This window comes from Pseudopodoces humilis, chromosome 21 (genome assembly GCF_049639895.1).
Source record: "Pseudopodoces humilis isolate 2021_Gansu_Grassland_sample_001 chromosome 21, ASM4963989v1, whole genome shotgun sequence".
Classification (NCBI taxonomy): domain Eukaryota; kingdom Metazoa; phylum Chordata; class Aves; order Passeriformes; family Paridae; genus Pseudopodoces; species Pseudopodoces humilis.
In genome coordinates, this window is record NC_142220.1 from 1950174 (window position 1) to 2092536 (window position 142363).

At 47.4% G+C, this 142363-nt stretch overlaps 2 protein-coding genes and 1 long non-coding RNA gene across 11 annotated transcripts; 1 reads left to right on the top strand and 2 right to left on the bottom strand.

Moving 5' to 3' along the window:
- Positions 1-3953: 3953 nt before the first annotated feature.
- KCNJ2 (potassium inwardly rectifying channel subfamily J member 2) lies at positions 3954-57705 on the bottom strand. Of its 4 annotated transcripts, none has more exons than XR_015774317.1 (5): positions 57582-57675; positions 40268-40418; positions 21302-21467; positions 16888-17000; positions 3954-4973 (listed from the first exon to the last, which is right to left on the bottom strand). XR_015774317.1 is itself a non-coding variant. In XM_005530690.3 (2 exons), exon 2 carries the CDS (start codon positions 52658-52660, stop codon positions 51377-51379), a length of 1284 nt encoding a protein of 427 aa, XP_005530747.1. In that variant the 5' UTR covers positions 52661-52876; positions 57582-57705; the 3' UTR covers positions 47647-51376. The 4 variants fall into 4 exon arrangements, 2 of the variants coding, with proteins under 2 accessions (XP_005530747.1, XP_014114937.1); XR_015774316.1 differs by lacking the exon at positions 3954-4973 and adding an exon at positions 14539-15049; XM_005530690.3 differs by lacking the exons at positions 3954-4973; positions 16888-17000; positions 21302-21467; positions 40268-40418 and adding an exon at positions 47647-52876 and having other exon boundaries at positions 57582-57705.
- On the top strand, positions 55972-57377 carry LOC106628583 (uncharacterized). The gene is made up of 2 exons (XR_001332001.2): positions 55972-56805; positions 57077-57377. It is a non-coding gene; the product is annotated as an uncharacterized LOC106628583 (long non-coding RNA).
- A 14746-nt stretch (positions 57706-72451) lies between the features above and the next one.
- Positions 72452-103719, bottom strand: KCNJ16 (potassium inwardly rectifying channel subfamily J member 16). Of its 6 annotated transcripts, none has more exons than XM_088065419.1 (4): positions 103650-103698; positions 92889-93006; positions 90724-90831; positions 72452-75529 (listed from the first exon to the last, which is right to left on the bottom strand). In XM_088065419.1, the coding sequence occupies exon 4, from the start codon at positions 75472-75474 to the stop codon at positions 74194-74196; it is 1281 nt and encodes a 426-aa protein (XP_087921545.1). In that variant the 5' UTR covers positions 75475-75529; positions 90724-90831; positions 92889-93006; positions 103650-103698; the 3' UTR covers positions 72452-74193. The 6 variants fall into 6 exon arrangements, with proteins under 6 accessions (XP_087921545.1, XP_087921543.1, XP_087921544.1 ...); XM_088065417.1 differs by having other exon boundaries at positions 90724-90878; XM_088065418.1 differs by having other exon boundaries at positions 90724-90878; positions 92889-93101; positions 103650-103691.
- Between the last annotated feature and the right edge of the window lie 38644 nt (positions 103720-142363).

Genomic DNA, 142363 nt, shown 5'->3' on the forward strand with positions numbered 1-142363 from the left:
AGAAAACTGACTTCTGACATTTTTGAGGTAAAAACTAACAAAATTATGTAGATTATTTAAGAACTTTTTAGGCTATTTTTGTGCATAATCAAAAGAATGACAAAAGGGAAGAGAGGCAGTGTCCCGAATTTTTCCTAAGAAGCAAAATCTTGGTTATTTGCTGCCTTTAGAGCTGGACCTCTGAGTAATTTCAGTAATTTATTACTGATACCTGCACTGTCAGATATGCCTGTGACTGACAAAGGTGAGGGAGTCAAAACCAGACAGAGTGGAGATTTTCAGGATGATTTTCAGAAAAGAAAATGGAAATACAGCTCCCACTCTGACAGGCACTTCCAGGGGTTTGGAGATGACTGTGTTGAAATCTGTCCCCTCTAAAGGAAGCAATAAAATTCCACTGCTGATGATTAACACATCATTAACATCCCTTGGCTCTCAGCAGCCTCTGCTCAGCACTCTTGGCGCACCCAGCACTCATTCCCTCCTGCCTCCCGAAATTCCTGTTTCCATGGGAGAAGGTGATTTCCTTCCTGTCAGATGTGACTGGGAGCTGTGTTTAATGGGTTCAGCTCCACACTCGGAGCTGTCTGCCTTTCAGTGGGAGGGTGTAGCTGAAATTCCATGTTTTTGTAGGATAATTGGATCCTTTTCAGGAGGGCAGCGGATCAACATCAATCAGTTTTGACTTTCCCACCTCTCTCAAGGTGCTTTGTGCTTGGAGCAGGAGCCAAGGAGCTGGTGCTGGATGGAAATTCCCGGGTGGAGATGGGAGCAGAGGCCTCGTTAGCAGGAGCTGAGCACAAAGATGTGGCTTGGTGGCAGTGTGATTGTGTTTTATCCGTGTGAATTACCCGTGAAAAGCTCAGATCATTCCCAGGGTGTGTTTGGAGACTGGAGCAGTGAGGAGGGTTGGAATCGTCCCTCTTACCCGTATGCAACATGAGAAATTCCAACGTTTTGTTAACACTTGGATTGCTTTTATGGGATGGAATTAAAGACCTCCACCTCTTTATCCCCGAGGGGATGGCCCTGAAGTGGTGAGGAGGTGACTGCTTAAACTGGCGGCAGTGTCAGGAGAAGGACAAATGGCACAACAATGATGCTGGATTATCCGATAACTGCCGGTAGCCTGGGCAGGAGCTGGAAAATCTCTTCTGCTGGGAGCAGAGAGACTGCTGGTTTGGAAGACGTGACTCAGAGTGTGAAATGGTTTATCACAGTGGTGAAATGGTTTGGGTTGGAAAGGACCCTAAAGCCCATCCAGTTCCACCCCTGCCATGGCAGAGACACCTTCCCCTGTCCCAGGCTGCTCCAAACCCCATCCAGCCTGGCCTTGGGCACTGCCAGAGTGCCCCAGCTGCTCTGAACACCTGTGCCAGGGCCTGCCCACCCTGCCAGGGAAGGATTCCATCCCAATATTCTATCTAAGCCTGTTGGAAGCCATTCCCTGTGTCCTGTCACTCCAAGCCCTTGCAGAAGGTCTCTCTCCATCTTTCCTGTAGCTCCTTGAGGAGCTGGAAAGCCACAGTGAGGTCACCCCAAAGCTCCACTTCTCCAGGCTGAGTAACCCCAGTTCTCCCACCCTTTCCCCACCTTGGATCATCCTGGTGCCTCCTCTGGACTTGTTCCAGTATCTCCACATCCTTCCCATGCTGGGAGCCCAGGACAGGATGCAGAGCCCCAGGTGGGGTCCCACCAGTGCAGTACTGAGCCTGTTCCAACCCAATCCAACCCATTCCAACCCAATCCAACCCATTCCAACCCATTCCAACCCATTCCAACCCATTCCAACCCATTCCAACCCATTCCAACCCATTCCAACCCATTCCAACCCATTCCAACCTGTTCCAACCAATTCCAACCCATTCCAAACCATTCCAACCCATTCCAACCCGTTCCAACCCATTCCAAACCATTCCAACCTGTTCCAACCCATTCCAACCCATTCCAAACCATTCCAACCCATTCCAACCCGTTCCAGCCCATTCCAAACCATTCCAACCTGTTCCAACCCATCCTTGCTGCCATGCTCATCAAATGACTGAGATTAACTTCCCAACGGCATCACCCCCTGCCCGTGCCCTGTCCCTCTGTCTCTCTGCTGACTCCTTGGCCCTTGGAGATTTTCTCTGGCACGTGTGGTATGCTTTGTTCTGAGGGGCACCTCTAATCCCAGCTTTTGTGGAAGAGATCTTCTGATGTGGAAGGGAATGAATGCTCAGCTCACACAAGAGCAAAGGAAGGCTCCTGCTGCAGGAATGTGCTGGCACCGAGCCACCAGACACCAACTGGATTTACAAGAATGGGCAGAAATGCCCAGTGGTTGTCCCCTGGAGCAGCCCAGGAATGCCACTGGGATCCTGGATTTTTCCTTTCTGTGGGGGGACCCACTCAAACAATTTAAATCTGGCCAGTGTCAGTCGTAACCCCTTCCACAGTCGGGAGGAGTTTCCATTTCTTGGCTGCAGGCAGTGAGAATCTATCTGGATGGAGGATGGTGAGGTTCTGTCCATCCCCTTCCAGCCCTGCTCTGGCTGGACACGAGGGCCAGGGCTCTGTTTTTATCTTTTGATTCTTGGAGGGGACCTCACCCACTGGCCCTGAGTGACTCAGGAAATTTATTCCAAATCTGTTCCACCCTGGCCCCTCTCCAAAGCGAGCCAGGGCCGGACTGGCCAGCAGGAACGGGTGGAAATCCACACAGGGACATTCCTCACATTCCGGGGCACGTGCTGCTCCCTGGAAAAATGAAAATAAAATAACCCAAAACTTTCCACTGCAAACAGGCACCGGGAGCCTTCCCCTGCCCGGCCGCCCCTGTGCCACCGGAGCCGCTGGAATTGGGAATGCTGCGGTGCCAGGCCCTGTGAGCAGCAGGAGAAATTGGATTTCTCTCACCTGGCTGGGATATGTGGAATTTAGAGAAGGCAGAGCTGTTGTGTTCATCCCCTAAATTGTGCCCTTCTCCAGAGGGATCCCATCCCAGGGAGCGCTGGGCACATCCAGCTGCTCCTTGTGATCCATCCACTGCCCCCAGGAATTTTTGGGTCGGGTGCTTGCCAGAGCCACTGCCAATATTGATTTCTTTTAGGTATTAATAACTGCAATGCTGTTTACCCACAGCCAGGGAAGGGGAGCACCTGGAGGGTTTAGCAGAGGAAAATTTGGCTGCTCCAGGAGGGGTTTGTGTTTTAATTGCTGGGCTTTAATTCCCTCTTCAAGGGGTGGCAGAGGAACAGAGCTGGGCTCTCTGTTGTAGAGGAGAAGCAGGTTGGAGCAAGGGAAATTCCAATTAGATCCAGGGAGAAATTCACCATGAGGATGTGAAACCCTCATTGATAAAAATATTCAGAATTCAATCAGTTGAGGCCCTGAGCATCATGGGCTGGCTTTGAAGCTTCCTCTGTTTTTTGCTTTCTTCCAACCAAAATTCTGTTTTTACCTGATGAATCCACACCATGATCTGTGAATTAACAAAACCATAACCTTCCCATATTCAGAATTCTTTCTGTGACTCCAGAGGGACCTTCCAGTGTGCTGTGACAGCTTCAAAAAGAGCATTTTATTCTGTATCAGCCTCTGCACCCTGAATGAAGGCACTGCCCACGTTAGTATTGATCTCTTCTGTAATTTCAGTCCCTGCTGGCCCATTTAATTGAACAATTCTGTGGTCACCTGTCACCAGAACATGTCAGCAATACTTCCCTGGAATTCTCCCTTTAAATTTTATTCATGGAGCAGGGTCCCATCCCTGTTCCCCCCTCACCCCTGGGTTAACCAGATGACATTTATTAAATTCCACATTTGTTTCATTCTCAGTGTGTACCTGCAGGTGCAGAAAGAGTTGTCAAAACACTTTTTTTTTTTTTTCTATTTAATCAATGAAAACAGAGAATCAAGGTCACGTTCCCTCATGTGACAAATTCATTCATTGTTTTGGAGGGGATGGAAAGAGGTTGTGACAGGAAAAACATTTTTAATCAGCAATTCCTGTAAAAATGTTCCGTAGGGGCTGATCTTATCTATTCTCTGTTGTCATAAATAACCAAACAAAAAATTTCTGTCTGAGTTTGTCAGCATCCCTGAGTCCCCTCTGTCACATTTCACCAAACTGCTGAGGGATGCCCAAGCACTGGGGATGTCTCAACCGAAATTTTTCCTTTAGAGTTGTGTTTAGAAGTGGGAATTGATCAGGATGAGGCTCTGTGTTGGTTTGGTGGCTGGAGTGGGGCAGGCACAGCAGGAAGAACCTTGGGGAAAGTGCAAACCCTGCTGAGGGTCCTGAGGCACCTGGTTTGGTTTGGTGGTCCAAACCAAAGAATGAGCCAACACTGGGAATGAGAATTCAGATTTAAATGAAAATTGGGCTGCTGGAGGGATCAGAGCTCCCCAGGCTCAGCCCCAGGGATGTGCTGGTGCCAGGAGGACTCTTCCCCCCAGATCCCCTTCCCTGGGTGGCTTCCAGCAGGTGCCTGACCCATCTGGAGAGGTGACATTCCTCAGGTTTGGGCATAAAACCCCACAAACCGCCCATTTTAACTCCATCCCAACCTCATGCCCTGTCTGCAGCTCTTCCTGCCCTTGCAGAGCCCCTGTGAGAGTTCTGCTGCACAGATGAGGAACGGAGCTGTGAGGGGCTGGCTTTCCAAAACCTCTCCGCAGGCTCCCAAGGCACCACGAGGGACAGCTCTTAGACAGGCAGCCAGCTTTCTTCTCCTTCTCCCTCTGCTTCAGTTCTCCCCCTGTTTGTTGAGTGCTGAGCTTTCAGATGCTTCCACTGAAGCCTTGAACATTTCTTTCAAGAGGAATAAAAGTGGCTGTTCTGTGCCTTGCCCCAGCTCACCCAGGGTGTCTGTGGCAGAGCCAGCAGCCGAGCCCAGATCTTCAAAATCTCAGGCCAGGCTTAACCACAAGGCCATTCTTCCTCTCACAAAGATGATCCCCATCCCATAGGAAAAATATTCCAACAGGATCTGAAAAAAAAAAAAAAAATTCCTATAAAAATACTTAAACCTGAACAAATATGTAATAATTGCTATTCAGGATCCATGCAGGGGCTAATGAAAGCCATACTCCGTAACCTTAATTTAAAACAAGCCCCATATTATTTTTAGGGTTTGGATGGGGATTTATTGCTTCTATCAGCAGCGTGTTTGGCACCCAGTGCCACACAAAACTCTGCTGTTTCATCAAATCCCTGGCAAAAAAAAAAAAAACCCTCAGATTTCTGGACAGCTGCTTCATTTCCCTGATTAAACCCCCCTGGTGCTGCTGCTCGTGTCCCCTTGGAGAACAGGGGGCTGTGACACCGGCAGCGGGAGGCGAGTCCGTGCTGATCCGAGCTGCCAGCCACCCTTTGGGATTAAGCTTTAATTCCGGAGATAGGAGTTATGTAATAAAGCAGAATATGAGTCCCCAGGGCTGCACTCGCTGACCTTCCAGCCCAGGGATGCAGCTCTGCTCCCAGAAACCCAACCTGAGCACGCTCTTCCCTCTCCTGGCGGATAATTCCGCTTTGCCTCCCGGTTTCTGGCCCGAGGTGTGCAGGGGTTTGCGGGAGCTGACTCAAGCTGGGGGTGTTGTTTCCACACGTGAGACAGTAAATGATGTTCTCTCCAGAGGAATTGAAAATAAAGGCACGTGGCAACACAGCTCATCTGATTTTTTTTTTTTTTTTTTCCCTCCCCCCTTTTTTTTTTTGTTAATTTTGTTTCTGTTTCTCTAATTCCAGGATCTAGGGGAGGAACTAACCATAATAATACCGTTTTTTACAAGATTTTAACTTAATTTTGGTTGGGGACAAGGAACTCAAATACTTCTGGTAAACAAGAACAATGCGGGCTCTGTGAACTGAACTCAAAGGCTGAGCCCTGAAGAGCTGCAAAGCATCTTTTTGTCCTTTTCGAATCCTAAAACCTCTTTCTTTGTAGAGAAGGGTTAAAAGCAGCAAAAGAAAACAATGAAGACATCAAAATAGCTCAGGCCAAGCCCAAAGCCACAGATTTCTGGTGTTTTTACCCCGTGTCTCAGCACCTGCCAGCCCAGTGTCGCCTTTTTCATTACCCCAGCAATAACAAACCCTGCAGCCCTCAGTCTCTGCCCTGGCCCCGAGCCTTGCAGCAGATGTGGTGAGAGGCTTTGTAAAAATGGTGAGGAAACAGCCATGGCAAAGGCCAGGCTGGGCAGGGGGAGCAGGAACCTGGGCTTGTCCTGTCCTGAAAATGCCATTTTTCAGGACAATTTCCCCTTCAGCTTTGATTCTTTGTCTTTCAGACTGAGAGCGCAAATCACCTGAATTTATCTCCCCTCTTAGAGAACTCTCCAGCCTCTTGCAGACTCGAGAATTCAGTCTGGGGACAGAAATTCTGAATAGAAATTAAGAGTTCAAGAATTTCTGGGACAAGGAGGAAAAAAAAAAAAAGGAAACGAAACCACTTTTGCTGCTGGATTAATGCAATGTATAAACGTGTTGTGATTTTTCGGAAGCTTCTCCTGCCTGTTCACTGATGTTCTGTGACCCTGGCAGAACCTTGGAGGGTAAAAAAAAACACTGATAAAATACCTGTGGCTCAAACCCACTTGTGTTGGGGTCAGTATTGGTCACCTTCAGTGCAGTGCCGGGGGTGAGCAGAGCCTGACCCCAAACCCCAAACCCCAAACCCCAAAGCAGCTCTTGGGCAGAGGATCAAAGTTCCACACGTGCTTTCGGGGCACTCTAAACACAACTTGACACCAGCACATCCACCTGAAACTGGGCACTCAGTGGAGTTTATGCTTTGCCACTGAGAATTAGTGAGAGGAAGGAGAAATAAGCCCTGGAAAAGCAGAAGCTGCTGCCTGTCTCTACCTCTTTATCTTGTTATGATATTCGTGTCCAGCCGTGCTTCCCTCTGCAAACCGCCGGGGTGGGAGCATCCATCATCCTATCAGTTCACTTGGATTAATTATGCTCAATCAAAATGTTTCAAAAGAGGACAGAAATGTCTGCAGCAGTTAATCCCGACCACTGGGGTTGTCAGGACATTGGCATTTTACACTTCAGTTCAATTACAAGACAAATCTGCTAATGGGACATAATCTTCCAGAGTAAACAGGGAAGCAGGGCACTGATATTCTGGCAATTGATTTATGCAGGGTAAATGGTGCAGAGTAAAAGCCTCGGGAAGCCACATGAAGGAGAGCAGCCCTGAGCTTGTCTCCTCCTGCTTTCCCTTCCCTTCTTCCACGGGAAAATAAATAAAAATCGTTATGTGAAGACTGTTTTTAATTGTTCTGCAGCCAGGAGTCAGAGCTGGAGTCAGAGCTCCATACCCGGGGGGATCATCTCCCCTCATCCCTCCTTCCCCCTCCTCCCAGCCACGGGCAAGCAGCTGAGAGAGGGCACCAGTCAAACACAAAAGCTTCTGCTGCCAAGGGGAGATCCCAGAGTCCCTGTCCTGCACAGAGGGAGGCCGGACACACCTGGGGCAGCTCAGAAGTGCCTGGAAGTGAGGGAACAGGGGCTGGGGGTGCTGTGAGAGACCCCCACGGGGCTGGGGATGGGGATGGGAGACCCCCCATGGGGCTGGGGATGGGAATGGGAGACCCCCATGGAGCTGGGGATGCTGACAAGACTCTCCCATGGGGCTGGGGATGTTCAGGAGAGACCATCCTCAGACTAGGAATTCTCATGAGTGTCTCCCACAGGGCTGGGGATGCTGATAAGAGACCCCATCAAGGCTTGGGATGCTGACAGGGGTCTCCCCTGGGGCTGGGGGCGCTGATAAGAGACCCCCCCCTCCCCTCACCAGTCCTGTCCCCCCAGTCCAGCTCTCTCCCAGCAGGGGCAGCAGCCCTGGGTGCTCTGCAGGGCAGCGAGCTCCGAGCCCCCCTTGGAGTAAAGCGACCTTTAAAAGGTTTAATTAACGCCACCCTGAGTGATGCAGCCGCCCTCCCACACGGAGCTGATGGCAGCCCAGCCGTGGAACTCCTGCACACTCATCACACTCACATCACACCCTCCCCTCGTCACACCATCCTCATCACACCCCCTGCAGCCCTGGCAGCCCCTCTCCAGAGCAGATCCACGAGGAATCCAGCTGGATCCTTTGTGATTCCTGTCCTGGAGGTTATTTAACCTCCTTGTAACCCCCCTGCTCACCGACAGCCTTGGACACGGTGTTTTCATTAAGCATTTATAGCAAAGCAACTGCAATTAAAGATTCATAAATCCTCTTGCATTACAGCGCTACCCAGAGCAGGAATTGACCTCGGGCCAACTTTCCTGTCTCTTTTCTTGTTCTCTGAGGACAACAACGAGCTGGAATCAGCTATCAGTTGAAAGTGTACGCTCTGCTTGTTCAGGGGCTTGTCCAAGCGATTTTGGTGTTGATGGAGGTATTTTGTTTGGGACATGGTGTTTGTTGAAGGAGGAAGGGCCTGAAACATCAAGCTGCAAGTTGTTCTGGGGAGACGTCCCAGGCTGGTTTTCACCCTGACTCCTTTCTTTCAGGTAGAAATGCACTTCAGACAGCCCACCTGAGAGAGGTCGGTGTGTGCTGAGCCCTGGTTTCCCAAAATACCTCCTCCCCAAAATATGCCACCCATCCAGAGGCCAGACAGTGCTGCTGGGCTGTGTCCAAACATCAAACATCTCCAAACATCAAACATCTCCAAACATCAAACATCTCCAAACACTCATCTGAAGGAATTTCAGCGTTTGTTCTGTTCTGGAGGGACATCACACCTCAAGCCAGGAACTGTTGGGCTCATTCATCCATCTCCAGTCGGGAAATCTCACTGGAAAGGGTTGGAAGCAAGGAGTGAGATCTGAAATTCTCCAGTGAAATGATGGCATTGGAAGTATCAAAAGGAGCTTGTCATGACTGGGTGCATCCACATTTTACAGAGCGTTTGGAAATGCAGCCCTGTATAAATTCCCTTCCTCACAGTCCCCGTGGGACTGGGTTTTTTCCCAAGACTTTGCAAGCACTTTCAGGAAAACAGAATTTGCCCTTTCTGCTACAAACTGGTCCAAGCCACCCAGGCTCAGCCCAGCTCGAACTCTGCTCCTCGGGAAGGAGGAGGGAGGGATTGACCCTTTTGTCTGCCCCGGTTTCACTCATCGTTACACTGCGAATCAAAACTACACCTGGAAATTCCCATTTACTCATCGAGGGAGCGAACACACTTCAAACCATTTCAGCACTTTCAGAGGAGTCAGTGTTTCAGCATAACCATGTTTGGGCTCAGAGAAAAGTCCTGATCAATCCATGGATGTTTTTTTCCCCTGATTTTTCAGCCCTGGAGTATTTTCTCCCCTCTCTGGAAGCCGTGAGCATGCTCAGCACACCCACAAATGCTCATTTTCAGAGGGTGGTTGATGATTTCCGGAGCGGTGACAGAAATGTGTGGGACACAGATGAGCTTTGATATATTTGATGAACTTCAGCACAGCTGGCACCAAGTTCTGCCTCTCCAAGGCTGGGGAGAGGAGGTTTTGCTGGAGCAGGAGGGCAGTGGGAGCTTGGACAAGGTTTGGGGTTGAGATTTCAGATGGAAGTTATTTGGGACCTTGGTTTTGTGGGAAAAAGCTCCCGTGAATCTCATTAAAAAACTGCCCCCTCCCCACGAATATTAAATCCTCTGTGCAAAATCTCCTCCTCCTCCTCTCCAGGCTTGGATTTCCCAGGGTTTCAGGGCTGAGGGAGGTGAGATGCTCAGACCCAGCTCTGTAACGCCCTCCCCACATTTTACCCACCAAATTTCAGCACTGAGCATTTCCCTGCTGTTTGTGCCCGGGCTGCCTCTCCCCCGGGAGCAGTGATAACATTTTGACTTGTGACAGATGCTTCCTTCACAAGGATATTTTCCAGGCTGACTTTTTCCCCAGCCACCTCATAAAAATAAAGTTTTTTTGTTTTGTTTTGGGTTTTTTTTTTTCATTTGAAGTGGTGGGGGCTGCTGGAGGTGCTGGGGAATCCTTTAAAATATGTCTTGTGATTAAAAATGAAAAATAGAATTCCAAAGTAATTAACATGTGTGTTATTGGATGTACACTGATGATTACATTATAGAACTGGTTATCAAAGGATTACAGTTAAGAGGTTTAATATTCTCCAGCTGATCCTGGGGCAAATTAATCTGCTCTGACCTTTACTGTTCTTTGTTATGTCACCAGAGTATCATTTGAGCTACATCATCCCTTACCCCTCTCAGGAAAGCTAAAAAAGGAACAATTTCAAAAAATATTTGGCTTTTAGGGGAAAGATTATCAGAGCAAAGCTTTGCTGGTTCATCATAACTAATCTCATTTCTGAGAGAAATAGATCTGAATGGCAAACTTTGGAATCCCTGCAAAGATTGGTGTAAGAACAGGAAAAAAAAGGGTGAAGAAAACCATTCCCTGCACAAGGATTTGGTTCAGTAGAGGATAAAATGGGAGCTGTGGGTGCCACGGTTTGCATTAAGTGTCCTCTCCCTACAAACAGAGCAAAACCTGAGGCCAGTCCTTGGAATCCATCAGCTTTAATCCCCCAATGTCCAGATGAAATTGCCCAATGAAGAATTTCTGCATCCCAGGGCAATCTCCCAGCCATGAGGTCATTCCCAGCAGAGTGGATTAAAGCCACGCTCCTTCAATCCCACAGATTCCAGCTCCACAGATAAGGAGAGCTGCACAGCCACAGATTCCTGAGCTTTTTGTCTGACTCAGCAGAGAACAAAAGGCTGAGCCAATTAAACCCCTGGCATCTGCTTTTCCTGTGCTTTTGCTGTGCCCATGTAAAGGAATTTTCACAGCTCTCCGTTGCTGCTGTCAGAACAGCAAATTTGTCATGGGCCAGGGCTGGAAGGATGGATTTTCCTGCTGGAAGTGGGAAAAGGCACCAACACGGGATCAAACACACCCTGACAGGGACAGGCACCCCAGGGATCTGAAAAATCAGGGGAACATCCAGGAAAATCTCCTGGAAACGAGGCCTGAGCCAGCTCGGAGAAATCCAGACTCTTTGTGGGGAGGTCACAGGTGCACAAACCCCAGCCAGTTCCAAGGAGATGCAGGAGGAGGGAATTTTCTGCTTCATTCCCCCCTCCATGGGATGCTGTATTTCCTTCTCTTCCTTCCTGGGCACTCCATCTCCTGATCAGGAATTTTTTGGGTGGAAAAGCTGATTTTTCAAGAGGTTTTTGCACCTTCCCTCACTCGATTTAGGAACAATGCCAGTCCACCCCGTCCATAAATCCTTATCCATCTGACACCATTTTCACACTCCCATCAGAGCAGTTCCCACTTTTCCCTGCACCTAATCCCAGTTCTCCTCTGCTGCAGTTTTCCTCCTTGCTCTGGGTTTGGATTTCATTAGCCAAAAGGACAAAGCCTTTCCATCTCAGAACAAAGTGCTCCTCTGAATTTCTCCTTCCTGAGGAAGGTAATATTCACGTTTCCTAGGAAACTTAGAGCTCTGCTCACTGCAAACATCATCTTGGCATATTTGAGGAATTAAGGCTTCTCCTCCATCACAGGGAAAAAAAAATAAAATAATGACATTTATAAAATCTTTTTCTCTGTATGATCTTCCCAGAAAGGGAATTAGACTCTCATTGTTCACTTGGATCTGCTAAGTCCCTCGATTTGAAATTATTGCAGATATTGTAGTTCAAAATTACTGCAGAGATTTGGATTTGAAATGATTGCAGATATTGTAATTCAAAATGATTGCAGAGATTTGGATTTGAAATGATTGCAGATATTTGGATTTGAAATTATTGCAGAGATTTGGATTTGAAATGATTGCAGAGATTTGGATTTGAAATTATTGCAGATATTGTAATTCAAAATGATTGGAGAGATTTGGATTTGAAATGATTGCAGAGATTTGGATTAGAAATTATTGCAGATATTGTAATTCAAAATTACTGCAGAGATTTGGATTTGAAATGGTTGCAGAGATTTGGATTTGAAATGATTGCAGAGATTTGGATTAGAAATTATTGCAGATATTGTAATTCAAAATTACTGCAGAGATTTGGATTTGAAATGATTGCAGATATTTGGATTTGAAATTATTGCAGAGATTTGGATTTGAAATGGTTGCAGAGATTTGGATTTGAAATGATTGCAGATATTTGGATTTGAAATTATTGCAGAGATTTGGATTTGAAATGGTTGCAGAGATTTGGATTTGAAATGATTGCAGAGATTTGGATTTGAAATGATTGCAGAGATTTGGATTTGAAATGATTGCAGAGATTTGGATTTGAAATGATTGCAGATATTTTAATTCAGCATTATTCCCTACTGCAGCAATCACCTTGCTGGTGGCACTGAGGAGTTGTGTCATCCCCAAGGCTCAGCAGGAATTTTTGCTGAGCTGTTCCCAGTGCCAGGCTCCAACTGGGAGCTGGGATTTGCTCCTTTGGGTGCTGCCCAGCAAAGTTAATTAAGGATAAGGGAAGCTCCTGCAGATCCCGGGATAAACACTCCACTCCTGAAACCGGAGCTCCCAAAATGATTTGAGTTACCGGAATAACTTTCCCTTATCATTAATTGATTGATTACTTAGTTAATTACTCGCTGACGCGATCACTGAGGTGTTTTGTGGCATTGCTGGGGTTGATAAGGATCTCACTGGGTGTTTGGAGCTGCTGGAATCCCTGCTCCAAACAGGGAATTTTCATTTATCTGGATGGACACAGAGGGAAGGAATTTGCCCCACCTCGGTCTAATCTTTCTTTTAGTCAGGAATTTTGCATTTTGTAATTTTTTGGTGATGGCTAAATAAAAAAAGGAGGGAAATATTGTGTAAAACAGTGGAGTTTTGCAAGTTTTCCAGCATTTCATTCTTTCCCTGTGGCTCCATCAGGATGGCTCCTCCTCCAGAGAAATTTAAGATCTGAAAATTCTGTGAATGAATGAATGAATTATTTAATGCTTGAAAGTTTTCATGAATAACTGTGCTCCATGAACACGTTTGGTTATGTTGTCTAAATAAAATAGTTCCTTATGGCACCTAATTAATTCAAATTCTAGTGCAGCATTTCTTAGAAAAATCTCAGGTATCAAGGCATTTTCTCCTAAAAATGATTTGGGTTTATTTTGCTTCTCCCTAACATTTCCATAAGGAAAATGTCATTATAATAAACATTTAGCTCATTAAAGTTTCAGTTTGGATTTTGAATAGGTTTTTGATGTTTCATTTCATTCTCATGATGTTTTTGATGATTCATTTCAGAGTAACAACAGAACCTCCCCATTTGGAAGCAAAAATTTACAAAAATCATGGTTTGAGATGAGAATTTCACCTTCTTAACCAAATAAAGGGGTTTTTTGAATATCAACTACAGCGCTTCTAAAAATTGCTTAATAGGCCCAAATTTAAATGTCCATCCTTCCAAATGATTTTTGTTTTTAGTTTCCATTAAAAGCAAGAATGCACTCGGTTCTCTTTCATTTCATAGGAGCCAAACTAAAGGATGGCTTTTCTTCAGAGCTCCTTTTGCCCTGTGATCTTCAATTAAACATTACCTTTGTTTTTTTCCCTGTCTGGCTCACAATTAAAACCAATAATGAATAAATCCTACAAAATCCATTTTCCAAAGCCGGATCTCAGAGCGAATTTTTAAGGAATTATAGAAAAATCTATCGAATTTTCAGGAATCTGAGTGCCAGGTTTTCCAGGACTTCCCTCGAGGTTTTAACAGAACATTTCCCTTTCACTTTTAAATAATCTCCACCCAGTTTCACAACGCAGAAGGACATGGAAAAAGGAGCTGGTGGAAGAGCAAGGGAGGCAGGTTTGTTTCATGGATGAGCAGCTCTCATTTTCATCCCTAAAATGAAATACAAACTTCTTGTATCTCTTTCCTTCCCTGCATTAAATGCCCTGCATTCACCTGGCCACTCAATACCTTCGGTTTCATCTTTCCCACACAAAAGTCCTTTTTTTTTTTTTTTTCTTCCTCTTTTCTCTTCCTTCTCCTCCTATTCAACTCCAGCAGCGTTTGGGAGAGTGGAAAAATTAATTGATTTTCCCTAATTGATGTCTCAGTGAGCAGATCAGGTGAACTGTGGGCAGCAGCTGCACTTTAATTTGGGAGCGTGCAATTGAAATTTAGGCACTCATTGGGTTACTGCACCTGAGCTGGAGCTTGGCCCCCTGCCTGAAGTTAAAAAATTCCAGACAAATAAAAAAATCCAGAGAAATTCTAATATCCATGTGGATGTGAAGGAAAGGAGAACGAAGGTTGCCCTGATTTGTTTGGAAAATAATATGGAAATTGGTACTTCAGGAAGTCCAGAAAAGCTGGGTTTAGAGATAATGGAAAGTCATTTTTGCACCTGGTGGTGTTAAACCCAACCTCAGTGTTCTGGAATTGTCTAAAGAACCAGAAAGTGAAACAGAAACATGGAGCAAAAAGCATAAATTTTAAATTACTGCAGAGTAATAATCCAAAGTACCAGGAAAATATCAAAGTATTAAGATGAAGAGCATTTGGAACCACATTTTTAATTTAAAAAGACAATTTCAGGCCAATGAGAACCTTGATTTTAGTTTCATCTTAAAGCTGACAGGGTGTTTTAATTTTATTGGTTTGGTTGTGTTTTGTTTTGTTTCTTCTAATCCTTCACATTAAACTTGAGTCATTTCACTTCCAGGATCTGCTCAGATCCTCTTAGAAAACAACAAAAAACACATTTTAGGTGTTCCTAAAATAGAAAAGTGGAACCAGTGTTTGGCCCATTGGATTTTTCCATTTGAAATCATCGATATTTTGCAATCTGGATGAAGCTGGGGATGTTTGTACTCTTGAAATGTCAGCCAGCATCTCCCAGTTTCACATACTTGTCATCATTTTACAGCTTCAGGTTCACATTACAAACTGGCAGCGACGCTTTTCAGGTCATTTTAATGTTCCTCTTTTCTTTTTTGATTTTCTTCTCTCTCTCCTTTTATCTAAATTCTTAAATTCCAAAGGAAATCCAGAGGAAAATTGGGATTTGTGGGAAACCTTTCACCTTGCTGTTGCTGCTGGGTGTCCGGATCAGGTCCAGCTCTGGAACCACAGGGCACTGAGGGAGACAAAAAGGCACAAAAATGATCTGAAAATCATGGAATGCTTTGGGTTGGAAGGAACTTTAAAGCCCATCCTTAAATCCATGGGCAGCGACGCCTTCCACTGTCCCAGGGTGCTCCAACCTGGCCTTGGACATTTCCAGGACTGGGGCAGCCACAGCTTCTCTGGGAATTTGGAATTCCAGCGTCCCACCATCCTCATGGATTCACCTGAATGAAGGGACACGGGCCTTGAGGTGTGGTTTAAACTCTGGAGTGAAGAGTAGCCAAGAAATCAGGGAAAGGTGGGAGAAAAACCTGCATGTGGGATCCTGTATCTAAAGACAAATCTCCTCTCCAAGAACTGGAAGTTGCCTTCAAACTCAAATTTTCTCTGTATTTTGAAGAGGTATTTTATGGATGTCAGAGAGAATCCTGTGCTCTGACACAATTCCAGCATCTCCCAGGGCAGGAGGAACTTCCACGTGGGCTCCCCTGACACTTGTGGAGCCCAAATGGACAAAAACAAACTGAACCCAGACCCTCCAAACATTTCAAAAGTTTTTTTTTTCTTCTGGAAAACACAGCCAAAGGTTGGGCTCCTGCAATGAAAGCACTTAGAGTCAAACAGCCACAAACCAGAGCCCTACAAACCACTAATTCCATTTATTCCTCTCCTCCTGGAGCCTGTCTGGGAGGGCTGGAGGGAGAAAAAGAGGGAAAATTCCCCATGTTGCACTTGCCCACGAGAGCAGAGAGGGAAAAGCGAATGCAGGTCACCTCTCCTGTCCTCTGGCACAGCAAATCCATTCTCCTCTCCGTATTTATTGCCTGAGCCAATATAAAAGCTTTCCCTGCCCAAATCCCGAAGCTTTTGCTGCTCAGTGCTCCGAAAGTGAGAGGATTTATCACTTGTGCTGCCCTGGATTAGCGGGAAGGGCCACTGTGGACATTCCTGGCGTGGATGGACAGCAGAGTTTGCATCCAGGAGCAGAAAGGAGAAGCTTTTTGGGCCAGCTCAGCCGTGCAGCTGTGCAGGGCTGGCCCTGCCAAGGAGGGGGAACTCGCTGGAATTCCTGCTTTTATCAGGCTGGCAGGAGTGGAAGGGCTCACTCCTGGCTTTTGGAGGAATTTTTGGGCTCCGGCGTCAGCTGGCATTTCAATAATGCCAATTCTTCCCCAGCGCTGCCCCAGGAGAAAAGATCTTGGACTGAAAAAACTTTGTTGTTCTTCCCTTTCTGTGGTCTGAGTCACCCCTGAAACCTCAGCCAGACCTGGCTCATTCCAGGTGAGCACAGGGAGGAATTATCCCGGCAGGAGGGAGGAAAAGGAGTGACAAAATCCTCATCCCTGAGCAGCAATTCCCAGCTCATCCCTCACTCTGCCTGCCCAGGGAATATCCAGCCTGTGAACAGAAGAACTCCACACAGAAGGAATATTTTCTAAGGGTTTTCACAATATTTTCAGGGATTCACACAAAATTTACCTGCTTTTACCAAAGAAGTTCCTCCAGTGCCAGACACAATTCCAAGAGAGACAGGAACACAGGGATGGGTTTTCACCAGAGAGGGACAAGCAGAGCAGTGTGAGTTAGACCAAGAATAATGAGATTAAAGCAGTGATTTAGGGTCTCTCTGAGGTAAAAACCCCATTTCCATCAAAGAAGGAGGAGTAGGAAACTTCATCCTCACAAAAACTCAGGAATCTCAGGAAGATCCAGCCTTATCCAAGGTCAGAGTTTGTTTCAATTATTTTTAGGTTCCAAGAGAAGCAGTTTCCATCTCCATACTAAAAGGTCAGCTTATGTATTAATATCAATATAAAATAAGGTATAAACCTGTTTTTTTTTTCTTACAGAGGCTCTTTTTGTGATGCCAGGAGTCTGATGAAAGAGGAAGTGTAACTCAGATGGTGTCACCAAGGCAGTCAGGGCCATCCCAAGGGATCCTCTCAGGCTGCAGATCCTCCCTGGAAGGAGCAAAAGACAAATATTCCCAGAGAGGGAGAGGTGTGAGGCTCAGTGGGGCTGAGCAAACTTTCCTGAGGGCCAGGGGGCACCAAGGAAAGGGGTGTGTGAAGGTAAAAGATGTTTGGGGTAAATTGTTAAAATCCCACAAAAAATCTGGATCTTTGGCATTGGGAATTTTGCACAAACCTGATTCTTCTTCACACTATAAATATTACACAAATGAATGGATGAGGGTGATGGGATTGCAGGGATAAACTCTTTGTAACACCCAATTATTGCAATAAAAACTGGGAAATGAACCAGGAAGAGATGTCCTGGCCATGGAGCATCCCTGTGTTCCCAGGTTTTCTGTGGAAAGGGTGTCTGTGCTTTCCTGTCCTTACAGCTTGGAAGGGCCCCTCTGCTCCAGCTGCCTGGATTTTGGAAAGCAGCTTTCCAGTCCTGAGCTTCCTTCCTTGTGATTGCTGCAAACCCAGTTCCAGCGGGTCCTGCACGGGCTGGGACAGCTCCAGAGGAGTTTAAAGCCACAGGGAGCAGAGTTTGGTGACTCCACTGCTGCCAGGATCTCCAGGATGGGCAATAAACCACAAAATCCAGCCCTGAGCTCCAGGACAGGGTCTGGCTGCTTGCCCTTGTGCCTCTGACCTGCTTTTGGAAGCCCTGCCCTGCCCAGTGCAAGGGGAACCATCCTGATTAAACACTTGGAAAGAGTCCCCAGTGAGCTGCTGGATCCTGACCCTTCCCCAGGTCACTGCAAAATAATTTCAGAAGTAATTCAGGTCTCACAAAGGTAATTCAGATCACACAAACCCTCACCAGCTCCTAGAAGCTCTGACACAACTTTGTGTTCTCCCCTTTGGGAGTCGCGTTTGGTGCTGGACCAAAGGCAGATGATATTTTAAAGTCATTTAAAAGTGTTAAAAAGAATTTTAAAGTTGTTTTTACTGTTGCCCTTGTAGGTATTTTATTCTCCTTCATCTCAGACCTGCACCCTCTGAACAAACAGAAGTAGATCTGCTCTTTTCTTTATTCCACTTTCAGATGATGATGAATTAAGCGAGTTCTGCTTGTCAGCTCTGTTTATTGAGATGGACCAAACCCAGAACCCAAACAAACCCAACCCAGAGGAAGTTCAGAGTTGCAGCCAGACCTTTTACCTGTTTTCCCTTTTGAATGACCCAAATCTGAATTTTAGGAACATTTCCATCAGCTTTTGATCTATTTTTAATTACTAAAACCCCCAACCTCTAGCTCAGAAGGAGATAAAATACAGATCTGGAGATCTGGCTGTTCCTCCACAATCTTTTTTCCAGAGTTGTGCAACCAAGGCAGTTTTTATGACCACAGTGGCATAAATTAGCCAGAAACAGGCACAGGAAGGAGGGGGCAGCACCAGGAAGATGGATTTAGCACCAGGAAGATGGATTTAGCACCAGGAAGAGGGATTTAGAACCAGGAAGATGGAAATGACACCTTCAGCCATCATTTTCTGTCTCTGACCCATCCCGTGACTCTTTCCCAGTAACTTTTCCCTACTCTCCAAGAGCAGAAATAGTGGGAATGTTTTTCCCTCAAGGGCTGTCTCATGCTCTGGGATTTTTTTTTTTTTTGCAGTCCTCAACATTTATTAGAATTCCAATTCAGCACAACTGAGCTCACAAAATTCGAGAGCCAATGATTTAAAATGAGGATTGTTGGTCATGGGGATCTCCCACAGAGGGAAACAGGGACAAAACTTGCAACTTGTGCTGGATATTTTTCCCAGGGCTGTTCATCATTTTGTGTCTTGAAGGTCGAATTTCCATCAAAATCTCAAAAAGTAGAAAATTTCAGCAAGGTCTGTGAACAGCTTTGGGCTTGGGGAGGTTTGGAGTATCCAAGGAAGGTCTGGAGGTGGCACTCAGTGCTCTGGGCTGGGGACAAGGTGGGCATCACTGGGCTTGATGGCCTTGGAGAGCTTTTCCAACCTCTGTGATTCTGGAATTCTGTGATTCCCAGCCCAGATCCATGGCCCGGTGTCTTGCTCTGAGCTTACAGGACCCAACTTCACGCTGATCATCACTGGCAGCAAAACATGAGGTGAGGAAGAACAAAATCCAGCAGAACGGGAGGTTCCTCCTCTCTCCCATCCCAGTTCCGAGCTTGGCATTTTTTCCAAGATCCAAACCCAAAAGATGTGCTGGGCTGTTGTGATGACCTCACCTGCACAATTTTTCAGGCACAGGAAAATCCAATTTTCCAGCACTGCCTTTCATGTCCCTTTTTGTCCCAGTAATTTAATCCATAGGAAAAAGAGCCATGCTCCAGGCACCCATGGGATGGGAGTGGGGAAACGCGGAAAAAAAATCACCTTTTTGTCAGGTAGTGACTCTGATCAGCCAACAAACCAACCCAAATCCTGCCAGAAGGTTGCACCTGCACACAAATTCAGGGTTTGAGTTTTTATGGTCGTGTCCCAGCTTCATTATTCCCTTCTCTTTGTTTAATATTTTGGTATTTGAGGGAAATCTTTGCATTCCAATGGGGTAATAGGATTAAAAAGATAAATTAACTTAGCCCAGGGTGAGTCTTTGTACTCTCTAAAGGTTGCTCTGGCTCCTGCTGCCCTTTTGGGAAGTTTCTCTTGGTAACAGATTTTAGGAAAATCCTCTCTGCTCCCTGATTTTCCAATGCCATCACAAAGAGCTGGAGGAAAATGACATCTTGCCTCTTTGAATAAAGAGATTCCACGCTCAGAGAGAGACTTTTAGATCTTCTGGAGAGGAATTCCACTCCAAACCAACCCTGGATCACAGCATCCACGATCACAGCACTGACACAGAAAGCCCAAACCTCTGCCAAAAACCCCCTGAACCCATCCCACTTCACCTCACAGCTGAGAGCAGAGCTGGGTAGGAGAGGCTTTTATTCTAAATTCATCTCGGACTGGTTGTTTTGGTGAACTTGTCTGTTTTATAATAAATATTTTCCCCCTAAAATTATGGAATTGTCTGTTTCATTTCAAGCTCTTTCTTCACCCCCGGCTCCAGAAAGAGCAATGGTTTTTTAATGTGGAAATTTCTTGCACAGGTTCCTTCGTCCCTTGAGCCAAATCCCATTTTTCTGTTTCTTAAAGATTTATTTATTGATCCTTTTTTGGCCCACCTGATGAGTTACACAACCACATATCACAGAGGGGATGTAACCAGCAGTTTAAAAACCTTACAAAAAGGGTCTGGAAGCAGCCAAAGCAGCTTTATCAGCATCACTCTGATTTATTTAGCACATCCCAATGATTTACTGCGGCCTTTGGTTTATGCTCGAAGCATTTTTTCATTCTTTTTGTTCAGCTTTTGCTTTTTTTTTTCCTTTTGGGTCTCTTCTGAAAAGCTGACACACACAGCCACTATTGTTTTCTATTCTCATCTTTGCAAACTTTCAGGGTTTAAATAATCTCCAATAAATAAAAACTTGCAGTTGAAATAGGGGAAGGAAAGTTTTTTTCTTTCCAGCTACTCCTGACCATAAGGCACATTAAAGGTTTGGGGTTTTTTCCTGATTTCTGCTTCTGTTTGGTTTGTAATTAAGAAACTACTTGAGTGAGAGAATAAAAAATAAATATAAATATAAATATAAATATAAATATAAATATAAATATAAATATAAATATAAATATAAATATAAATGTAAATGTAAATGTAAATGTAAATATAAATGTAAATGTAAATGTAAATGTAAATGTAAATGTAAATGTAAATGTAAATGTAAATAATATATATTTAAACATATAGATTATAGATTATAGATTATAGATTATATAGTATAGATTATAGATTATAGATTATAAATTATAAATTATAAATTATATATTATATATTATATATTATATATTATATATTATGTATTATATAACATATAACATATAACATATAACATATAACATATAACATATAACATATAACATATAACATATAAAATATAAATATAAACATAAATATAAATATAAATATAAATATAAATATAAATATAAATATAAATATAAATATAAATATAAATATAAATATAAATATAAATATAAATATAAATATATCTCTCCAATCCTGGATCCTTTATTACTTCGAAACCAAACTCCCTTGAAGTTCCTGACAGATCCCATCACTTTTTCCCATTTTTACACTAAATTCCCATCCCCAGCTCAAGCTGGAAGTGCTGAACTGGCAGAAGGAGTCAGCATTTTAACCCCTATGAGTCAAATCTTGGCAGCCTGGGGAACCCAAACTCAAGATATTTAGGGAAGGTACCTAAATTAATCTTTTCATACCTCTGTCATCCGTCAGTGGGATGGACTTTGTGAAGTTTTGTCCTTCATAAAGGCGTTGCCTGGGGCGTTTTTGGGCTCGGGGAATTCCTTTGGTGTCACTGGGGAGCTGCCCCTGCCAGCGGCTGCACAGATGGTGAAGGAGCAGATCCTCATTTGCCTGGAAAAGCTGGAATTTTAACAGGTTTTTGTTAATTAGAGATCCTCAGATTTTCACAAATCCTGCTGCGAGCCAGGGAAGGGTGACTGGGCATGGTGGATTGGATTTGGTGATCTTGGGGGTCTTTTCCACCCTTAATGGTTCTGTCAGGTTGGGTCAGTCCTGGCTGAAAGATGGGAAACCCAATTTGAAAAGTGGGAATGGTTTCTCAAGATCATTGGCAAAGTCCAGATGAGTCCAGAGCTCTGGGCTCCTCCTCCAGAGCCACAACCACCATCATTCCCCATCCGTCGTGAGGAAAAGCTCCTGGTTCTCCTCTCCTGGGACAGATTTTCCAGAGCTGTGACTCCTGGAATTCTTAAAAATGCTCTCTTGTGGTACCTCCACAAGGTTTTGGTTTCTCCATCACAAAACCCTTGTTCCTCATGGAGCATTTTGTGGTCCCATGAAGGTTTCAGAGCCCTCTCAAAGATGAAATTCACCCCGTTGCTAAAATGCGGTGCCAGGCATGGATTGAGCACTTTGCAGAGAAAAAAACTGTTCCAAGCCCCTCCAGTGCAGCTCTAATCAATTTTCCAATTAATAAATGCACTGGCTAACTCGACCCCTCCCATTTCCAAAGACATAAACAAGTCCCAGACCATCCTGGGATGGAATCCCAACCGAAGTTCTGGAATCCAGCACATTATCTCACGTTAAATACACTCCTAGAATTCCTCTGCTTTCTGTTTAATTGAAGTGTGACACACAAAGCAGAAGATGTTAATTGAATTTTATAGCTCCCAGAAGCTGCCAGGTTGTTGGAGATTATTTTTGCTGAGGGGAAAATTTATCTTCTCGAGCTTTATTTCTTTTTGGGTTGGCAGCACTGAAGGAGCCCTCGCTTGGAGAGCACCACATTTATTTATTGGCTTTGCTTTCTTGCAGCTAATGGCTGGTTTATTTTGCAGAAAACATGTCTAGCTTCGTTCTTAACGACACTTTCAGCAAAAATCTCATAAAAACAAGAAAAAAACCCAACAGTTCAACCTCTGAACTTGAGCCTTATCTCAGATTTAATCTCAGTTTGAAATGAGGGCTGACTCCTGACCTCTCTCATCTGAACCTCCCATCACCTGCCAGAGCTCTTTGGTGAAACCCAGCTTTTATTTCTGCTTGTAACCCAGCCTGGATTTGATTTACAGTAATCCCTTCTAGGAAAGGCTGCTCTGAACTTGGGCTTGGCTGTGCCTGATCAATTAAGGCAGGAAAAGAGCTGATTAGAGCTACTCTGATAGTGGGGCCTATCACAAACCATTCTGCATCGATTTGGGCTGCTCAGGAGGGGTTTTTTACACACTGGGTATTGATCAGCACCTACAAATGAAGACATTGGAGAGGTAATTGCTCCTCCTGCAAGGCCCTGCAATAAATTTAAAAGGTAGCAGCACTAAAAGTGTGTTCCTCAGTAAACACATCTCATTGCCCCACAGGTTTGGGGCCTATCAAAAACACTTAACTGGCAAAACCTGGGCCTGGAAGGTGCCATTTCACAGCTCCCTTCCTGGTGTTTGTGTCACCAGTTCATCCTCAGCTGGCAAAAAAGTATTAAATTAAAAAAAAAAGGGTAATTTGATGCTTTGAGGCAACGTTACTTATTTCCTTCCTGCCATTGTGGTGGGTAGTTCAGGCCCCAGTCTGTGCACTGGAAGATAAATTTGAAAGCTATTATACTTATTTCTAGATATAAATACATATTTATGTCCTCTCTAATTAGATCAGTAATTTCCTGCAAACTCTCGAGGAGCAGCACTTCTTGATTTCTTGTAGATTGGTTAATTTTGAATCCATCAGCAAGGGAGAAAAAAAAATAAAAGAGTCAAATATGGCACTGAGGACACAATTCATCCCTTCTTGTCCAGTGAACACCTGTCTCCTTGTTTTCCAGGAAAAGACAGAAGGTTCCAATGTTGGCAGGTTGATTAGAGGAGGTAATTGCATTTTTATTAATGGGCCTGCTAGATTTTCTCAGCAGAGGAGTTGCCAGGCCTGCAGCAACCCAAGGCCTGCTTTTGCTTCTTGTTGTGCTTTGAGGGTTGGTGCTCACCAGAGGGACAAGGTGGATTTAATCCTGTAAAAACTGGAGTCGGTGTGGAGCCTCTAATTTAATATGGAATGTGGGAAGGAAAAGGAGAAAATGAACAAGGAGATAAAAGGATAATCATAAGAATGATAAAATCACTGAAGAGACCATGGGCAGGGACACCTTCACTGTCCCAGGCTGCTCCAGCCTGGCCTGGGCACTTCCAGGGATCCAGGAGCAGCCACAGCTGCTCTGGGAATCTGTTCCAGGGCCTCCCCACCTTCACTGGGATGAATTTCTTCCTAAAATATTTGTCTGTGGAGCAGCAACCACATCTCCCAGCTTCCAGAAAAACTTCCAGACCGGGAAGGTCCCTGATCCAGAGCCAGCCCTTCTCCTGGTGACAAAGCCAGCAGCTGGCAGGGGACAGGCTGGGGGTTTGAACTGCATCCTCCCCATCCCCATGGCATGGAAACAGAGCTCCTGTAACCCCCAGCACACTCCTGCCTGACTGTGACCGACCTGCTGAGGCTTCCAGGGAGAAACCTGAAATCTAACATTGCTCCTGGCCAGTATCTGCATTAAAATCCACAATTGTTCCCTGTATTTTATGCAGAAATCTCACTTTGTGTGCTTGAAGAAGAAACCCACCCACTTCTACGCAGAACATTTGTTTATTGATGGTTTTACTACGCATCTGTTGACGCCACAATTCCATCTTCCACGGGAGAAAGAGGAAGAACAAAGGAAAAATGACACATCGAGTCTGAGAGGAGAATTCCTGATTCTGCTCGGGAATGGGAGCTGAGCAAGCAGAAAACAAAACCTTCTGTAGAAATACAGCCCAGATGTAGCTCCAAATTGTTAATCAGCAAAACTCTGTGTTTGATAAAAAAGATTTGATAAGGAATCCTGTGTGTTGGACACAAGTTTCACTCATCCAGGGCCCTCATGAACAATTCCTATTTTTGAATTAATGAATAATGTGCACAATGTTTGATAAGCTTCCTCCACCAAGCCATGCAAGCACAGAATGTACAATCCTAATTAGCTGCTTTGCCCGGCTACTTAAAATGTTTTTCACATGCCAGCAAATGTAAATACGCAATTAGGACATGCTTAGTTAAAAGGCAAAGCGAGATAAAGTACAACTATTATTAGCCAGAACAAAAATCTTCATGATCTTCATCATAGCGAGGGCTAATTAGGTTGGGAAAATGTGCAAATGAGCTCAGCTGATTGTTCAGGGTTTGGAAAGCAGAGCCCAGCTGAAAAGTCCAAGACTGAGGGTGTTGAGGGGTGGGTTTGTGATTATTGGTCCTGGGGGCTGCTGTCTGCACAAGTGTGAAAATAGTCAGCATTAGGAGGTTGTGTTAACAGGAATTGGGAAAGAGGTCACAGGAGATCTTCATGGCAGATGAACCCCAAAAAATGTCAATTCTGTCAGCTGGTTTGCGTGGCTGGGTGTCTTTCTATTCATATTTGGGGAGTAAATAAAATTCAGCTCATTGTCAGCTTGGTTTAACTAATAAAGTTTGAGGGGAAAATGGAAAAAGTGTTTTTCTTTCTCTCTCTGAGCATTTGCCCATTGCCTGTCTCGAAACCCTGCATTTCCCAGCGCTCCAGATTGCCTGGGATTAGGAAATGCTTCAAGAGTTAGAGCCAGAGAAGATAAAGAGGAGCTTTCTTCCAGGGAATTTGAAGCATCCTGCACTGCTGTGGATGTTTTACTCTCAGGCTGGAGGTGATTCCCCTCAACCTGAAACACGAGGTCTGCTACAGCAGCCTGACAACTTCTTTGCTGTCAGACACATACCTGGAACTAATTAAAAGAGAGGCTCTTTGATTCCCACTGGAAAGGTTTCAGAGTGTTCATCTAAAGGCTGATTTTGCCAGCTCAGGTTGGTCCTGCCTCTCCCAGGAATGTGTGCCCAGAGTTTGTCCACCTGAATTCCTCGACTGAGGATGCACTGGCAGGGTCAGTCAGAGTGGAAGTGACACCAAAGCCACCCCAAAATCCTGATTCAAGACCCTGCCGGTTCTTTAGTGGTGGCTTCGTGTCCTTTGGGGTCTGTCCCCGTGAGGGGCATCAGCAGCTGGGATTGCTGCAGGAGGAAACAGGAATGTTGTGTAAATAAATCAGTGGAGGCAAAGCCACTCATCCCCTCACTGCTGATTGCCTTCCAAGAAAATTCAGATTTACAGTCATTTACAGTTTTAACTACATAAAATAAAATACTATTTTTATTTTTTTATTATTTATTTGTTTGTTTATTTATTACTATACTAAAATAAAATACTAATAAAGCTTTATTAGTGTTTAATCTCTCCCTCCCTTTCTTCACATCCTCATCTGAATTTGTGGTTTCTTTCCCTCTCCCCTCCAAATCCAAGGAGGTTCCAGCAAAGCCAGAGAGGAGCAATAGGGAGCTAATGACTGGTGCAGTCTGATCCCGGCCCAGACAGGCTGGGTTTGCCTGGTTAAGCGTGCCTGCAAGCCTAGCAAGCTGATTAAAGCCGAGCCCATTCTTCTCATCTTACAGGCACTCGGTGTCTGTGGGATATGAGATACCAAAAAAAGCCTCCTGTGTCCCTGATCCTTTAGCTGCGTGTCCAAGCAGCCAGGCCTGAGCCAGGTTTCATCTTTCTCGAGGTGCTGCCAGGTGCTAATTAGCCTCAGGACCTTGCAAAAAGAGAGAAAGTGCAGGAAAAGATTTCTGTGGAGATTGGTTTCTTTCCCACTGTGTAGAACTCAGCCCTGTCTGTTGAGTTTATTTCTCCCAGGGATGGGCTCTGCCCTTATTAACACAAGTACCTGTTGCTGATTGAGTGGATATTTTTGCAGGCTGAATTTCCACATTCCCTACCCAGAGCTGTCAATAACATCCCCAAAGCAGAGGGAAGACAGAGCAATGTTTAAATCCCCCAGTTTTTTTGTTAATTTGGCTCAGCTAAGGAAAACTTCCATCCTGGACCTGATAACTGGTTTATTAGACCACTCTGAAACAATAAGAGAGCACAGCAAGTTCTCCAGTCCCAGGGGAGAATGGGCAGGGCTGAACCAAGCCACAGCTCCTGGATTCAATTCCCAGTGTCGTAATGGAAAGCAATGGGAAGCGTCCTTGATTCCCCGATAGCCTCAGCCCTACGTGCTCCAGCCTTTCTAATAAAGGCCTTTGGGGAACTGCATGTGGATTTGGCCTAGCCAGACACCCCCTTTTTATTTAATTTATTTCTGTTTTGCTGTTCCGTTGGTGGTGAGGGAAGGAAGTGGTGAGAGAGCGGAGCTGGTGCCCAGTCCCAGACTCCCGAGGATGCTCATACCCTTGGCAGGCTGCTGCTTGCTGTGGGCTCACCTAAAAGTGCTTCTGGCTGCTGCCAAAGCCTTCCCAACATGCAGAGAGGCTTTTTTGTGGATATCTGACCCTCCTTTTATCCCACTTGTGACTGTTCCGTTGCCCCGTGCGCTCTTGGAGCTGCGTAATCACCGTCAGTTCCTTCTCTGGGGGGATTGCATCCAAAGCTTTTGGGCTTTTTCAGGTCATGTGTGCCAGACCTCAAAGTGACCTTAGCTAACAATCCCTTGTTTCTCTTCCTCTTTCGTGTACTTTCTTTCCAGGATCAATCTCTTTCCAACAATAATATTAATGTTGGCAGCCTGTCCCGCTGCCTTTCGCTCTGGTCTGTGTCTGGAGCAGAGAGAAGGACAAAGCTCCCGCCTTTAAAATGTTAAAGCACTCCTCTTCCAGCCACACTTGGGGCCTTTTCTTTACACTGGTTGTGTTTCTAAGCTGATTGAGGGTTCTGTTGTAGGACAATCCTGTGCCCAGCACCAGTGACTGGTGCAGAATCCATCAGGGCTTTGCTGGGTTTGTTCCCATCACTTTTGATATTCCTCAGACACGAAGGGGAATTTATAAAGCTTGTTCCCATCACCTTCTGATATTCCTGACACAAAGGGAAATTCAGAGCCAGGAGCTTTAATACACAATCACTTTGTTTCACCTTTTATTTATCCAGTGCATTCTGTGTTAAAAAAATAAATCACAAAATAAGTGAAGTTCAGAATAATGCAGAGACAGGGGAGCAGAGTGGGACAGAAATGGGAGGAGAGGCTGGTCCTGGAATGCTGTGCTCTGTTCTGATGGCTGCACTCAGCACCAGCAGCTGCAAGTGACTGATTATAAAATTCTAGAAGAAATGAGATGGACCTGTTTAACAGCAGAGAGAAATTCCTGCAGGAGTGAGGGGACCTTTTTGGCAGCTCAGAGCAAGGCTGGATGCATTTCCAGAGGATATTCCAGGCTCAAAGCCGGGACTCCATGAGCTGGGAATGCAGCAAAGGGACAGAGCTAAACGACACTTCACCTCTCACCTGAAACTTTCCTGAATCAGGAATAGAGAATTATTCCTTGGAATGAACAAGCTGGAAGCCATGGCAGTTTTACAGACCTGGCTGCACCTCGGGGTGGGTGTAACATCCTCCCAGTATTTATTTCCAGTCAAAAGGGAAAACAGCTCTCTTTGCAGCCAGGGCTTCAGGCAATACCCTGCAGGGCAGGAGTTTCAGCAGGAATTTATTCAGTTCTGGGCAGGGCAGGGCACCAAGGGTGACACCAGGAGCGCTAACGCTCCATTCGCTTCCCTGTCGCTGGAATTGCGCTTTTTCTTTTCACTTTTCCCATTGACAAACTCTGCTGCTCCTGCTCTTCCTCTCCCGGGGGGAGCTGATTGCCATCCTGTTCCCTCCCTCTGCACCCAGGCACGGGATGGTGCAGATGTTCCAGCTGCTTCTGCTGCTTCGCTGGAGCCCCAGAGCTCCTCAAGCTTCCCCAGCATCATCCAGGCTCTGCACCCAGGTTTTGGGGAGAAATCACCCTGTTTGCCCATTTCCAGCCATTTATCCCCATCACCTCAGCACGGTGAGGTTTTTTTCCTGCCCGTGGTGCTCTGCTTTCTTATCCATTATTTCCTTATCCGAGCCATGTTTACTTAAGAGAGACTTTTATTTAGGAAAAAAAAAAAAACAAAACCAGAGATACTTTTAAAACAAAACAGATTTTAAAGGCAGTAAATCACTCTGTATCTTTCTACCTAGAGGTTGCTTATCCCTTGATGTTAAATAAATGAGGGTTTTTAGCCTTTCCTAGTGACTGCCTTGTTCTGGGCTGCTGATGCCCTCCCGGTCCAAGGGATTACTCACACCCAGTTGTGCCTCAGCAATTTCAGTTTGGCTGGACCTTGAAATTAGTCCCTACCCTCGTGATTGAGTTGTCAGCATCTGCTGAGGGATCGTTTATTGTGCTGTCCCTTCCCATCCAGACAGGAAAGCCTCACACAATAACTTCACCTTGTGGAAAAGGTCATGCCCAGAGTTCACAAAACACTGTCTGTATTCCTTTATTTATTGCTTAGCACCCCAATGCCCACCCCATAAGCCACAAAACAGGGGAAGGCAGTTAAAAATACTCTGCTTTGGCACATTGTCCCAGATTTGGCAGAATTTGGGTTGAGGCTTTTGGTTTGTATTTATGTGAAAAAGCAGGACAAAGCTCAGCTGGAGTTTCCCCGAGAGCCCCAAAGAATCAGTGCAGGATCTATAGCTCTGCATCCAGCCCATAAATCACTGCAGGGTAACTTTAAACCCAGCCCAGGTTTGCCAGGACGGCCTGGCAGCCCCAGACTGCTCCTCAGTGCCCTGTTCCTGCCCTGCCACTGATTTTCCACATCCCATCTCTTTTGCCTCCACATCCATGGCCACCACACCTCCTGTTTCCCTGCGTGCTGTCCCCGATGTCAGAGCTGTTATCACCCGCAGCAAACCGTCCTTCCCTCTCCACATATCATTTATTTTTTGAGTGTCAGCTGTGGAAAACCCAACAGGATGATCACTCAGCATGTACCCTGTGTCTGCTACCTGCTGGGAAGTCACAGCAGAAATGACAAATGGGAGAGGGAGGAATTCAGAAAACACCAAATGGCTCAAAAGGCAGCGGGGCAAATCAAGTCCAGCCCTGCTGTGGTTGATAGAGCTGCAAAACCAAGAGACGAATACTCAGATGTTCCACTGGTTTGTCAGCAGGCAATTGGTAAAAAATCTTTTAGTGATTTTCCTTGAAGAATGATGTTTTTTTTTTTCTTTTCCTCGCCACAGAACTCCTGTGGGCACGTCGAGGCATTCCCCAAAGAGCACTGATGATCTCATCCCGGGAAACCTTTATCCCAAGCACTGCTCCCTCCTGGCAGCACAGCTGCTGGATGATTCTCCCTTTGCTCTGGCATCCACCAGGTTTTCCATGGGAATTACCATCCCCTACCACACCTGCTCCATCCTGCCGCGGGGAGGATGCGCCACGTGCCAGCGCCATCAATCCTGGACAATCCTTGGATGTGGAGGGTGGGAATTTCCCAGTGGAGCAGAGCCAGGGCACAGGCGGGCTCTGAGGAGCTGGGATTGGGCTCCAGCCGAGCCTGTCCCTGTCCCAAGGTGTGACGGGACCCTCGCGGCCACACGACCTTTGCCTGCTCCAAAAGCCCCACAGGGATGTGAGGGGAGGAATTTTACCCAGATCCGATGGTGGCAGCCCTGCCAAAGCCCTCCCTGTGTGTCCCCCGTGCCTCTGGGGACACTTTCAGGGCTGTCCCCGCCTGCCTGTGGCTGCCACAGGAGATGCTGGAGGAGCCTCCTTCTCCTAAACAACCCTTCCATGAAACACAGCTTCCAGGGATTAGGGATTTGGAATCCATCTGTGGCCAGCATGAGGATTCCCAGCAGGGAGAGGGGACAGTCAGAATTCCAGGTGCTCCACAGTGAGGTATTTGCTAACTTTCCTCTGCTTGAAACAGCTTTTGGATCCAATATGCAGCAATATCTGACAGCCACCAAAGGGGATTCACCTCCTGGAGTGATGCCAGATCCCAGAATTACAGGAATTCTTTGTGTTCACAGTGTCCTTAGCAAAGCCGAGAGACCACAGGGATAATTTTCCTTGTTGTAAATTCAGCCCTAATCACAACTTCCCAAATTTGGAGTGGCCACAAAAGGCAAAAAGAGAAAGATCTAAACTTTAAAATGACCTGGAGAAAAGAGATTAAAAGGGTACAGAAGTGAGAGAGAAAAGAAAAAAAAATGCTAAGAGGAAAAATAATGTTGAAAGGAAAAAGAATGTTTAAAGGAAAAATGTTAAAAGGGTGGGATACTGGTGGCAGGATAAAAGGATGTAACCACATTGTCACACTCAGTGTAACACTTTAATTTTCACCTCATCTTAAAACTGGCTCTGATTTCACCAGAACTACCCTGGGATTAACTCTGTTGTGGTATTTTCAGCAATAGAAACACTTTCCTCTGAAGTGAAGTCCTCCAAGAACAGCTCTGGCGAGGACTCTGATCTCATTCAGAGGAAGACACGAGATTTATTCCTGTGCTCACTGCTGTCAGCGGCATCTGCAGCTCCTGCCTTTATCCCGACCCATTCTGTCTCCCAGTGTTTAGCCAGGTTTGTGCTGGAAGGTTCCACAATCCCTGCTTGGGGTGAGATCGTTCCATGTCCTTCTGAACCCTCGGAAGGTACAGCAAGATCCCTGGAGCACAGAGCACTCTGTGAACCACTCGTGAGGATAATGATCCCTCACTTGCCCTGCCCGCTAGTTTTAGTTTGCATTCCAAGCATGATTTTGTGCAGGACTCTGGAATTTCTCATTAACTGGGGTACAACCATTTCTAGGAGTTTCTGAGGCATTTCGCAAATATTTGCAGCTGGGGCATGTGGCAAGAAGGGGTTGAAGGGAGAGGTAATTGATGTCAGCTCGGTAACACTCATTCGTCAAAGGATAATTGTGCTAATTAAAACTTTAGCCATAAGTCATGTCCATCTCACAGCTGGAGGCCCCATCCCAAGTGTCCAAGGCCAGGCTGGAAGGGGCTTGGAGCCACTTGGGGTGGTGGAAGGTGTCCCTGTGGAACTGGATAACCTTTAAAGTCCCTTCCCACCAAAACCATTGCACAGTTCTCTTTCTGGATCCCCACAAATAATCATATTTGAGCCAACTATTCCTCACCTTCAGCTTGAGTGGTCAAACAGAACAAACCCCACAAGAAAACCCATTCCCATCCTCCCACTCTGAAGCAGAACAGCTTCCAGGAGGACTCAAAAGGCGAGCCAAGTTTTCTCCTTGAGGAGTGAGGAGGTGAAGCTTTTCCCTTGCAGCTGCCTCTGTCATTCCCTTGTGGCACGTTCACCTGGCTCCTGCAGCAGCTCAGAGCTGGCTCTGCCCTCCTGGCACTGCCTGGGCTGAATTTGAGCTCAGCTCAGGGGGTACCACCCCACCCCAGGCTTCTCTTGGAGAAGGGATCGATGTCTCAGCTGTAGAGAAGAGAATCTGAGTCACAATAGAGGTTGCTGGAGGAAGGGCTTTACAAAGCATTTGCTGTTTCTAATTTTGGTAAGGAAATAGGCAATTACTGCCTTAAGAAATTAAATGTCAATGTTGTTTCGAACTCTCTTTGCTTCTCATCAACATCTTGCAACTTGTGGCAGAGGTTGCTGGGAATCTCCCCTGACAGCAGTGCCACGTTGGCCAAGAGATGTTTGGTGCTCCAGCCTTCTCATGTGGGTTGGACCGGTCTGTAGTCAGATAATAAAATCATCTGCTCAATTTAGCTTCATAAATTTGAGCGGGTCAGTGTTCGTTTTATGGCAGCTCTACCTAATCCATCCAGAGAGGAGCTAAAACCAGGCTTGGCCAGCACTAAGCCACCATTTGCCAGCTGACTTCAGCAGAGGGAGCCTGGAATTTTGGTGTGTGTGTCTCTGGGGTTCGGCTGAGCTCCAGCTGCTCCCCAGAAGGGCTGGGTGGGTCAGGGCGTGCTCAGGTTTGCACACCTTGGGGTCTGAGTCACCTCAATGCTTCTCCAGGTTGTAATTTCTGAGGTAAAACACCATCTGTAGGCTGGGCTTTGATGGCTGTGCAGATGTCTGGGCATCAGCCTGTCTAGATTTTGTCCCAGAAGGTTGAATTCATCCCTAACCCAGTTTAATACGGACTTCCTGCCACCCCTGTGGTCTCAGTTACAGCGTGGGGAGTTGGGGTTGGCACCCACTGGGCACTGAGCACCAAACCCTGCCGTCAGATTTTCCTTAAAGGGTGTCCCAAAGCCACTGCTCCTTTCCAAAGGGAATTCTAGGATTAAATCCCAAATATCTGAATGAAGTCGCTGGGCTCAAAGCCAAGCAGAAACTCCACCACTTTTACCTGTGCTGTCAGCCCAAACTCATAAAAAATCGCTTCCTTGGAAGTTGATTTCATCAAAGGAATTCTTCAGTGACTGTCATGCCCTTCACCCTGCAGAGTTCCAGCTTGGAGAGAGACAGGGAATGCTTTATTCCTAGAAATCTGTGAGGTTTGAAGACAGGGAATTAAAAGGCGAATGGCTGCCTCCCACCGTGCCGTGCTCCTGTGGGCTGGAGCTTCCTGAATTTTCAACATTCATTGGAAAACATCTGTGTCACTTTGACATCTCCACGGTTTGCTCAGACCCTGGAGGCACAGGGAGAGTCCCCAGTGGTGGGACAGGGACAGCCAGGTGGACACAGGCGTTTGTGGCACAGCCCAGCTCAGCTCTCCCCGCTAACCCAGCCCGCCTGGGGCAGCAGGAATCAATTACAAAGCTCGGGAAGAAAAGTCAATAACAGGATTGAGATGTTCCCACAGGTTTCTCTTGGATGAGATCTCCCAGATAGCTTTGGTAAAATAGCTATGGTAAAAATGCGGTGCCAGGTGAGATTTTATCACCAGTTCGAGGTGCCCAGACTTCAGCCAGCTCTTGGGAAGCTCCATGAGGTCATGGATGAACGGGCTCCAAGGGAAAAAAAGGCAATACAGATGATTTTCTCCAACAGATTCACTGTGATTAGCACATTCCGGTGACTCAGTGCAGAGCGAGGAGGTGCTGGATTTTTCACATCCATGAAAAAATTGCTTAGCATAGAAAAATCCAATAATGCCTATTTTTATATATATTTTTTTTTGTCCACTGGTTGTATTTAAAATTAAATATAATTAATAGGAAATCTGTGGACGTTTAATCTATATTACCCAAGAGTGCTCTGCCCGTGAGGGCACAGTTCATATAAATAAAACATTATTCACATAAATAAAAAAAATGTGTAAAATTGTTGCCAGTGGGTTCTGAGGTAGATCCTGAGTGACCAAATTCCCTGTCCTTTGAAACCAATCCAGATCACATTGGCTGGGTCCTGATTCAGCATGGAATTTGTTTTTCCCATCACGTGAGAGGGAGAAAACATCAGTCCAAGGAGGGCGATGTCAGCTCCGACGCAAACGCGCTCGGCACGGAGACACGAGGAGAGGGCTCAGCAACATGAGAACTTTCTGCACTGCCTCGTGCACAAAACCCTCTTGGAAGGACTCAAAACAAACTGAAAGCTCACTGGAAACATCTCCCTTGTTTGTTTTGGCTCCCAGAGCTTTTCTAAGTGTAATTACCGGCAGTTGGGAAATGGAGAGGGAGAAAGAATCCTTGTGGTTCGTGCTCAGGGGCGGCAGCCCGGGAGACCTGGGTTGATTTCTAACCTCTGTCACGGTGTCAGAGCAGGAAAAAGAGATTTAATTCATCTGCAGGTCGATTTGTACAAAAAGGGATGAGGCTGCCCTGCAGCAGCAGCTCCTGGCACTGAGGTGAACCCTCCATGTCCTGCTGCTTTTATGGTATTCAGACAGATAGATGTAATTATATATCCATTTTTAAGGGTCTCTGGTGCTTATATATAAATACATAAACCTCTCTTAGCAGCACCATGCTGCTTCAGAGGGGGAAAACCCCCCATTCCTGCACAGAGCTGCACATCCCTTTAAGCCAGCGGATAGGAATGGATTTGTGCCCTGCAAGGACCAACATCTTCATTAAGATCCCCGTTTGCTGGGCAGTGACAAATCTTTCCCTCAGAACACGGTGATTAAGGTTTAATTTTATTCCGGATTATGGGCAGCTCCACTTGCAAAGCAGCCAAGGTTGGGCACGTATTGCCTGGAAATGAACGTTCCTCCCCAAAGTGCTTAAGCAGCTTTGGATAAGAAATGATGGTTTGGGGAAGATTAGGAGCGTAGGGAAGATCTCCAGGCTAAGAGGGGGTTCAGGGAAAGTGCCAGTGGGTTCAGGAGGAAATGCTGAGGGTCTGAGGCCTCCAAGGCTTGGGAGAGTTGGAGGAGGATGGTGGGAGCAGGGTAGGTTAGAGAAGGTGGTGGATTTACAGGTGGGTGAAGTCAGCCAAATCTATGGGGGTGAGGTGGGGAGGGTGTGTTTATAAACCAGCAGCAGGGAAATCTCCAGGCTTCAATTTGCTCAGAGAACCAAATCAGCATTTCTGGAGGTTTTATGATGTGGCAGCAGCCAGGAGCATCACTTGAGATGGAGTTTAGGTGTCATCTTAAACACAGTGGGGAAAAAAATCCTTCTTGCCCAGCACAGGAGCTGAGTTTGGAAGGTGGACAGAGGGCTCGAGGACAAGCAGAGGGAAAGGAAGAGAAGCCTCCCAGGGTTGGGATGCAAATATTTGTCCTGATATGCAATTCCCTGTTCCTGCAGATCCTCTCTCCCCTGCTTTTCCTCACAGGTACAGGTTTATTCTGCCAGAGAATGGTATTTAAATACAACCCATGATGATTATTTGTTCTCAAACACATATGTTCTTCCCTCCCCTGAGAGCAGGGGGAGGAGGACAGCAATGAGAGCCGGCGAATGTTTCACCCTCTCTGCAGTGACAGCTTTGATTTGTGAAACAGCTTGGAATAAAACGCCGGTAATTTTTCATGGAAAAAGCAGTGGACATAACTTTTGTGTGTCTCAAAGAGAACAGCAGAGAGCTGAAATGCTTGGACACACCATTGTGTGAGTGCCAGAATCCCGGATGGATATAAAACTGAGTGTTTTCAACCCAGAGAAATAACATTACAATCATCCCTGGTTAAGCAGATTCTGCTTGTTTATTGTTTTCCAGTTTCTGCAGCTCTGCTCATCAATTTTTCACATTATTCCTTGGCTGCTTCCTCGTGTTCTGTCTCTTTGCTGGTTTGATGTTTTGTTCTCTGGAGATTTCTTCCATAAATTTTTATTATTTCCTCCGAGAAATCTTTTTTTATGGTTCCCAATGAGAGCTGGGACTGCGACATGGTGGAGGGAGAAGAGAAAGCTGGGCAGTGGAAACTCCTTTAACTTAATGCCACGGAAAAACCCCTCTGGCTCCCTGTCAGCCAAAGAAGGTCAAACACAGTCCGAGCTGCAGCTCTGCCAATGGATCCTAAATCCAGTATTTAATATCGATCTCCAGCTTCATAAACACCACCCTGGCAGTGCTGACAGCAGCCCTGACATCAGCGTGATGACACAGGGCACAGAAATGACTTCACACTGCCGGCTCCTGCCGGGGTTTGCCAGAGAGACGGGGCCACTTAAAGACGTTTCAAAGCGTGATTTATTATTTTAATTCTGCAGTCTCATGAAGGAGTGAGTACATCTTCACCTGATTCACCAGCTGTTCTTGGTCAGTGTCACAAGGCTACAGGTTATAAGATCTTTTAAAGATTAATTAACCAATAAACTAATGCCACAAAGGAATGATTCTACTTTCACACCAATAACTAATTATTTTGTTTTATATGTCTCTGCTGCAGTGAGGACTTTCTTAATCATATAATGACACACAAAGCTACTTGTTATACTTTAAACTCCTTATTGCCTTTCTAACTACTTCTTTATATTAACATTAAAATCTTAAAACTTCCTACAACTTAACCTGATGTCTTTCTATTTAAATTCATATTCTCACTTACGATTTTATGGAAGCTTTCTCCAAGGCCTCAAGTCAAGCCTTGTGTCCATGTCTTTATCTAAACTTGTATTTACAAGATTTTGAGAGCTTTCTGTGCTTGGAATTCCCACATCTCTGCTCTCATCCCATCCATGAAAATCTGTGCCCACAGAAGGAGTCAATAAAAGCCAATCCAACGGGACCAGCATGAGCCAGAACTTGGGACTGTGCAAATAAAGCCCTGGGGTGACACCACTGGGGCAGCAGGGATTTACACCAGCTGAGGATCTGGCCCATGAAGTGGGGATAACTCTTCCTGCCCTGTGATTTATGCTCTCCAGTTATTGAGTGCTCCGAAATAATCCTCTGTTATAAACAATCCAGGCAGCAAAGAAGGCAATTGTGCCTTAATGAGCCCATGGTTCAAAGCACTGCCCTGCTACATTGACCCTTCTATAGATCAGAAAGTCTCCTTGATTTAATTACCTCACAGAACCCCAGACTAGACAGCTCCAAACCTCATTTATGCCCTGATCTTGCTATTTTTTTTTTATTTTGGTGCACTTTATAGTGATTTACAATTCAGCCAAGGGACTCTTCAGGCAGCCAAGGAGAATTGTTTAGAGGGGGTTTGTGTGCAATTACATTTTTCTGAAGGAAAGGAAAAGGAAAAAAAAGCACATTTTGAGACTCAAAGGTCTTGTCTCCTTTCCCAAACACAAATAATAAGCAGTTCTCCCTTTTTAAGTGTAAAGGACTAGAAACTTCAAGGGTAGAATTAAGGGAATTTAAATCAGAGGCGAGACACTGCTCACACTGGAAATGTTCCCATTTGGAAGTTCCCAATCCAGTCGTGCACGCAGCTTGCAGCAGATATTACAGGATTGTTCCACCAGGATTATCTCAGCTACCAGGGTATTTATCTTCCCCTTCCAATCTGTGGAATGGAGCAGTGGAAATAATACAATGTTCCCTTGCATTCACCAGTGCCTCGTCCCTCCTGTCTCAGGAGGAGCCTCTCATTAGATGAGCCTCAAAGCATCCTCAAAAATTAATCCAAAATTAGTCAAATGACCCAAGATTACATCCTAATTTCTTCTGGAGCAATGCTGAGCTGCAACCAAACATGCAGCAAACAGCGCTGGCTCCTCTCTGCTGCTTCCTCGGCACGTGGGATCGGATCTCCCCGCTGGCAGGGAGGGATGGCAGATAAAATTCCAGATTGAAATCACAGAATCATGGAGCAGTTTGGGCTGGAAAGGACTTTAAACCCATCCAGGCCCACCTCTGCCATGGGCAGGGACACCTTCCACTTTATCAGGATGCTCCAAACCTGGCCTTGGACATTCCAGGGACGAGGCAGCCACAGCTTCTCCTGAAGTTTTGCTGCAGAGAGCCCCAGTGTTGGCCATGGATCCTGCTGAGGGCTGGCTCAGGACAGAAAAGGGACCAGGACTCGCTCTCCCAGGCTGGAGGTTGTGGCTGGGTTGGGTTCAGACCTCTCATCCACCTGCCCCAGCACACAGCAGCTCTGGCACCTCCAGTGCTGTGGGATGTCAGAGCAGCTCCGCAGTTTGGTGATTGCGTTTCACTCTTCACATTCTTCTTTTGTGACGGAATTGGATCACTAAAACTGCCACATTATTCCCTTTCTTCCCCTCCCTCCCCTCTTGATTAGTAGAGACACTTATTACAGCTTTAATAGGGAGAAACAAGTTCCCTCTGTCCTTTTTCAGTCCTAAAAATACAAGAGTGTATTTTCCAGAGGAGCTGGTGATTGAGGACTAAAAGTTCAACCAGAATACATTAAAATGCTCTGAACATCAAGGAGAAAAAGGGAGCCCTGATACCCAGAGGAAAGTGGGGTGCTTGGGCTGAGTTACAGCACTGTAATTATTGGTACTGTCAGAGCTTAAAATCTACTGCATTATTTTTAGGCCCCCGTCCAACCCACAAAAAGATCTCTAAAATAATTGCAAAAGGACCTCACTTGAAGACTGTTTGTTTTGGAAAAATAGAAATCTTTGCTCCATTTCAGCATGTTTCAGCTTGGAGAGCAGTAATATTTTATTTGTGTTGAAAGAAGGCAGGGGTTTATTCAATATTAATAAATGGTTTACAGCATGGGTTAAAGTTCTTTTCTTATTCTGCCCTGCAACCCTGCCCAGGAGACTCCACCCCTGGGGGAGAACATGTTTCAGCTGAAGGGACTTGAAATTAAAGGGAAATAATATTCACAGGGCATAAATCTGCCCAAACTGAGATTTTTCTGCTCAATATTCTGCTACATTTTGCACATCGGTGCTAATTAGTGGTGTGAGCTAATTAAGAGCAGTGTGTTAACAGGACACCTGGCAGGGCAGCGTGCTCCTGGCCAGGACAAAGGGACCTGACCCATTCCTGGTCCAGGCTCTTGGTTTGGAGCCCTCTGAGCTCCAGAAAGACCCTGGGAGTTGTGCCAAAGTCACTCCACGACATCAAAGACTCAAAGTCCAACTGTCTGTGGTCAGAGACAAGAAAAGGGACGGGAAAGAGGAGAAAAAGAAAAGGGGGAAAAGCAGATCCTAAATCAGGGGGATGCACTTTAATGAAGGAGCTTTAAGGTCCCTCCCACCCCAAACCATTCCATGGCTCTCTGGGTTTCCCTGGGGATATTTGCAGCCTGCAGGTTTGAAGGGATTGAATTTTGGCTGCTCCTGAGGATGCAAAGACCCCCCCAAAAAAATGTTTTTTCTGCCTTCTTGATGCTTTTCTTCGCTTTGTTCAGTGGAAGGGGAGAAGGGGAAATGTTTGAAGTCCTGGAGGCGGTGGCTGAGCTCTGGCACAACTCTTCGGGCTGTTGGTGCCCCTCTGTCCCAGCAGTCCTGAGCCACCTTCCAGGCCACCCCTCTGGCCCTGGGAGCTGCACAGCCCTGCCAGGTGCTCACCCAAACCCCAGGGCTGGGCTGGAGCTGGACCCCACAGCACAGCTGGGACCTGCTGGAACCACCAGGGGTTTAGGAACCAAAACCTTGCTCAGCCCGGACCTTCACAGACCCCCCTGACCACTGGGATGCTGCTAATTGTGGTCACCAAAGGCCCTGCATCCTTCCAGGAGGGCACAGAAATGGCTGGAAATCAGAGAGCCATCAGCAACACAACCCCCAGGGACAAAACCCCAAGGAAAACAGCTCTGTGTGAAGAGAAAAATGACACCAATAACGGCAGCAGGGAGCTGGGATGGCTGCAGGCAAATCCTGGGCATTATCTGCCCAGCTATGACTGGAATTACAGCTGTGAGGGCCTCGAGGGGACAGGTTTGGAGCACAGGAGAGGTAGGCAGGTGTCAGGAATTCCCTGTCCCTCTGCAGTGGGATTTGCACATCTCCTGCCTGGGCTCAGCCCTGGCACCACTCCCACCTGTGCTAAGCTCAGAGTGGCTCTAAAACCCACGCAAATCTGCTTTTTTATACCACAAACGGGACAGAAGGAGCAAAGCCCGTGGTGCTGGACACTATTGAGCACATGCCTGGGGTTTTGATTAATTACAAATCAACAGGAGCCAGCAGGGTTTCAAAAAGCCAGATCAGTTTCGGTGTTGCTGCTTTAAACATTAACCAAGCCCTGCTGCAGAACCCAGAGATGCTGAGGGGAGAAAACTCCTTCCCCTCGATTTTTTACCTAATTTTTTTTTTTTTAAAGTGCTGCTTTTCAGGGTTCCCAAGTGGTGGGGGCTCCTCTGCAGGCAGCAGCTGAGTGGGGCTGTTTATTTATAAGAGTCAACCAGAGCCACACAAAAGGTTATGGCCACGGGCCAAATGTCTTTGACATCATAGCCTGTCATTAATGGCATAAATCCTCCGTGATTTCATTTCCCACTGAGCCAACCAGCATCTCTCCCAGATTATTTCAAAGGAAAAAAAAGTCTAAACATTTACCTTCGAACCCCAAACAGATCGTATCGTTCCATTCTGCTTGCCCGATATTAAATATATTCTCTTGCACATGGCATTTTTATGGCAGGTTGTGACCACTCCTGGAGCTCGTTTCAGGAGACAGGATCGGAAAGAAAAATTTTCTTAGTGTTCCCTAAGGGGAAAAACAAAAAAAAAAAAATATGACATTTCATTCAACAAAACCTTTTCTAACCACTGTGCTTTGCTGTTTTCATGGATTTTTGTTCCCCAGATCTCTGTCTAAAGGAGAGAAATATTTTAAAGTTCGTTCTCTGTGCCACAGCCTCTTCAGTGTGAGAATATTTAATGTGGACAGGCTGGAAAAGTTTTCCTTCACACCATTTTTTTTCCATAATATCCACAATATGCATGTGGTTACGTGGAGAGCATTAGGAAATCCCTCTGAGCATGAAAGGTCTGAATATACCTATAATACCTGAATATTTTAATTTAATTCCTTTGGGATTTTAAGTCTTCCTATCCTTCTTGCCTGATAAAAAGCCAGGTGGAAAATATTTGATAATAATATCAGATAATTTTTGACCAGCCATTGCTTTTTACTGAGCTGGGCCTAAAATGCCCAGGAAAGGTTTTCCAAAGCAGGGCTGGCATTAAACCTGCTGGGATAAACCAGGAATTTGACATTTAAGTGCAAAAGCAGAGAGTCAGAGAGCTGGGTTTGACCTCACTTTTTGGAACATTTGCTGAAATGGCTCCAGGTGTCCCCATCTGAGAGAAGAAGAGCCTGGCAGCACCCCCAGGAGCAAACGTCCAAGAACTCAGGGGAGCTCCCCCTTATCAGCTGCCCTGTGAGGAGGAGTTAATTACCCGCAATCACAGATGAGTCCTGAGATCCAAATGAATTTAAAGAAAGCAAATTTAGGCTCGGCCCAAGCCCAGGTCGGGTCTGGGCACACTGGGCACCGTTAGAGGTGATTTGGTGCCTCCTGATGCTGCTGCAAACTCCTGGAGCTGCCTTTGCTCAGCCCCGGAGGCGCCGGGTCCCAGGGAAAGGGGATCCCATGGAGCATCCACAGCACCAAGGAGGCTCCCTGGGCTGAAAGGATCGATGTGAATTTTCCCAGTGCAGAAAAGAACCCTCGAGAGAGAGAAGCCAAGTCCCCCCAGCCCTGTGGTGACGCTGCTCGGAGGAGAAAGGGCAGAGCTGGAGCTGGACAGCACAAAGCTCCCGTCTGAGCCACCACTCCTGCCTCCATCTCACCTCCACCCCACACCCCAAAGCCCCACCGCCACCAAGGAGCAGCAGAAGGACCTCCAGCATACCTGAGGAAATAAAAATTGGACGTTTCCCCCTTTTTTTTTGGAGCGGTTGGAATCTCAGGAGGCACCAGCGAGCGAACGCGCCCCAGCCGTGCCGACAGCAGGGCTGTGTCAGAGCTCTCCTGCGAGAGCCAGAGTGAAAATATTCCTGCAAAGCACCAGTAGCTTCATTCTTATGACTAACACATCCCAAAGGTGCCATAACATGCACGGAGGCAGGGGATTCTGGGGTGCTGGAAGGAGTACAGCGGGAGGAGGAGCTGCAGGGGAGAGGTTCTGAGGAAAGCCAGCCAGTGATTTTTTCCACAATCTATCATCCTACTTTTACTCCGCTCCTCCAAGCGCAGAGATGAAAAGTCCCACAACTCCAGCACGAACTGAGCCAGCCAAGAAAAAGAAAAGCAGCTTGCTCTGCTCCCCAGGGCACAGATTATGCCTGTTTGTTAAGGCTTTTTGGTACGTGGAGGAGACAAACTTCAAGGGAGGAATTTGGTCATCTCTCCGAGACAAAATCTCCCCTACTGGAACGGGCTGAGTGTGTCTTGTGCTGGGGGCAGGCAGGGTTTGAGTGGACTGTGGGTGGTTTTTGGCACAAATCACACAGAGCAGGGCTCCTTTCTGGGTAACTCGTGGACTCTTCACGGCACTGCTGGAAATAGTCACAGAATGGGTTGGGTTGGAAGGGGACTTAAAGATGATCTTGTTTCACCTCCTGCCATGGCAGGGACACCTTCCCCTGTCCCAGGCTGCTCCCAGCCTCGTCCAGCCTGGCCTTGGGCACTGCCAGGGATCCAGGGGCACCCTGTGCCAGGGCCTCAACACCCTCCCAGCCAGGAATTCCCAGTATCCCATCTATCCCTGGGCAATTTGAAGCCACTCCCTGTGTCCTGTCCTTCCATCCCTTGTCCCAAGTCCCTCTCCAGCTCTCTTGGAGAGCTTTAGGCTCTGGAATGCTGCAATGAAACCACCCAGGAGCCTTCTCCAGGCTGAGCAATCCCAGCTCTCAGCTTTCCTCATAGAAGAGGTTCTCCATCCCTCTGCTCATCTTTGTGCCCGCTCTGGACTCTCTCCGTGTCCTTCCTGCGCTGGGGGCAGAGCAGGAGGGCGATGAGCAGCAGGAGGCAGATCCCAAATGCCCCGGTCACAGACATTCCCAGGCCTTGGAGCTCCTTGGATGATGGCCTGGGTGCCAGCAAAACTCCACCAGCCTTTAGGGTAGATGAAATCACCTGTAAAAACGCTGGGAAGGCTCCTCTTGACCACCCAGCACCATCCAAACCAACCTCTCCAGTGACATTAAAATATCCTCGGAAGGAAACCTGCCAGACTTGGAGCGTGTGAGGCTTTCGAGCACTACCTAATCAATTACACCTCAAACACATGCAAACGGCTTTAATGTGTAACAAAACAAAGTCCAAGTGTGAAAAGCCAGGACACAACAGGATTGTTTAATCATTTCTGGAGCAGTGACATTTAGGTGATGCCATAAGTTTTTTAGTTTTTCTGTTTTTTGGGTTCTGGGCTGCTTTGGTGCATAACTCTGAGCTCCAGAGGGAGTGTTGGTGAACTCCCTTCAGTGTGGCCAGACAAAATCCCTCCAAACCTGAGATCCAAGGACCCTCTGCCTCAGCCCCGAGAAGCAGAAACAAAAGTGAATCTGGGGGGAAGCAAAGCGGGGGAATGTGACTTCATTACCTGAAGCTGTAATTGGAGAATTAACCCCTGATATGGAAATGGACCAAATTTATAATTGTAATAATCTGAAACTGTATAATCTGAAAAGCTGCTGCCCATTGTCCATCCTGGGGGTAGCTTCTGTGAGGATTTTGCACTGCTGAAGACCTTTAATAAATCCCCACTTTATTCTCTTATCTCTGTCCCCTGCTCCAGGGAGCAGCTCCAAGGCATCCGTGGGGCGGCACTGCGCGATTCCTGCAGCGGGCAAACAGGAGGAACACGACATGCAAATGCTGCTCCCATCCCTTTTCCCCTGCTCTCTCCCAGGGGTTCAGTTTCTGCCTGATGAGAGCACGGCTCTGAGCAGGAGGATGGCTCCCTGGAAAGGCCACTGGGGATGAAAGAGCTCTCATTATCTGCACAGAAAGCACCAGCTCTGCCTCAGCCAGGGCTGTCACAACATGCTGAGCTCCAGGGATTCCTGGGGGAGCTGGGCTGACAGATCTCATCCTGATTTGCATGGATTCATGAATCTCACACAGTCTTTTTGTCCACAGGTTCTGAAGATGTTTACTCAGCACATACCTGGAGTTAATTCGACAGAAAATCTGTCAGATACGATGCCATGGGACAGGTGATGCCTTTTGGGCTACCTAAACCCAGAGGCCAGCAAAGTTAAGGGAATAAAAAGCAGTTCTGTTTATGGAAGGGCCTTCAGGGACATTTCGGGCAGATGAAGCCCACTCAAAATGGATGAGGGCTCACGGGTTGCACACTTTTATAAGTTGGGTCCATTTCCATCTTGGGGGTTAATCTCCCAATTCCAGCTCCAGGGAATGAAGTCATTTCCCCCAAGTTTGCTGCCCCCAACTCCCTTTTGTTTGCATCTCTCGGGGCCTGAGTGAGGTGTCCTTGATTGCCAGGCCTGGAGAGGAATTGTTGTGTCTGAGCCAAATGGGGAAGCAGCAGCTGGCACTGTGTGTGGAGTTTGGAGTTATCCACTGAAGAGCTGCAGGATCACAAATAGATGGGAAATACAAAAGCTGAAACCCTGAGGCATCACAGGCCCCGCAATCCTGGCAGCCCCAGCCTGTGAAACACCCAGGGCAGGGCTGCAGCAGGACTCCATCACAGCATTTAATGAGCTATCAGCAAATGCCAGCACGCTCCAAAGGCGTGGAAATGTTCCAGCTCTGAAGGTAAATATCAAAGGCAACAGGGTCCTGGGATCACAGCCCGCTGTCACCGCGAGGAGGGAGGGATGAGAAGGGCAGAGTGAACTCCAGAGAGCACTGGGAGAAAGCCTTGGAGAATTGGAGATAAATTCTCTAATAGAGCTACAGTATTGGCTCTAATTAGGATAAATCAGGGCTTCCCTAATTGCTTTTAATCCTTTGGTTTCTTGCTGACAGGAGTGACCAGAATGTGGAGAAGAGCCATGGAGGGATCCACATCCTCTGTATCCCACTGCCACTCCCAGAACTCGATTCCCACATGGGATCAGAGCTGGGACTGGCCAGAAACAGAGGGAAAAGGGAGGCCAAGGACCCTGTGACCTCCAGGAGCCGAAATCTCCACCAGCACATCCTATGCAAGGCAAAAGTTGGGACATTCTGCCGTCTCCCATGGAATTATTTGCTTCCCTCCTCCAGCTGTGCCACTGCAATCCCCCAAATCCTGCAGACAGGGGTCCTGCAAATTATAATTCTGAAGTGCAGTGTGTGCATTTGAGCTGCTCCATGCTTCTGTTCACTTTATTTTTCCTTTAAAGCTTTACTTCTGGGTTGTTTTTTTTTTAATTAGCCGAGGGGTTTTTATTAGAGCACAGACATCTCTTGCCAGACTCTCCTGCAGAAGGCAGGAGGGAATTCCCTCAGCTTCCATCCTGAAGGGATCCTGAGTCACCTGCAGCAACCAAAGCTCTCTTCCTTTAGGTGTAAACAGAGAAAAATAACAACTTTTGATCCGCTTCTGCCTTTCCAGCAGAAGTGAGGCCAGTGCAACATCAACGTGGGGAGGAGGAAAAGTAAAATAAAATAAAAGTTTTTCTGGGCTGTCTTGAATTCTGTGAGTGCAAGATCCCACAGAAATCCAGAGAAATGCTTTTCTCAAAGGTGACATCCATCCCTGCCAGATGCAACAGCTCCCATTTCAGAGCACTCAAAGGCTTCAAGAACAGAGCTCAAAAAGCAGAGTTATTTCTCTGGGTGATCTCTGTGCCCCGGGGTGAGATGCAGCCCTGCCATAAAGATCCCGCGCTGCTCAGCTACAGAAATCCATCCTTTCCTATTCCACATCAATTAAACTCCACTAATGAGTTCAGTGGAAGCAGGATCTTGGAGTTTGTGAGTCCTGGGCAGCACCAGCAGCCAGGTCTTTCTCAAAGCTCAATAATCAGGAGATTTCTGAGGTGGTGACCTCAAAGTGCTCTGGTTTGGAGTGTTCTTTATTTAGAGCCGCTGTTGGAGTTTCCAGTGAGCTCCAGGCTGTGTGCATGAGACCCAGGCACAGCCAGCAGGCACCCTGCATGCCTAATTAATGAGCTGATTTGCATGCCAAATGAACTTCATGCACAGCAGGATATTTACACAAAATTTTTACAGGGTATATTGACCAAAAAAAAATTCAGCAAAATAAAAAATCCTGGAAAGCAAAAGGCTGCAACTTACTCCTTCCCAACCAGAGGGATCCAGCAGGGATATCACAGTTCAATATGTCATTTGTACAAGTCTCAGTGGAGATTTTTTAAAATAAAATCTGTTGCAGGTTGAAATCCAAGTCGGTAACGAAGGGAAAGGCAAGGGCAGCATTTTTATTTTTAAAGGATAATATAAAATGAATAAATTGCTGGAACAGGTGTGTTTGTCCTGCCCACCCAAAACTCTTAAGCTGCATTTGCTTTGCCTGTGACACCCTGGATTTGCATACTCAAACAAGCTGAAAACATTGGTGTTGGATTATAATCTTTATTTTAATGAAAAGTTTGGAAGGAGTAAAAAAAAAAAATACATCTTTTCAAGACTTGTATTTAATTTTTTATATTTTTTCTAAAATTCCATTCTTTTCTATAATTTCATTCCTGTCTATAATTTCATTCTTGACTTTTCTATAATTTCATTCTTGACTTTTCTATAATTTCATTCTTGACTTTTCTGTAATTTTCATTCTTGACTTTTCTATAATTTTCATTGCTTTCCCTTTTCTGTCCTGTTTGACAAAGCTGTGCATTTTGCCGTGCAGGAGCACCCAGCTGCCCGTGTCCTGCAGCTTCCCCATGTCCTCTGTGGCATTTTATTCCCTCTGCCAGGCTCTGGGCAGCACATCTGGAGCCCACTGAGCATCTTTCAGCTCGGCTGGATGCAGACAAAAGGGAAAATTTTAATTATTGCCTTGCTGGCCACTGAGATCAGTGTTTAATGGTGCTGGACTCGCCTGAGCAGAGGCACTGACAGGAGAGGGTGCTCATGATTTAGGGAAGGGACAGGTCTGGTCCCCAGCCCTGTGTTCAGCAGCTGTGCCCGAGGATGCCTTGCAGCAGCAGGGAGAAGAAGCAGATGCAGGCTTGGGGCAGCTAATCCTCGAAATGCAGCCCTGCGGTGATGGTGAGCTCTCAGAGAGACCTTTCGGTTTCAAGAGTCAATTTGGATGTAAAAACAGAATCCAGCTGGGCAGGGTCAGGGCTCCAGCCATGGTCAAACGGCAGTACAGGCTGATAAAAAGGTTGGGAAATCAGCAGAGGGGTCAAACCTGCACGGAAATGTTCCCTCAGCCGGGGCAGCGGCGTTTGATCCCCGCTGGATCAGCACTTGGGAGCTGAGTCACGATCGTGCAGCCTCAATATCTGCCCTGGAGGCCACACAAATCGGGATTTCACAGCTCTCTGGGGCTCCTCGAGTGCCCTGTGCTGTGCCTGTGGGGGACACTGGGCTCAGGGAAATCAGGGATGGAACATCTTTCAATAAGGAGATGTTCCAGGCAGACACAAGACACAGGGATTTCAAGATGACTTTTGCTGCTTGATTTTTTAATCCCTTCCCAAACCTTCCAGTGCTGTTTGCTGATGCTCTGGGTGCTTTCATCCCCCATCCCTTCCTGCTTCGGAGCCCACTCGGAGGCAAGGCATGAGCTGGGGCTCTGCAGCCCCAGGTGTGACCTCCAGAAAGGTCCTGAATTCGCCTGGGGCAGATTTTCCTCTGGTACAAACCTCGGTTTTGTGTTCTCCCCTGGGAAATAAGGGTGGGATCACCTTTCCCTCCTGCCTTTTGTCGAGCTGTCTGTTCCTCAAGTGCTCAGACAACCATAAACACAGCTCCAGACCCCCTCCAGACCCACCTCCCTCCTCCTCTACACACAGGCAGCACACACCCAGCTCATCCTCAACGTTTTGGGCTTTTTTTTTTTAATTATTTATTTAGAAATAATAAAATAAGACATAATATATAAAAATCTGTACAATCCACAGTTTGTGCAGTACATTAGGAAGACTTCGATACAAAAAGGCTGCAAACAGGAAAATAGTCATGGACAACTGTCAGATGCCGAGATTGTTCGTCTTACAAGAGCTGCAGGCCAAAAAAAAGTCCTTAAAAAATCAGCTTCTGATGGGCTGTGGGGTGGCAGCTAGGCAGCACCTTCTACTTCACAATGTGGTGAGCAGCCAGAATGAGACATTACAGTACTTCTCAGTTTCACCTCGTAATCCATCGTGAGAGAGAAAACCTACCAGGACAAATTAAATATCACAGCCCTTTGTCTTTCTCCGAGGGCTTCTGCTAACGCAGGAGTGTCCCACGGCTGGGAGAGGGTAATTAAAGCCAGCTAATGAGTGAGGATTCCTACCCCGGCAGCTTAACCCAGGACAACTCGCAGGGAAGAGTCGGAGGGAGGGAAGCATCCCCACCTGCCTCTGCTCCTGTCACTGTACACAGAATTATGGGTCAGACAATGTGTCTCATTCAAGTATTTTCAGGGAAGGGCAGAAATAACATATTCCCCCCCAGCCCCTAAGCAAAAAACAGGATAAAAACTTCCGTGCGAGCCGGGAGAGCCAATTTATCCTGGATAAAGAGGCTGAACCGAGGCCTGGGGGAGGCTCTGGGTAGGGCTCCATCAGCTTAAAACATTTAAAGTTTAAAGTTTAAAGTTCAATGTCAGCATTAGCTTGGCCCAGGATCGATGGGAACTGAAGGAAAGCTGTCAGTCACTGCCTAGTCCTTAAAAATAATATTTTTTTTTAAAACAATTCCTCCAATTTGCTGCTGAGAAAGCCAAAATTGATGGCAAAAAGGCTCTTCCCAGCAGCTTCCCAGAGCCAGGGCTGAAATGTGGGATTCCCTGGCCAAAGACAAAGGGTTGTGAAAGAAAGAACAAGCAGAGATTAGCAATGGATTACACCTCAACACACCCCCCTGGACACGGCTCTGGGAGCTCTGCAAAAACGCCAGTAACTAGAACGTGTTCTCAAATGAAAAGTCCATGCTTAAAAAATAAATAAAGAGAAGTTCAGAGCATTGGGAATCCTATAAGGCTTGCAAGTAATTTGCTAAAAATCATGCTAACCTGTAGCATCTAGTCCTAGCGAGCCGAGACTGCTGAGCTGAATTGATACTTTTTTTTTGTGGCCTTTTCACTGTCTTCTCCTCGTCCTCCTTTACAGACTTCTATTTACATTTGGCTTTAAATATGAAAATACTTGATAAACTTTATAAAATGTACAATTTTAAAAAATATTTCTGAAAAACCGACTTGAAAAACAAAACAAACAAACAAGAAAAAAAAATAAAATAAAACAAACCCAAAACCTCTGCACCAGAAATGTTAAAGGGGAGGGGATTTTAACTCTCTGGATTTCTTGTGTGTCAAAGAAATGCGACGAATCCTGAATTTTCCATCCCCCCCATCTCTCATCTCTCCCTCAAAAATCTCAAGTATCATTTGGTGGGAGCATTGTGCACCTGGGGGATGCTGATCTGAGATCAGGTCCCCTTTCTCCTGCCCATCCTCCCTTTCCCCGTTGTGTTTTCGTGCCCCCTCTGTGTCACTGAATAATCTTTGGTTTGGTTTTTCTCCTTTTGCAAGAACATCACCGGTAGCAGCACCAGCACCACCCCGTTGTCTCCACCGCAAGAAACTGCAACCAGACCGCCTTTAAACGTCCACCCTTCCCTTCCTTCTCCATCCTCCCACCCCAGTAACAGCCTCAGCACTTGAACTTCATCCTCTGCCCTCTCCAGGAGCCAAATCTGTGTTTACCACATGGAACTCCCCCAGTTCCCACCCCGCCCGCTGCAGACAGCATCTTTATCAGAAAGCAGTTCATTGCAGGCATTTCTTCCGCCAGGCAGGGGCCAGAGGCCTGCACAGATCTCCGTGTGCAGAAGACACCAGACCTAGAACAAGCTGTTTTTTAATGGCATACAGTGATCCAATACTGCAAGAGTCGTCCGGGACTGCCACCCCCCGCAAGCGGGGGCCAAGCACAGCTTTGCTGTCTCCTTGAGCTTAGAGGCACAGAGAATTTAAAGCCTTCTGGGTGAAGGAGCCAAAATGCCACCAGAGCTTTGCTGAAGGTGACAAAATCCGCTCGGTGACGAGTGGAGGGCGAGTGTCACCCGCTGAGTGCCCGGCTGGGCTTTGCCGGGGAGGGAGGCAGGAGATGAAGCTCCCTTTGCAGCCTCATCCTCCCCAAGGAACCCCTCTCTCCACCAGATGGAAATCCACCTTCCTCACACCCTGCCCTGCTGAAGAGAAGCGTCTCGCACAAAGCGCTGCCGTCCCTTCGCCACTCCCGAGCGCTGCGCTGCCAAGGCCCTTTCCTCCTCTTCCTCCCTCCTCAAAAAACTCCTCCTGGGGACTTCTCTGCTGCTTGGCTCATCCGTGGCCAACTCCAGCAGCCTCTGGCATCAGCCAGCAGCTCCACGGCGTGTCCATGGCACAGCTTCAGGGAAAGCTCCTCCACTCGGAGCTGAGGGGCTGGGGCAGGCCAGGGAGGACACGCAGATGATGCTGGTTTGCTTCCCCCAGCTGAGTTTTTTCCCCCTACAAGAAAAGAGGGATTTTATTCCCCTCACAGAAGAACGGGGGGAAAGAGGAGGAGGCCCAGCTCACTTTAGATCCGAGCCTTAAGCCTTTAGAATAAGGTGCAAAATAAAGGTCTTTGAAAGAAAAGAAAAAAAAAAAAAAGAAAAAAGTCAAAACAAAAAAAGTGTCTGAGGTTTGATTTTTTTTTTTGTTTAAAGCAGCCTGTTTCTTTTTTTTCTTTTTTTCTTTTTTTTTTTTTAAATAAACTCCACTGTGCAAAACTGTGCATTTTCTTTGGTATCCACTTAGGTAGTTTAACGTAGTACTTTTTCCTATGTATACATATCTTTTGTCTCGTTTTTCCTTTAAACAGAGAATTAAATTCTCCCCCCAAAAAAATCATAATTTTGCTGGAGGCTACTGATTGGCCTGATATTACATAATGCCCCTTATGTAATTGGAAAGAGAGAAATTGATTCTAGCTATCAACTACTGGCCTCAAAAGGAGTTTAAACTTTCTGGCAACATTGGCCTCTCTGATCACGAGCTTTTCAACCCAAAAAGTTCAACACTGACTTTTTTTTTTTCCTTTCTTTTTAAATTACACAAGAGAAAATAAAAACTACACTGCAACAAAAATAACCATTTGTGTTCATGTAGTTAGCAGCAGCTTTTTAAAAAATAATTATAATAATAATAATAAGGCAGATTCTTGCCTTTGTTATGCCATTAAAAACATTCTTGTTCCCTAGAGAGAAGCATTCTGGAAAAAGTTGAAAAAAAAAATAATAATAACCCAACCAAAGCTTGCCTGCAAGTTCAAGTTTTGTAAAAAAATATATACATAATTTATTCTACAACATATGTGCCTTCTGTTCATACTTAGACATGTTTAGTGCTTTGTGTTTAGAGTTCATTTCCTGTCGTCCCTCCTCTGAGGACAGCCCTAAAACCAGCCTGGGTTCCTCGGGTCTGCTGCCTTCACGCCACTCTTCCACAGTACCGTTTTCTGCAAACTCTTCTGGGCCAACTTCTCAGGTCAACGAGCCCTTGCCCGACGGACACGGTGGGGATTTTGCCTTCCAGCCACGCGGGAGAGGCAGAGCCTGCCAGTCATATCTCCGACTCCCGCCGCAGCGGCCGCGGCTCCAGGGGCACCCCCGCCTGGTTGTGGTGCTCCATGTCCGGGTGGGTGTCCGTGCTCATGCTCTCAGGCACCCCCGTGTCGATCTCGTCCTCCTCCTTGCTGCTGAGGGCCACCTCGTTCTCGTAGCAGAAGGAGTTGGCGTTGGAGAGGATGTATTTCTTCTCCGCTAAGTCCCTGGCACTGCAGATGGGTGTGTTGGGCACTTCGTACGTTTTGTGGAACCTCGAGTAGTCCACTTTGTAGTAGTTCTTCTCCTCGAAGAGCACGGGCTCGTAGCGGTGGCCCCAGAGGATCTCGTTGGCCAGATATGAGCTACGGCACTGGGTGGTCATGGCGGTGGCCTCCACCATGCCCTCCAAGATGACCACGATCTCGAAGTCAGCATTGTCCATGTCCTGTTTGCTCAGGTCATACAAAGGGCTGTCCTCGTCGATCTCGTGCACTATTGTAATGGGGGAGACCAGGAAGATGCGGTCGATGCCGCTGTCAAAGCCCACGTTGATGTCGATTTGATCCAGGGGGATGTACTCCCCTTCCGACGTGATCCTGGATTTCAGGAGCTGCGCCCGCACGTGCGCCTCCACCAAGTGGCTTTTCCTCAGGTTCCCCACGCGCCACATCAGGCACAGCTTCCCGTCCCTCATGGCCACCACGGCATTGTGGCTGAAGACCAGAGTTTCGTTCCTCTTTTTTGGCTTAGCCATCTTTGCCATGACGGCACCAATGATGAAGGCATCAATGATGCAGCCCACAATGGACTGGAAGACCACCATGAACACGGCGATGGGACACTCGTCGGTGACACACCTGAAGCCGTAGCCGATCGTGGTCTGGGTCTCGATGGAGAACAGGAAGGCTGCGGTGAAGCTGCTCACCTGAGACACGCAAGGCTTGCTGTTCTCTTGGTTCTCCAGATCCCCGTGCAACAGCGCAATCAACCAAAACACACAGCCAAAAAAAAGCCAGGAGAGGATGAAGGTCAGGCAGAAGATCACGAGCATCCACCTCCAGCGGATGTCCACGCACGTGGTGAAGATATCGGCCAGGTAGCGCTGCCCCTTCTCACCCACGTTGATGAACTGGACGTTGCAGTGTCCGTCCTTCTTGACGAAGCGGCTCCGGCACTGCTGCCGGGTGTGGACCTTGCCCTTGCCGTTGCCGAAGCCGTTGGCCACGGCCATGGTGGACAGCTTCATGCCGTCCTCCTCCGAAGACACGATGCTGTAGCGGTTGGTTCGCACGCTGCCCATCACTACTGCCGGGGACTGAGGTGCTTCTGCTTTAGAAAACAGTCTGAGTTTCTGCAAAACCCTTTGGAGAAACAGTTTTGAAAGTTCTACAGGAACACACACACGCGGAAAAACCGGGCAGAGGCCGGAGTCCCCAGAAGCCCTCGGACCGACCAAGGACAGTCTGCTGGCATGCAGGGTGAGCTCAGCAAGCCACTGTCATAGAGAGGGCATGGTCTGCAAGAGAAAGAGAAATGGCACTTTAGATCCTGGAGGAAAAGCATGAGGAATCGAGGAAAATGACACCTGTGGACCCGCAGGAAGTTTCCTCTTTCTTAATGACATTTTCAGCAGTGCTCAATGTTCGCAGCTGTGCGTGGACAGGGGTCACACATCGTTACTGCGAGGAAGGAATTGCCCTTCCCGAAGGAAAGCGCTGAGGGGATCGTGTCACACCAGTCTGAACAATATTCGCTTTAAAGTTGGGCACGCAAAGGATCTCTCTGCTATTTATAACCGTGAGTTCTGCTTATTTTGAAAGAAACAATTCCCTTTAACATCCTTCTGTTCAAACACAAATACTGAAGTGGTTTGTAGCGACTTATGATGTGTCTCGTGGACCATCTGACCCATGACAAAGCAGGGAGAGAGCAAAGGGGAAGGTGGAGACAGGGAAGTGATTCCATGAAATTAAAGGACATACAATTGTTTTAATTAAGCTAAAAGAAGGAGTTGTGTATTCTCAGCAAATTTCACTGTTGCAGTTGCTTCTCTCTAACTCCACAAACTCATCGGGATTTCTGTAGTTTTTACGCTCAAGTTTGGCCTAAGTTGTACGTAAAAATTAAACCTTTTAAACTTCTCATCTGCTCCTGCTACAGCCACCAGTAAAACGTAGCAGAATCAGCTGAGTGCCTTCCTAACACCTTTAGGAGTGAGAGAGGAGCCCGAGGCAGCTCCTTCCATCTCCAGCGGGTGATGGTCCCAAGAGACCCAAGGGTCTGAAATGTCACCAATCAAGACTCGGCAGAAAGGCTACAAAACTCTCTTCCTGAGGGGAGAAGCCACCAAAAACTTGTTTCAGGGAGGTCTGGCTGAGACCCAGGTCTAGCTTTTAACAAGTGCGTCATCCATTAAGTCATGTACTGCATATCAGGAAATGGAATTGAAATACTGCAGAGGAGAAGGGATGCATTAAAGCAACTGCTCCAGCCACACATGGCCCACGGAGGGAATAAAGCTAAAGCCGGCTGGAGAAGAATGTCTGCTGTCCCTTTGGCACGGCATGGGAGGCTCCAGAACCATTTACAGTAGCAGGGGATTTAATCACGGTGCTCTTCCTAAATTAACGTTATCAAAACTCATCGGAGTTTGTCCAAAAGCCAACAAAACCGCAGCCACCGTGGAGCACAACCCCTGCCCGGCAGGACCTCTGCTCTTCCTCTGACTGGAATCTGACAACAGCTGGAGATGAGATGTTATCTCCTTTCCCAACAACAGCAGCCCCCAAAGCCCTGCCGAGGTGCTCCAAAAACTTGAGCGGTTCCAAACAACTCCGCAAAGCCCTCCCACATCCTCCGGCCACATTACAAAGGCTTGAGCTCAGCAAACACTTGTTAGGAAAAGAGCAGGTGACAAACAGCAACATCACCAGCTCTGTGCAGGCTGCTTTTCCCTCCAGGATCTCCTCAGGGTTTACTTTCACCTCCTCTTTTCCCCTCGCTCCTGTTTGTTGTGCAAGAAAGTGTCCCGCTGCCTCCCTGCCAAGATTAGTCATCTGTGACTTCAGCTCAGACAAGACATTTTGGCAGCTCTTGGCGAGTTCTGTAATGCCCGTTTGAGTGAAGCTCTCAGCACTGAACGCTTCTGGTGGAGCTTACTCTGGGCACTTACTCTTACTTTTACAGCTGTCGTGCCTCCAGTGTGCAAGAATCCACTCTTTTGCCCCCTTACACCTTTTTGTTCGCGGGTTTTCTCATTCCCGTCAGGATATCGTGCTCAAAAATACAAAAGAATTCTTTTAATGCTCACTTAAATTATTTGTTTTGGCCAAAACCCCACTTTTATTAGAAACCTGAGCGCGGCAGGGAAGTGAAATTACTGTTAATACATCCCACATAAAAAAAACTTCTTGAAAAGCCATTGCACTGCTCTGCAAATCGATCACTCCCATAAACCACATCCTATAATCACAGTCATGTTTGACTTCCACGGTCAAAGCCTGTTTTGTTCCAAGCTGATGGAAACACACAGCCTAGGAAACAGTTTATTCTAAAGTTTGGTTTTTTCCTTTTCTTTCACAGATTTTAGAGGAGAACTTTTGGTGGAGGGGAAGATGTAACATTTGAGGTGTTCGAATACACAGCTTCTCCCACAAAAGTCTCGACCTGAGGACACTTGTTTGGATTCCACAAATCCCTGAAATCCTAAAGCCAACATCCTGTGGCTGCATTTAGAAGTTTGGGACCCGAATTTGTCATGTTCCTCCCCTGGAGGACTGAGCACCTCTTCCCTCCTGTCCCGTGCCCGGATCCCTCCTCGCTGGTGGTGCTGTGGGAGTGGAGCTGCACCCCTTTGGTTCCAGGGACCCCCAAAGCTGGGGGTGAGCCTGGGGGCAGCTTTGCAGCCTGCTGGAAGTGCACAAAGCTCTGGCACACCCCAGGGTGGCAGAGCTTTCTGCCTGTTTTTCCAGCACAAAGTGCCTCTCCTCCTGCGAGTGCTCGGAGCGGGGAGGAGGATGGGATGGGTGGGATGGGAGCAGGAGCAGCACCACACACAGGGATCAGCCAGAGGGGCTGATCTTGCTCCTGCTCGTGGAAATACAGGTCCTGTGAAATGCCCTGTGGATCCACTGGCTGCCCCAGCACCTGCTCCGTGCTCACCCTGACCCTCACAACCACTTCCACCAAAAGTTCCCCCGAAAAACCCAGGAACAAAGCAGCAGGAAAACCTAATGCTACTTCTTATGGTGCCAATCCACCTGCTGCTCAAAGGCTGGACAACGCTGCTGCCCCTCACTCCACCCCAGCATCAGCTGCTGGTGGCACCAAAAATTCCAGGCTGATGTGGAATTCCATCCCTGCAATCCTCACTGGGCAAAGGGAGCCAACCCAGCACCACCGACCCACCCCAGTATCTGCCTAACTGGGCACAGCGCAGGGCAGCCAGACACAGAGCTGTAAATTCAATCATCACCAGGTGTGTTGTTATGATTATTATTATTATTATTATTATTATTATTATTAATCCAGGTGACCTTTCCTCCTGGAAGGAATGACAAGCAACACAGTTTGGAATCACCAGCAGTGGCAGGGACACGGGATTACTGGGAAGGGACGAGATGGGATGGGAGAGCCCGGCTGGCTCTGCTGCGAGGAGATGCTTGGAGGAGCGGGGAAGATGGGGCTGTGCTGCATCTGCAGCATTTCTGAGCCAGCATTTGGGGAAATGCCACCGTGAGGAGCCCAAAGCTTCACCCTGAGCATCCCCCTCCAGACCTGCCCTGGTGAAGGACGCTCACATCGCAAGGCGCAGCAGGAGGGGATTTGTGCAAAGGTTGAAGACTGAGAGACAACTCCGGAGTGCAGAGGAGCAGGGGAGGGGTAGAGAGGAGCAGCAGGGAGCGCTTGGAGCTGTTATTCCCCGGCTGACGCCACCGAGCCCTGCGGAGCGAGCCGGGCACATGTTGCCAAGAGAGCACCCGCACCACATCAGCCAAGCGCCCTCCCTGCTGCCCTCGGAAAGCAGAACAAAGCGGCTTCTGGCCTCAGCCAAGCCTGTTCCCACATTCCTGCTCCCTCGCTGCCGGGCACAGCCACCCCTGTAACCTTTCTCCTTAAAAGTCATTCCCCAGGGCTCCTCCGCTGCTCCGGGCACGACTCAAGTTACACGGAGCGGCGAGCTGCCTTCAGGAGAAGGATCTGACCTTCAGGGACAGGCAGCGAGGGGGAGAAAAAAAAGCAAAAAGAGCACATGATGCAGGGAAATGGGTGCGAAGAAATAGGAGAAAGGGAAGGACAAGTGGCGCTCGCATCTGCTGTCCTGCCAAGGAGACGGGCTCGGGGTATTTGTAGCTGGTGACAAAATAACTCCGAGAGGAGCAGCCATCACCAGGGGGTGTACGCGGCGCACCGGCTGCGAGGATGGAAAAGCAAACAAGTGTAAAGGTAAGGCTGAGCCACGGAGTGCGGGCAGCCTGCGGGGTGGGGACAGAGCCGCGGGTCCGGCTCAAGCCAGGCCAGCGGCACCTGCGGGTCCCCAGCGTCCCCCGCCCCGGTCACTGACCCCCCAAATCCATCTGCCTTTGCTTATCAGTATTTTTTCCTTTCACTGTCATGAGCTAAGCTGAAACAATACAGCTCTTCGCTGCCTCCCCAGATGGTTTTTTTTTTATTATTATTATTATTTTTATTTTGCCGCTTCCCATTTTTTTGGCAGGATGGTCAAAAACACAGGAGCCTTCCCGTTCGCATCGTGTCGATGAATGAAGCTACAGGTTCATTTCACAGCTCTCTCAACCATCCCGGACGCTGAAACCGAGTGCCGAGACTCGCCGCTTCTGCCCTCCCTCCGTGCAGGAAACAACAGGCGAGAAGGAGGCGAAGGGATGGAGCGGTGCGCTCCGTGCGAACTTCCAGCCCTTCCCCAGGATAAAATATCCCGAGGGGGGGAAAAAAAAAAAAAAGCGGGGAGCAGCTGGTGCATGGAAAGTTATGAGCACAAACAGATGCTGAAAGCAGATGCTCGGGCGCTCCAGCCATACCTATCGAATTATTTTCGGCGCTGAGAATAGCTCCGTGAGAAACGCAGGAGTTCCCCCTCTTCTCCGAGCCGCAGGCAGCGGCCGCTTTATCGCGGGGGTATCGCGACAGCGCGCGCGCCGCGCATCGCCTCCGCTCCTCGGGGAGGCGGGGAGAGACGGGGGCAAGGAGGCGATTCTTACCTGCGGCGGCAGCTGGGGAGGTGCCGGCGCGGAGAAGGGGTAAGATCCGTGGCGAGGCCGTGCCCGGTGCCCGCTCGGCTCGCACTGCGCTCCCGCCCGCCCGCGGCCCCTTTTTGCGGGCGGCCATGGCATCTTTAATACGGGCCCGCCGGACACGCCCCCCGCGCGCCAGCAGCCAATCACAGCATGGGGCGGGGCCCGGGGGGCGGGGCCTAGGAGGGACCGGGAGCGGCGGGGATGGAGCGGAGCCGGGATGGAGCCGGGATAGAACCGGGATAGAGCCGGGATAGAACCGGGATAGAACCGGGATAGAACCGGGATGGACCCGGGATAGAAGCGGGATGGAGCCGGGATAGAGCCGGGATGGAGCCGGGATAAAGCCGGGATGGAGCGGGGATAGAGCGGGAATGGAGCGGAGATGGAGCGGAGATGGAGCCGGGATGGAGCCGGGATGGAGTGGGAACGGAGCGGGGATGCTCCGGGAACTGAGCGGGGATGGAGTGGGGATGGAGCGGGAACGGAGCGGGGATGGAGCGGGGATGCTCCGGGAACGGAGCGGGGATGCTGCGGAGCGGCGCGCAGAGCCGGAGTTCCCGCTGCCAGGAGGAACCCGGGAAAAGGCTTTGGGTTCCTCGGTCATCGCTGCGGGGGCTCCTCGGCTTCCCGGTGCGGAGGATCCCGGGAGAAGGCGCCGGATCCCTGGATCCCTGGGCTCCCGGTGCAGAGAGTCCCTGGGTCCCCCCTGCGGAGGATCCCGGGAGAAAACGCCGGGTCCGGGATCCCGGGATCCCCGGTGCTGGAGGTCCCCAGGTTCCCGGTGCGGAGGGTCCCGGAAGAAGGGGCCGGATCCCTGGATCCCCGTGCGGAGGGCCACCCCCGGTCCCCGGTGCAGAGGGGGCCAGGAGAAGGCGCCAGGTCCGCGGGTTCCCGGTGCGGAGGGTCCCGGGAGAAGCGGCGGTGGAGAGCGGGGGCGGCCGCGCTCTCTCGGCTCAGCGGGGAGGCAGCGGCGGTGCGGGTTCGTTCCCCGGCTCCGGGACGCTCCGGTTGCGCCCTCGGGCACCCGACACCTGCCGCCGGCATCCCCCAGCCTCCCTCGGCAGCGATAAAGGCTTTTTCGGGACTTCACGGGGAGTTTGGGATGGTCCCGCGTGGGAGCTGGCTGCCCGCTCGCTCCCGTTCCCAGGTTTAGGGCTGATGTCCGAGGCCCCGGGAGGTGAGAAAAAATACCGGAGACACAAAAGTTTCGTTTCTTTTGTCCCTTTTTTTATTTTAGCGAAGGGAAATGCTAAGGCGCAGGGTGTCCCATCCCAAACTCCCGACCCTTGCAGGCACGAGAAGCCAGCCAAGCACAACACCGCCCCTAAACCGAAAATCCTTCTCCTTAACGAAATGAAACGTCCCTTCCAAAACAAAGCTTTGATCCCCGGGCTAAGATCTTTTGGAGCAAGGCAAGGACGAGCCTGGCTGCAGTGCGTGGGATCCACGGCTTTGTTCCCTGAGTCACCTGTGGCAACTCGGCCAGGCTGGCCAGGCTTGAAATATGCAGAAATCCAAATGATTTTTAACAGCTTGTCCTCCCTACGGTGGACGTGGCCTAAGACAAAGAAAGCAGGGATGAAATGCCTGGCCGGGAGCCTTGCAGGAACAAAAACAGCCTTGTAAGCACAGCCTGAAGTTTGGCAAGCTCCAGCTCTGATGGACAGTGCAGGGGTGTTGGGTTCCAGGGCAGGTGTCGGCAGCAGGACACTGTCCCTGCCCTCGGGAAGCGACAACAGCTGAAATCCAGCCCGTGGTGCGCTGGAGAAATAAAGTGGCTGCTGAATGCAGGGGGGCAGAGCACCGCAGGCTTTAGGAATTGCCACGAACACCTTGAATTGCACCCAGCACTGCGACAGCAGCCCCGGAAACACCCAAAAATGAGTGCTGGGGATGCTCCCGGGAAAGGCAGCGGGAATCAGCAGCGGGAATCAGCAGCAGGTCAGCCTGGAGCTGCTGAGGGGTCGGCCTCCAGAGAGCTTCTTACAATGTCCAGAGCAGGCTGTAAATAAGATTTCTTATTTTCCACAGCAATGCCAGTGCCTGCAGTCTCTCCTCGTTGCTTAAACTCTCCTCCTCCTCCTCCTCCTCATTAGTTTGCTCAGTTTCCGAGTGTGCCACGAGCTGCCTTTAAACACTCGGTGGAAGATCTTTGCCCAAATGCTCTCTCCTGGCGCAGAGGCTCCAGGAACAGCCTCCCCACGCTGCTGCTGCTCCATCCAACTCCATCCCACCAACTGCCATGCCTGGCACCGGCCCTGTTTGCCGAGCTCCCCGCATCCCCAGCGAGGAAGTGCCGCTGTTATTGTTGCAGCAATAAACACAACGGCCGAGGGCAGCTGGTTCACAAGCGCCACATTTGTGAGTGCAGGAGGAGCAGAACTGACGTGCTGGGGAGGGGGAAGCAGAGACAAGTGCTTCTGCGAGTTGGGCAATCTGGCGAGTTGGGCAACCAACGCTGTTTGTGAGTTGTTCTTTCATTTGCAAGGGGAAGAGAAGTCCAAAACTTGCAAGTGATGGATCTGGAAAGCAAAAATCTATAAAAGGGGATGGCAGCAATTTGTTTATCAATTTAGTGAGAGGAAGATAATTAAATCCACAGGATCTGAAAGATACGGGCACAGCTCCTGTACCTGTATCTGAGAAAAAAAACCCTCGTGTTTCTCAATTTGTGTACATCCCATGAACTGCTAAAACAGCAGTTCGAGGCACCTTGTAGTATTTCCAAATCTACGTGTCAGTGAAATAAAGAGATGTGACCAGCTCCTGCTAAGAGATGCTCTGCTGGGGGGTGGCTGCAGCAATTCCCTGTGCAAAATCCCCAAGATATTCCAGATTGCAGCCCGGCTTTGGAGCCTCTTACTCAGCCTTTACTCATGCGAAGTGGCTGATAAAAAATACAGCCCTACTACACATTTATCTGCCCAGATGAGTAAGGCTTACTCAGCCATTCAGCATTTCACACGAGGCAGGGGAGAGCACATACATCACCACTGTTTCACAGCTTGCTCAAAGTTGGGGCAGCTCTGCCCAGAAAGCTCTTCTCCGAAAGAAATATCGATTCTAAACCTAATTCACACGTAATGAAAACCATAACGGGGCCCTCTGCGTGGGCTCCAGCGAGAGAAGCCCTTCCAAACTTCCAAACAGGGAAGCTGAAGTTACAAGAAAAGTTTCTAAAAAACCCTTTCCTGTTGCAACAAGCCAGGACAAAGAGGGTGAGACAGCTGAAAACTTAACCCTCAGCGCTGAGCAAGGGGTTCCTTTTCCTTCTCTCCATGAATGCTTTTGCAATCTGGTATAGCCTTGCCTCAGAAATCTCTCACTGAAATATCAGAAAAGTGGTCAAATATCAGAAATGTTCATGGGCTGAGAGATTTTTCAAGGCAGGACCCTTTATCTGCAGAAGAAATGGTACCAGGGGAGAGGAAGAACATTGGAGAATTTTTCTCCCCTTTTGCTGTCGCAGTTCTGCCCTCGGCTGTCACCACAGCCACCCCTGTCCCTCAGGGGGATCCTGCAGATATTCCCCCTGGAAGGAAATTTGGGAGTTGTGTTGCAGGCCCAGACCCCCGTGTCTCACTCCACAGGAGATGTTATGAAATTGCTTTTTCTGTCTTGGCGCTGAAAGGACCTAATTATCAGATTGCATTAGTCCTCATCTCTTCAAGTGGCCAAATCTGCTTTGGTTCTCAAGGATTTTATTGCCAGCTGAAAATGGCTTAATTGTATTGTACTTGCAAAGAAAACACGGGCTGGGGGAATCAAAGCTTTCCACAAGAGGAGAAGAAATGCCATAAATAACACGCTGGGCTTTTATTTTTTTGGGTCTCACCATTTCCATGCATGTAAACTGGCATGAGTGTGCCTTTCTTCCCTAACCATGAAGTCAACTGGAAAAAATTCCTCAGGAAAAGGTGGTTTCCCCATTCCCAGTAACCTCCTGGGGTTTAGGCATTAACTGGATCTTTATAGGTCTAATGCTGGGATCTCCAAGGGAAAATGAACCCACGCTGGTAAGAGAAGGAATGGGGAAATCCAATGAAAATTCCACAAAACCTGCACGTTTGATAAGACTTGAGAGAGCAAATAAATAAATTTGAAAGCAAATGGGATCTGCTTGATAAAAATGGGTTTGTCCACGGGAGGGATGAAACTGGACAGAGGAAATTGGATTTAGGCTTTATGTACCTGTGAAGAATGGAACTCATAACCCCCCCTCAGCCACATTTGTTTCCTTAACCGTATGTTTTGTGTTCAAAATCTTCACTTAAGATTTCAGTTAGGCCTTAGTTAGGCTTATCTTAAAGGCAAATCACCAGCCAGTCACTGTATTTTGGGGAAAAAAATAAATATATTCTCAGTCCTTGCTGCTGCAGGAGGGGGATGTGGGGAGCAAGGTGAGGAAATCTTGAAATACTGAATTCCAAACAGAAATCCACTTCTAGCAGGAGCTGTACCCAACTCCCAATCCAACAGCAACTCCCAAATTCTGCCAAGGAAAACTCCTTTCCAAAGCTGTGTTCCATGTGGCTCGGTTCTCACCAAATTAAGATGCCTAATTTAAAGCATCTTCAGTTCCCAGCTGAAATTTCAGACCCAATAAAAGGTGGTGTTGGGAAAAAGGGAGCTCTGAGCTCTCACTGCAGGGTCAAAGGTGTTCAAACAATCAGGAAATGTTCATCTGATATTTAATGTACACCTGGCACATTCCATATTTTCCCCAAGCAGGCAGGTCCAGCACCATTCAGGGATCCAGGATTGTGGATAACCTCCCAGAAATGCAGTAAATGCATCTGGCATTGTTTGTGACACAGCAAAATTCCATGTTTTTCCTTCTCAAACCATCAGCTGGGGCACTTCGTGCTCAAAGACAGCAGTGGGGAGATGTTTCCAGATTAATGAATTTTCAGATTAATGGGAATGAATTTTCAGATTAATGGGAGCAAATTTCCAGATTAATGAGAAGGAATTTTCAGATTAATGAGGAGGAATTTTCAGATTCATGAGGAAAAATTAGTGTGAGTGATCAAAGTGACCAAGCATACTCCTAAAGCTAAGATCTTCCTGTTAATCCCCCAGCTGATCTCCCACAGCTCCCATTCTTTGGATATCTGCAAGGAAAGGGAGTCAATGGTTAAATAAAACTGTCCAGAGTGGTGAGAACATGCTTATGGAGCTGCCATGGGGATGTTGACAATTCCTGGAAGGAAAAGGGTTAAGAGCCAGCAGCTCACACACACACAAGTGTGGGACTGCACTTTCATTCTCCCCCTTGCAGCTCCAGCTGTTCAGTGCCAGCTTTTCCAAAACTGGGATGGGCACAGCGAGCTGAGGAGATCTTGGTGTTCCTCTGGTTTTAAAACCTCAGCTTGTGGACCTTTCCCGTGAGCAGGGGGCTCCCAAGGACTTCCATCGGTTTTTTAGTGGTCCCTGCTGCGGGCAGTCATAGGATCAGAGTCATAAAATCCCAGAATTTGGGTTGAAAGGGACCTTAAACTCATCCCATTCCACCCCTGCCATGGCAGAGACACCTCCCCCTGTCCCAGGCTGCTCCCAGCCCTGTCCAACCTGGCCTTGGACATTCCAGGGATCCAGGGGCAGCCACAGCTGCTCTGGGAATTCCATCCCAACCTCTCTCCACCCTCGCAGGGAAGGATTTTTTCCCAATATCCCATCTATCCCTGCCCTCTGGCAGTTTTATACCATTCCCCTTGTCCTGTCGCTCCATCCCTTGTCCAAAATCTCTCTCCATCTTTCCTGTCAGCTCCTTCAGGCACTTCAAGGCCACACCAAGGTCACCACAAAACTTTTCTTCTCCAGGCTGAACAATCCCAACCCTCTCAGCTTTTCCAACCCAAATTCTTCTCTTTTAGGAGAAAAGGCAAAGAGAATTGGGATTGTCCAGCCAAGCCAAGTCACCTGCTCGCTCCAAAGTCCTGGTGGAGCTCAGACAACTTTCAAACTTCCCCAAGAGGCTCAGAGAGAGGGGCTGGGCTGTGTTTTTGTGTTTTTCTGGTTGCACCAGGCAGGGATGAAGCAGAGACCTGAGAGTGCCACCATGGGCAGAGACGTGGAAAGCTTCCAGTGGGAAAGGGAGTGGCAAGCAAGAACAAGAACTCAGTTGCAACAGAAGGAGCTGGAACGTTTCTGTCTTTTCTGAGCAAAATTATTGCAAATCCTCTGCCTTTTCTGCATCTCTCCTCCTGGCCTGTTTTATTCACACCTCAGGCACCGAGGAACTGGGGCCCAGGGGAGGTTTGGTGGTTCTGAGAGGGAGCTGGTGTGGGATATGTGGGCACAGGAGGGGAACCAGCAGTGCCCCAGGGAAAAGCCTGCATGGTTGCACTGTGCCTGCTGCATTTCTGCTGCTGAGCATTTATTACCACTCTAATTTATTACCTCTCAGGGGATCCACTCCAGTGAAAACTGCATTTATAAACCTGAAAGCATCTGATTTCTGCTAGCAACACATAAATGACTGTTCTCCTCTCTTTCTCACACTTTTTATTTCAGTAGATTAGCTGAGATCAAATGTCCTCAGTGTTTTCTATCACTTTGTACCAGAGCCTCAGAATTCGCCTGGAGTCTGTGGCCACAACATAAATGACAATATCAGAGTTTATTTTCTCTCCTGGAAAGCAAATAAACTGTGCTAAAAACAGAGAGTTAGATCACTGGCCATTGTGGAAGGAAAACCACAGCAGAAAACAAGCTGGAGTTTCCTGAGGAGCCAGCACTGGGTTTTTACATCCAGTGGGAACTTCCATCCCCATAGCAGTGCAGGAAACTCCCTGAGAGGGGACTGGGTAGGTTTGGGGTGTTTATGCTGGATTCTGCCCATCAACAACGATTGGATTTCTCTACCAGGTGCATCCCTGGAGATGCTGGAGCTGGTGGGGAGCAATCCCAGCTTTTTGGGAGCCTTAAGCCCTTCTAGAGCCTTCACAGCATCTTCTCCCTGCTTTGCCTGCCCTTCCCTGCCCAGGAAGCCAAGGAGATCCTGGCCAGGACACCCAGAGCTGGTCCCTGGCACATGTGGAGCTCAGCCCTTCCCAGAACTCCTGCAGGGAAAGAGGAGCACAAATTAAATCAGCTGCCACCTCTCAAAATGTCCCTGCAAACTACAACTGAACCCATGAGTTCAACCAAACCGAGCTCAAGAAGTGTTACTTAAATTTCCTGAGATTGTTTTGGGCTGATTACTTGGACCAGCCCTCCAAGGCCCACCCGTTAAAACACCTCTGCCACTTGAAAAATCTGTCGTCAGAGGGGAAATTATCCTCAGCAAGTAAACGCCACAGCTTCCTTTCCCCTGCTATCACGATCTTGTGCTGCTTATTTGCTTTTCTGATGCTGTTTTGTGCCTCCAGGCCCAGCTCTGCCCTTCACTTACTCACAGGGGAAGGATTCCCCACCCACCCCTGGGCATCCTGAGCTGGAATTTGGGCCAGACTGAATGTCCTGTGCTCTGGCCCAGCCCGAGCCGGGTGCCAGAGGGGCAGGAGGGTGGCAGGAGGAGGCTCAGCGTGAGCCACGAGTTTCTCTGTGATCTCCCTAATTCTTCAGAAGCTGGCTTTGATCCCCTGGTATTGTTTGAGCTGGTGCCCAAACCCTATTAAACAACCTTGTGACAGGGACTGGAGGGGGAAAGGTTGTGCTTTTTCCCCGTCAGATGTTGAGCAATCAGCGTGGAAAACTGCTCAGTGCCAGGGCTGGTGACAGGGAGACCCTGTGACACCGTGGGGCTGTGGTGGCATGGCAGGTCCCAGGATTCCTGTGGTTCCACGGGGCTGGGATTGCTCCCTACAGGTGGGATGGGAGCTGCAGGAGCATCCTGGGTCCCTTCCCTGGGTCCCTTCCCTGGGTCCCTTCCCTGGGTCCCTTCCCTGGGTCCCTTCCCTGGGTCCCTTCCTTGATGCCTTCTCTGGTTCTCTTCCTTGTTCCCTTCCCTAGATCCCTTCCCTGGATCTTTTCTCTGGATCTCTCCCCTGGATCCCGTCCCTGGATCCCTTCTGTGAGTCCTTCCCTGGATCACTTTCCTAGATGCCTCCCCTGCCCTCTGGGCACCCAAAATTTTGGGCAGGTGTCCAGAATCCCCCCCCGCCCAGGTCTGTGGCTCCAGAGAAGCCAAGGCTGATCCAATAAATTCCCATCTCTCCTCAGAGCACAAACCTGTACTCAGAGCTGCGCTTTGATGGATATTTCATTTTAATCCCTGCATATTTCGGGGTCAAATGCCTCCTGAGGTGACCTGTGAGAGGCAGAGGGGACACCCAGCACCCAGGCTGGGACTGTCTTGATTTGACAAAGGGCAGGGATCACGTGCAGGGACAATCAGAGGCACAGGGGCCGACAAAGAGGGGAAGAGAATGAGCAGGGCTCGTCACATCGCCTGTGACAGTACTGGAAGGTGCTTGTGCTCTCTGCCACCAAAGGTGACACAAAAAAACCTGTGCAGAACAGACTGGAGCAGGGAACAACGGGCTGGCTTTGTTCCCCTCGCCTGGTGGGGTGACTCCAGGGCTCAGGTCAAGTGCCAGCAGTGCCAATCAATCTCTTTTTGTTAAAAAAATAACAAAACAAGAACCAACATCCCAACCCACAAATCCACCCTCCAGCTTTCCAGAAGTCAGAGTTCCCCCAGCAGCTCAGCTTTCCTTCACCCCCACCTGTGCTGCTGATCCCAGGGAAGGCAGGAGGGGTGCACAGGGCAGGATTTTACACTGGAGGCTGCACGGAGCTCTTTGCTTTGCGTTACTCACACTCCTCAAGCCCTGGCAAATTGCTTCACCTCTGACCGTACTCCACCGTAATTTTTTCAAGCTGAAGAAGTGTCTGTTCTGGATCTTCATCTGAAATGGCAATTGACTTTGAATCTTTTTGGAAGGCCCAGAAAGGAATGAAAGGCTTCCAAGCATCTTTGTGCTGTTTGGTGCCTGGAAGTGGCTCCTCTCACAGCGGAGCAAAGAGAAGAAGCAGATCTGGGGGAGTAATTTAATCTGCATCAGGTAATTTACTGCAAGGCAACACCTCAGCCCTCGATGCTTTTGGCTCCCAAACATCCTTGACCTCGCTCTTCTCTGCCCTTCAGATAACCCTGGGAAGGAGAAGGCTCCTCAAGGAGCAAATCCAGGAGTCAAAGCCACAACTTCCTCTGCTCAAACAGGGCCCAGGAGGCTGAGGCAGGGCGTGGATCCTCTCTTCATGTTCCAGGGCTTTCCTCAGCTCAGGTAAATTAACACCGTAGTAATTACCCCAGGCCAAACACAGAGCTGGGGAAAGTGCAGATATTTCAGCCAGAGGGGTGAAATTGGAGCTGGAATTGGCAGGAACCATCCCCTTTTATCAATGTGAGGAAAGGGATGGGAGATGTTTCAGCCCCAGTCCACATGTGCAGATGTATCCACATGTGGGACTTCCCTGCTGGAGCTGCTCGCTCCAGATCCTGAGGATTGCTCTCAGCAGAGCTTTTCCAAACCATTCTCCCACATTTTTGGTCCGTAGCAAAGGGATTCTGTGGCTTCAGGACTCCTGTACTAGCAGTGTTGGCTGGAGGGTGTTGGGAAACACCTCGTGGCTGGTGCTGTGTGGGATTGTAAAGAACCACATCTGACTGCTTCACCTGGGACTGCTCCAAAAAGAAGGATAAAATGGGAGGAAAGACAAAAAGCACCTTCTATCAGAGCGATTGCCTGTGGAAAAAAGGGACCACTGGAGAGAAGTTTAATCAGTGCAGTGAGTAATTGCAGGAACTGCCATAAAACACTTCCCAAATTTCTTTTCCCACTTCACATCCTAGCACAGGCCACTCTGGAAAGCCTCCTGTGGAACTGGTGGGGTGACATGTACTTCCCATGAGTAAGGGCAGGGAAGGTTTCCCATTGGAGACACTCCCTGGGCTCTTTCTGATTTCCCCACAGAGATCTGAAAGCGCTGATGCATAATTCCAATTTTTTCCCACCCCACTCCGAGCGTGGCTACCCCAAGGAGGCATTTACCAGCCAAAATCCCTGCTGGAGACACCCAACACAGCCATCCCACGCAGCCCCAGCACAGAGCAGGGGCTGGGGATGCTCTGGGGCTCCCTGCTGCTGCTCCACACCGCGGTCACGCAGAGGCCACCAGCTCCTTTTGGCACCTGGGCCGAGCAGGGATCGTGACAGACCAAAAATAATCCCTCCCCTGTCAGGCAGGGCTGGGAGACACCCCGTGATCAAAGATGGGGAAGCACGAGGAGCGAGTGCAGTGCCCGGTAGTCGCAGCAGAGCAGCTGCCTGACACTTGTGGAGCTTCCTAGAGCCCGCAGAGAGGATGTGAAGGAGGAGGATGATACGGAGGGCTCAGCAGATGTTTCATTGGAGCTACTCCCGTGCGTGAGAGAACGCACGAAGCCGCTCGACGGAAAATGTGCATCCAGAAGTGGACATGGCACTGGAGATGAGATAATTATTAAGGCATTTCTATTCTGGAGCTTTTCTGTGCGGAGTTTTACGCGGTAAGAAATGTTAGCGTTGCCTTTCTACACGCACACACGTTCCCTGGCCCAAACAAATGGGCGGCTCTCAGTCACTGATACGTCCCCAGGTCTGTCCCTTTGGCCACAAATAGCTCATTGCCCTATTGGAAAGGTTCCTGTGGAGGGCAGCCAGGTTTGCCCGGCTATATTTACCTAAGCTGGCAAACCAGGCCAGCTCCTCCCAGCTCTGCCGCTGTATATAAAGGGCAACGGTACAAAATAAACCAGCTCAATTTTATAACAAAATGGGTTCTGCGCTGACTGACCGTGCTGAATGGGAGAGCTGTGCCCAGATTTCCTGGGATGGCCAGGAAATACTGGGAGCGCTGGGAATTCACCGGCAGCGGCTCGGCTGGTTATAACCCCGCTTTTTTGGGGGGGACGGGTGGGGGTCCCGTCCTGGGGGGTGCAGAAAGGAGCCGAGGGCAGGCGGGGGAGCTGAGCGGGGCTGAGCGGGGCTGAGCGGGGCTGAGCCGCTGTCGCCGCTGTCGCCGAGGATGCTCCGGGGACCGCTCGGCGCCCGCCGCAGCTCCGGGCGCTGCCGCCAGGTGGCGGCCGAGGGACCGGGATCGGGATGGGGATCGGGATCGGGATGGGGATCGGGATGGGGATCGGGATCGGGATCGGGGATGGGGATGGGGATCGGGATGGGGAGCGGGATCGGGATCGGGATGGCGATCGGAATCGGGATCGGGATCGGGATGGGGATCGGGATCGGGATCGGGAGCGGGATCGGGATGGGGATCGGGATCGGGATCGGGAGCGGGATGGGGATCGGGATCGGGATGGGGATCGGGATCGGGATGGGGATGGGGATCGGGATCGGGATGGGGATCGGGATGGGGATCGGGAGCGGGATGGGGATCGGGATCGGGATGGGGATCGGGATCGGGATGGGGATCGGGATAAGGACTGGGATTGGGATGGGGATTGGGATGGGGGTGGCAATAGGGATAGGATTGATAAGGATCGGGATCAGGACCGAGTTCAGGATCAGGATGGGGATCAGGATCAGGATTGGGATCAGGATTGGGATCAGGATGGGGATCAGGATCAGGATTGAGATGGGGATCAAGATCAGGATCAGGACACAGATGGGGATTGGGATCAGATTGATAGGAATCAGGATTGGGATCAGGATCAGGATTGGTGTCGGGATCGGGATGGGGATTGGGATTGGTCCAGACTCTAAAGGGGGATGGCCATCAATGGGGAGAGTGGTTTGTTGGGTGGGGAGACAGCGCTAGGAAAAGGGGCAATGGTTTGAAACTGAAAGAGAAGAGATTTAGATGAGGTGCTTGGGAGAAACTCCCCCATGAGCTGCAGCTGCCCCTGGATCCCTGGCGGTGTCCAAGGCCAGGCTGGAGCAGCCTGCTGTGTGGGAGGTGTCCCTGCCATGGCAGGGGTGCCACTGGATGAGCTTTGAGCTCCCTTCCATCCCAAACCATTCCACGGGCCCGTGACACACCTGGGTGGGAAATTCCTGTGCGTTTTTGACAGTCCAAGGTGACTTTGTGTTGCTTGTCCTGAAGAAAACATTGGGAGGTGTCGATACCAGGGCTCCAAACCCTCCTGGCTTCCCAGGGAGCCCCAGCCAGAACTGCCCATCCTCACGCTGCCTTTGTGTCCATCCCCAGCAGCTCCTCAGCCACCAGACCTCACAAAAACCTCTGAATCCTGGAGGCAGCTCCTGCACTGTGATTTTCAAGCCCCATCCACGAAAACACCGACCCACAATTTTCAGCCCAGATGAAAACTTTCAGCTTCTTGTTTCAGCCTGCTCATGTCACACACCTCCCCTCGTCTGCCTGGAAGTGACTCTGTTGTCAGATGCTTCTTCCTTTTCCCTGCTTTGGGCCTCTCCTGCCCACCACAGACACCAACTCCTCCTGTTTGCAGGTTCCCAGCTCCAACCACCGAAGATTTAAGAGACAAAAAAAGCTTAGAAGCATTTATTTTATTTTTTTTTTCACCTACACAACATTTCTGATGCCCTGAAAGGTACCTGCTGTTTCCTGAAGTGAGCTCAGACCTCCTGCACGGCCCGTGAGAAACAAGGGATAAACAAGGGGATAATATCCTGTCCCACATCTGAAACCCAACTTCACAAAAAGTATGCACTAAATGACACATGATAACGGGGAAGGAGATGCCAGCTGCCCTAATGAATGGTGGTGAGCAAAGCTGGAAAAATAAATGATATAATAATCTCTTATTATATCCCCTTTGACATAAATTAATCTTGACCCGGAACAACGGCGCTGCTTTCCAAGGGAAAATAACCAGGGTGAAATTTTCACCATGAGTCAGGAGGCCAGCGCAGGGTGGTTTGTGTTTGCTCTCTGTTGTTTAGAATTTTGCTTCAGCTGGTAAATTTTGTGGAAAGGTCGAGGACAGGGTGAACAACTTTCACACAGAAATTCCAATTCCTGCCTCAGCAGCGGCTGGGAAGGAGCTGCTGTACCTCAGCTCCAGGAATTGGCTTTGGGAAGCCCCAAGGAGATGTGCAAGGCTCTGGAAGAGCAGGAAGGCCCTGTTGTGTCACCACAGAACTGCCCAAAATATCCCCAGGTCCTTCCCTTTGGGCTGGTGGGAATTTTGCTCCAATTAATTGGGAATGACTGGAGGCTCAGGTCGGTGTTCCTGCTGGGGGATGCACGTGTTGTTACTTTCTGGGAGTCTTGGTTGATTTTTTATTGCTCAGGCCTGCAATGGCAATGGAAAAAAATCCCTGGGAAGTCCTCACTGAGAAAGAGCAGATGGGGGAGGGAGAGTCTCCCTCTCATTTATCCTATTTATCCTATTTATCCTATTTATCCTATTTATCCTGTTTTTCCATTGTCCAGTGTCCTGCAGGAGCCTTTCCTAGGTCCTTTCCTAGGGAGGAAGGATTAAGGACTGGCTCTAGCCAGTTTAGGCCTGCCTAAATATAAACCTGGAGAGGAGAAGATTCCAGGGAGAGCTGGAGAGGGACTGGGGACAAGGGATGGAGGGACAGGACACAGGGAATGGCTCCCAGTGCCAGAGGGCAGGGACAGATGAGAAATTAGCAAAAAATTCCCCGTGAAGGTGGTGAGATCCTGGCACAGGTTGCCCAGAGAAACTGGATATGGAAGCTTAAAACCTGTAGCTGAAGAGAAGAAAAGCCCAATGTGCTCCCACAAGGTGTATGGCAGAGGAATGTTCTTTATTTTGATGTTTTTATTCATTTAAAAAATAAAAATAAAAATAACTGCATGCTTTGCTATTCATCATTATTATACATCGTGTTTGTACTGGGATAAATGAAATTAAAGTAGCAGACAGAAAAAAGCCAGGCTTGTTGAGAGCAGTGGTTCTCCGGCACGGGCTGGGATCAGAGGTTTGAGATAAAAGTAGAAGGAAATACAAAGCAGCTTTTTATGAATTAACATGCCCAGGAGAGAGAAGTTTCTTCCTGGCCCTCCTCAGCTGAGCCAGGCACACCTTACCAGCCATACTCACATATCTGCATTTATTATTTGCATCTCTCTGTGCCAAAAGTCACAGGACAAATCCCCAGATCAGACTCCCGGTACTTTCACTTCCAGCAAAGCCTTTCCAAAGGAAGAATTTCTGTCTGGAGGCTCCCAGGGAGGAGAGCCTGGGGAAGAGAAGGCAGCTGAGCTCCCCAGCTCCTCAGGGGAGCTGCTTTGGCAGCCAGCACCTGGAATTGGCACCTGGGGAAGGAATGTGGGGATTTTGGTCACTTATCTCAGCGATATCTCACCTCTGGGTGCTGTGATGAGGTGAACACGGCGGGTGAGAGCAGCAGCTGTGTCCGTGTGGGACATTCCATGTGTGGAAACCACGGCATCCCAGAGCAGAAGGCTTGGGAAGCTCCAGGGTGGCCTTTCTTTCACTGTTTCCTCCTCCACCAGGCTCCCCAGAGCCACCACAGAGGTTAACCCTCATCTCTGTCACCCTCACCCTCGTTATGCATTTCCTAATTATTTTTCCCCCAGTTGAATCCCATTTTTTCCTGTCCCATCCTCTCCCAGCCCCAGATTTCCCTCTCTCCCAATGCAATTTCTGTGTTTGAGAGCTCTTTGCCTCCCAACCCTTTTTAGGATCCTTTTTAGGCCATTTCCCTCCTTCCTCACAGACATCTTTTCCACATCTCCCCATTCCCTTCCAATTTCTCCACGTCCTTCCCAAAAAAGGTGTGCCCAGAATTACATAAAAGCATCCCAGCCAGGATCTGAGGGGAGTGGAAGGGTTAATTCCCATGTCTGGAAGGTGATATTCTATTTTATTCAATCCCAATGGTGTTTTTTCCAACACCACAGAAGTGCTGAGACTCTTCCACATTTTCCTACATTCCTTCCCATTTTTTTCTAGACTATTTCCCCCATGTCTGCCAGTGTTTAAATCCAGGATACAAGGAGATGGTTTTTACTGCACTTATAAGTGGTTGTTGCTGATGAATCAGCATATAAAATGGGCTAATTAATGAGTTTTTGAATAACTAACACCCCCCAGGCTTCAGTTTTACCTAAAGGGATCATGTTTATCCAGAGACAAGTGCTAGCAAAAGAGAAATACATTAAAATAATCCAGCAATCCTACTACTACATGGAGTAAATTGCAGGGGGGGAAAAAAAAGAAAAAAAGAAATAAAAGCCACTTAGCAGGCTATTTTTTTCTTCATTAAACGTGATGAGCTCATAAAAGCCCAATTAATTAGTCAGAATGATGTGAATGACTCGTCAGACCTAATTTTAGCAGCCTAAAGTTAGCCAGCATTTCCACAGCAGTCGTTTCATCTCCGTCAGCAATAAATGGAGAGGGATGAACATTTCCAGGATAAACTCATCCCTAAAAACCAGAGGAAGGTGGAGTGAACTCTCCTGTGGAGACTGAAGAGTTCCAGGAACCACAGAGAGCAGGCAAACACTGAATTTCTTTGCTGCTAAGGTCAGGTGAGCTCAACCCCAGCAACTCTGATATGATTATTTTATGTTTGCAGGGTAATTAAACACAACGCAAATGAACTGCAATCATCAGGGGCAAGAGCATGATGAGGCATTGCTCACTGGATAATTACAGAGACGTGCAGAGCACGGAACTTCCACGTCACAGACACCTTCAGAGCATCAATGTTTTCCTTTTTTTTTCCCCCCAGTGTGAGCCGGAGTTGTTGGATTTCTTGTGAAGGATCATTTTAACACAGCCATCTGAGACAAGCACTTTTCATTCTGACAAAATCACCCTGTTTGCTCTCCAGATTGATCTTTGTCTTTGCAAGGAAGTGCAACACGCTGAAAAGAAAAGCGAAATGAAATGAAAGAGGATTTGATATCAAATACTGCACAGCTCACTCCAGACATGATCTCCTCAAGGCTCAACCTGATTTTGCTGATTTAAAACCAGAGGTCTTGTTTTGATTTTTTTTTTTTTTTGACCTCCTGCATCCCTCCAGCTGCTGAGGGAGCAGCACCTCAGGGAGTGGTTCATGATTAGGGATGGAAGCTCTCCAGGATCCCACTGTAGGTCCCACAGGACCGGGCAGGATGTGAGCAGGTGTCCAAAGCCACCCAGGAGCACTGGGGTCAGTCATTCCTTTGTCTTACAAAGAACAGCCCCACGGATTCACCAGAGGAGCTCTGGGATGAGGCTGGATCAGAGGAATCACTTGCTGGGATAATGGAGCTCCAGAGCCTCCTGGAGGGGCTGGAATGGGCTTTCCAAACCAACGAGGCAGCTTGGAAACCCCTCCCCAGAGGGCACAGGGCATGGTTTGTGTGCCCTGCCGAGGTTGTTCTGCGTCTCTGGGCACGGCCAGCCCTGGTCCCTGCAGGGGAAGGAAGTTCACCAGGGTTTGCTCCAGTGCAGGGGCTCTCTGGACATCCCAAGTGGAAGCTGCTCCCTTGTTCCCGCAGCACAGAGCTGTCCCCGCAGCCCAGCAGGGTGTGACAGTGTGTGACAGCATGGCCACGAGGTCTGGGACATAAATACTGCTGCACACAAGCCCGCTGTCTGTGTTCGAGGAGCCACGAGGGGAGGATTTGTTGGGAGGGGTTTTAATGGCAGGAAAAGTCAGATTTGGGACTCTATGGAGAGCCTGCTCAAGGTCACAGCAGCTTTCCTGTAGGAAACCTCTCCAGGAGGCTGGCTGGAAGCTGTCACTGGCTCTTCAGGATCCTCACAACTGGTGACGAGGGCAACAGCGCTGAAGGACTTTTGGTTGGACTTGATTTCCAGGGCTGGCTTCTCCGCTTGCTTCTCCCGCGTCTTCTCGGCGCGGTTCCACTCCTGCTCCTTGCGCTCCAGCTGCATGGCGCTGCAGTGAGGGGCGTACACCTCCGTGGTCTCCTCGAACTGCAGGCAGTCCACCTTGTAGTACTTCTTCTTGACGTGCAGGACATCGTTGAACCTGTGGCCCCACAGGATCTCTCTGGGCACGTAGGAGCTCCGCGACTGGTGGGAAGTCCCCGTGGAGTCACCCGTGTAGACAAAGGTCACCAAGATCTCAAAGTTGTCCTTGGCCAGGGCTTTGCGGTCCAGGCCGTACAAGGGGCTGTCGCTGTCGATCTCGTGGACAACGGTGACTGGTGTGACCAGTATGATCTGGTCGTTGAGCAGCTTCAGGTCCCGGTACTCCATGGTCATCCTCCCCTCCTTGTCCTCCCTGTAGCGCAGCAGCTGCGCGCGCACCGAGCCCTCCACCATGTGGTTGGGCCGGAAGTCCCCGATGCGCCACATCAGGCAGAATTTGCCATCCCTCAGCCCAACCACGGCGTAGTAGCTGAAACGGATGGTCTGGGCCCTCTTGCGGGCCGTGGCCATCTTGGCCAAGGCAGCCCCGATGATGAAGGTGTCGATGATGCAGCTCAGCACCGACTGCAGGATCACCATGAGGATGGCGAGCGAGCACTCCTCGGTCACGCAGCGGTAGCCGTACCCGATGGTGGTCTGCGTTTCCAGGGAGAACAGGAAGGCTCCCGTGAAGCTGTGCACGTTTGCCACGCAGGGGGTGATCTCCTCGTCGCTGAACAGGTCCCCGTGCTGGACGGCAATCAGCCAGAACACCAGGCCGAAGAACAGCCACGAGAGCACGTAGGACAGCGAGAAAATCACAAACATGTGGCGCCACTTGATGTCCACCAGCGTGGTGAAGATGTCCACCACGTAGCTCTCCCACTCCCCAAAGATGTGCTTGAAGTAGACGTTGCAGCTGCCATCCTTGTGGAGAAACCTCTTCTGCAGCCTTTTCACCTCCTTTTCCGGGCTTTCCCGACAGGCGCCGCGGTAACTGACCTTGTTTCCCTGGATATTTACCGGCCTGTAGCAGCCACTTTGGTCATTCATCTTCCTCATCTCTGCCTCTGCTTACAGAAGGTGCCAGGGGTTGTTTTCTTTGTTCATTGGAAATCTATGAAATAAAGGAGAAAGTCTGTTTTTATTTGAATTTCCAGATCTGATCCCATTTGCTCCGTGACCATCATGGGTAATTTTTGGAAGGGGACAGGCTGTGACATCCATGACCAGGCCTGGAAATATGAGACAGCTACAAAATCAACCAGTTAAAAATGTCCTTGTCAGCCCTAAAATTTGATGAAAAAATAAATCAAAACCTTTTTTTGGAGTGGAGACCCTATTGTGAGTAACTCCTTTAATGATCCCATGAAGCAAGATTAAAAGCAGGATGAGCTCCCCTGAGCAGTCACAAATGGCAGAGACCACTTAAATTTGACCAAATATTGGAGGTAATTAATTGCTTTTTTTCAATTTTCTTCATTTTCCTCCATTAGAAAAAATAAAAAAAAAAATGGGGAAACCCCCTCATTTAGAGTTAAAACTTCAGTCACATGGTCAGGGAAATTCAGTGCTGGTGTGTTTTAACCAAAAAATGTATCAAACACATGAACACAACATTATTTATGTTCTAGCATTGCCCAGAAAAACCTGCTCTTGTGAAGTGGACTGAGCTGGTGCTGCAGAGACATGTTTGTTCAATTTGGAGAAAATTATTTACATTTCAAATGAAATAAGAAACCACTCTGAGGTCCTGGAAAGCCTCTGAAATCCTTCCTTAAAGCAAACAAAAAAATATCCGGCTGCCAAAAATATTTAAATCTTGATTAATGAGTTTGAAGCAAACACGGAGGGTGTTAATGGAAGTTGTGGGTGACACAAATTTAGGAAGTGATGTGGATTAGGAGATTCCTCTGTCAGAGCAGAGAAGAACTGAGCAGTCCTGGGCCATATTTAGTGACCAAGAACAAGAATTATGTTAGAAATTGAGACCTCATCACCTGGAATCCAATAAAAAACATGTAATTTCGAAAAGGCAAATCCTTTTCCTGCAGGTCTCCAGCTCATTCCACAACATCCCAACCACTAACACACAAACCAGTCAGAAGTGATGGGGACACAGCAGAAAAATTCCAATTTTTTGCTAATTTCATGCTTCTAACTGATATTCCTAAAGGGGAAAAAATGAAAAAACAACAGCTAATATTTTTGTGGGAAACCTGTCATTATTCTTCCAGAAACTGCAAGTTTTTGATGGAAAAATGACAAGCTCTTTTCCCATTTTTAAGCTGGTTTCAGAGTTCGGATGTAGGTTTTCAATGGAGCCAAGAAATCCATGGAAAATGAATTAAAGAAAAGAGAATTTCAGAAAAAAAAACAGCTGTCCTGAGGGAATTCTTTTCCTCAGGTCTTCACTCCTTTTGCCTGAGCAGAAATGACTGCACATACTTCCAGGCAGAGGAGTGTCAGGCCCATGGGGTGTAAAATATATAGGATGGACTGGATTAACAGCCCAAGAACTCTCTCCTCATCCAAGGAACCATGACAAGCATGCAGAGACATTCATCCAAAAACACTTAAAAGCCAAACATAGTTTCCATTTCTTTTTTTTCTCTTTTTTTTTTTCCTTTTTTTTTTTTTTCCAGTCCAGAAATGAATGTGACATATGGTGTCGTAGCCTCAGAATGTGGCCTTCATTAAAAAACACAACATTAATGTTTCCAAAAATACTTCTTGGAATAGGGTCTTTGGAAACATTCATATGACTTGCTTTACTCAGAGTTTTAAACAAACAGCGCAGCCTGCTCTATTGAAGACGCTTGACCCAACATTTTCAAAGTCGTGTTTGACAACAAACAAAAACTGGGAACTGTTGAGGGTTGGTTTTTTTGGTGTTTTTGTTAAGCACCTCATAATGTGAGGTGTGAAAATGGAGTAATCAGGAGCCAATATGATCTTAAATAAAAACATTTGTAGGGCTTTGTGTTGAGGGGCAGCTCTCTGACAGGGACCAGGGAATGCTGGAGCTGGACCAGGGGATTGGGATGGATTTTAGGGAAAGGTTCTTCCCCCAGAGGTGCTGGCACTGCCCAGGCTCCCCAGGGAATGGTGACACTCCTGAGGCTGCCAGAGCTCCAGGAGGGTTTGGACAGCGCTCCAGGGATGCCCAGGGTGGGATTTGGGGTGTCAGGGCCAGAAGATGGACTCGATGATCCTTCATCCCTCCCAACTCAATAGTCCTTGATCCTACTTATTTTCTGATCTACTTATCTCCTTCTCTTATCTACTGATTTTCTTATTGACTGCTTCAAACCAGAGTTCCTTGAAAACACTCCCAGACATCCCAGGACTCTAAAAGGGACTCAACCTCATCAACCAAAGGCTCCTGAGGGGATCCCACTCTGCTGTCACCATCAGAAAACCTTCGCATTTCCAAAATTGTGTTTCACTGGCACCACCCTCGGGGTTTTTGTGGGCAGAACCTTGGGTGTGACACACAGAACAATGGGGTAAAGACCACTCTGATTCCCTGGCCATCTGCCACAGCCAGGAGACAGCTTTGACGTGGAGGTGACCTGTTTTGGGACCTCTGACTCTGCACAGGGCTTCTCCTAAGTAGAAGTTGTAATTATAGAAATACTCCCATGGATGTCTGAGGTGAGATTTTGGCTGGAACAAACCATGGAACAGGTTGGGATTGCCCAGAACAATCCAAAGTGTGTCTGCAGTAAGAAAGGGAATGGGATGCAGAGCTCCCTAAACCAAAACCAAATGTCCAGCCCTGGAGCTGGATGGAGCAAAAAACAACCAGTGCAGAGCTACCAGACAAGGATTGCTCCCAGCACCTGAGTTAAGCTTTCTTGGTTTTGTTGAAACTTGGATTTCTCAGAGGCATTTGGCATTGCACAGTGGACACTGCCCCAAGTGACCTAAAACCCAAAATTGCACAGTGGACACTGCCCCAGGTGACCTAAAACCCAAAATTGCACAGTGGACACTGCTCCAGGTGACATAAAACCCAAAATTGCACAGTGGGGACTGCTCCAGGTGACATAAAACCCAAAATTGCACAGTGGGGACTGCCCCAGGTGACATAAAACCCAAAATTGCACAGTGGGGACTGCCCCAGGTGACCTAAAATCCCTGGAAAGAGCCTCTCTTGGCTCTTTCCTCTTGGAAAGTGGCTTCCTCAGCCACTCCAAAGCATCAAAAAATGTTGCCCAGTATTTTGGGTGCACTCAAACATAATCCAAACCTGCACTTTTCAAGGCCACCCTTTCAAGTCTCTCAAGTGCAGCAATAATCGTAATAATTAATGATAATGCATCATGATTAATAACTCTCTGACATTGGTGTTGCTCAGCACATTCAGGTGCAAAGACCCACCCTTGAGTGTTCCTGGATCATGTAAATCAGGATTAGGATCTGTCCCTCATTCCTGGGACACCATGGAACAGACACGTGATTTCCCTGTTCCAGACAAGAGTTTGGGAACCCAGATGTTCCTCCCTCCCTCTGCTGAGGCACTCTGACTTCTGCAGAATGCTCAAAGAATCTGATTATTACCAAATTGTTACCAAAGACCACAGAGTCCCAACCAGTGACCTTCAACCCCAGAGTCATTTCAAAAATCTGATTTTCCAAACTGGAAATATTTGACACATCCCTAAGAAAGCCCCACGATCCCATGAGAGGTCCTGTTACCTGGTAAAGATTAACCAAGGGGGTGGGGGAGGATTTAAAAACATTCTCTACTCACTAAAGCTCAGGGATCTGTTGTTGCAAATGACTCTCAGATGTTGCCAGGAAGCGTTTTCACCTTCCTCTAACACTGATATATAAACCCTCCCCCTTTTCTGTCTTGCTTTTACTTTCTGTGGGCTTTTTCCTGGATTTCTGGGCATGTTTGTGCACATCATGAGCCTCCCCTTGCATTGCAGCACAGCTGAAGTTTGCAGTATTTCTGCTCTCTGTTCTTATAAATGCATTTCCCCCTTCAAATGAAAGTTTGTCAGAGATAAAAATAAAGCAGCAAAGCCAGGCAGGGTGGTAGGAAGGCAGAAACAGAGAAATTTCGAAAGGTTTCTTTAGGGTAAATGGCAGAGAGATGTTCTAAAGAATATCTGAGTCCAGAAACCAGAATAATTCTTAATTATCTAAGCCAGGATTTTGCTGTGTTGGATCCTGAAATGCTCAGGGAGATACAGAACTGCTCCAGAGATCTGTGTTCAGGGGCCTCCACACTGAGCCCCCAAACTGATATACTTTAAAAATTCCACCCCAGTCAGACGTGGGAGGAAATTCCCGTATTCCAAAGGTCACAAAGGAGTGCAGTGGCAGAGCCAGGAGCAAACCCAGCACCTGCTTTTACCCGGTGAAGAGTTGCCGCAAAGCAAAGAGCAGCAGGAGCAGATTTTTCTTATCATATTTATATTTTCATGTAGCTCCTCTCGAGCAGAGCAGCTGTGCCAGAAGAACTCGAGCTCCTGTCAGCTGGCTCAGAACAGTCGCTGCAAAGCCTCGAGCATCCCTGGATGTAATTGTCAATTTAATCCCGATATTTGCAGTTTAGGGCTCAGTGTTTTGTGAGGATAATCCCTCTTGCACCGTAACCTAATACCTAACAAATTGCTGCTACACCCCTTTTATGACTGCCTTTGCCCATTGTGTAAACAATAGGGGTGAATTTTTGTTCGGTGACAACTTCACTCAACAGCCTGTTTGTAAAACATTAAGCAAAACAATGTGAAGATCTGGGTTCCAGGATAATTCTGTTCCGAGATCAGATCAAAAAGAAAACAGCCCCAAACTTCCAGACTGAATTGGGTGCTCGCTGCTCTCACCCCCACACACAGAAGTGATGTCTCTCTCTCTCCAGCCTTGCTTTAGCAATCACCTCCGTTTCCTGCTTCATTTTGGAAATGATCTGAAAGGTTTCCAGTTTTAGTCATTGTTGTGTAACCCTGGAAGGGTTTCAGCTCAGAGACCAGAAATGTGACAAGTCAGAACCTTCGGAGCTGCTTTGGGATTGGCTCCAACACTTGTTCCTTTAAAAAAAATCCACCGCCCACAAAACCTAAATAAATCTATTGTAGGACAGCATTAAGGCTCTTCCTTCCTTCTTTCCTTCCTTCCTCTCACTCTTTTTGTTGCAAAGGGACTTCTCCTGCTACTCACAGCCAATCTTTCTGCTTCTGATCTGTCCTTCCACCATCCCAGCCTGCTCCAAGTCCAGCCTGGCCTTGGACACTTCCAGGAATCCAGGGGCAGCCAGGAATTCCTTCCCCATATCCCACCCAGCCCTGCCCTCTGCCAGCTCAAGCCAACAGATTTAATGTTTGTCAGCTCAGATCCCCACAGGTCAGCTCTGCAAGGCGAAAGGGAATCCCAAATCCCCTGAGAGGATCTGCTGGGGGAGCAGGGCTGTGGGAGAGGGGTCCCCATTTCAGAGCACGGCCAGGAGCACTCCGGCTGTGCTGCCTTCACATCCCCGTGGAAGCTTTGACCCTACACACACAGTGACAGCTTTGATGCCACCAGAGTGAAGCTTTTAAAAGGCTCAAATTTCCCTTGAAAGCAAAGGTTTTGTTCTTCCCATCCCTTCAGCTGAGCCAAGAGAGTGCTGGGGGTCACCGAGGGCTCCACCAGGCATCACCTGGCAGCTGACACCTGTCCCCTCCAGCCTCCTTCGTACAGAGCCCTTCCAGCAGCAGAAGAAAATATTGCAAGTAAAAGAATCAAAAATAAAAAGAATAAAATTATTAAAAATACAATAAAATATTAATATTTGTATAAAATAAAATAAATAAAACACTGGATGATCTTTAAGGTCCCTTCCAACCCAAACCATTCTGATTCTAACACACCAAACCCAGAGCAAAATCTTACTTATTTCTTAGACTCCTTATTCAATGCCTCCATACCAACAGAGACCTAAAGTATCAATATCAAAGTGTTTGTTGAGCATTTTAAGGACCAGACGAAGACTCCAAAGAGCAGCAGAGCTTTGCAGAGATTTTTGAGTCACGCGATGGTGCCGTGATCCCCACTGGAACAACTCACAGCAACAGATATATTGACATTTAATTCATCTAAGTGAAACCAGATCTGCTTGCAACAAAACCAATAAAAAATAAAAATAAAGATGAAGGAGTTTGGCCCCTTGAAGCTGGAGAAGACAGACTGGGAGCTGCTCCTTGGCGAAGGCTTGGTGCCCATTTGGGAGCCACAGGACAGGTTCAAAAGGGAGCAGCTCCCTGCTTCCCACTCCGAGCAATTCCCAAAATCCTGGGAAATCTGTGAATGTCTCTTTTCATTTATTTGCACTGTGTGCACTGCATGGCTTCAGCCAGGAGCCAGCAGTGGAAACACTGAAAAACCAGGAGAGATGGAAAGTGCTGGCAACTCCAGCCTCTTGACGAGGCCTCGCTGCCATTCTTTGTCCCAGACGCTTTGGCAGGGGGGAAACCTAAAACTGCTCCCTCTGGGGAGTCTGTTCCCAACCCTCAGCTCCCAGCAGCTCCTGCATGGAGGGAACTGGGGCCAGCAGGGCTGGGCACAGCAATCCCAGCTCAGCCTCCCCTCATGGGCTGCCCCAGAACTGGGACTGAACTGGGACGGCCCAGCAGGGAAATGGAGTGACCAGGACACCAGAGGTGACATCCCACACTGGAATGGGGCAGCTGCATCCCCCAGGGCCACTGCCATCCCCTCCTCCTGCAAATTCCTTGTCCTGGCTCTCTTCCCATCAGCTGGTACAGGAAGCCATGGAACTAAAATTTGCATTTTGATATTCAGCTGACAGGAGCGAAGGGTCTCCATTTCTGCTCCTGCAGTTTCAATTCTTAAAGCTGCTACAGCTGGGACTCATCCTAGAGCTGAAAATCATGGAATGGTTTGGGTTGGAAAGGACCTTAAAGATCATCCTCTTCCAACCCCCAGCCACGGGCAGGGACATCTCCCACTGGACCAGGATGCTCCAACCCCCATCCAGCCCGGCCCTGGGCACTTCCAGGGATGGAGCAGCCACGCAGGGATGGAACAGCTGGAAAAACAATTTTATATCTTCTCCCTTTGGAAATCAGCAACCAAGCTATTCCCTAATTCAGCAGGCCCCTGGGCTTTAATGAAAATGAGCTGTGAGGCAATCAAATCACCAGTGCCAGCATTAATTAGCATTTTGTCCTCCCCTGGGTGTCTGTCCTGATGCCCAGGGAAGCTTCATTCCCACCCTTCTGCAGATTCCACCCCACACTGCCCCTCTTGGAGCTCCCTCAGCCTTCAGAGCCCCAGCAAAATTCCTCCAGGAACTTTTCCCCCTCGCTGGCCAGGAGCAGGAGAACAGTTTGTAGCAGCTCTGAATAGCTGTGATGTAATTAATGAATTAATGTAATCAGCAGGTTGAGTGGCAGGTCAGGAACAATGACAGAACGAGATCAGAGAGCGCTGAGCAGGAATTTAGCGGAGCCAACACCCTCGGCCCCGTTATTTGCTGTTCTGTCCCTTCCCAAAACACAGCAGGTTATTAATAATCTGGGAATCTGGAGCTGGTATTCCAGAAGGAATGTCCAGAATATTCCTCCAGGCTCGGGGACAGCTTCCTTAACGTCAGCCCGTGCAGCTCCGCTTCCTGAGCTCCTCTCCTTCCTGTTTGCTGCTTGTTTGGGGCCAAGAAAGGCCCCACAGCCCTGAGCCACCACACTTCCAGCCAGGGCTGTTATCCAGGGATATCCCAACATTCCTGGGCAGTTTATCCTGGGATGTTCCAATATTCCTGTGTGTTTTATCCAGGAATATTCCAATATTCCTGTGCTCCTTATCCAGGAATATTCCAATATTCCTGTGTGTCTTATCCAGGAATATTCCAATATTCCTGTGTGTCTTATCCAGGAATATTCCAATATTCCTGTGTGTCTTATCCAGGAATATTCCAATATTCCTGTGTGTCTTATCCAGGAATATTCCAATATTCCTGTGTGTCTTATCCAGGAATATTCCAATATTCCTGTCCTCCTTATCCAGGTCTGCAGATGTGAGAAATGCGCATATCCAGAAGTTGCCTTTAACACTTTAAAAATGAAAGTTTTGGATTGTTTTGAGGGGGATCTTTGCCCCCTGTGACTTGCACAGAGGCCGATTTGTGCCCCTCAAGGCCTGGGACTGGAGCTGTGTGCCTGCCCTTTGTGTGGAGCCGAGGGAAAAGGAGGGAAGGAGCTCCTGGATGGGAATTCAGCCCGTTCCAAGCTGCTCAGCCAGCCGTGTTTTTCCTGTTTCACTTCTCCAGGCAAACAGTGTGAAGGAGCGAGCAGATCTTATCAGAGCCCGTGTTAACAAAAATACATCAAATAAAAACCTGCTACATTGCAAATGTCAACACTCCACACACACACAAAAAATGATATCTAAACTGCAGTAGGGTTGATTTTATTGCCAAAGCAATTCCCAAAGATTGTTTTGAGAGACAACTTTGCTGTTTGGCCTCACAGGTGCTGTGAGGCTGTGAAAAAAATGCGTCTCTCATTTATTCCACATTACCTTCACAGGGGTGCTGTCACCAGAGACAGGAGCGTGGCAAAAGGAATTTCACCCTCTGGTTTGAAATTTACTGCCATTGTCCCCTGATTCACTCCAGGTTAGCTGGGAGTGGGATAAATTATCGGCCATCAAAATTAAATTAAATTCAGGAGTGATGAACACAGGCTCAGCGGGAGACTTATCCTATTTTGTACCCTATATGTTTTCCTGGGTGGTTTTTACTCCTGTTCCCACTGAATAAAATGGAATTACAGCATCACTTGCTCCTGCTCAGAGCCAGAGGCCTTCCAAATTCACACAAATCCAAAGGTGATTAATGAAACCCCAAATCACTGCCAAGGCCTGCCCCAAATCACGAGCTCAGGCTCATTCCTCTCTGGAACATTCCGTATGGTGTAAGCTCTGTCACCTCGGGATGAGAGGATCTTTGGGAGGTGAAGGCTTTGAAGAACATAAAGTGGTGTTTCCCACAGGAAAAAAAAAACCCAACAAACCAAAAAACATCACTTGGTGTTTTGGGAGCAACCGCAAGGCTGATCATGGGAGGGAAAGAAAGCGCGGATTAAGGAGAATGAAAAAGTGACCTCAGAGGTGCTGGAGCAATGCCAGGAGTGCTGGAACAAAGGGAAAGCCATGTGAGAGCAGCACTGGCCTGAAACATCCCTGAGGATGAGCCTCCAGCCCATCCCAACCTGAGAGCAATAATGGCTCCAAACATCTGTGAGGATGAGTTGATGCCTTTTGGGCTACCTAAAAACGGGGGCCAGGCAAAGTTAAGGGAATAAAAAGCAGTTCTGTTTATGGAAGGGCCTTCAGGGACATTTCAGGCAGATGAAGCCCACCCAAAATGGATGAGGGCTCACGGGTTGCACACTTTTATAAGTTGGGTCCATTTCCATCTTGGGGGTTAATCTCCCAATTCCAGCTCCAGGGAATGAAGTCATTTCCCCCAAGTTTGCTGCCCCCAACTCCCTTTTGTTTGCATCTCTCGGGGCCTGAGTGAGGTGTCCTTGATTGCCAGGCCTGGAGAGGAATTGTTGTGTCTGAGCCAAATGGGGAAGCAGCAGCTGGCACTGTGTGTGGAGTTTGGAGTTATCCACTGAAGAGCTGCAGGATCACAAATAGATGGGAAATACAAAAGCTGAAACCCTGAGGCATCAGCGCCTCCAGCCCATCCCAGTGCTGCAGGATGGAGCCATGTCCCTGCTGGACTCTGCTCCTGGTGTCTGCAGGAGCTGCCAGGGGCTCCAGCCACGCCGTGACGTGTGCTGATAATTATGATCTTATGCCATCGATTTGCTCTCAGGGTGTTTTTCCAATCAGGCTCGGAGATCTCTTTGTTCTGCCGTGTAAAACCCGGCTTTGAGGTCACTCCTCGCCTTCCACACCCTTGGCTGTTTATGGACACAAAGCTCCGAGCCCATTTCCCACTGAGGAAGACAAGAAACAGGTTGTGTCATTGTCTGGCTCAATTGTTCTCCAGGACTAATTCCAAGGAGAGGAACAGCTCACCAGCTTGGGGCTTTATTGTTGTAAAAGCCTCCTATCAACAATGAAAGGATGTGCAGGGTACCAGCCGTGAGACTGAGGGAAAAAAATCTGCTTTTCATATTGAAAATGAATGGGAACCACCTCCATTGATTGGAAAGGAGAACTGGTACAAGGTTCAAGGGCCACCTACTTAAAATGAGTGCTAAAGGCCATTTCTGATGCCACCAAAACATCAGCTCTGGGTTTCTGTGTGTGGCAGAGGCCTGTAGGGACATCCCAAGGGACACCAGCTTTTCTGTGCTTTCGGTTCAGGGTGGTGGGGACAGATTTTGGCAGCCTAACCTGCATCTCCTTAAAGCTGCAGGCAGCACATCCTCCTGTCCCGGTCCTGGGCATCGTATCCATTTAGACAGAACCCTGGGATCTTCCAGAATAAAAGGATCCTTATTGCAGGAGTTGGAAAAGCGTCAGGAGGGATGAAATATTTCCCCTCCACACCAAACAGGGAACCTTTTCTTCCAGCGCTGCTTTAGGACTTGCTCCTGCAAGGTCTTGTCTGTCAGCAAATGCAATCAGCTTTAAGAGCCTGAATTACCACGCTGGAAATGACTGGGAATTGTTTTGGTGATATAAAACCCGGCAAGCGCGGAAGTTCTCCGGCAGATTTGGGCCAGCACGCTCAGCACCCGGCAGGAAGGAGCCTTTGGTTCTCAGAATCATTCCTGGTGTCCAGGACAGCCACTCATCAGGGCTCCATGCAGGGAGCTTGGGTTTCACTGCCTTGGAAGATATTCCTCCCACCCCGCTGGGACACAGGGGCTCCGGCTGATTCGGAAAACAAAATGGTTAACGGCGTTTTCCCGAGTTTTTCCAGCGAGCAGGTTTGAGGTCTGTCACAAGCCGAAGAATTTGCAGGAATGGTGTCAATCTGATGTCACAGCGGCAATAAATCCTATTGTGCTGGATTACATTCTGCCCATTAAAACTGCTCTGACCCATTGTCATCCAAGTGGAACCACATTCCACTGCCTGCTCAAAAGGTTCTGATTTCACTCCCGATTGTTGCCAGGGCAACTGCACCTCCATCCAAAACTGCCTCGCCAATCACTGAACTGCGTTTGAGCAGACTGCAGATAAAGCAAAGCACTAATTACTTATTCCCACTGAAAAAGTCCAAATCAAACCTTTCTGAGGCCTGAATAGCAGAAACTCGAAGGAGTTGCTGGAGGGTTACTTGGGGTTTTTTTGCATGAGGCACCAATTGCCTCATTTCTTTGTGGAATAACTGGTTGTGGTGACAAAATAGCATGAAAATATTAATATTCTAAAGTCTATCCAGAGCAAGAGTGCACTGGAAATCTCACCACAGGCCGCTCCTGGAAAGCGTCCTCACTCAGTTGTGGAAAACTGAAAGGATTTTCATGAATAGTCAAACAGCTGCTGAAGGCTCGTGAGTGGAAATAGAAATATCTGAATTTCCCCGTTGAGATTTCTGGTGGAAAGTGGCCTGCGTTTTATGGCCTCTGCTTTTATGAAGTGAATATCATCTCCGTGGCTCAGATTCGTCCTAATCTATCTCTGAGTGGGACAAAGCCAGGTAGGAAATTGCTCTTTCTCCCAGGGCTGCTGGGAATCAGCATTTCCTGGAGAGCAGAAGGGGCCACTTGGCCATCCAAAACCGGGTCTGTAAAGTCAGGAGTGAGCAGGGCCAGGTGATGCAGGTTCTAAACAGTTCTAAACCACTCCTAAACAGTGCCCTGATGTTGAAATGCACAAAATTTGGTTCCAATTTGAAACCAGCTTGGGAGAGAATATTTTAAAAGGAGCTGGAGATGTTTTGTGAAGTTGTCTCAGGAATGGAGATGCCTTTATTAAACATGGAAATTTTCCAGCGTTTTTCCAGTAAAATTTTACTCTTTTATCCTTTCACACTCCTCTGTGAGCCCATCTTGGTTTTCCCTTGAAGAAAAATTGTCTGAAAAAAATGTTTGTTCACCAAATTTACTTTTTTTTTCTTTTTTTTTCAGTTTGTTTGCCAGACCGTTGATTTTTACCAAATGTCAGTCTTTAGATCTTCTCTGAGAAATGTTGACCCACTGTCCTGTACCATGACAGCAAGGAGAACCCCAAAATTAATTCAATGTTTCCTCAGCTGTTTCTTTCCAGAGGGAATGAAGGGCTGGAACCCTCTCCACCCCAGCATGTCAGCACAAAGAGCAGCTGAGGAGTTGGAGATTGTCCTCCCCTGCATGCACCCTCAGAACATGAATTTATCTGCTTTAAAAAGAGGAACCAAGGATGGAATCATGGCTGGAAAACGCAAGAAAGGAGCAGTTCCTCTTGAGATGCAGCACAGCCACTTCTCGAGTTCCAGCTCTGCCTCCTGCCAGACAGGACAGACAATTCCTCTTTTATAGCTGAAGATGGAAAGATGAAGAATGAAATCAAGACCTTAGCCTGGTTTAAAAGCAGGCAGAAATGTGGGGTGGAATTTGCTTGTGTTTATCACGTGGAGGGTTAATTGCACAATCAATTACTGCAAAGGGCGCTCCCTTCCCAAACCTCTCACCAAAACCTCGGGGTGGGAATACTGGGCAAGAAAGGCGACAAATGACAGAAAAAGGGGCAGAGCATCAGGCAATCTCCGGAATTTCAGCCACACCAGGGAACACTGAGGTGAGGGAGAAGCATCCTGGTGAAAGGCTTACCTTAAAAAAATCGAAACCCCCTCTAAAACATATCCCATAAACCCAAATGAAACCCATCTAAGAGAAAACACTGTAAGATAAAAAGATGTCTTGCTATTCATTCAAGCCTCTGGTTTACATGGTCTATAAAATGATATATGCAATCTACCATATATGTGCATTCCAGCGTATTCCACCTTAACAAATTGTTAAAAATTAAGAAAATAAAAATGATTTATACCTTCAATTATTATGGCACATTTTATATTTATACCATATATTTTTATGGCACCATAAAAGTCCTTATCAGATACTGAAACAAAAGCCCTTTATCCCTTAACCGTATCGAGCTCTTCATTTTAAAAGCGAGGTGAGGGAAAAGTGAGGTGAAAGGCAGAAACTTTCTGAGTGTGAAGTGTTTTCCTCCTGACCTTTCCACTGCTCAGAACCTCTGCTGGCAGAGGGGCTGCTCAGATTTCGACCTTTTTTTCCCGGGAACGCGTTTTTTGCTAAAGTTTTAGTTCTTTGGGAGAAGCTCCCCGAACAAACGAGCGATCCCTGCTCCTTCTGCCTCCGCAGTGACAGGCACAGAAATCCCGGGGAGTTCCTGGATGCTAATTCCGACGCTTCCAGCACAGAGCTGCTGCTACACTAATGAAGCCCATCTAAAATACGGATTGCCTGGGTAGAACCTGAATTTAGCGAGTTTGCAGCCGGTTAACTCAGATTGATCAGCCGGCATTTGCTGAGCGCTGCCAAACCATCCATCAAGTGCTGTAATAAAGCCTGGGTTTGTCAGGAATGGATGGGCTGTCCCAGCTCGGCTGATTTAGCAGCCCCGATCTCGTTATCTCACTGCACTCACACCTTTTCCAGAGCAGGAATCGGGAGAGTGCTCCATAATGTCTGCTCTGGTTCCAGAAAAGTCCAGAAGCATCGTGGAGTATGGGGTGGGGGAGAAGAGAAAAGAGAAAGAGAAAAGAGAAGATGCAGAAGTGCTGTGAGATTCATTAGTGAAGTCTTTGCAGATCAGGAAATCCAATTTTCCTCCCGTCCTTCTTTCAGTGACTAATTTCTCTTACTGTAACAAGGAGTAAAAAAGTTTATCTCCACCAAAATTTAAATATTCACTTCCTCTTCTCCACCCACTATGTTCACTGAAAAAGCACTTCCCTCTCTATGCCAGCTTGTGAGCAAGAAAGCTCACAACAATACTACAGAAAACACTCTAAAAGAAGGTTTTTTTATTTATTAAATGTTTATAATCACACTCTGTATCACCATCCCCTCAGGGAATGAGTCAGGGCTCCCAGGAGAGGAGAGGATCCCAGGAGAAAGGGAAAATGATGGAACACCAGGACTTTGCAGAGGTTTTTATCTGGACAGATAAAATCTGGATCCCCTCTGGATTTCCAGGCTTGTGGTGGCCACTGCCTGGAAAAGAGCTTTGATCCACAGCACAGGCAGGAGGATTTGAGGAAGGTCAACAAAAGGAAGATGCAGAAGCCAGGAGTGTGTAACCAAAGCCCTGGCAAAGGCATTCCAGGGCTCTCAGAGGCAGCAGCACTGTCTGTCTCTGGCTCCTTGTGGCTCTGTGTGCCAGGTGAGCTGCTGGGGACAGGTCCACAGGAGTGAACAGCCCAGGGACACAGCGAGGAGAGCAAATCCTGACCACCCTGCCTCTTGTGGGACCTCTCCAGACCCCCAGAAAGGTATCACAGAGTTTTACACCTTAAAATGTTTGCTCGGGGATATAGAAATAGAGGGATTTCTAAGGGGGATGAGCAGGATTCTTGCTTTCTCACCTTTTTTTTGGTGGATTTTCATGGCATAGGAGGGGGCAAAATCTCTCGGCAGGCTCCTTGCCCAGCCCCATCAGTGCCCAGGTGACACAGGCGCTCACACGGACACTCAGATCCAGCAAGCTGTGCCTATTCCTGCTCCCAGTTATCCCAGCAAACCCCGAGCAGGCTCCCAAGGCAGGGTGATCCCTCTGACTCATTGCAGCCAGCCTTTCTCACACTCTGCGAGCCGCAGTCTCCTCGGGGGGAGCTGCGAGCGCCTGTGCTGCTCTGCCCTGCTGGCTCAGGAACCCTCCGGAGATGCTGAGCCCCTCCAGGAGGGACAGAAAGGACAGAAGGGAAGGGAGGAGATGCCAAATCGGGCTCTGGGTGGTCCCACAGCCCATCCCCAGCAGGGCCCGGTGCTGCAGGAGAAGGTGGCAGAGCCCTGCAGTTGGCAGCTCCGGAAGGATTTCCCTCCTCTCTGACAAGTTCTCACCCTGATCTGCCGTAATTAGAGCCCGGCTCAGCCCTGCAATTACACAGCTTAGCACCCTCCCTAAGCACGGGATCCAACAAGCTCTGCCTCTCTTTAATATTCAAATTGAGGCGAATTCCAGCCGCACAAACCGTGTTTCCAAACAACAGCGAGCGAGCTGCCAGGTTCCACTCCAAACACCCCTCCAGCTGAACGAGGAGCAGTTTATTCCCACCCGGGCTGCCCAGTTGGTTTAAAGCTCTCTAAGGCAGCAGAATTTCTGTTTTCGTGTACAAACACAGAGGAAAGAGCAATTAGGGAAGTGAGAAATGGGCTTTACCTTAATGTCCTGCTGAGGTTTGAAAGAATCTCTGCTTCACTCCCTCTTTTCTTTTGCTCTGTCTCTCTCCCTCTCTTCTTGCATGGCTGGACTGACAGGTTGGCAGAGCTGAGAACGACAGGTTGGGTTTGTTTTTTTAGACACAACTCCTCCCCCTCTCAAAGAGAAGGAAAAAAAAAAACCAGAAAAAAAGAAAGAAAAAAGAAAGTTCACAGAAAATCCCGTCCTTTCAGCACATTGGAACTGGTGAGAAAAATGCTACTTTGGGGAGCCCAGCAGTTTCCCAATTGTTTTTCTCAAAAAGGCTCAAGGTCCGCTTTGCAATAAGTGTGAAGCAACCAAAGGATTTACACCAGGATCCGGCTTGACCCCAAACCTTCCCCATTTCCCTGATAAACTGCTCCAGAGGTAATTACAGCCCCTTCAGAGCAGCCTTGACAGGAGGGCTGTTGAAAAAGTGGAAAGGGCTTTTAGCAGGCAGCACAGACACCTTTGGGCCTTGGATTTTATCCTTGCATCCCAGCACCAGTCTGTGCAACAAATGTCTCCAAGAGATGGCTGAATTCCTCATTTTTCCCCCTCAGAACCCTGTGCTGCTGCTAACCTGCCCTCACAGCGGGTTATTTTAAATTCCTGCTTTACTCCATGCTCTGAATTGGTTGCATAGGGACCAGCTCAGCTCTGTCCCTGTCACCTGAGAGGATCCCAGAGAGCCGGGGGAGGTTTTTAACAGGTCACAGTGACCACAGAAATGAGGTCAGTGTAAAAAGCTTCCACTTCCACAGGCCTTTCCAGGTGTTCTGGCTCAGGTGGACAAAACCCATCCCTGGGAATGTTCAGGTTTTTAGAACCAAGATGCAAACACTGATTTTACCCCGGGTTTATCAATAAATTCTCAACTCGGGCTGTGTCAAATGAATTCAGTGCTGCTGGTGCCTGTGTCCTCCTGGCCATGCAGCTTTGCTGCTGGCAGCCCATGGCACGAGTTTTTGCTAATAAATGCCAGGAAAAAGCAGCCAAGAGGCTGGGGGCTGTGATGAAACAACTTCCACCCTCCCACTGCCCTGCAGCCTCCAACAGAACTGACAGCCGGTCTCTTTCAGTCTCTAAAGCTTTTTTAAGTTGGTGGTTTGGGCACAAATCTGCAATTTCCAGGTCTGTTCTCTGCAGAGTCGCTGCCTCTTCCCTACTCATCAAACAGAAAAACAAACATTTAATAGACTAATGACTGTCATCTGCAGGAATTTGCATCCCAGACTCCTTGGATAGAGCCCCACATCCTCTGGGACATGCACCTGGGCTGGGATAATGAGGGTTCAGAGGATTCCTTTACCCGGGTCACTGGTGTCACTCTGTGCTGAGCACCAGCAGCTCTGCAAAGCCAAAAGGGCTCCAAAACTCTTGGGGGGAAAAAAAACCCAACCCAGATTAATTTAAGATTACAGCCAGATGAATTAGAGGTGAAACCAGCGGGTCTCACACGGAGGCAGTGTGACATCATATCCAAAAATTCCTCCTTGCACTTGTTGCAAGCTCAGCTTTACCTCCTGTGCCAGGGGAGGGCCACATCCATCTCCTCCATCTATTCCTGGAGTGATTTCCAGCCCTCCTGCAGAACTCACACCCTGCCCCTTTCAGCTGTGCTCAGCTGGGCTCAGCTCCCCACTCGAGATCAGGGAGAGATGCAGCAGAAAGCTCAGAATTCCCTCCTGCCTCAGAGACAGCTCCCCAAACCCAGACACAACCGGGCAAAGTTCAGCCCTGATGGATCATGGCTGGAGGCACCACTGCCTGCTGGGGGAAGCGAGGAACTGTTCTTCAGGTTACAGCACGGTCACAGCCTGCAGCTTTCTGCCCGAATTTCCAGTGCAGATGCACGGGGATAAGAATTCAGCAGCGTTAAGCGCACGCCAGTGGCAGCACTGCTGTGTCAAAGGTGGATTTCCCAGCAGAAATCCAACCAGTCTGGCTCTGCTTCGGGTTTTTATCAGTCCTCCCTCCTCAGCTGCATGAGGTTGGAGATCCAGACTCTTCAAAAGATTTGCAGCTTGAAGAATCTTTAAGATCTTTTAGCAGAGGGGTTTGTTCTCTTTATTGGTTCAGGTTTCTTGCCCTGGCACCAAGAAATCACCAAAAACATGCCTGGCATGATGCTCTTGCCTTACCTCTGACATTTTCAGCCCACATGGGTGTCCTGGAGAGGGAGGGAAGCTGAAGAGCATCACAAGGAGAGGGAAATCTCCAATCTCCAGCTGCAGCTTCCAGCCCAATCCCAGTCCAGCCCTGGAGTGGGACAGGTTTTTGTCAAGGTTGTGTCTGCTAAGGGTGAATTAAAGCCAGGAGCCCTCAGTTCTCAGCAAACACAGTTGCTATAAGAGCTGAAAAACAGTCAATAAATGCACTTCAATTAAGCACTGCGGTGAGGTCAGATTTCTTGTTTTTCCTGTTTCACCAGCAAGTTTCAAGACAGCCTCATAATGAACCCTGGGAGCACAGCTCGTTACAGCATCAGAAAAGTTGCAAAATTGCACCCAACTTTGGGTTGTTATGTTCTGGTAGCTACACTCCCTGAAGGGGAAAAGAATCAAAGAGGAAGGAGCGTGTCTCATAAGGTAGGAACTTAATCCCAAATGCCTTGGTGCCAATGAGGAGATTCCCATGGTTTCAGTGGGTTTGGGATCAATACTAATGTGTGGAAAAATTAAATGACTCAAACTGCTGCCTGCAAAGAGGTGACAGTGGAAAAGTAGTGAAACAAACAACAAAGGGAATAAAAAGTTAGCTCATGCACCAGTCCAAACGTGGAGAGGATGGGAATTGGATGTGTTTTTGTGGTTACCTGGTGGAGTGTGGGTGAAAGGAAAGGTTTATTTTTCCTGTTGTGTGACTCTAATTGTTTTACCATGCATGATCCCTCTCTTAGTGCCACTTACTCAATGTGTGATGAAGGGGATGCAGGCAGTAGCTGTGCCTACAGACCCAGCAATGGCTACAAAAACAATTGCAAAACCAAAAAAGAGCCAGGAACAGGGAGTAAAGTCAGTGATAACTAAGGTTTGTAAAGACAATTATTGAGAAAATCAAAAGAAGAGGGATTGAAAGGAATGGGAAGGAGCTGACTTCACAAACAAACTGTGGGCCTGGTGGATAAGGCCAGATGTGGAGAAGGGAAAGAAGCAATGGGGGGAACCATAAATTCCATAGGAATTCCACATTCTGTTACTCCCTCCAAGCTGTGGATTTAGAGAAAAAGAAGAGAGACACAAGGGAAAACAAAGATGAGAAAGGGGTATGAGGGGTTTTGGGAAGTCTGTACCTCCCAAGTACCTCAGCCAATGGAGAAGGAGAGTGGGAAATGTGGTCAGGAAATTGGGATAAAAAGGAGGCTGCATCCTCTTAAAATTTTGGGAGTCCCCATGGGGAGTGCCCCGTGGGCTCGCCCTTTATTGGAGCAAAGTTACAGGACTCCTCTGTCTCCTTTTTGGACATAAACCTCTGGTGTTTGTGGATTCATTTTCCTGACACTGAGATAAATCCCGTGTTTTCACATCAGGCTGGTGTTTCCCACTGATTCCCAAGTGGATTTGTGTTCCCTGATTCCCTGTCCTGCCTTGCAAACCCCTCCCTCGATGCCTGCAGACGTCCCTCGTCCCTCCCAACTCAGCAGACCCCGGAACCATCCGTGTAGTGCAGAAGGAGAAAGGGGAAAAAACACATTTCAATCCCCAGCTTTTTATCCTTGGAGCGTGTGGATCCCTCCATCCACCCCGCAGTGGCCACTGATCCCAATCCACCACCTCAAACCCCAGCAAACACGTGCAGAACCCGTTTTGCAGCCTGGCTGGGGCTGTTGCTCTAAGTTTCCACCCATTCCCAGCTCAAACTCTCTTTTAATTCCATAAAAACGGCAGGTGCTGAATGTTTGATCGGGCAGGGAGGAGGTCCCTGCAGGGAAGAGCAGCTCAGGGGACCTTCAGTGCTTGTAGAGTGGTGGTCCCATGAAAATCAGCACAAAAGTCTCTGTTTGGGGGCTGTCACAGAGCCTCTGGCACACCAAGAGGTTGTGCAGGGTGTTGGGAAGGACAGGAGAGCTCCAGTCCTTTTCCATGTGAGCAGGGACTGAATAATTCACCAAGAAATCAGCTGGCCAGTGTGGAAATAATTTGAAATTAACCGAGCCCTTAGGTATGACATTAACTGGATCTCTAGGGAAGGATGTGGATTACTGCAGCTGAATAGAGCCCTTATTTATCAGATGGAAAAGGTTAATGTCATTTCCTCTCCTTTCCTCCATGGTTTTCCTCACCACATCCCCGTTTCTGGCGAGCAGGAGGTGCAGACAGTGTAAGAACATGTGCTTGATTGTTTAAATCACCAGAGCTGTTACTTGGGCCAGGGAGGGGAGTAAGAAATTAAGATTTCTGCTGGTTTCCTGGGGAGAATTACAGGGCTAGGAAACATAAAACACGGAGGAAAGGAAAGGAAATGGGTTTTGGAGCACCTGGGCTTTGATTTGACATCCAAGAGTCCTAACTCAAGGAGGGAGTTTGTGCATTCTCATCTACCGTGGTGCCTAATGGGGACCAGGATCAAACAAATCTAATATTCTCATTCCATACTTTATAAAGCAGGAGTGCATTAAGAAAGGTCATTTTTTTTAATTCCCTAATGAAGTTTGAATACAGTTAAATTAAGTTCTACTAATAAAGAGTCTATGCTTTTTTTTTTTTTCTAATTTGCCTCTGGAGTCTCTAGAGCTGTTGACCTAAAGATAAATATCAGAGCAGTTCAGCTATCTATTATGTGCTCTGCTAATGATGTCAACAAGTTAATTCTAATGTCAACTGGGGAGAAAATTTCCATGTCAGGACTGAGCTTGGGCTAAGAGGAAACAAAAAGCTCTTTTTGTGGTAAAAAGCTCAAGACACCCAGGTTGGTTTCTCTGTCTCTGGCACAGGGATAATCCAGGTAGGGATATTCTCCTTCTGCAATAACTAAGATGGACCTAAACCACGCTGAATTCAGAACTTCAAGAGAAGGATAAATGTTTCTGACCATTTTGGAAAGTCAGGATTGCAGGTGCTGGCTCCTGTCTGTCCATGAAGAAGGATGAGTGTGGCATTGGGATTTGGCTGCTGACCACAGCTCTTCTCCCCTCCGAGGTCTGCAGGTGCTCTCTGGGCACCTCCTGCACATTTCTGCTTGCCTTGCCAGAGCTCAGAGCTGCTCTGAGCTCCTCACCACCCTCTGGTTTTCCAAAGTTTTTAATTCCTTTCCTTAATTCCAGCTAGGCCCCATAAAGAGGCACCTGAATGCAGCTGTTGGTCTCCCTGACTGCACAAGATGTGAAATCACCTCCCAGTTTCCAGCTCCAGCTCCAAGCTGGACAAACCTCAGGCACACTCCTTTCCTCTCTCCACATCCCATGGAAAGAAATCCAGACTGAAGGGACAGCGAGGGCCAGGACTCCTGGGTGATTCTGAGGTTGCTTTCCTGGCCCCAGCTTTCCATCCCTGACCTGAGTCAGTGGCTTTACCTTGCAGAGGTGCCTTGAGGACAAAAATTCCATATTTCAGGGCACGGCAGCGGGGCTGGCTAATTCCAGCTCTGAAGGCAATGGGGACAGAGATGCCCATTGACTCATGTGGGATTTGCAATGAGCCCTTATCCATTTTACATTGGGCCTGAGCAGCCATCTGAGGATAGCAGGGACTGACTCTTAATTCCTCAGCGGGTAAACAATCAGCATCCCACTTAGAATGGAGTCAATTAATGGATGTAGCCAAGGCAACCCCTTGGTGGCTCCTGAGTTGGCTTCATGGGCTATTTGCAGGCTATGAAAAGAGCTGAGTGCATCTGCTCTCAGTTTTTTTTTCTGCTCGTCCATAAAGGAAAAGCTTTCCTGGACAACCAGGCAGCGAGGATAAAGCAAATAGCCTTTCCCAGAAAGCCAACCTTGACTTTGTTATAATTGCTGTGTAAATATAATCCCACTCATCAATTAAATGCTGCTCTCCAGGGCTGGAACATTATCCATGTTCATGGGGATGGAATCCCTGTCAATTCGCTCGGCTAACTCCATATTCATGGGCTTTAGCCTTGGGAAAGAGAATGTGATTGCTTGAATAAATTCAGCCGCCACCTCCAGCACCCCTGGATCAGCTGACAAGCGTCAGTCTGGCTGGAAGAGGGGCTCAGAAATAAATTGCCATGGAAATCCTAAATATTCTGCCCTCAGCAGGGGGATTCAGATAGGATAGTTGATAAATAGAAATAACTCAGCCCTTGCCAACCTCTGTGCTGACCCCTTGGTCCTACAGGTGTTACCGAGAATCAGAAATTTGGGGTTTTTTTTCAAAAGTGTTTGAGTAAGAAAAGTTCTGGGTTTTCACCAGCATTCACAATTCCAGGTCCTGTATTCCTTGCAGATCTCTCCCAGAACCTCCCACTGCCCATGCACAGCCTCTCCAGTGGGGTTCCAAGATTTTTGAGCTGTCTGGATGCAGCCAGTTCCAGAGGCCAGAGGGCAATTGCTAACGGGCTCTGCCCACGGAGCTGTTGCTGCTCAGCAGCAGCCCTTGCCCTGGGGGTGACCTGTGCTCCCTGTCCCTGCCCAGCCCGGGGCCAGCCAGCACCTGACCCCTGCTTTATGGTCCTTGTTCTGTGTGACTGAACATTCCTAATAATTCAGAACGGCTCCGTGGCTCTGCTGTTTCCCCAGCACGGTTGCAAACTTTACAACCCCAAATACAACCTGGGAATGGATTTCCCTCTCAGGCAGGATCCAGCAGCTGTTCAACAACAGCCAGCACTCCCCTGCAGCAGTTTAGCACCAGGCCTGACGTGTGTCCTGCCTCATTAGGCTGAGGAAATTCAGGCTGGAGACAAATCTTGGCCCTGTGCTGGCAAAGCAGCGCAAGAGCTCAGTACTGGGGGCATTAAACACTGCTGGCGTTTAAAATCTCAGTGTGTTTCATAAGGGAGGAGAAACAGTTCCATGGAACACAGTGGAGGTTGTCCATGGACTTTGGGGTGCTGGAGTGACCCCAAAGGAGAACAATTGAGGGAGAAAGGGTCTGGAGCACCAGGAGCGGCTGAGGGAGCTGGGAAAGGGGCTCAGCATGGGGAAAAGTTGGCTCTGCACAACTCCCTGACAGGAGCGTGGAGAGAGGTGGGGTCTGTCTCTTCTCCCAAACAACAAGTGATAGGACAAGAGGAAACAGCCTCAAGTTGTACCAGCGGAGGTTTAGGTTGGATATCAGGAAGAATTTTTAGGCAGAAAAGGCTGCCCAACCCTGGCACAGATGCCCAGGGCAGTGGTGGAGTCCCCATCCCTGGAGGGATTCAGAAGTTGTGCAGATGTGGCACCTGGGGACATGGGGCAGTGGATTTGGCCATGTTGGGTTAATGGTTGAACTCAGAGAGTTCAGAGGTCTTTTCCAGTCTCAACACTCCTGTCCCTCAATCCTAAAACCAACTTTGGGGCAGGAATATTGCTTTGAACAACTTTTCTTCCAGACAGCGGTGTTGGAGCACTTGGACACTGCTTCCCTTTGTGGAAAATCATTGGAAAATAGGGGTCAGGAGGCGGGGGTTGGGGTCAGGTGTGGGTCAGGTGTGCATTGGACATGGGATGGACACGGGATGGACACGGGATGGACACGGATCAGACACGGGATGGGTGAGGTCAGACAGGGGTTGGACATGGGTTGGGTGCAGGTGGACACAGGATGGACATGGATCAGACACAGGATGGGTGGAGTTGGACACGAGATGGGTGCAGAGCAGATGGACACGGGTTGGACACGGTTTGGGTGCGGTCGGACACAGGTTGGACACGAGTTGGGTGCGGTCACGCACACTTTGGGTGTGGTCACACACGAGATGGGTGCGGTCACACACAGTTTGGGTGCGGTCACACACAGTTTGGGTGTGGTCACACACGGTTTGGGTGCGGTCACACACAGTTTGGGTGTGGTCACACACGGTTTGGGTGCGGTCACACACAGTTTGGGTGCGGTCACACACAGTTTGGGTGCGGTTGGACACAGTTTGGGTGTGGTCACACACAGTTTGGGTGCGGTCACACACGAGATGGGTGCAGTCACACACACTTTGGGTGTGGTCACACACAGTTTGGGTGCGGTCACACACAGTTTGGGTGCGGTCACACACGGTTTGGGTGCGGTCACACACACTTTGGGTGTGGTCACACACAGTTTGGGTGCGGTCACACACAGTTTGGGTGCAGTCACACACAGTTTGGGTGCGGTCACACGGTTTGGGTGTGGTCACACACAGTTTGGGTGTGGTCACACACAGTTTGGGTGCAGTCACACACAGTTTGGGTGCGGTCACACGGTTTGGGTGTGGTCACACACAGTTTGGGTGTGGTCACACACAGTTTGGGTGCGGTCACACACAGTTTGGGTGCGGTTGGACACAGTTTGGGTGCGGTCACACACGGGATGGGTGCGGTCACACACAGTTTGGGTGCGGTCACACACAGTTTGGGTGTGGTCACACACGGGATGGGTGCGGTCACACACAGTTTGGGTGCGGTCACACACGGTTTGGGTGCGGTCACACACGGTTTGGGTGCGGTCACACACACTTTGGGTGTGGTCACACACAGTTTGGGTGCGGTCACACGGTTTGGGTGCGGTCACACACGGTTTGGGTGCGGTCACACACGGGATGGGTGCGGTCACACACGGTTTGGGTGCGGTCACACACAGTTTGGGTGCGGTCACACACAGTTTGGGTGCGGTCACACACAGTTTGGGTGCGGTTGGACACAGTTTGGGTGCGGGCAGGCCGGCGCTATCCCTTCAGCACCACAGCGGCTCCGGCAGCGCTGGAAGGGAAACCCCCGACATCCCCCGGCCCCAGCGGGACGAGCTCAATCCTCCCCCGTGCAGAGCGAAATAAAAAAAGAAAAAGCCCTTCTGGCAGTTTAGGTTTCATAGGGGTTTGTGCTGGAAAACAAATTAACCTAAGAGGATTTGGGGAATTCAAGCTGGGAACAAAAGACAAGGTGGAAGTGTCTGAGTTTTGAAAATGTGCCCAAGGCCCTGACCGGCAAATCCTTTCTCTGAATGCTCTTGCTAAGCCCTTTCATCAGCACTAAAGGAATACAGAGAAAATGTGTTGGTTTTTTTTTTTTTCTGCAGAAAAGATTACCTGGAAATTATTTTCAGTAAAATATTGGTTGTGCTTTCTCCTCTTCTCAAAAAAATGTTTCTGTTCATGGAATTATATCAGAAGAAAATTTAGCAGCCACTAAATCTGTGGATCTGATCTGGTAATTTAATAAAACCATCATTTGGTTTAATGAGGGTTGGAATTAATTAGTCCAAGGCATATCTCTTGAACATTAATAATTAATTTTGGGCTGAGGCTGTTTCATAGAATCATGGAATGATTTGGGTTGGAAGGGACTTTAAAGTTCATCCCATGGAGAGAGGGGATTTCTAAACACTGGTGGAAGAGTTTGCTTAAAGGACTGGATTTCTCTTCCTCCAATAGTTTGTCATTTACTTTTGGCAACTTTCAAGTCTTTGCGCTGAACAAAGCAAAGAATTGTGCAGAGTAGATTGAGAATTTAAAAAAAAAAAATCTTCATCACGAAGGGCTGAGAAGCAGGAGCAAGAAAATGTTCTTACCAGACAAAGCTCCCTCACATCGTGTGCACAAAAACTCAGCATTTCATGTGCTACAATCCCATCTTTGTGCACTTTAAAAAACCCAGTTTTAGAGATCTCTAAATGATATTTCAGTGATAGACCAGTGCTGTGTATTCTGTGTATTGCAGTGCCTTTCAAAAGGATGTGAGACAATCTTATCTGCATCAATAGTTTGTGTTTCGTCTATTTTGCGTTTCCAAATATAAGAATAATTTGATGCTTTGTTGGTTTAGTGATGGGATCTGATTTGGGTTATCAAAGGAAGTGTTGTAAAAGCCTTGGGTGCCCTTCCTGAATACTCCAACCATCGCTGTCTCCTCACCCAGGTGTTCTCAGCCACAGCCTGCCCTTGGTTCCACAGCTATGAAAGCAAACAGACACAGCTCAGACTGCACAACCCCTCCCTAAATACTCTCATTTTCCTGCTTTCCACCACCCCAGAGCTGCCTCGGGTGCTTCACCCTCGGATGGAGCGAGGAGAGTTCCTCGCTCCGGGATTCCTGCAGGGATTTTTTGGCAGAGCTGGGAGCTCCTGTGCAGCTCTGCCAGCACTGCCAGCAGAGGGGGAGAGTCAGAGACAGAGCTGGGATTTCATCCAGCATCCACCCAGCTCAGTGGGAATATCCTCAAAAACAGAAGGAAAAACTTCCCACTAGAGTGATATTTTCCAGCTCCTGCCCACAGCCCCACCTCTCCTTGCTCTTTGATTTAGCATTTACCACTTTTTCTCAACAAATTAAAAAAAACCCAAACAACTGCAAAAGGCCACATCTGGCCTCAGGAATCACGATGAAGATGGGAAAAAACCCTCCTGGAGCAGAACAAAAAGGCCCTGAGCAGCTCTGAGCAGAGACTGCATGCCAGCCCTCATGCCCATAATAAATCTGCATTTGATCATGAGCTCTAAGTCCTTAAGCACATTGTAAAAATGGGGCAAATCCTCTTTGGGAATTTACTGACTTAAAAAAAAGGAAAAGCAACATAATTCCATTTATTTTAACATCATTAGATGCTGAAAAAGAAACCCTGATCATATCATGGGATGTATTTCTGTTATTATCTGTGCTTTTTAAGGCTTGATTGCTGGGACACAAAGGAATCTTGTGCTGTGGAGTTATGTGGGAAATCAGAAGCTGGAATGAGGAATAAAACCCAGTTCCTCCTTTGCACTTTTTTCCCCAAGAAAGTCTAAGGTATTTATTGTCAGGATAATGGCACCGAGATTGGATGGGGCAGTGGTGCTGGAAAATGAGGTTTTTCCACCCTCTGTTCCTGTGTCCATGAAGGAAAATAAAGTGAAATCCAATGTATCCTATCATTCAGTATCAGCAACATGGTTTGGGGACTGGCTTCCCAAAAAATCCCAAAAAAACCCAACTAAACCTCAACCAATGAACCAAAACCCCTCCACAGCTCCAGGTCCTGTTGGGCTGGGGATTTTGCTGCTGGTTCCCAGAGCCAGAAATTAACTCAGCCACAAGGAGTTTGTCTGCTTCTAATATGAGCAAAATAGAATTAAGGCACTTCTCCTTTCCCTCCTTTTTTCTCCGGAAGATCCCTCTGGGAAACTCCTTTTCCACTTTTTTTCCTCAGCCACTTCAGCTCTGGAGCTGAGATGAGGCAGCTGGGCTGGCCTGTGGGATTATCCAGGAGAAAGCCATGAGCTTGTCCTGAGGAGTGTTTGCTTTCCCCAGCAGGCAGAGTGTCCTCTCCTGAGGATTCCAGCTCTCCCTGCTCCGTTGGCTCCCTGGCTCCCTGACAAGAGCTGGATCTTCAAAGCTCTCCTTGCCCTTTTGATGCCATCATCTGTATTTGCATTTCGTGGCACCCAGAGCAAGCCAGGCAAATTCCTTTAAAGTCCAATTTATGCTTTGTAGAATTGCCAGATTGGGGGGGGGGGGGAAACGCTCAGGAAATGGAGAAATCTCTGGGCTCTTAACAAACATTAAACTCCTGATAAAAATGATGATAAATTCATCCTCTGTTGCCCCAGGTCACCTTTGAACAGCCACAAGGTTCTTGATCACTTTGCCAACTCCCCCATTTTTTAGAGGCCAGGTTTGTGTTTTGTTCTGGTTTCTTTGCTTGTTTATCTCTTAATCTTTGGGTAAATTGCAGCATCTGAATCTGGCCATTGTAGGAAGGGGTTCAAAGCTTCTCACTTAATTCATAGCCAAGGTTTCCATTTCCTCAAATCAGACAACTCTTCGTTTATTTTTCCTATGTTATGATTTACATTTCCAGGGTCACTTGGGCCTGTACTGACAATATTCCAATAAATAATAATTTATACCACCAATACTCCCATTCATTCCAGGATTCTTCAGTGGGGGAGAAATGACTGAACCTCTCTAGACGTGGTGGAAGGTTTGGAAATGTCCATTGGCCACATTATCATCCCTTGCTGATGGAGCCATGACCCCCAAAATAAACAGCTGGAGCTGGACACAGAATATTTCCTAAAGGATGAATTGTTCTGAACATGAAAAGCTTCCATTCTATTATTTTTTATATAAATTTATATCGCAACAAATAAAAGAAATATATTTGAGCAAGTGAGCCTAACCCTCTGAGGACCAGTTTTGAGACACCACATAGCACACACATGAAATATTATTTAAAAGCAAATATTCATGGTTTATAAACAAATACTCATGATTTAAAAACAAGTATTCCCATCACACTGACAGAGCACCCAGAACAAACACGAGATGAGGGTCCCTGTCCTTTTCTGTGCTGTGCTGAGGGAATTTGCCTCAGCAAGAAGTTTTCTTCTAGAATCCACTTTACCCAAGAGCAGAGAGAAAAAAAATCAAAGGTGGAAGATGAATGTAAATGGTACAACCAGACTGGGTGAGCTCAGTGAAAGGGCTGATGTAAATGTAGATTTGCCCTAGTGCAGGGAGAAAAAGAGACAAACCTTCACAGACTTGAGCATAAAACATGAAAATACAAAAATTATTAGAAGAGGAATAAAAAACCAGTTAAAGAGACAAGGCTGTTGGTATGGAGGAAAAAAGCAATGGACAAGAGTGTACCAGGGAATAAATAAATTCACTCTTTATGGCTAGAGACACATCAGTTTGGGTCAAATTAGGATGAAATCAGCTGGATTTATGCAGTGATTAAGAGACACAATCCAGCCAAGCTGGCTGCTGCCAGGTTGTTCTGGCCCAACAGAAGAGCAGAACCCAGGAATGCGCAGGGATGGAAATGGAAAGGACACAAAAGGAGCTTTACCTTTGCTCAGGCAGCCACCAGGAAGTTCTTTGGAGGCTCCTCCGTGTCCCTCTGGCAGCAGCTCTGCAATCTGTGCAGAAAAACAGGGGCTGGGTTAATAATAAAGAAAGGCACGAGCTGTGAACGCCAAAGACTCGGGTTAAACATTGACTCTGGTTCTTGGGAGCGAGCTCGGGGGGTCTGCCTGGCTGCACCTTGAGGATCACCCAAGCTGCTCCTCAGCAGCCTCTTCCCAGCTGGGACACTCCAGGCAGGGAGCTGGGGCCACCCTGCACATCCAGGGGAGCCTTTCCAAGGCAAGGAGCAGGAAACTCTCCCAGGTAATAAAAGCCCTTCATCATTCAAATGGTTCTGCAAATATTTACCCATGAGATTGGGTTTGGAGTTAGCCACTGATAGACAACTTCAGAATAAACAGGCTCAGTTTGTAGTAGGGTCTATTTTATTTATTTTTTTTTTTTCCTGTAAGAAGTCTTTTGTTTCTAGATTAGCATGAGGTTAAGGTAAGGACTTCCAGCCTGCACAAGAAGTGCAATCTCATTTTCTGTTGAAATCGCACACTGTGTCCTTTTCTGTGCTGATGGAATTTGCCTCAGCAAGAAGTTTTCTTCTAGAATTCACTTCACCCAAGAGCAGAGAGAAAAAAATCAAAGGTGCAGGATGAATGCAAATGGTACAGCTGGACTGGGTGAGTTCAGTGGAAGGACTGATGTAAACACACAACTTCCCAGAGTCCTTCCTCTTCACAGGGACAAAAAGATCCCTGGACAAAGGTGAGCACAACCTTCATCCCCACACAGGAGCTCTGCAGCATTGAGACCTTTCAGAATTGTTTCAGCTCCTGCTTTTCCTTTTTCACATCATGTTCAGGCTGTTCACTGAAGATTAATGCAGGCACTTGAAGATGAATTTGAACCACGTGGATTTCTGGGTATGGTTCGTGCAATCCCTGCCCAGGGACCATGTCTGAAGCTGGGACATGAAATGAGAAGAGAAACCCAAATCTAAAGGACTGAACTGGAATGAGTTGGTCCAAGGTGTGGCAATGTGTCTAAATCCATGGTGGGTTTGTATTTAGATAAAAAAAAGCCAGTTTTGACTCTTTTCATGTCAGCTCAGCTCTCCAGCACTGCCCTGACCTGGAGAGAGGAGCACAACTCCCCAGAGCTGCCCAGCTCAGGGCAAAACTCCTTTTTCTGTCTGTTCTGGTGCTGCTCTGGGTTCTGTGAGGTGACAGCAGTCCCTGCCTGAGCATTTTCACAGCCCCAGGTACACTGGAAATCCAGCCCCACTTTGGTAGTTCTGTAATACAAATTAATAACAATAACTAGACTTGACTGCTTGACAAAAAGCAAATAGTTCGGAAAAAGCTGTCTTAAATCTTTCTGTCCCACTTCCCCAGACCAAAAAAAAATCTCTAAATGTTATTTCTTTTGGCAGCTGAAATCTAATCCTACCTTGGTTAACATAACAGAGAGAACAGGAAGCGCTGTGAAGGAATTTTTCATTCCCTGGGACGTCTTTGATCCCGCTCCCCTCCCTTTTCCTATCAGGTAATTTTCAAATCTCGATGTTTCCAGTTAGTCTACGGATCTTCTTGTTTTGTCTACTCCAGGCAAGCCTTATTTAACTCCCATTTCAGGGATGAAAAACTGCCCTGCATTGAGACTTCGCTGTTGTGTAAGCCGGAACCTGAGAACTCCAGAATCCAGGAGGGAATCCGACTAAAATTCACAAATTTTTTTGGTGGAAAACCAATTATGGCTTTGCTTCAGCACAGGCAAGGGGCATTCAAACATTGCAGCAACCCCAAACAAACCCTTCAAGCATTTTCTCCTGCAGCCACCACTTTTTGTCGCTCAGTTTGACTTCCTGACATACGGAGGGAATTTTCTTTCACCATTCTCCATCTCGGCTTGTGCCCACCTAAAATTTGCAAAGCTCCAAACAAATTAATGTCTGATTAATATTTGGGGTTCTGGAGGAATGTGTCCAGCCTTTTTCCAGTCCCACGTGGAATGCAAGGCTGCATCTCTGCTTTGGGCAATAAAACAAGTCATAATTAAAATATTTATGATCCTGAAAGGGCTGGATTACCACAGAGCAGCCTCCTGCTCATAGCCAGGACAAGTCTGGAGCACTCCAAAGCAGGAGAAAACATAAAAATCATAAAAATGACACCAAGATCATCTCAGAGCAACACCACAGCCCCTCTGCCTGCAGAGGGGTAAAACACACATCCAAAACAATGCAAATATTTCTGTGGAAATGTTGTACCTTTATTTATCCTTTTTCTACTCTTCATCCACACTTTTGCTGTCACAGTTCCGCTTATCCCACAGATCACCAGGAAATAAAATTTCATCCTCAACTCCCCTCCTCTCTTCATGTTAAAGGGTTTGTTTGCCATCACCTGAGGATCATTCTCTCCCACTCCCACCAGTTCCTGGGGTTTTTAAGGCTGTGAGGGAAGGGGAGATCAGAAGAAAGACGTGGCAGCTTTTTTGTTGTTTTTAAGTGAAGGAATAAGCTTGGGAAACGCAGTCCCTGACTTTGTATCCAGCACCTCTAGGACCATCAGATCCTTCTGGTGCACAGCAGGAAGGTCCCGCAGCTCCCAGTGCTCCCTGGGATCTTGCAAATATCCTTTCTGTCATTCTGGGATTTAAGACAGCACAACTGACAGGAAAAAGAAGTTTAGGAAGTCATTGGGAAAAACAAAAATCATTGGCGTGATTCTGCAGGTTACTAAGACTTAATGATTTGTTATTTCCAATTTAATCTTTGTGCTTTCTTATGGAAGCAGACTATTTTGAGGTGAGAGTTCTTCATTAAATTAAAACAAAAAATAAAAAAAAACCCAAAAAATAAAAAAAAAAACCAACAAAAAACCCCAGAACAATTAATGGAATGAAACTGGAATGCCAAAGCGTGCTGCATTGTCAGATGCATTTATGCAACTCTTCCAGTAGCCCTGAGGAGTCGTAGGCCTGTGTTTCCCTGCCCCTGTGCCTTCCTGGCTTTCAAAGGGCCGGGAGAGGAATTGCTATTTTGAAAAGCAGCACAATAAAGTTTTATTAGACAGAACAGGCTGGTTCTGTCCTGGGCTGGCCCAGTGGCAGCGCTGGATGGAGGAAGCCCCAGGCCAAGCACAATAAGGAGAGAAGCTCTGGAATGTGACATTGGCATTTGTCTCCAGCGGATTCCTCACCTTGGAAGGAAGATTTCACTCCTCAGGAAACTCTTTTCTTCCTGTTCATTGACAGCTGCAAAATAAGAGAGTTGTTATCCATCAGTTGTAGGGTTCAAAAATAGCTCTGAGCCCCACCAAGAGCCCCTTGGCAGCCCAGGAGAGCCCCCCTTGCTGCAATTTCTGGTGCTTTGGTTAAGCTTCCAAATATCCTGAGAGATGTGACCCCTCTCATTTCCCTCTGCAGACTCTCCCAGCTAAGAAATAGTTTAAAAAGTTTTCCCTGCTAAATACTAAACACCCTCACCCCTTTACAAATGGTTGCTGAGATGTTTCCTTTCCCTTTCGCCTGGCTGATTTTAATTTCTCTAATTCTTTGGCATATCTAGTGGGCGGAAAATGTTATAAATTAGTAAATTCCTTTCCTGCACGGAGCTGAAAAAGGAGCCTGGGGTCAGCTGCAGGTTTCACAGGACTGTGGCCAACCCTGGTGCTCACCCACATGTAAAAATGCAAATTATATTTACCTGCCGTGAAGAGGTAACATTGAGTAGCCAAATTCCTTTTTATAAGTATTCATAAATGCTGTTTGCGTAACACATCACCGTAATCAGATTTTTTTTAGTTGGGCCTGTAATGAGATCTTGTAGATTGGCTGTTATCTAAAGGGTTTATGTTTATTAAACAAGTAAATAGCACAGACCAGCAACTTTCCTGGGGCCAGGCTACCACCTCTTCACGAGCTTTTTTCTTCTTCCAACAGCTCCCTTTCGGTGCCTTTCTCCATAGGGAATTCCTGGCTCTGTGCAAGGAGCTCAGACACCTTTCCCAGGAGAAAACTCCAGCAGGTGAGACCACATAAATCCACATTTTTCAGGGATATCTGACAGAGTTTAACCCCAGGCTAGGTTTGATACCCACATGTTTCACAAAAAATTCTATCTTGGGACTTTTTAGACCTGAATGACTGTGCAAGAATTTCCTAAAGAATCTGTTTTTTTAAATTTAACATCACTTTAGTCATTGCATTTCTAATAAAAGTAATTAGCAAAAGCTACACAAAATATTGTCTGAAGAGCATATTTATAACATTTAATTTATAGCAAATGCTGCTTTAGTGGAGGTCACGACTGACAAACTGGAAAAGTCCTGATTTTAATTTTTCTGGGGAACTCAGCGCTTGTCTGGACAATCCCAACCCAACAGTTTTCCTTATCAGAACAAAACACGCCTACAGGGCTGTAAAAACTGACGTGGGGAAAATGGTTTTCTTGTGAACTGGAGGAGATTGCTCACCTGGAATAAAGGTGACCCGAGCTTTCCATGCAGGCTGGAGCAGCTCCTGTCCATCCCGTTTTGCGCACATTTCCCAGAGCTTTGAGGGCTCTTGCCCAGCCATGTCGTTTCTGATTAAGGGCTGAGCTAGGCCAAAACCACAGATCCCAAAACCTCTTCAGCTTTCCCAAAATACAGTTCTTTATGGGAATTCAACATCTGTCTCCACCATGAGCTGAGCCAAAGCCTGACCTCCACCACCGGTGAAATTTGGGGAAGTTCCTTTTCCCGTTCCAAGCTGGGTTTGCTCCCTCCAGAGGAGCCATCCCAGGAAATCACTCTGGGTGTTGATAAACCCACAAATTAAACTCCTAGGTGCTTGACATCCAGGCAGTTTGGTGCCAAAATGTTGTGTCCAGCTCCCTCCAGCTGATTTCTATTTAGTGAACAGCCATGTGCAGCACCTCGTACACCCAAAGGGATTAACAGCAGTGGAAAGTATTTGAGGAATTGCAGGTGAGGCATTTCACTGTGCCCAGGGGGATTTCTGTCCTGCTTTTCATAATGAAGACGGTGTTTTCACAAGGTCACCAACAGCATTCCGACCTGTCCCAAGAAATGCAGCCAGCAAAGAGCTGGGATCAAGGAAAGAAAGAATAGGAATAATATTGTTGTATCCCTCAGCCTGTGGATAAAGCAGGCTGGGTCTCCAGCTGCAGAGATCCAAGGGATGGCTGAGGATCACAGGGATGCTGCAGCTCCAGCAGATCCCAGTTCTTTCATTCAGGATGCTGAGGTGGGAAATTTCTCCAGGAGAATTGATTTTAGAAATGTTTTCAGGCAGAACCCCTGGGCTGCTCAGCATCCTTCGTGCGCCTCAGCCACAGCAGAGAGCAGTGCCCTGCAGGCAAGGAAAAGGTTTGGCAACCACGGAGAAGTGAATAAATAGAGATAAAACAAAGCAGTGAGTTCCTCTGCTGGCAAATCATTTAATTAATACAAAGATTCCAATCTCCCAGGCAGCACAGGCATGACACGACTGAGTAGACAATCGCTGTGTGTCGGGGTGTGACCTCCCCGAGCTCGGAAACAGGAATTCTGTGTGTCACTAATGAACTGCTGAAACATCCTGAGGTGGGAGAATCCTGGTGGGTTATCCAGGAATGAGGGCATCTCCGTGATGTCCTGCTGTGGGGAGTGAGGGGCAGCAGGAGAAGGGCACAGTGCAGTGTTCCCTGGCTGTTCCCGATCCTGGCGGAGCTGCAGGGGTGACACCCAGCCAATAACCCCCAGGTCAGTCACACACTGCAATTTCCATCCCATAATTGCACCACGGGACACCCCAGGCTGTGCTTTTCCAGGGGATTATTGCACTCCACTGAAAGCTGGAGTCGCTTGGCCTTTGGCCTCCCAGAACCACCCAAAGCTCTCAATAATCTCCAGGGCTCTGCTCCCTGTTGTGTCTTTCTCAGACAAATGGAAAACATATTTTCACTTCAAACTAATCCCCATTAAACAGCGCTGAGACCAGGCAAACCCTTGAGCTGATTCTAATAAAAATTAAATAAAAGAGAACATATTTAGAAACAAATTAGCCTTGTAAGGGAGGCACTGCAGGATCATTCTGTGAAACCACCTCTGGACAGATGGGATTTGCTGCTCCAAGAGCGTTCCTGGGCCTGAGTGACACCAAGCACAGGAAACCCAGACACAGGGATGAGCTGGGCTCTGCACAGCCAGCTCCAGTCGTGGTGGTGTAAATTGGAGTGGGGGCTTCTCAGTGCTGGGAAATGTGGGAGCATTGTGGGGTTTGGTGAAAGAGAGGAATTCTGAGCAGGCTGATGCAGGGAAGGGAGCTCTGGGTGCTGTGAGGGATTCCCAGCAGGACATGGAGCTCTGGGGGAAACTCCAGAGGAGGCACCAAGGTGATCAGAGGGATGAGGAAGGCTGAGAGAATTGGGATTGTTCAGCCTGGAGAGGAGAAGCTTTGGAGTGACCTCACTGTGGCCTTGCAGGGCCTGAAGGGCGCCCACAGGAAAGATGGAGAGAGACACAAGGGATGGAGGGACAGGACACAGGGAACGGCTTCAAACTGACAGAGGGCAGGGATAGATGGGATTTGGGGATGGAATTGTTCCCTGGGAGGGTGGGCAGGCCCTGGCACAGGTGCCCAGAGCAGCTGGGGCTGCCCCTGGATCCCTGGCAGTGCCCAAGGCCAGGCTGGAAGGCGTTTGGAGCAGCCTGGGATGGTGGAAGGTGTCCCTGCCATGGCAGGGGTGGAATGGGATGAGCTTTAAGGTCCTTTCCAACCCAACCATTCCATGATTCTGCGATTTAGCCAAGTGTGTGCTGTGATTTACCAGGACACTGAGCAGAGTGTTGCAAGTGGGAACCTCAGCTTTGGGTTTTTTATTAGCAAAGCCCAAGGAAACGATTTTTTTCAGCATGATCCCTTGAGCCCTTTCATCCCCACACCCTTTCTCCTGGGCCACCTTCACTGCAGCATCGATGCTGCCCCAACAGGAGACAGCTCCAGGCCTGAGCACCACCAAGGTGAAGCATTCCTGTGCCAACGTGTCTCTGCTCCCCAGGGAATCCATTTCTCCCCATCCATCCACCCAGGGACCGGTTTTGGATCCTTGGCTCCAGCTGTGGCGCTCGGAATGCGGAGCAGAGCTCTCCTTCCTCGCCAAGCATTGTTTTGAACGTGGCTTGTGAGGGCTGGGTTTGTTTGGGGCTGGCCTTTTTTCTGTTGCTGTTTTTGGGAGCTGCATGGAAAATGGCTGGGTGAGCTCTCTGTTCTGCTCTCACTGGAGCTTATTTTTAATTCTCCGTTCTCCACTCCAGGCACTGGTTACATCCAGAGATCATTTAGGATGTGTGAATGTCTTAACAGCCCATTCCAAACCCCACTGAGGCTTTCTCTTTCCTTCAATAGGCTTTGATTGGGCCACAAGTAAACAACCAGGAAATCTGAGTTGTTTTAACCTTTGTTCTGCCTTTCTCCTTTCCTGCACTCACTTCGTTACTTCATTTGTTACCTCACACCTATTTAAAGATAAGACTTCTTCCAGTTAAGAGCCATGCCTTGAATTTTTTCTCCTTTTAACTTTTACTGATTTTGACTTATTCGTTCTAACCACCTTCAATGGCTTAGACTTGTTGAATAAGTGCAGATGCTGACAGAGTTAATTTTTGTCCCCCCAGGACACAAGAATGTGCAGGATAAATCCCTGCGGGGCTGGGTTTGATTTCCCCTGGCTCGGGAGATGGACAGCACGCTGGGATAACCCTGTTATCCTATGATATCCTGTTATCCCAGCCTCAGGATGGAGGAGGGCGAGGCTGTGGCTGAGGAGGGTCTGTGCTCTCCTGTCTGGGGAGGTGAGGGGCAATACCCACCTCCCTCCATCCATGGAAGATGTTTGGGAGGGCTCTTGCAGGTGGATTTTCCACCTGGCCGTGGGTGTCCACCTCCATTCCTGTCCCTTCCCTCCCTTCCCTGCCCATTCCCGCTGTTCCACCGGGCGTCAAATTCCAGGATGATGCCATGAGGTGCTCAGGGAGCAGCAGCTGGACAAAAAGGATGGAGAAATTCCAAATTCAGCCTGCCCCACCTGCCCTGCTCACCACGAGCACCAAATCCAGCTTTGTATTTTCTGTCCCTCTGCAAAGGGAACTTTTCCACTCATCCAAACACTGGCTTGCATTGTCCCATGTATTTTAGAAATTTGGTGCCAGATATTTGACAGTGTCTTCATTCATGCTGCAAATAGGAAAATGGATTGCAATGTGTCACGTTACCTGCAGGCCCTGCTCGGCCTTCCCTGGGGCCAAGAATTGTACATTTATTCTTCTAGGCAATCCTTTCTGGAAAACAGAAAAGTTTCCAGCTCCCAAAAGTCTGTGAGGGTCACAGGCTTTGCTTTGCAGTGGATAAATTCAGATCAGACTCGGGGTTATACCCTACAGCTACACTGGGGCCACTTACTTGGGATTTAATGGCTTTTATGATGGTCTTAGTTGGCTTGAACAGAGAAATAGTTAGCAAATAGTAGTTAAAATTCAAACAGCCATTAAAGTCTGGTCCTGACAAGATGCAACTACTCTGTTACTAATGGACTTTTCCCCACAAGGACACATTTGTTAAGAGGAAAATGTTTGAAATATTTGGCCGGTTGACAGTGGAAAAAAAAAAAAAAAGAAAAAAAAAGAAAAAAAGAAAAGGAGAGAACAAATTCTAAAGTTCTGAGGAAGCTGTGGTGGCAGGATCAGGCTGCACACATCAGCAAGATCCCAGGAGAGGCAGCAGTGCCCCTGGGAGCATTTTCTGGGAGTTGTCTTTATTTAAACAGGTCTGCACTCACACATCCCCTTCAGCTGGCTGGGAACACTCTGAGAAAAAGCTGCTGGGAGTTCCAGGAATAAATTTTGACCACTCATTCTGTCAAATAAAGCCTCTCGCTGCTGCTGGAGCCTGCAGCAGCCCAGCACTGCTCTGGCACACCAAATGAATCTGTTTTGGGGAGGAGAAATCGAGTCAGAAACACTCAGGGGCCTAAAAGTTTGATGGCTAGAGGTGCACATGGCATGGCAAACACCGTACCCAGAATTTGGGGCAAAATCTGTGAGGTTTGGCATCAATTCATTGAGGTAGAAACACCTGCACAAACTGCAATCTTCAAGTGAAGGTAATTTTGGTTTAGTTCTTCATTTAGGAACACTGAAGCTGGAAACAAGTGGATATTTTCCATCAGAACAGAGCTGATCTTTGGTTTTACACAGAATTTACTCCCTCTTTCTCCCTGTAAAGGTTTGGAACACAAACTTCCCTGAGTGGATCAGCACCTGGAGCTCTCCCGTGGATGAGCAAAAGGGATTAATGAATTTTCATAATTTTCCAACACAAAGTCATATCCTAGAGGTAACAACACTCAGAATTTTCCATCTGACCCACCCAACCTTTCAGATCTTCCAGCTGTTCCAAGAGCTTTGTTGGGTTAAGTGCAGAAAGGGCTGGAGGCAAAGCTGGGTTTTGTACTCCACCATATCGCTTCCTTAGACCAGTTAAAGGTGTAAATAATAGAAACAACTTCTTTCAAAACTGCTATTAAAAAAGAGGGGGGGAAAAAAAAATCTCAGAGTAATTAAACTTAATTTTGTTTCTAATTAGATGCTGGTTCTAGAAACCAGTCCAGAGCTACTCTTTGCATGGTGTTTGCAAGTTTTCTTTACCAGATGAGCTCCGGGAGTGACAAGTGGAGATCTAATAAACCTCCTGATCCTGCTCTGCCCCTGTGATAAAATAACTCCCAATGCCGGTGATTTGTTGATATTTTTAATTAAGTTTTTTATTTTTTTATATATTTATTTTTTATTTTTCCTCCAGTTCATCTCTCCAGATATCCACATCTGGATTTTTTTCCTGCCGTTCAATTTCGGTTTCACCCTCTCAGCAGCCGCCTGTACCTGGTCTAAGTGCACCATTCCCAAATTGCTCAGAGTTTTAGAGCAAAACCCAAAGTTCCTCATCCTTTCTCTCCCAATTCATTCCAGAAATCTCAGTGGAATCTGAACACCTTTCAAAATGAGACCCTGTTGGTACCTGGTTTGTATTTGAAATATTAGTCCTTACATTTTGGCCGGGTTGAATGTGATTTAAAGCTCATTAGGAAAATTAGCATCACTATTAATGAGATCAGATCTCCCTGGACTTCCAACCTTAGCAGCCACTTGCTTATTTCTTAATTTTACTGTATTTCTTTATAGATTTATTTTCACTCAACAGAGACACTGTGCACACACAGTATTAAAAAAAAAAAAATAAAATATGTTTTCTTAAAGAAAAACCTGATCCTGTGAGCCAAGGCCACTTTTTTTCTTCTAAATTCTGCACTATGCTTGCCCACACTGCATCCATGTAAGTCACAAGTGATAATAAAAACATCTGGAGCGGCTTTCTGCGTTTGGTTTCACGTCAGCTGGGGGCTGACAGATGAAACTCAGCCCTGGCAGACCACACTCAGCCTTTGTGTTTTCCCCCCAAAACTCATTTTGAACTTCCTCCTGACGAGGTGGACGTTAAGAAGAGGGAGAAACCTTCATTCTCACCTATAAAAGCTGCAGCTGTTTTCCTGTTTTTATAGAAAGCAGCGGGCAGATTTGCTGTAAAAGAGTCAAAGCTCTGCTGCAAAGAGCTGTTCACCTTGAGGGGTGATGTCAGAGCCATAAATAACAGCACGGGAACACGGAGATGTCCTTAAAGGCCCATTAAGAATGATGTGAAAAGGAAGTGGGAAACAGAGAAACCAGCGTGCTCTGCACAGCAGGCACATGCTAAACATCACTGTAATAAGGGAGTCAAGAAATGGCAGGGGAAAAGAAAAAAAAAAGGAGGAAAGGAAATAACAGAATTTCTTCTTTGGAAGTCAGTTGTGTGTTCTGATGCTCGGCAAAGAAGGATTTCAAAGGTATCAATGGTTGAAGCACTGCTGATGTATCTGCTTCTTAGTGCCAATTTCACATTTCATTCCACTGAGTAAAAAGAGTTGTGCAGAATATCGAATCAATTATTATATTTGAAAAGAAAAAGTCATCATCTCATTAGAAAGAATAACTTATAGTAATGCAAGAGTAAAAATTTCCTGTCTGGAAATATTTGCTCTGATAGAGTCTAGAGCTGGATTAATCTTTTTCCTCTGTTCATAAACACATCTTCCTCTTTTCCCTCTTTTTCCTATCTCTTATATTCTGATCTTGTAGCAAAAATTCTTGCAATTGCCATTTATGCTCTGACACTGTGTGTAATTAAATTTCCATCTCCCTGCCATTACTCAGTCCCTGGAGACTGCTGGGTTCTTCCCCTTTGGTATTTCCCTCCTTCAGCATCTGTGTTTCAACCCTGACTTTTCAACAAGTTCGGCATCACTGATGAAAATTTTAAAATCAGCTTAATTTGAGGATTGATCCCAAGGAGATTCATAGTTGCATTCTTTTCTCACGTGTTCCCTTTGATTAGAACTCCTTTTCCTTCCATGTCTTCCACTAGGCTGGATCTTTAGTTTAATGAATATCCTGGATTTTTAGTTTAATCAATATCCCGGATCTTTGGTTTAATTAATATCTCTGCACGTGGTAGTTGAGGTAAATTTGCTTCCCCTATCTGGAGAAGCTCAGTAAACACTTAACAGTAAACAGGTTCACAATTAACCACGAGTGACCTTGGGAAAACCTTCTTGGATCTGATCCCTTCTCCTGGACAAGTCTCAGTGCCTGGCAGTGACACTCCAACAAAATATTCCCTGTACTCCACGTGCTCCTCTCTGCTCCTGGTGCAGATTCTCCAGGATTACAGGATGAGAACTCGTTTGTTTTGAGAACCCTGTCCCACCATTTCCACTGGTGCCTCAGGGTTTCAGCTTTTGTATTTCCCATCTATTTGTGATCCTGCAGCTCTTCAGTGGATAACTCCAAACTCCACACACAGTGCCAGCTGCTGCTTCCCCATTTGGCTCAGACACAACAATTCCTCTCCAGGCCTGGCAATCAAGGACACCTCACTCAGGCCCCGAGAGATGCAAACAAAAGGGAGTTGGGGGCAGCAAACTTGGGGGAAATGACTTCATTCCCTGGAGCTGGAATTGGGAGATTAACCCCCAAGATGGAAATGGACCCAACTTATAAAAGTGTGCAACCCGTGAGCCCTCATCCATTTTGGGTGGGCTTCATCTGCCCGAAATGTCCCTGAAGGCCCTTCCATAAACAGAACTGCTTTTTATTCCCTTAACTTTGCCTGGCCTCTGGTTTTTAGGAAGCCCAAAAGGCATCACCACCCAGGATGGCTGGAACTGCTCTGCCTGCACCTCCCTCCCGAGCCAGCTGGGATCTGCAGCTCTGGCAGGGTTTGGCTCCTTGGAGAAGCACAAAAGGGAAAGCAGCAGGGAAGGGAGAGGGTAAAAAGCTGAGGCTTGTTCCTAAAAACCAGCAGCGTAGTCAGAGGAGGTGAGCTCTGTGGACATGGCTTCCAAATGGCATCATCAGCTCATTTTTGTGGTTTTGACTTGAAAACTCTCGCCATGGCTCTCTGAGCAGAACAGCTGTCTACCAAATGCTCCAAACGCCTCCAACGAGCTCCCCAAGAGCACCCATCGGAGGGGAAGGGCTGTGCTGGCACTCGGGAGCAGCAGGCTTTTATGACATGTCATTCTCTGCTCTGTCCTCGTGCAACCTCGCATTGTTTCCCAGGCAGGGCAGAACTTCTGCCTCAGATTCGTTATTGGGAAAACGTGGGGACTCCAGAAATTGTCCTTGCTTGTGTAACCTCGGCCTCAGCTGCATCCCACCCCTTTAACACCAGCGGTGACACCGCTTTCCTCCAAGGAAACGGGAACAAAAGAGTGCCAGGCCAGAAGGGAGAGACATCCTCACTGCTGGCTTGGCACTTTTCTGTCCTCTTTAATGAGGAGAATAAAAGAGAAGCTGCATCCCAAAGTTTTCTGCAACCTGAAAATCAGCTTCTCTGATTGTTTCAGAGCAGGAATTTGCTCCAGGTTTCCCATGACAACCAAGTTGTTTGTTAATGACAGGCGTGTTCAGAATTGGGTCTTTCCTTCCTTATCACGGTCCCACCGGGGGTTCTGCGAGCCAAAAAGATCCTCAGGTAATCAGAACTCATGGAGCAATCTGCTGCCAGCCAAGAGCACAGACTCTGCTGATTTCCACAAGTTGTTGCCATGGAAATGAGTCCTTTCCCTGCCAGGAGCATCTCAGCAGAGGAGTAAAACAAAGGGGACGCTCACCTGTGCTCAGGTTTTGGTACCAGGCCTTGCAGGAACATGGACCTTGGGATGCTCACTTTGGATGGAACCAGCTCTTCTTCTTTTGTTTGGTTTGGTGTCTACTGGCCTTTAAGGGTTTGGGGTTTTCTGCCAGGCACAAATGGAAAAAATGGCCTCTTCCTTTGGGAGAGGGAGCCAAAATCTCTACTGGTAAAAATAGTGGTTTGTTTATTTAAATCCCATCTCTGTCAAAACAACAGGATGATCCTATGCTTGTAACTGACACTTGTTCAGGAGAGAAAGTCCTCCCAGAGAAGCTGGAAGCTGGTCCAGTGCTCCTTTCCAGCAGCCATCCCACCAGCCTGGACATCTCTGCTCTCCTGTCCTCTCCTGGTGTCCCCAGTGCAGATCCCACTGCGGCACCAGGCTCAGCAGGGAATTCTGCTCCTGCAGAACAATTCCCGTTTCTCCAGGCAAACCCCACCAGATCTTTGAAAACAGCCACGGAAGGAAGATTTAAGTTACATAAGTGAGATTTTTTTTTTCTCAAGTCTAAATTAATCAGTGGTCAGCTCAAGCCGTGTGTGACATGAGGAGTTCCAGCAAGCTTAAAAAATCATGCCAATATTCTATTTCCAGAGACTCATTATGCACATATCATTTTCTTAATCCACTAAATCTGTGATGACAATGATCTCTTATCCTTTTATTTGTACGAGGCAGAAGAGTCCTTATTCATCCCAGCAGCTTAAAGGCACTGGATGATAATAATAGCAGTAGTAATTTGTGCCTCATAGTAATGAATTCCACGGGTTGCTTTGTTTTCTAAAAGCTGCCTTTTCTTCTCTCTGAATTTTGCTGCCATGAAGTTTGTGGCAGGCTTATTATTTTAATATTATCACTTGGGGTGAGTAGGAGCTAAGTTTGGTGCATTCAACACTTCCAGGCTCTGACTTCACTGCCAAAAATCCTGTGTGGATTCGGGAGAGACAAAGGCTATAGAGCAGGAGGATCTGCAATTCAGACTGATTTTTCTCTGTGGGATAGCTGTGAAATGTTTGTTTGCAGATGCAGATGCAGCTCCCAGCTTGTTTGTTCACAGTTTTTTCAGAATATAAAGCCAATTATATTGCGACCCACGGATCTGATGAGCTGCAAAACACAGACAAGGGAATTCTGCCCAGTAATTTGGGTATTAATTCAGTAACTTGGGTTTTAACTGAACATCAGAAATCCAGGCAAGAGTAATTTTCCTTCAGAAATACAGGAAACACTGGATTTAGAGATACATTTAATACTAATTTATTTCACACTATTCATACAGGCTGTGTAAGTGCTAAAAAAGTATTTCCTGAGATCCTTGGTTGTGACAAATGTTTCCAGTTCTTGTCATTTGATCAGCACTTTAATAACCCCGTAGATAAACTGGTGATGTAATGAATGAGCTCATGCACTTTAAACTTGAGCTGAATACAAAAACCTCGCTTAAATCAAATGAAAATTTTGTAGGATGGGGAGGTTCTTAGTGGAGAATGCAGACAGTGCTTCAGCCTTTCCTCAGAGAGCTGCCACAGAAACTTCTGCTGGGGGGGAAACATTTCAGTGCTGGAAGGCAGACTGGGATTCCTGGGAACGCTCTGGTTTGTGTGTTTGCTCACCTCTGCTCTTGCCTCCTTCCCCAAGGTGAGGAGGGAGATAAGCACCGGTTGTTTTCCCCCTTGGAATTGCTGCCTTGGCTGCCCTTGAGCTCAGCAGCCCTCACACTCATTCCAGATCCCTGAGGGATCCCAGGGACACCTGCCAGGTGTCTGAGGAGTTCTGTGAGCACCTCCAGCACCTCCCTGCTCCTCATCCTCAGCCTTCCTCCCCCTCTGATCCGCCCTTCCTCTCTGCAGGGGCTTTGCAGGAAGGTGACTCTGGGAAGTGTCACTGGGAAGGGTAACTGGGGATTATGGTGTGTCCCTAACACGATTTGACAGCCTGGGCCACCTTCCTGTCCCTGCAGAAAATACGTGCTCCTGTTTTCCCTCCCCTTGCCTGAATCCTGCTTTTCTGAGCCTCGTTCTCCACGGTGGGGCTCTTTTTATCCAGATCACTGTAGACTAAGCAGGATTATAAAACCAGATTTATCCAAGGCCATAATGCTGTAGTTGCAAGGAGCACTTTCCAGTGGCTGTGAGGTGCTTAATCTTTTAGATTAACTAGAAATATCTATGGCTTTAAACCGCTGGTTTGCGTCACGCCCCAAAAGCCGCTTTATGCTGGGAAACATTAGAACAGTGATTAAAAAATTGTCTCTGCCGGTGGATTCTGCACAAAAACTGGGAGGGGAAAGCATCAGTCCTCGACAGCTGAGTCCATCTTTGTCCTGCCAAGCAGACAGGATTCCCTGTGGGGTGGAAGCAGCAGCGCTCCCATGAATGATGGAGCATTTCCTGGAGGTGTGGGAAGAGAGAAGGGAAACACCAGGAAATGCTCTGGTGACACGGGACAACACTTCCCTTACTCTGCCCAGCTCCCTCCTTGGCCCTTTAGAGCCAAATATTAGCCAGAAATTCAAAAATCACCTAAACAAAGCAGGAATGGACCAGCAGTGCGAGCTTCGCTGCAGGCCCCCCTTGGCTTCACCTTTCCCTTCCTCCCCCTGCCAACCTCCTCATCCTCCCACCTCATCTTGTTCCATCTGCAGAGATTCCCGACTCCAGCCCATCCTGAGACACATCAGGTGTCACAAGGGCCGTGGGTGGGGTTCAAACTGCAGGAACAGCCAGGCCAGGGAGCCCACCTGGAGCTGGAGAGTCCTGTGGGACACCCTGGGTGCCTCATGCCCTGCTCTGGAATGGCTTTTCCACCTCCAAACATGTTCCTTTCTCCCTCCAGACTTCTGGGAAAGAGGCAGCAGGGCATCTTCTCTGCCTGCCAGATGCCTGCACGGGGCTTGGAATTTTTGTGAATTAATAAAGTCACCCACAAGCGCCTGGGGGGTTTTTATTGCCTGAGCTCATCGGGACGGCAGTGAAAACTCTGTCCAGGTAGGAGAGGCTGGGAGTGCTTCTCCTGGTGATAATATTCTAAAAAAGGAAGCAACCAGGAGAAAAACACTTCTATAAATTTGTTTAGAGAACATCCAGTGACCGTGAATCCTGCTATAAATATCCCAGGCTATAGGTTTCAGGGATTCTTTACGGGATTGGTGCCGTGCCTTGTCACAGACCTTGGTAACAGGAGCCTCTTGATGGTTGTGATAAACTGTTTTTATTCCTTATCTCCCTCTCGTCCCTCCTTCCTTCCAGTTCCACGAGGCTTTTACCCGTAATGTTTATTCCTCACCTCATGGAAAATTTTTGACCGAGAAAAAGATCGCTTCAGTTGGAAAACCAAAAATGTCCAGCCAAAACCAACGTTTTCATTGTTTGGCTGAAAATGAGAGGTTTGCCATTTTAAGCTTAAAGTTTTTGGTTTGGAGCCAAAATAGTTTTGTTTTTTGCCCAAAGTCTGCAGTAAAAATTCCCAATTTTTCAGGGAGGCAGACACTTGTTTTTATATCAACAAGGGAAAAGTTAAAAACCTGAGTGCTCACCAGAAGTTGTTTAGACAAAAGCAGCTCTAGACAGAAGTCCTTTTTCCTTTAAACAGTGAATGAAACACGTTCCAGTTCTTCTCCCTGTTCAATGGACATGGCAAAGCTGCTGGAGGTCCTGTGCCAAAAGGATTCCTGAGTGGGACAGAGATGACTCCGTGTGAATTCCGTGTTCGATGACAACTGGGGCAGTCCCCACGCTGTCCTGTGTGCAAATCCCAGCTCCTGCGAGGAGCAGCTCTGGACAGGGAGCCTGGAGCTGGGTGGTGCCTGCAGCCCCAGGGCTTTGATAACCCCACAAACCCTGATCGTTGTGGGGGGACTCCCCTGCTCACAGCCATGGATTCCCATTCCATCAGGGCTGGGATTTTCCCTGCTGCCATTCCTGAAGTGTCTCCTAAGCCCCAACAAAGAATTAAACCGGTGAAAGCTGTTTTATTCCTGACACCATATCAAGAATTCCTATAATTCACCTCAGTGAATTATCCAGGGGCTGCCTTGCCTGTTCCCTTTCTGCACACATCTGTTTCCAAGGATTTGTCATTTTCTGGGAGGGCTGAAGCAACATCTGCACCCCTGATTTACTGCAGAGGTGCAGAGAGGAGTGTTACTGCTCCAGGTGTCTTGTGGACACCTTGGTGCAGAACTCCAGGCTCAACAAATGCCAACAAAATCAGTTTGAAGTAAAGAAGAGAAAAAAGAAGCAGGAACTCTAAATTTCAAAAAACTGAAAGGGTTGGGCAGCCCATAAGTGATGATTATTAAATCACTTTTCAATAAAGCAGGCTACTGCTTGATTTCAGCTGTCAGGACACAGGAGTCACCAGGATGGCAGAGCCATGGCATTCCAAGTGAACATTCCAAAGGAACATTCCAAAGGAACATTCCAAAGGAATGTTCCAGGGCTCTGGAACCTTCACTGCTCCTCTGTGACGGGGGGAGAACTTAGTGATGCTTTTTATTCCATGAGATCTATGTGGGAAGGACCAAGCCAAGGAGGAGTTTGCACCGTGGGTGATGTCCAGAAGGATCCTGAGCCCAGTGAATTCCCAGTACCCTGATGGGAATCAGGTAGATCACGGCAAGAATCTAAAATTGGCACTTTTGGCTGCCCTGCCTTTGGCCGGTTTTTGAGTGGGTGCCTTTATTTTGCTGCTCGTGTTTGTTCCCTTGAACTTCAGGCACATTTCAGCCACACTTCTCTCAGGAAATGACCACATGGAAAGTTGGTATTTTCTAATGATTTCCATGGAACAGTTTCCAACTGGATGGAGATCCTGTGCAACCCTAGACCAAGAAATGACAAAGCCTTCATTTTCTTACCAAGGGACCTGTATTTGTTACCCTCCACAGCAGTGGTGGTCTGGGCTTGTGATTTGTGTGTGTTTCCACTGCATCAAACCCCACGGTGTTGTGGTTGGCCAGGGCTGGGGGTGAACAGTTCATCGGGGGAGGGAGCAGAACACATCCACCAAAAAACTGACTTGGGATATGGGAGGGTGGCTGAGTCACTCTCAAGTGCCACCAGAAAATCTGCTGACACGAGCATCAGAGTGACTGCAAAGCTCTGAACTTCACCTCCAGGCATTTCTGGGGCCTGAGGTGAACTCGAGACGAAAAACAGTTAAATCTGGATTTGATATTTGGTTGGTCTGATGGAAAGTTCCCCTGCCCGTGGCAGGGGTTGGAATGAGATGAGTTTTTAAGGTCCCTTCCAACCCAATTCTGTCACTCTGTGATTCTGTGAGTGCTGATTTAAGCTTCAGGTTTGGTGTTTTGGTGGGGAATTTTAAAGATCAGCTTGGATCTGTCAGAGAGGGACCAGAGAAGGGTCACGGAGTTGATTTGGGGTGTGGAACTCTGCTCCTGTGAGGAAAGGCTGAGAGAATTGGGGCTGGAAAAGAGAAGCTTTGGGGTGACCTCACTGTGGCCTTGCAGTGTCTGAGAGAGCAGAGGAGATGGAGAGGGAGCATTTACAGGATCATGGGATGGCAGGACAAGGGGGAACGGCTTCACGCTGGCAGAGAGTGGGTTTAGATTAAATATTATGAAGAAACTCCTCCCTGTGAGGGTGGGCAGGCCCTGGAACAGATTTCCAGAGCAGCTGTGGCTGCCCCTGGATCCCTGGAAGTGTCCCAGGCCAGGCTGGACAGGGCTTGGAGCAGCCTGGGATGGTGGAAGGTGTCCCTGCCATGGCAGAGGTGGGACTGGATGAGCTTCAAGGTCCCTCCAACCCAAACCATTCCACGAGTCTATAATTCTATGATTCTATGATTTTATTCCTTCCTTTATCGTACTGCCATGTTTTCCAAGTTGCCCGTAAATTAATATCAAAATAATTAGTAAATATATCCTGCTGTTTGAAGAAACATCATCACTGGGACCAGATAAAATAATGGAAATAATCAATAATTTCCCCCTGCAATGAACAGTGGTTTCATTTACTTCATCTGAAGTATCTTTTCTGGGCACTCTGGCACAGGGGAGCTTAAAGATAGGATTTTTATTTTTTTTTCCCCAGAAAAATTGGTTTAGACATTGGTAGGTTTAGGGTAATTTTTTCTTTTATCCCTCTGTTCTTTTCACTGCCATATATTTCTCAATAAAGAAATTTTATCCTTGCATTCCATATTAAGAAGAGGGGGGGAAAAAAATCAATCTCTGGGTTCTCTTTTGTAGAAAGTTCTGGTTTCCTACATGACTTTTCTGTGGAAATTGTTTGGGAAAAATGCAGAGTGCACCAAAAGGAGGTAATGACAGGGTTTGGTATTTATCAAAGCCCTTTTTCCCTGTCATCAAACTGTCAGCAAATGTCCTGGAGCAGAGGGGCTGCACAAGCCAAAGTGGGAAACACAAGCGATCCTTGGGAAGGCTCTTCTCTGCAGAACTCAGCCCAGGGATCTGGGACATCTCCAGGATCTGGGACATCTCCAGGATCTGGGACTTTCTGCTTCCAGGATCATTTCAGGTGAGGCCAATGATCACACAGCAATGAGGGCTCAGTGATGGAGTAAATGCCATCTAGATCCCTCTAAAAAATGAAAGATAACTCCATTCTGCCACCTAAATCCCCTGTGGGGTGGGTGCCTCTAAATGAAATTAATGGCTTATTGTCACTAATGAGTGGTCTGCCCACAGGATGAGTCTCATTTTCTCCAGCACTTCCCTGTGACTTTTTGAGAAGGCCCCTTTCAATGAGCCCCTTTTGCTCATCTTGAATCTTAACATCTTAATTATTGTCAGTTTTAGCCTTTCTTTTCCTTCCTTCCTTCCTTCCTTCCTTCCTTCCTTCCTTCCTTCCTTCCTTCCTTCCTTCCTTCCTTCCTTCCTTCCTTCCTTCCTTCCTTCCTTCCTTCCTTCCTTCCTTCCTTCCTTCCTTCCGCCACTTCCTTCCTTCCGCCACTTCCTTCCTTCCGCCACTTCCTTCCTTCCTTCCGCCACTTCCTTCCTTCCTTCCGCCACTTCCTTCCTTCCGCCACTTCCTTCCGCCACTTCCTTCCTTCCTTCCGCCACTTCCTTCCGCCACTTCCGCCACTTCCGCCACTTCCGCCACTTCCGCCACTTCCTTCCGCCACTTCCTTCCGCCACTTCCGCCACTTCCTTCCGCCACTTCCTTCCCCCCAGTATGGAAAATATTCATGTTTCTCCCTTCTTGCTGATATGAAGGGATATAAATCAACACAGGCCCACTCTACTTCCACCTCCACCAGTGAAGATCACCTACTGAATTTAGCATTTTTCCCCACTTATCCTGAGGCAGAAGCATTTCCGATTCTCCTTCATCCCATGGATAAAATGGGGTTTTATGTGTCTGACTCCCGGGGTGATAATAGCAGGGAATAGTTTTACTGCACACATAGAACTTTTCTCGGGGCCAAGAAAAGCAGCCACAGCTTTTCATCCACTCCCAGCAAAAATTAAGCAGGATTTAAAAAAAAAATAAACCCAATTGATGGGGACAGAAAGTGGTGGGAGAAGAGAAGCTGAAGTATGAAAATTAACAACATGAAATACGCAAAAATCACCCTGAGTACTTTGTCCTCTATTTTAAATGTTTCTAAAATCTTTCAAGTGACACATTCAGCTAAATGATCACAATTTTGAAATGGAAATGGAAAATCACAATTAGTCCCAGGCAGGGCAACACCAACCTCACCTTTTATTGAACAGGGTGGTGGAAAGGATGGGGCACCGAGTTTGGATGATGCTGAGGCTGGGGAGGGAAAATGAGCAGCAGCAGGGAAGGAAACAGCAGCAGCCGTGTTTGTGGGTGTGAATAAATGTCAGAATGAATTCTGGGGCTCCATGAAATGAGAGAAGGCCCTGCCTGATCAGGCAGCAAAATGCAGGTGGAACCAATGAGAGAGAAATCCCAGAGGTGAATCCATGGAAACCTGTCCTTAATGCCATGAAGGATCCCTAGGAAGCTGAAAATCTCAGTACAAAAAGAACTGAGAGTGTCCTGCATGTTGAACTTCCATGGGAAACTTCAGAGTTTGTTGTTAATTAAAGAAACTGTTTAAATTTGAAGACATGGCAATATTTTAATCACCCTCTTAGATAGACTTTATATTTTTTTGATGGTCTGCTCATGGCAGGTGTTTCCCAGCTCTGGCAGTGGGTTGGGGATGATTCTTCAGCCTGATTATGCCCTTCTAAAAGGAAGTTAGAAGTGAATTTTTGGCTCCTGGTGAAGCACTGGGATTTGTTGGTGCTGCTCAATGGGCCCAGGAAGATGTCATGGATCAAAACATCGCCTTCCTCTGTGCTTCTCCCTCCTAAAATGTGTTCTCTAAGTCTCCTGAGGGGCACAGCTGATCCAGTGTCATTCATCAGTCTATAGGAAGACACCCCAAGCACGCACAGATGGGATTTTTGTAAGGTTGTGAGTTCAAAGGAAAGTAAAGTCGCTGGTTTACATAAGCCTGCCTCTTCCTTAAAGGCTGAGCTATTTTAACAGTGCATTCCACCAAAATGAATAATATTTGGCTTTTGGAGGCAGATTTTTCTGTGGTTACAACCTCTTTTGCACATCATAAATGTCCAACCCCATCCCCTTGCTTTTCTTTGATTAAAAAGAACAACAACTAACCTTTAAAAATACCGTATTTGTCACGGGCTCGCTTGGGTTGCAGCTGGTGTGATTTATGTGTCTGTCCTCGGAGCAGACACACTCAGTGAGGAAAGGTAGCAAGGAATGAAGATTTTGGGTCATCTCAGGTGGCTCTGCAGAGGATGGGGTCTCCCTGGAGCTCACTTAGGTTGAGGTGGGTCACGAGTCCAAGCTTGGAAAACATCCAGCCCTTGCAGGTGACCCATGGATCCCACAGGGAGCTGAGGTGCCAGCAGAGCCCTCCTGGGAGTGCCACACTCGTGTTCTGTCCCAGCATGGGCAAAGCCAGCTTCCTAAATCCCAAATCCTCCCAGATTTTACAGATTTGTGGTTCCAGACCCCGTCCCGTTCCAGCCTGACTGGGTGTCAGCACCTTTCATTCTTCCACCAGATCCCAGTTCCACCACCCTCCGTCACCAGTGGGTCCTGAAACACTGGAAAACAAACAGGTAGCACTCAGGGAATCTGGCCTGGCACCAATAACTTTGTCCCCTGACCTCACCATGAGGATTTTCAGCTGGTGCAGATCTCACCAGACCTAGAGGTGTCCCCTCCTTACACAAGCAAGAGATCAGATCCAACACGAGCAGGATTTTTTGGAAGAAGGGGAGAACTATTTGAGGAGGGAGTAAACGGCTCTGTATCGTTCCAACTGCTCGAAAATTTGTTTTGCCAAGGGAACAGGAGAAAGCTGTTAAAAAAAGATTTTAATTTCAAGTCGCTTTCGGCTCTCCCTGTAAGAAAACAAGGAAGAAGCAAACACAATGGCTAAAGAACATGAAAAGATCCCAAAGGTTAAGAATGCTCCAAGAAAAATACACTCTCATTCTTCAATGGAAACATTATTTGCACCACTCTTGGGGCTGGTGCTGCTTGCAAGGGGCAGCAAAGGCTCTGTGGCTCCCCAGGGCTCCTGGGGAAGGGGCAGAGCTTTGAGCTCAGACGGTGCTTTGGGCTCTGCCGTTCCCCCACCACAAAGGTTGTGTTTGCACAGCTCATTTGCAGGGTGAGTGAGAAGGCTCAAGTGGCAAATTGGATATTGATAACTTCCAGAAGCCTTGCCGGGACCGCGGCGTTGTTCCACTCGCTGTCTGAAACATCGGCAAACACTCGCCGCAGAAAAGTTCCCTCGCTGGCAGAGGAGCGTGGCTCCAAATGAATTAACTTCCAAACCTGATATTTAAGGATGTTTTATTGGTCTGATGTCTCTCCAAGTGTTGCCAGAGCCATCATGTCAAGGAGCTGTGGACTCGGTCAGAATAAAAGAGATGTTATTTGTAATTGTTTCCTCTGGGCATTGTCATGGAAGGGGAAAGGCGAGTGGAAAAGCATTTTCCAGAGCTCTGATCCATCTCCCTCGCTGCTCAGCTCCCACCCAGAGCTCCCCAGGAAGGGAAACCTCGGGGTGCTGTGTGGGAAGGGCTCTTGGGGACATCCCTGGCAAGGAGCAGAGCCAGCACAGGCACATCCAGCTCTCCACGCTGGAATTTTGTCATTTTTAACAAGCTTTTCCTTGCTTTGCTTCTCTTTGTTTTGCTGTTGGTTTATGTCATGTTTGTATTAATTAAGGATGGGATTTTTATTATTTTTTAATGATCCAAGTTTAGTTTTATTTTGCATAAATCTTGGCAGAACAGCTTCTGTGGGAGAGAGAAAACAAAGGTTATCATGATCAGCACATGACTGTACTTAGGCAGAGTATCAGTTAAATTAGTCTTGAAATCACAACGTTTCAGCTGCTGGTACTTTTCATATTAAAAATCAAATTTAATTTTCCAGTTTTGCAGAAACAAAAATTCCAACCATTTGTTGCTTTCCACCACCAGGAGGGAAGAAGAAAAAAAGGGGGAAAAAAAAAATAAAAATAGAATGAATCCAGCCTAATCCTCCAAAATAAATCTCCACAAAGGCTGTTTCTATTTGTGAGAGGTCACTGCTGATTTTTCAGCCATCCTTGGGTGACACCTCCCAGGTAGAAGTGGGTGCTCCACTCATGGTCTCAGTGGGGACAAGCCTGGCTTCAATCTTCCAAATTCTGGGATTTACCCTGAAATGATGGCTGGATGACCCAGGTGGGAATATTCCATTTATCCTGGAATATGTGCAGATGCTCCTCATTCCCTGTCAGTCACTGGATGTGAGGAAGGATTTTGGGAAGCAGCATCCTCAGCTCAAGAGCTGAGCCATTCCTGACCGTGTGTGGCAACGTTTTTCAATGCTTGGTTTAGTTCCATCCAGGCTACAAACCAGAGAACCAAACCCAAAACAGAGGAGAGGAAAAAAAAATTTAAAAAAAATGAAAAGAAAGGAAAAAAATCCTTTCTGATTTTCAACATAAAGCTAGGATTACCACCAAAGAACAATAAAAATTCCTTTATTACCAACAACAGGAAGAGCAAAGAGAAAAATAAACCACAGAAAATCTTTGTTATAATTTTTCCATAACAAATAAGGTCTTTTCTGGTCATGTTTGGCTTTTTTTTTTTTCTTTTTCCCTTCTCCTTAAAATTGTATCTCTTTTATTAAAAAAAAAAAAAATAAAAACCTTGTTTAGAATAAAAACAAAACTGCAGAGGAAAAAGCAGAGCTCTTATTAAAGAGTTTGACATCACAACCCATCTATTAAATAGCAGGATCCTTAAAGGAAAGTCCTTTCCAAATAAAAGGGAGGAAATGAAAGGTTCTATGAGTTCCCAAGCCCATTGTTGATGCCGTAGAGCGCAGAAAGCTTCCACTATCCATGGTCAAGGAAGTCATGTAGGAACAGGAACCAGCTCTGGAGGTTCCCACAGGGAGAAGATCCTTGGAGAAATACATCTGGGGTTTGGCCTGGTGTTCCTTTATCCCTCACCAGTTTTTGCAGTTGAGCTGGGGGGGTTAAGGGAGATCAGAGGGAGGGAAATGTGCTGCTGCCTTGGCTGGCAGGAGAGATGGAGCCGTGTCCCTCCGTGCCCTGCTCTCCCAAATCCACCCCCAGGAGCATCAGCTGCAGCCCAGCTCGCTGTGAAGGGGATGGAGCTTATCTCCAAGAGGGATTTTTTATGTTCCCCTGGCTCTGGGGGCTGGTTTGGGTTTGTTTTCCACGAGTTTCTGAGGGACAAGGCTCCTTTTTTCATCCCAAAGCCTGGCACCCTTTGTTCCTGCTCCTTTTCCATGTGGATCCATCCGAGGCTGATTAGGGGCGATAAGGGTGGCAGTGAATTATTGCCCAGCCAGACTGAAGAGCCAAACCAGGCAGTTTTGACACAAAACAGCCACAGAAAGTGGCTTTTTCCCCCCTTATCTGGCCCTGCTCTCGATAGCAGAGGCAGCCTGGAACAAAGGGGTTTGTTCCTCATTGGTCTGGAGGGAGAAGGAGCAGGGACCCTTCCATCAAAGGGGTTTTTCCTCTCGGATCCTCTGCCCTGGGGTGCCAGGAGGAGCTGCTGAGCACAGCCTGCCCACCCCAGTGCCTGGCACATCCCAAGGGACAGCGGGAAGGCTCTGCTGGGATTTTCCCTGCAGCAAACAAGGGATGCTTTTCCCAAGGGTGGAATAAGGAGCGAAGTTCTCACCAGGTTTCAATCACAGAATCCCAGAGTGATTTGGGATGGAAGGGACCTTAAAAATCATCCAGCTCCACAAGCAGGGACACCTTCCACTGTCCCAGGTGGCTCCAAGACACATCCAGCCTGGCCTTGGGCACTGCCAGGGATCCAGGGGCAGCCACAGCTGCTCTGGGCACCCTGTGCCTCCCCACCCTCACAGGAAACAATTCCTTCCCAATATCCCATCCATCCCTGCCCTCTGGCACCTTAAAGTGATTTGTAATGGTAATTTTTAATAATTTTTAATAATTCAATATATTATAAATATATAATATAATATATAATAATTATTATATAATAATTTTAAGTAATTTTAATAATTTCCAGGAGTTTAATAACATTTCTAAAATTATAAATAAACATTAAAATGCTGACATGACCCTCCTAGTCATGATTTATCTTTATTTTCCTTCCTTCTTTCTCCTCAGCTCCTTCTCACATCCAGGTCCCTTTTGCTCTTCCTCATTGCTTTGCTGTGAAATTATGGCCTGAATTGAGCAGAATTGTGAAACAGAATTGTTTTTTTGGGGTCAGACCCCAATTCCCTCTCAAAAGATAATTTGGGGTCAAAAAATCCAAGAAAAGTCTGAGTTTTCCTTCCCTGGATCTGCCCAGGATTCAGAACTGGGGGTGTTTGTGCAGCACCAAAGGGATAAATTCCTTTTGGAATTTATGTGGATTTATTTGGATCCTCTGTAGAGTTGCACCCCCTGCTCCTGGCTCATTTCACAGCCAAAGGGTTCAGAGCTTCTCCTTTTATTCTGAGCACTGATGTCTGAACTCAGAAATCATCATCCAACCAATCTAGAGAAAAAAATAAAATTAGAATACCCTGTTTCCATCTACATTTTTCCATATGTAAATACTCCTTTAACTCAGTACAAAATTATTGTGCTGTCAAGTCTTTTATAACATTGCTAGGTTTCATTTTTGGTTTTGTTTTTCATTTTCTGATGTCTTTTGTGGATTTGGGATACAAACAAATGACAGGGTACTAACAATGACTTGAACCAGCTTCTGAAAGATGGGTTTTTGTTGGGGTTTGGGGCTTTTTTTTACCTCCTTGCACCACTTTTTTTTTTTTTTTTTTCTCTCTGGCTTCTTCATCCTGGACTTTCTCAGGAGGGCAGCATCTTTTGGGATTAGGATTCCCATGGTCAAAATCTCCTTCCCTGAGGTCCATTTGTAGAAATATTCCACCATCCCTCCAGAGGAATTCTGCAGTGTGGTTTGGGAAGATCTTTGTGGTTAAATGATGCCACAGCTCAGGTAGAATCCAGAGGAGGAAGATGGCCCAGAAGGAGAAAAAACAAGTGCTAAAGAGTTATTCAGAACACAGGGATCACACCTGAAGTCTCCAAAGGGAACAAAATTGGATATTTTCCTGTAAAAGTGCTGCTGGATTAAAATATAGATCTAAGAACTCTATTAAAAAAAAAAAAAATAAAGAAAGGAAAATCAAGGCCCAAATGATTTTAGTGGAAGGCAGGTCAGGCAGGGCTGGGAAGGGCCAGGCCAGCAGGGAATGTGGCAGGATTTGCTGCATTAATGATGGTGATGGGGTAAGGAGCAGAACAGCTCCGTGATTTGGGATAACCTTTCCTTGTTCTCTGACACAGAACAGAAACCCTACCCCAAAACCCAACGCTTCAAACACTCATTTTCTGTTTCACAGGAGGTGGTGTAGCACCAGAGGCTCCCAGGACGAGGCAGAGCTTTCCCTCAGGTCCATCCCTGTCCATCCCTCTGTCCATGGGACACAAAATCACCCAGAGCTCCATTCTGATTCATCCCTTCCAAAATCACTTTCTTTTGGGAACAGTGGAAAATACCTCTTATTTTCTTTATTTTCTTTATTTTCCTTTTTTTTTTTTTTTTTTTTTTTTTTTTTGGTTTCCATGGCCATAATTTAATTCTTCATTTTAACCAACTTGCTACGTCCTTTTCTCCTTGATAACTCCCGAGCTCAAATGTAAAAAATGTATTATTACAAGAGACAATTACGGGGTTCAAAGCATTCTGAAGCATTCCATGCTCCCAGCTTCTGGTACTGATATAAGGAGAGGAATACTTGTGGTTTTTTGACTTGCATGAAGTGGAAGGGTTCCAAGAGCTGGTGGTAAAAGGCCTAATGAAAGTCTGCCTTCATCAGACACAACAAAGCTCCTGCATCCTGGGAGGTTTAACTCTTTCTATGGACGGGATGCCCAGCACTCCACACAAACAGCCCTGGACCGTGGAAGCTCGACCAAACTTCACGCTCAGTCAAAAACAACAACGGCAAAAGAGTAGAAAAAAGGGAAAGAATTCAGGGTTTGTTTGGCTTGAAATTCTTTTTTCTTAGTTTTTAAACAGCACACGGCTGGAAGTTGAAGTTTTGCAGCTCCCAGGGTTTGTTTGGGCTGAAGATGTGCCTCACACCTTTGGGATACAGTTGGACAGCAGAAAATGATGGAAATTGGGTCTGTTTTGAAGGACACCCAGTGTCTGCACAAACATCTGACTGCTGCAGAGCAGGAGGTTCCTCTCTGCTGAACCTTCTGTTTGTCATTTATTTTTCCATTTTATAAATCCCGATTGGAAACTTCTCCTTGGAAGGCAGAGGGAAATCTTGTGGATTGTAAACACGGAGGAGAAGAGGAATTGTTTAGGATGGTGAAAAGGGTATAAGGACTCAAAGCACAATGTTAAGTAGAGGAAAGTTTAGGCTGGATAAACTTCCAAGTGCTGAAATCTCATTAGGCTGTGGAAAATTCTTCCAAGGGATGTGGGAGAAGCTCCACTGTTTGAGCAGTTTGCCATTAGATTGGACACAGCACTGAAAACAAACCTTCAACAATCTTGCCCCAGCAAAAGGGATGGAGTGAAGAGGCCAAAATCAATGTATCCAACACTTCCTTTGGTTCCATGAACCCCAAATCCACCCAGGCCCAGGGAGGGAGAGCATCCATGGGATTTGTGTGGCTAAAGATGGATTCACCACGGAGATGAGCTCGACTCTGGAACCTGCTGGAGAGAAACCTGTGCGATCCAGGAAAGCAGGAGGTGTCAGGGCCTCCCATCCCAGCAAAGGACAGCAATTCTAAACCAGCAAAACGGAAAATAAATACATCAATCTGAACTGGTTTGCTGCCCAGAGGAAAATTCGTACTTTGGGGTTCAGAGATCCTTCATGGGGTAGCCTGGGAGAGAGCACGAGGAACATTTCAGACCATCAAGAAGGATTAAAAACCAGATTGACACAGCTGAGCCCAAACACAAAGATGTTTCACCCCAAAATCTGCTCCCTGTCCTCAAAGGACCTGCTCAGGTTCAGCACCAGAGGTTCCCACAAGGGACAGCGAGCAGCTGTGGATTTGCTGTGCTGCTCCAAAACCATTCCAAGTGCCTCATATCAGCAGATCCAACGCTCAGCAGGGAATGCCAGTTTTAAATATGCATGGGTTTAATGCCAGGCTGATAAAATCGTGGTGAGAACTGTGAGGTGATGCAAGTTGTTAACTCAGTTTTTGTAGTAAACACAAGGAAGAATACAGCAGGATTTACAACTGTAACGATTCTCCAGGAAGGTTAAAATATTTCGGATGTTAATCCACTTGTTACCTTTTCCCTTCTCTTTATGGATGCTCTAAAAGCAAATTCTGGATGTTTTTAAAAAATCCGTTCATGGTGGTGTTGACCCACTGATTTCCTGGAGCCTTGGGTTTTATCAGACCAGATAAATTTGCTCCAGAAACACCAAATTTCTGATCCCTCTGCTCTGGGGAGTCATTAGGAGTCTTCAAAATTCGATCTGAATTGCTAAACTATGGTCACATGGAGGGGTTTTCAGTCCTGGCTGGAGGCATTTGGGAGCACATCTGGTGCAAATATTCCCTGATGGAACCCAAAATGTCACTTGCTGTAAATACTTCTCTGTGGGATTCCAAAATTCACTTTCCAAGATGTTTTTGGCCGGCAAAGTCTGATAGCTCCAAAGTTCTTAGAAAGCAAAGACAAAGAGATGAAAACGTGGCCAAAGGGACTTTATTGCATGCAAATTTGGATGAATCCAATATTGGTTAAAGCACACTTTGAATCTGCTGTAAACTGAATTTTTGTAGCCTGGAGAAGTTGCCCAGATCTTGACCTGGAAGGAGAGCAGAGGGAAACCTCATGGGTCTAAGGAGGAAAAGAAAATCAACTGTCACATGTGGAAATATGGAATATTTATTTTTAATAGAACAAAACGTGTTTACATGGATATTTGGTGGTTCTTGCTGTAAATGCTCTGTTGGTTCAGAGAACATCTGAATCCATCAACCATGGAGCTGATCCAACCAGAGGGACTAAACCCATCTCAGAAACATCTCTAAAAATCATTATTATTTAGAGGGGCAGACTGGGGAGAACTTCTTGACTATTTCCTGCCTAAACCAAATCCTACGTTGTTTTTTTTTTCCCCCCAAAAAGAATTGGTGGATATCAAAATTAATTTGAGTTTTCTTGCTGTTATTTTTTTTTAATTGCTGCAATTTGAATGTTTTTTCCAGAACTTTGGTGGGTTTAGAGGCAGAAATGGCATTTTAGGCTCCATCCTCAGTGGAAAGGGCCACCTCATCCCCACCTTTCCCTAGCTGATCCCAAGCCTTGGATAAAAGATCCAAAGTGCTACAAGTCTTCTTCCAGAGTGACCTCAACGAGTCCTGATGCAGCCTCAGGATGGGTTAAACCAACAGTAAAATCTTCTAATTCCTCTGAACATGCAGGAATATTTTGGATCCTTGGCTTTGGGACCAAAAATAAAAGGATTACTCCCATCTTTTCTTAATTTAACAGCAGATTTCCCGTCTTTATCCCCCTTTTTCTGACACTTCTCTACATTTTTTCTTTTCTGTTTGTTCCGTTTTTCCACCAAACCATTCTTCCTCCCCAGCTTTGTCCTACACCTTTCCCTTAACACTACTCCAGATCTTTTTCCTTCTCCCACTGTTATGAATCCTCAAGGGCAGCAAGAATTTTCCATTTTCCTGCCCGAAACTCTTCGTATATCTCTCCCCACCTCGTTACAATAAAATAATTCTTCCATTTCACTGTCACCTCAATTTAGCTCTCTCACCCTCCACTCCCTCTTTTTCCCCTGGTTTAAAGACCGACCAGCATTTCCTGAATTGGAAAAGCCACAATAATATTTTTTTTCCATTGAAAATACGACAAGTACAGTATTTCCATTGAACATACCACAAGAACAGTGTTTCCATTGAATGTACCACAAGGACGGTGCTTTTGAGGTATCTAAATGCTGAGATGAACTCATAATGTTCGTCTTGGACTCGTTATAGCAAAGCCCCTTCTCTCCTCAAAAAGAAAAAATAAAAAAGGTTCCTCAGACAGAGAAAGAATTTTTATTCACAGGTTTCAAAAAAGAAAAAAAAAAATACAATAAAAACAAGACCTAGAGAGAACCAGGACAATTTTGCACTTGCTTTGTGAGTAAAATATAAATAGGTTTTAGCAAGTTAAAAAAAAAATCCATTAAAAATGCTTAGAGTGGTTGAACAGCTGGAAAAGCAACTTTTTTTTTCTTTTTTTTTTTTCTTTTTTTTTTTTTGATAACATTTAAAGCTGCTTAGCAGCTGGGGAAAAAATCGCCTGTAAAAACACTTAACATTTACAGCCACTCAGTGGCTGGAAAAGCAACTTGTTATAAAATTGATTTAACATCTCAGTGGCTGGAAAAGACATCCCCACACATCCATCGAGCTGCAGTGTTTTACACTGCTATTTATGGCTATTTAGGCACAGATAAGGCTATAAATAGATAAACTGGGCATTTCTGCCCATGCCATTGTGGCAGGGAATAATTTCCATGCAGATCATTTGCTGTTTTATTTTATTTTCCGGGAGTTTTCAGCTAAGCCCTTTAAATTGCCATCAGTCTGGAGTCTGGCGGGCCGGGATGCTCAGCCCCCAGGAAGGCTGTAAATCACTTTCGTTACAGAGCACTTTATGAAATAATAACTGAGTTCTGTGCTTGACGGGCTGCAGTGAAGCTCTGGCTGAGGCAGCACAGCCCAGGCTGCCCCACAAAATCCTCATTACCCAGGGTGTGAAATGGGGATGTCTCCATCAGGAGCTGGAGAGGTGACAGGAGCCCCAAAATCCCCGAAACAAGGGGTGTGAAAAGCCCCAGGAAAGCAGTAATTAAGCACATCAGTGTCTGTCTGAGATGAGAGCTTTTTGAGATGCTGGTTTAAGAGTGAGTCATGTAACAGCCCTGCAGCGGTGCTGCCCCGCATCCAGATGTGCAGCGCTGACAGACGGGATGAACTGGCACATCCCTGCTCAGCCCCGCTCAAAGTCTCCAAAACCAGGACTAAAGTCGGTGCCTAAATGTTCTCAGGCTTACTGTAACCCCTGGGCACCTTCCTGGGCGGGAGCCCTGGTGCAGAATTAACTACTGAAATGATGGTGACAGTGCAACAGAGCTGATTGCTCTGCTCGGTTCCTTGAGGGAGGGATTTCCCCAGCCCCAGGGCAGGTGTCAGGACTCTCTGTGACTCTCCCTGAGATTTCACCTCCATCTGGTTTTCTATTTCATCTTTCCCAGTGTTTGTGTCTATGACAAAACTCCCTGGACGCATCCTTCGTGCCTGAAAGATGCCATAAAACCCTCGAGGCAGCTCTTGAACTGCAACAACAAATTGGGGCAATAAAACCTTCCGTGTGCCACATGTTTTGCTGCTGGGGGACAATCCAGGCAAAACAAGAAGCCTTGTTAATCCCAGGGATCCAAGGGCTCTCCAGGGCTGACCACAGCTCCTGTTGAGCCTCCTGGGAAGAGCACAGAGTCTCCTGGAGCAAAAGTAGCTCCTTACATTTTATTCCCAAGGATGTCCTGTCTGGCTGGATTGTGGCTGAGCACCCAGTAAAGAGGGAGAGGGAATGTTGCTGCGGTTGGGTGTCACTTCCCAAAGTCCCAAACTTCTCCTGAAGTCAGGGCTAGAGCCCAGGGTGCTGCTTTAGCTGGGTTTGGTGCCAACTCTTGGAGCTTGGATGAGAAGTTGGGTGTCTCTGCCAGTAACTGCAGATAATGAGGCAATGTTCCCAAACTATCTGAGGCTGGGATCTTTGAAGTGCAACCACTTTGTGGCCAAATCCTTGTGAAAGTGGAAAAAATAATAATTACCTATGAAAATGTGAAGACCTATATTCCTCAAGGACAGACAGGAATTGTTCAGTGTCGTCCGGGTGAAGGGAGGAGGTGCAAAAAGAAGATTTTCAGCAGAGTTTTCCTGCCAGGGAGAGCTATTAGGCACTGGAATTATTTCCTCAAGGAAAGCAGAGGAAGGCGATTCCTTCAGACATTTAATAATAGCTTGGGCAAAGAATTAGGAAATATAAAGAAGCAGCCTGTACTGGCAGGTAATTGAGCTAATCAGGACTAAGTAGGACTCAGAATTTATTTTTTTTTAGGATCATTTAAAGTCAGCTGCAATAGATATTTCATTAATTCTTTGCCCTTTTCATTGCAGTCCAACACCCAGGAGGAAGGCAGGAGAAGTTAATATTATAAAAACACTGACCCAGGCAGTGCTGGGAACACTGGGGCGAGGCAGTGCCAGCGAGGAGAGATTTCGTGGGCACTCATCAGACACAAAAACGAGCTCTCAAACAGGCCACAAAAGCCAGTGGGGAAGAGAAGGAGTAGAAGGAGCCAAGGTCTGATCTGGAAAATAAAAAGGGAAAAGCAAGGATGAAGAACCAGGGGATTGGACAAGATGGGATGGGATGGGAGGGGGTCCTGGAGAGCCTCTGTCTTGGCAACAGCCATGGAAAATCAAAGTGCAGAATAAAAAAGTGCTGTAAGAACAGCCCGTGATCAAATACCAGACTGGCTAATTTGTATTTCAGGGCCTCGAGGAGAGGATGCTGCAGTCTGTGCCTCTGGACCTTCCACATTTGGTGTTCCTGGACAAAGAGCCAGCACTAAATCAGGGGCATCCGGCTCAGACTTGAGCTGGGGTGTAAAGGCTGAGCAGCATCAGACTGAGAAACTAAATTTGGGGAGAGGCAGACACTTCAGAGCCCTGTGGTGTCTGGATCACCAAGAGGATGCCTAAGCCAGGTGCTTTTTTCCTCTCCCTGTTCATCCTGAACAGCACAGTGGGTGCCAGGTTTTATCCTTTCATCCTTTCTCCTTGTTCCGCATTTTAAAAAGAGCATTTAGAACATGTTGTAATTATTCCATATGGGATTATTTACCAGTTACATCCATTGCTGGGCACGTCCAGCATGCTGGGGCAGGAGGGGACACAGCCTGGGACATCCCACAGCTCCCTGAGTGACAAAAGATGCCAAGTGCATCAGGAACACTCCCCTGCATCCCTGTTTTCCCAGGACACGTGATCCCTCCTGCATCCAGGTGGGACAAAGGTTGTTACTAAAACAAAGCTGAAGAGAAAGAAGCAAAGAGAAAATCCTCATGTGACCCTCACCATAAAATCCTCACCCATAAATCCTGTCAGAGCTGAGCAGATTCAAATGAGGTTTGTTGCCTTTTTAACAACCTAATGACATTTCAGATTATCTCGAGCCCTGATGCAGCAGTCCGTGCGCATTGTGGACAAGAATTCCCAGTTGGAATTCCATGAAGGCTGTAAGTGTTTATCAGGATATGGAAAATTCTTCATCAGTATATGGAAAATTGGTGTATTTGTCCAGGAGATGTCAGAGCCAGATTTTTATGTACTCATTGATGGCAGTGGGTGGAGAGTCACAGTTCAACACACTTGATCCGGTTCGAGACATTTACTCCACAAGCAGCAACATTTCTTGATGTTGCTACCACTAAACCTGAGCCACAATTGCAGAATCCAGCCCTGAATTTGTGTAATTGCTCTGTAACCTGCACAGAGAAGTCATCAGTACAAATCCAACCCACCCTAAAAGCCGCTCAGAAATCCAGGTTATTCCCTACATGTTTGCACAGTGACCACAGCCATTGATTTATCCCTTATTAGAAGCTGATATCACCACTGGATTTAAATCATGGCAATATTAACATCCATCAGCAAGCTGACCTAGAAACTTATTTATTTAAGAACACCAGTGGTCTGAGGAAAAGCCAAAAACAAAAACAAGTACAATGGGGTTTGGATCTGGACAATGCTTGGGAACCGTATTGGCAGCCACCAAGTTGGAATATTTGATCTTCACAGCTTGACGTCAAGAATGGCTTTTAAGTCTCCTGGCTGGTAAATACATCTGGCTCATGCCTTGTTTAACATTTGAGGTGCTTATAGATATTGTGGTTTCAAAGTTGATCAAACATGCAGGGCATTATTTGTAGGAAAAACATTTACCTTACTGGAGAGGTTTGACTTATACCGAGGGCTCAAATGATTTCCCGTCTGCTTTAATGTGTGGAGGAAAGTGGAATTTGCTTTGGGAAGCAAAGAAAAAGGCGGTTCAACACATCCTGCGGTGCCCAGTGTGGCTCAGGATTGCCTGTAGGAAAGCTCAGCACCATTTATTTTGTGAGATAAAACTTGCTCAGAGAGTCAGAGAGACTTAACGTCGTAGAGAGAAGGAAAAAGAAAACAAACTGAGGTTCAGGAGCTGGATGTGAAAGTAGTGGATGTCCTTTCAGTTGTTCCTGTCAATGGAAAAATAAAATGAAAGGGAGAAGGGTTGGGAAGGTAGGGGGAGAGAGAGGGAAGGAGAAGAGGAGAATAAAGAAATGAAACAGAGACATTTTGGACATCTTGGTTGAAAAGTGCACTCAAGGTTTAGTGTTAAAAAGTTTGTGGAAGAAAGAAAGGTGCTGGTCAGGGGAGCTGTCTACAAGTGAAGGAACAAAGGAACTGGAGGGGTTGTGCTGCTACATCAAGCCCTGGGTTCCAGTGGGACACCATGAAGGTCTCCTTGCTTTGCTGTCTCCATCCAGAGATGTTTCACTCCAGCAGAAGAGCCAATATTTGAAAACATTTGCTCTTAGCACAGCAGTGTGAGGCAGGGTAAAACTGCAGCGGGAATTACAGATCATTGAAGGCCTAAGGGGAAGGGAAAAGGACTGATTCTCATCCTGAAAACCATTAAAGCCAAAAGGAGCAGTGTCCATGGTGGGATCCCTTCCAAAGAGCAGCACAGCATCTCTCAAGCTCTTCCATTTCCACCTCTTTGTGGTGTGAGGCCCGTGAGATGTCCTCAGGTTTGTCTGGCAGTGAGTAAGGTTGGTGGAACCAGAGGCTCATCCCAGTGAACCCAAATCCCGGTGTTCACTGCCTCTCTGGGCATAAGGATCCCTTGGAGGACACCCTAGGAAGAACCACTCCATTGCCATCAGGAAAATACTATTTTTTTCCCTCCAGACTTCACGGTTTTTCAATTCCTTCAATTCTTCAGGAGAAAAGAGAGGTCTGAGTGCTCAGTGAGAAGGCAGCTGGCTCGTGTGGGTTCAGCTCTGCTGATGCTGCTGTTCTCAGTCATGACTGAGATATTATCTGTCCACTCAGCTTTAAAATACTCCAAAAGCCTTTTCCGGGAAAGAGCTGGATTTTGAAGTCAACCAGCGCAATCTGTGTGTGGCCACTGCCGTGATGAGCGCAGATCTTCATCAGCCACTCAAAGGATTTTCGCAAGAGCAGCAAGAGGTGAAACGTTCTCACTGGCTCTGCTGAAGGATGTTCTGCAAGGATCCAACCCTCCAAAATCCCCAGGGAACAGACACAGAAGGAAATACCCAACAGTGGGAGAAGCCTCAGCTGGCACTCACGCTTGTATCAGCTGTCAAAGGATCCAAAAAATCCATCAAAACCCAGTCTTCTTGGGAAAACCTTTCCCTTCTAGCTCCCAGAGTGTGGGATTTACGTGGGAACTGCAGCGCGCTTCATTTTGAAGCTTGGTTTCCAGCAGAGGGGATGTGGAAGCCCTACAGACTCCGAAGAGAGAAAGCACATAAAAAAGCACTGATTTTGATATGTTTTTACTAAAAATAACCACGTTTTAAACTCCAGTTGGAGTTTTGGGCATTGACTCACGGCTTCTGAACGCCTGGGGCAGGCAGAAAGCGAGGCAATCCCGTAAGGGAAGGGGATTGTTACCGTAGGAGCTGAATAACTCCTGATTGGCACTGGAATTGCAGGAGTCTCACATACCAGGAGCTACTGCCGAGAAAAGTTATGGACTCTTAGGAATCACAGATCCATTCGAGAATCCGACAATTTGTAGACAACCGCCGAACAAAAAAAAAAAAAAATAAAAAAAAAAAAGAAAAGCTGCAAAACCTGAGTCCAAAGTCTCCGGATCAGCAAAGGATATGCACAAAATTCCCTTTCATGTTATTATTGGACTGGGCCAGACATCCAGACACACCGAGTTACTCAGGCTCGCTGTCAGCTCCGCCGTAAATTTATATGGAATTTCAGGGCTACCTCAGAGGGGCAATATTGGCTTAAGGCGTTTCCATTTCAGAACCTTGTCCCACAGCAGACTGGTATAATTTTTTTATTTTATTTTTTTTTTTTTGCCCAGTTTTGAGCTTTCTGAATGACTTTAGCTTCCCAAATCTTTATTGGCCACATATTCCTCTCCAGCTCCACACTGCTGTGATCCAGAGCCTGACTGTTAAGTCAGACTTAACACCAGTCTGCTGTCAGTGGATGCTACTGTGCTATTTATAAACCCTCTGCTACACACAGGTATTTATGGCACTGAGTAGGGTCAGGAAGAATGAAAAAATAAAAGAGGAAAATAAAAAAATAAAAGAAGGAAAAAAGTTCACTCCATTTTTATTAGCCCAATTCACAGCCAACCATATGGCCACAAACTGGGAGCCGCCAGCTCTGACAACTGGAGCAGCAGCGCTCCCTGAATCCTGCAAAATCCATTAGATTGTGTTAAATATGTGGATATCTATCTCTGTCCTAAGAGAGGGCTGTCAGATATTTAATAAATGATAACGAGCTCCTCCCTGAGCCCCCTGTGTTGGCCTTGTCCCTGATCCCAAGCCAGAACAGGAGGTCCTTTGCTGTCTGCGCCCCTTGAGGAGCTGCTGTCACTTCCCTGCCATTGGACTCTTCCCCAGAAAGGTTTGTTTGCTGGGATAAATCATCCTGATGGAGAAACACAGTCCTGAGTGGAACAGAAAGGGCATGCAGCTCAGCCTGCAAGATCTGGAGGGGAAACCGAGTCCCCTAAGCCCCCTGCTAACCATGGGATGTATTTTAGAGATTATAGAGATTATTTCATGTCGGTTTTTGCTGTTTTGTTGGGTGGTTTTTCTCCTGTGGACAGCTCTTGAAGGTAATTTGACAAAAAAAAAAAATAAAAAAATAAAGAAGTTTATTTCAGGTTTGTAAGGACAGAGGGTTTAGCCAACCACACACAATCAACAGGAGCTGAGATGTTGGAGGTTCCATCCATGTCCCAGCAAACCCCGCATCCTCGGCTGGATGGTGCCCCAAAAGCTCTGTGGAGATCGGAGCTCTCATCCCAGAGGGGACACAGCGCCATGAGTGCCATCCCAGGAACCTCCTGCCTCCTGGCACATCTCCTGAGCATTGCCCATCAACATCCCCCTCCCAGGGCTGCTTTGGGTCCCCGCAGCCACTCCTGGCACAGACGTTGCTTCTTCATCGTGGCCTTTTCCCAAGGTCATTCCCATTCTTTTTGCATCAGTTCCCTATCTCTGAGATAAAGGTTCTTCGTGCTGATCTCCCCCAGAGCCTGAGTGAGGTTTAATTAATAATCCTGGCCTCTGAGGGAGTAACAAAGAGGCGGAAGGACTGGGGGAGGGAGCAGCAGTGGTAGGAAACACATGGTCACGGAGCTGAGCCGCGGGCAGAAATTCCCATCAGGGAACAATGCTGCACCAGCTGGGACAGGAGAAGGTGACCTCAGGGCTTCGCCTCTCCATCGCCTCCAGCCCATTGTTCTATTGTGTCTTTTGCAGGGAGTTCAAGGGAATAAACAGCATTTTCCAAGCTGGCTTTGCCTCTGGGATGGTTTTCTCCCCTGCTGGATTTTTATGAGGGAAGAGATCCAGTGTTGATGCACTCAGCACCTGCCAGGCTGCAGGTGCAGCCTCGGGGTGTAGAGAGGTCCTTACCCTGTCCCCAGGTGTGCTGGTGTCCTGTGCTGGAAGGAGACAGGAGTGAGCCAGCCCCGTGAAATGAAGGATTCTGTTCCCAAAGGCTCCCCAGGGATCTTC

Coding starts and splice junctions, on each gene's coding strand:
- KCNJ2 (XM_005530690.3), bottom strand. CDS start 52,660: ATGGGCAGCGTGCGAACCAACCGCTACAGCATCGTGTCTTCGGAGGAG.
- KCNJ16 (XM_088065420.1), bottom strand. CDS start 75,474: ATGAGGAAGATGAATGACCAAAGTGGCTGCTACAGGCCGGTAAATATC.